We start from the raw sequence: 144,179 nt of genomic DNA on the forward strand, positions 1-144,179 counted from the left end.
TGGAGGGCATTGCTGGTGACACTGCTGGTCAGGGAGCAGGACATAAGGGGCTTTGCTGGTGACACTGCTGGTCAGGGAGCAGGACATGGAGGGCATTGCTGGTGACACTGCTGGTCAGGGAGCAGGACATGGGGGGCTTTGCTGGTGACACTGCTGGTCAGGGAGCAGGACATGGGGGGCTTTGCTGGTGACACTGCTGGTCAGGGAGCAGGACATGGGGGGCTTTGCTGGTGACACTGCTGGTCAGGGAGCAGGACATGGGGGGCTTTGCTGGTGACACTGCTGGTCAGGGAGCAGGACATAAGGGGCTTTGCTGGTGACACTGCTGGTCAGGGAGCAGGACATGGAGGGCATTGCTGGTGACACTGCTGGTCAGGGAGCAGGACATGGGGGGCTTTGCTGGTGACACTGCTGGTCAGGGAGCAGGACATGGGGGGCTTTGCTGGTGACACTGCTGGTCAGGGAGCAGGACATAAGGGGCTTTGCTGGTGACACTGCTGGTCAGGGAACAGGACATGGGGGATTTGTTGGTGACACTGCTGGTCGGGGAGCAGGACATTGGGGCTTTGCTGGAGACACTGCTGATCAGGGAACAGGACATTGGGGCTTTGCTGGAGACACTGCTGATCAGGGAACAGGACATTGGGGCTTTGCTGGTGACACTGCTGGTCAGGGAACAGGATATGGGGGGCTTTGCTGATAACACTACTGGTCCGGGAGCAGGACATGGGGGGCTTTGCTGGTGACGGTTAGGGAGCATTACATGGGGGAATTTGCTGGTGACACTGCTGGTCAGGGAGCAGGATATGGGGGGATTTGTTGGTGACACTGCTGGTCAGGGAGCAGGATATGGGGGGATTTGTTGGTGACACTGCTGGTCAGGGAGCAGGAAATGGGGGAATTTGTTGGTGACACTGCTGGTCAGGGAGCAGGACATGGAGGGCATTGCTGGTGACACTGCTGGTCAGGGAGCAGGACATAAGGGGCTTTGCTGGTGACACTGCTGGTCAGGGAGCAGGACATGGAGGGCATTGCTGGTGACACTGCTGGTCAGGGAGCAGGACATGGGGGGCTTTGCTGGTGACGGTTAGGGAGCATTACATGGGGGAATTTGCTGGTGACACTGCTGGTCAGGGAGCAGGATATGGGGGGATTTGTTGGTGACACTGCTGGTCAGGGAGCAGGACATTGGGGCTTTGCTGATAACACTACTGGTCCGGGAGCAGGACATGGAGGAATTTGTTGGTGACACTGCTGGTCAGGGAGCAGGATATGGGGGGATTTGTTGGTGACACTGCTGGTCAGGGAGCAGGACATGGAGGAATTTGTTGGTGACACTGCTGGTCAGGGAGCAGGACATGGAGGAATTTGTTGGTGATACTGCTGGTCAGGGAGCAGGACATGGGGGAATTTGTTGGTGACACTGCTGGTCAGGGAGCAGGACATGGGGGAATTTGTTGGTGACACTGCTGGTCAGGGAGCAGGACATGGGGGAATTTGTTGGTGACACTGCTGGTCAGGGAGCAGGACATGAAGGAATTTGTTGGTGACAATGCTGGTCAGGGAGCAGGACATGGGGGAATTTGTTGGTGACACTGCTGGTCAGGGAGCAGGACATGGGGGAATTTGTTGGTGACACTGCTGGTCAGGGAGCAGGACATGGAGGAATTTGTTGGTGACACTGCTGGTCAGGGAGCAGGACATGGAGGAATTTGTTGGTGACACTGCTGGTCAGGGAGCAGGACATGGGGGAATTTGTTGGTGACACTGCTGGTCAGGGAGCAGGACATGGGGGAATTTGTTGGTGACACTGCTGGTCAGGGAGCAGGACATGGAGGAATTTGTTGGTGACACTGCTGGTCAGGGAGCAGGACATGGAGGAATTTGTTGGTGACACTGCTGGTCAGGGAGCAGGACATGGAGGAATTTGTTGGTGACACTGCTGGTCAGGGAGCAGGACATGGAGGAATTTGTTGGTGACACTGCTGGTCGGGGAGCAGGACATGGGGGAATTTGTTGGTGACACTGCTGGTCAGGGAGCAGGACATGGGGGAATTTGTTGGTGACACTGCTGGTCGGGGAGCAGGACATGGAGGAATTTGTTGGTGACACTGCTGGTCAGGGAGCAGGACATGGGGGAATTTGTTGGTGACACTGCTGGTCGGGGAGCAGGACATGGGGGAATTTGTTGGTGACACTGCTGGTCGGGGAGCAGGACATGGAGGAATTTGTTGGTGACACTGCTGGTCAGGGAGCAGGACATGGAGGAATTTGTTGGTGACACTGCTGGTCGGGGAGCAGGACATGGGGGAATTTGTTGGTGACACTGCTGGTCGGGGAGCAGGACATGGGGGAATTTGTTGGTGACACTGCTGGTCAGGGAGCAGGACATGGGGGAATTTGTTGGTGACACTGCTGGTCAGGGAGCAGGATATGGGGGGATTTGTTGGTGACACTGCTGGTCAGGGAGCAGGACATGGGGGAATTTGTTGGTGACACTGCTGGTCAGGGAGCAGGACATGGAGGGCATTGCTGGTGACACTGCTGGTCAGGGAGCAGGACATAAGGGGCTTTGCTGGTGACACTGCTGGTCAGGGAGCAGGACATGGAGGGCATTGCTGGTGACACTGCTGGTCAGGGAGCAGGACATGGGGGGCTTTGCTGGTGACACTGCTGGTCAGGGAGCAGGACATGGGGGGCTTTGCTGGTGACACTGCTGGTCAGGGAGCAGGACATGGGGGGCTTTGCTGGTGACACTGCTGGTCAGGGAGCAGGACATGGGGGGGCTTTGCTGGTGACACTGCTGGTCAGGGAGCAGGACATGGGGGGCTTTGCTGGTGACACTGCTGATCAGGGAGCAGGACATTGGGGCTTTGCTGGAGACACTGCTGATCAGGGAGCAGGACATGGGGGGCTTTGCTGATAACACTACTGGTCCAGGAGCAGGACATGGGGGGCTTTGCTGGTGACGGTTAGCGAGCATTATATGGGGGAATTTGCTGGTGACACTGCTGGTCAGGGAGCAGGATATGGGGGGATTTGTTGGTGACACTGCTGGTCAGGGAGCAGGATATGGGGGGATTTGTTGGTGACACTGCTGGTCAGGGAGCAGGACATGGGGGAATTTGTTGGTGACACTGCTGGTCAGGGAGCAGGACATGGAGGGCATTGCTGGTGACACTGCTGGTCAGGGAGCAGGACATAAGGGGCTTTGCTGGTGACACTGCTGGTCAGGGAGCAGGACATGGAGGGCATTGCTGGTGACACTGCTGGTCAGGGAGCAGGACATGGGGGGCTTTGCTGGTGACACTGCTGGTCAGGGAGCAGGACATGGGGGGCTTTGCTGGTGACACTGCTGGTCAGGGAGCAGGACATGGGGGGCTTTGCTGGTGACACTGCTGGTCAGGGAGCAGGACATGGGGGGCTTTGCTGGTGACACTGCTGGTCAGGGAGCAGGACATGGGGGGCTTTGCTGGTGACACTGCTGATCAGGGAGCAGGACATGGGGGGCATTGCTGGTGACACTGCTGGTCAGGGAGCAGGACATGGAGGGCATTGCTGGTGACACTGCTGGTCAGGGAGCAGGACATGGGGGGCTTTGCTGGTGACACTGCTGGTCAGGGAGCAGGACATGGGGGGCTTTGCTGGTGACACTGCTGATCAGGGAGCAGGACATGGGGGGCTTTGCTGGTGACACTGCTGGTCAGGGAGCAGGACATAAGGGGCTTTGCTGGTGACACTGCTGGTCAGGGAACAGGACATGGGGGATTTGTTGGTGACACTGCTGGTCGGGGAGCAGGACATTGGGGCTTTGCTGGAGACACTGCTGATCAGGGAACAGGACATTGGGGCTTTGCTGGAGACACGGCTGATCAGGGAACAGGACATTGGGGCTTTGCTGGTGACACTGCTGGTCAGGGAACAGGATATGGGGGGCTTTGCTGATAACACTACTGGTCCGGGAGCAGGACATGGGGGGCTTTGCTGGTGACGGTTAGGGAGCATTACATGGGGGAATTTGCTGGTGACACTGCTGGTCAGGGAGCAGGATATGGGGGGATTTGTTGGTGACACTGCTGGTCAGGGAGCAGGATATGGGGGGATTTGTTGGTGACACTGCTGGTCAGGGAGCAGGAAATGGGGGAATTTGTTGGTGACACTGCTGGTCAGGGAGCAGGACATGGAGGGCATTGCTGGTGACACTGCTGGTCAGGGAGCAGGACATTGGGGCTTTACTGATAACACTACTGGTCCGGGAGCAGGACATGGAGGAATTTGTTGGTGACACTGCTGGTCAGGGAGCAGGATATGGGGGGATTTGTTGGTGACACTGCTGGTCAGGGAGCAGGACATGGAGGAATTTGTTGGTGACACTGCTGGTCAGGGAGCAGGACATGGAGGAATTTGTTGGTGATACTGCTGGTCAGGGAGCAGGACATGGGGGAATTTGTTGGTGACACTGCTGGTCAGGGAGCAGGACATGGGAGAATTTGTTGGTGACACTGCTGGTCAGGGAGCAGGACATGGGGGAATTTGTTGGTGACACTGCTGGTCAGGGAGCAGGACATGAAGGAATTTGTTGGTGACCATGCTGGTCAGGGAGCAGGACATGGGGGAATTTGTTGGTGACACTGCTGGTCAGGGAGCAGGACATGGAGGAATTTGTTGGTGACACTGCTGGTCAGGGAGCAGGACATGGAGGAATTTGTTGGTGACACTGCTGGTCAGGGAGCAGGACATGGAGGAATTTGTTGGTGACACTGCTGGTCGGGGAGCAGGACATGGAGGAATTTGTTGGTGACACTGCTGGTCAGGGAGCAGGACATGGGGGAATTTGTTGGTGACACTGCTGGTCGGGGAGCAGGACATGGGGGAATTTGTTGGTGACACTGCTGGTCGGGGAGCAGGACATGGAGGAATTTGTTGGTGACACTGCTGGTCAGGGAGCAGGACATGGAGGAATTTGTTGGTGACACTGCTGGTCGGGGAGCAGGACATGGGGGAATTTGTTGGTGACACTGCTGGTCGGGGAGCAGGACATGGGGGAATTTGTTGGTGACACTGCTGGTCAGGGAGCAGGACATGGGGGAATTTGTTGGTGACACTGCTGGTCAGGGAGCAGGATATGGGGGGATTTGTTGGTGACACTGCTGGTCAGGGAGCAGGACATGGGGGAATTTGTTGGTGACACTGCTGGTCAGGGAGCAGGACATGGAGGGCATTGCTGGTGACACTGCTGGTCAGGGAGCAGGACATAAGGGGCTTTGCTGGTGACACTGCTGGTCAGGGAGCAGGACATGGAGGGCATTGCTGGTGACACTGCTGGTCAGGGAGCAGGACATGGGGGGCTTTGCTGGTGACACTGCTGGTCAGGGAGCAGGACATGGGGGGCTTTGCTGGTGACACTGCTGGTCGGGGAGCAGGACATGGGGGAATTTGTTGGTGACACTGCTGGTCGGGGAGCAGGACATGGGGGAATTTGTTGGTGACACTGCTGGTCAGGGAGCAGGACATGGGGGAATTTGTTGGTGACACTGCTGGTCAGGGAGCAGGACATGGGGGGCTTTGCTGGTGACACTGCTGGTCAGGGAGCAGGACATAAGGGGCTTTGCTGGTGACACTGCTGGTCAGGGAGCAGGACATGGAGGGCATTGCTGGTGACACTGCTGGACAGGGAGCAGGACATGGGGGGCTTTGCTGGTGACACTGCTGGTCAGGGAGCAGGACATGGGGGGCTTTGCTTGTGACACTGCTGATCAGGGAGCAGGACATGGGGGGCTTTGCTGGTGACACTGCTGATCAGGGAGCAGGACATGGGGGGCATTGCTGGTGACACTGCTGGTCAGGGAGCAGGACATAAGGGGCTTTGCTGGTGACACTGCTGGTCAGGGAGCAGGACATGGAGGGCATTGCTGGTGACACTGCTGGTCAGGGAGCAGGACATGGGGGGCTTTGCTGGTGACACTGCTGGTCAGGAAGCAGGACATGGGGGGCTTTGCTGGTGACACTGCTGATCAGGGAGCAGGACATGGGGGGCTTTGCTGGTGACACTGCTGGTCAGGGAGCAGGACATAAGGGGCTTTGCTGGTGACACTGCTGGTCAGGGAACAGGACATGGGGGATTTGTTGGTGACACTGCTGGTCAGGGAGCAGGACATGGGGGGCTTTGCTGGTGACACTGCTGGTCAGGGAGCAGGACATAAGGGGCTTTGCTGGTGACACTGCTGGTCAGGGAGCAGGACATGGGGGGCTTTGCTGGTGACACTGCTGGTCAGGGAGCAGGACATAAGGGGCTTTGCTGGTGACACTGCTGGTCAGGGAGCAGGACATGGAGGGCATTGCTGGTGACACTGCTGGACAGGGAGCAGGACATGGGGGGCTTTGCTTGTGACACTGCTGATCAGGGAGCAGGACATGGGGGGCTTTGCTGGTGACACTGCTGATCAGGGAGCAGGACATGGGGGGCATTGCTGGTGACACTGCTGGTCAGGGAGCAGGACATAAGGGGCTTTGCTGGTGACACTGCTGGTCAGGGAGCAGGACATGGAGGGCATTGCTGGTGACACTGCTGGTCAGGGAGCAGGACATGGGGGGCTTTGCTGGTGACACTGCTGGTCAGGAAGCAGGACATGGGGGGCTTTGCTGGTGACACTGCTGATCAGGGAGCAGGACATGGGGGGCTTTGCTGGTGACACTGCTGGTCAGGGAGCAGGACATAAGGGGCTTTGCTGGTGACACTGCTGGTCAGGGAACAGGACATGGGGGATTTGTTGGTGACACTGCTGGTCGGGGAGCAGGACATTGGGGCTTTGCTGGAGACACTGCTGATCAGGGAACAGGACATTGGGGCTTTGCTGGAGACACTGCTGATCAGGGAACAGGACATTGGGGCTTTGCTGGTGACACTGCTGGTCAGGGAACAGGATATGGGGGGCTTTGCTGATAACACTACTGGTCCGGGAGCAGGACATGGGGGGCTTTGCTGGTGACGGTTAGCGAGCATTACATGGGGGAATTTGCTGGTGACACTGCTGGTCAGGGAGCAGGATATGGGGGGATTTGTTGGTGACACTGCTGGTCAGGGAGCAGGATATGGGGGGATTTGTTGGTGACACTGCTGGTCAGGGAGCAGGAAATGGGGGAATTTGTTGGTGACACTGCTGGTCAGGGAGCAGGACATGGAGGGCATTGCTGGTGACACTGCTGGTCAGGGAGCAGGACATAAGGGGCTTTGCTGGTGACACTGCTGGTCAGGGAGCAGGACATGGAGGGCATTGCTGGTGACACTGCTGGTCAGGGAGCAGGACATGGGGGGCTTTGCTGGTGACGGTTAGGGAGCATTACATGGGGGAATTTGCTGGTGACACTGCTGGTCAGGGAGCAGGATATGGGGGGATTTGTTGGTGACACTGCTGGTCAGGGAGCAGGACATTGGGGCTTTGCTGATAACACTACTGGTCCGGGAGCAGGACATGGAGGAATTTGTTGGTGACACTGCTGGTCAGGGAGCAGGATATGGGGGGATTTGTTGGTGACACTGCTGGTCAGGGAGCAGGACATGGAGGAATTTGTTGGTGATACTGCTGGTCAGGGAGCAGGACATGGGGGAATTTGTTGGTGACACTGCTGGTCAGGGAGCAGGACATGGGGGAATTTGTTGGTGACACTGCTGGTCAGGGAGCAGGACATGGGGGAATTTGTTGGTGACACTGCTGGTCAGGGAGCAGGACATGAAGGAATTTGTTGGTGACAATGCTGTTCAGGGAGCAGGACATGGGGGAATTTGTTAATGACACTGCTGGTCAGGGAGCAGGACATGGAGGAATTTGTTGGTGACACTGCTGGTCAGGGAGCAGGACATGGAGGAATTTGTTGGTGACACTGCTGGTCAGGGAGCAGGACATGGAGGAATTTGTTGGTGACACTGCTGGTCAGGGAGCAGGACATGGGGGAATTTGTTGGTGACACTGCTGGTCAGGGAGCAGGACATGGGGGAATTTGTTGGTGACACTGCTGGTCAGGGAGCAGGACATGGAGGAATTTGTTGATGACACTGCTGGTCAGGGAGCAGGACATGGAGGAATTTGTTGGTGACACTGCTGGTCAGGGAGCAGGACATGGAGGAATTTGTTGGTGACACTGCTGGTCAGGGAGCAGGACATGGAGGAATTTGTTGGTGACACTGCTGGTCAGGGAGCAGGACATGGGGGAATTTGTTGGTGACACTGCTGGTCGGGGAGCAGGACATGGAAGAATTTGTTGGTGACACTGCTGGTCGGGGAGCAGGACATGGGGGAATTTGTTGGTGACACTGCTGGTCGGCGAGCAGGACATGGGGGAATTTGTTGGTGACACTGCTGGTCGGGGAGCAGGACATGGGGGAATTTGTTGGTGACACTGCTGGTCGGGGAGCAGGACATGGGGGAATTTGTTGGTGACACTGCTGGTCGGGGAGCAGGACATGGAGGAATTTGTTGGTGACACTGCTGGTCAGGGAGCAGGACATGGGGGAATTTGTTGGTGACACTGCTGGTCAGGGAGCAGGACATGGATGAATTTGTTGGTGACACTGCTGGTCAGGGAGCAGGACATGGGGGAATTTGTTGGTGACACTGCTGGTCAGGGAGCAGAACATGGGGGAATTTGTTGGTGACACTGCTGGTCAGGGAGCAGGACATGGAGGAATTTGTTGGTGACACTGCTGGTCAGGGAGCAGGACATGGAGGAATTTGTTGGTGACACTGCTGGTCAGGGAGCAGGACATGGAGGAATTTGTTGGTGACACTGCTGGTCAGGGAGCAGGACATGGGGGAATTTGTTGGTGACACTGCTGGTCGGGGAGCAGGACATGGAGGAATTTGTTGTTGACACTGCTGGTCAGGGAGCAGGACATGGGGGAATTTGTTGGTGACACTGCTGGTCGGGGAGCAGGACATGGGGGAATTTGTTGGTGACACTGCTGGTCAGGGAGCAGGACATGGGGGAATTTGTTGGTGACACTGCTGGTCGGGGAGCAGGACATGGGGGAATTTGTTGGTGACACTGCTGGTCAGGGAGCAGGACATGGGGGAATTTGTTGGTGACACTGCTGGTCGGGGAGCAGGACATGGGGGAATTTGTTGGTGACACTGCTGGTCGGGGAGCAGGACATCGGGGAATTTGTTGGTGACACTGCTGGTCAGGGAGCAGGACATGGGGGAATTTGTTGGTGACAATGCTGGTCAGGGAGCAGGACATGGAGGAATTTGTTGGTGACACTGCTGGTCGGGGAGCAGGACATGGAGGAATTTGTTGGTGACACTGCTGGTCGGGGAGCAGGACATGGGGGAATTTGTTGGTGACACTGCTGGTCAGGGAGCAGGACATGGGGGAATTTGTTGGTGACACTGCTGGTCGGGGAGCAGGACATGGAGGAATTTGTTGGTGACACTGCTGGTCGGGGAGCAGGACATGGAGGAATTTGTTGGTGACACTGCTGGTCAGGGAGCAGGACATGGGGGAATTTGTTGGTGACACTGCTGGTCGGGGAGCAGGACATGGGGGAATTTGTTGGTGACACTGCTGGTCGGGGAGCAGGACATGGAGGAATTTGTTGGTGACACTGCTGGTCGGGGAGCAGGACATGGGGGAATTTGTTGGTGACACTGCTGGTCGGGGAGCAGGCCATGGGGGAATTTGTTGGTGACACTGCTGGTCGGGGAGCAGGCCATGGGGGAATTTGTTGGTGACACTGCTGGTCGGGGAGCAGGACATGGGGGAATTTGTTGGTGACACTGCTGGTCGGGGAGCAGGACATGGAGGAATTTGTTGGTGACACTGCTGGTCGGGGAGCAGGACATGGGGGAATTTGTTGGTGACACTGCTGGTCGGGGAGCAGGACATGGAGGAATTTGTTGGTGACACTGCTGGTCGGGGAGCAGGCCATGGGGGAATTTGTTGGTGACACTGCTGGTCAGGGAGCAGGACATGGGGGATTTGTTGGTGACATTGCTGGTCAGGGAGCAGGACATGGGGGATTTGTTGGTGACACTGCTGGTCGGGGAGCAGGACATGGAGGAATTTGTTGGTGACACTGCTGGTCAGGGAGCAGGATATGGGGGGATTTGTTGGTGACACTGCTGGTCGGGGAGCAGGACATGGAGGGATTTGTTGGTGACACTGCTGATCAGGGAACAGGACATTGGGGCTTTGCTGGAGACACTGCTGATCAGGGAACAGGACATTGGGGCTTTGCTGGTGACACTGCTGGTCAGGGAACAGGATATGGGGGGCTTTGCTGATAACACTACTGGTCCGGGAGCAGGACATGGGGGGCTTTGCTGGTGACGGTTAGCGAGCATTACATGGGGGAATTTGCTGGTGACACTGCTGGTCAGGGAGCAGGATATGGGGGGATTTGTTGGTGACACTGCTGGTCAGGGAGCAGGATATGGGGGGATTTGTTGGTGACACTGCTGGTCAGGGAGCAGGAAATGGGGGAATTTGTTGGTGACACTGCTGGTCAGGGAGCAGGACATGGAGGGCATTGCTGGTGACACTGCTGGTCAGGGAGCAGGACATAAGGGGCTTTGCTGGTGACACTGCTGGTCAGGGAGCAGGATATGGAGGGCATTGCTGGTGACACTGCTGGTCAGGGAGCAGGACATGGGGGGCTTTGCTGGTGACGGTTAGGGAGCATTACATGGGGGAATTTGCTGGTGACACTGCTGGTCAGGGAGCAGGATATGGGGGGATTTGTTGGTGACACTGCTGGTCAGGGAGCAGGACATTGGGGCTTTGCTGATAACACTACTGGTCCGGGAGCAGGACATGGAGGAATTTGTTGGTGACACTGCTGGTCAGGGAGCAGGATATGGGGGGATTTGTTGGTGACACTGCTGGTCAGGGAGCAGGACATGGAGGAATTTGTTGGTGATACTGCTGGTCAGGGAGCAGGACATGGGGGAATTTGTTGGTGACACTGCTGGTCAGGGAGCAGGACATGGGGGAATTTGTTGGTGACACTGCTGGTCAGGGAGCAGGACATGGGGGAATTTGTTGGTGACACTGCTGGTCAGGGAGCAGGACATGAAGGAATTTGTTGGTGACAATGCTGTTCAGGGAGCAGGACGTGGGGGAATTTGTTAATGACACTGCTGGTCAGGGAGCAGGACATGGAGGAATTTGTTGGTGACACTGCTGGTCAGGGAGCAGGACATGGAGGAATTTGTTGGTGACACTGCTGGTCAGGGAGCAGGACATGGAGGAATTTGTTGGTGACACTGCTGGTCAGGGAGCAGGACATGGGGGAATTTGTTGGTGACACTGCTGGTCAGGGAGCAGGACATGGGGGAATTTGTTGGTGACACTGCTGGTCAGGGAGCAGGACATGGAGGAATTTGTTGATGACACTGCTGGTCAGGGAGCAGGACATGGGGGAATTTGTTGGTGACACTGCTGGTCGGGGAGCAGGACATGGGGGAATTTGTTGGTGACACTGCTGGTCAGGGAGCAGGACATGGAGGAATTTGTTGGTGACACTGCTGGTCAGGGAGCAGGACATGGGGGAATTTGTTGGTGACACTGCTGGTCGGGGAGCAGGACATGGGGGAATTTGTTGGTGACACTGCTGGTCAGGGAGCAGGACATGGAGGAATTTGTTGGTGACACTGCTGGTCAGGGAGCAGGACATGGATGAAATTGTTGGTGACACTGCTGGTCAAGGAGCAGGACATGGGGGAATTTGTTGGTGACACTGCTGGTCAGGGAGCAGGACATGGGGGAATTTGTTGGTGACACTGCTGGTCAGGGAGCAGGACATGGAGGAATTTGTTGGTGACACTGCTGGTCAGGGAGCAGGACATGGAGGAATTTGTTGGTGACACTGCTGGTCAGGGAGCAGGACATGGAGGAATTTGTTGGTGACACTGCTGGTCAGGGAGCAGGACATGGGGGAATTTGTTGGTGACACTGCTGGTCGGGGAGCAGGACATGGAGGAATTTGTTGTTGACACTGCTGGTCAGGGAGCAGGACATGGGGGAATTTGTTGGTGACACTGCTGGTCGGGGAGCAGGACATGGGGGAATTTGTTGGTGACACTGCTGGTCAGGGAGCAGGACATGGGGGAATTTGTTGGTGACACTGCTGGTCGGGGAGCAGGACATGGGGGAATTTGTTGGTGACACTGCTGGTCAGGGAGCAGGACATGGGGGAATTTGTTGGTGACACTGCTGGTCGGGGAGCAGGACATGGGGGAATTTGTTGGTGACACTGCTGGTCGGGGAGCAGGACATCGGGGAATTTGTTGGTGACACTGCTGGTCGGGGAGCAGGACATGGGGGAATTTGTTGGTGACAATGCTGGTCAGGGAGCAGGACATGGAGGAATTTGTTGGTGACACTGCTGGTCGGGGAGCAGGACATGGAGGAATTTGTTGGTGACACTGCTGGTCGGGGAGCAGGACATGGGGGAATTTGTTGGTGACACTGCTGGTCAGGGAGCAGGACATGGGGGAATTTGTTGGTGACACTGCTGGTCGGGGAGCAGGACATGGAGGAATTTGTTGGTGACACTGCTGGTCGGGGAGCAGGACATGGAGGAATTTGTTGGTGACACTGCTGGTCAGGGAGCAGGACATGGGGGAATTTGTTGGTGACACTGCTGGTCGGGGAGCAGGACATGGGGGAATTTGTTGGTGACACTGCTGGTCGGGGAGCAGGACATGGAGGAATTTGTTGGTGACACTGCTGGTCGGGGAGCAGGACATGGGGGAATTTGTTGGTGACACTGCTGGTCGGGGAGCAGGCCATGGGGGAATTTGTTGGTGACACTGCTGGTCGGGGAGCAGGCCATGGGGGAATTTGTTGGTGACACTGCTGGTCGGGGAGCAGGACATGGGGGAATTTGTTGGTGACACTGCTGGTCGGGGAGCAGGACATGGAGGAATTTGTTGGTGACACTGCTGGTCGGGGAGCAGGACATGGGGGAATTTGTTGGTGACACTGCTGGTCGGGGAGCAGGACATGGAGGAATTTGTTGGTGACACTGCTGGTCGGGGAGCAGGCCATGGGGGAATTTGTTGGTGACACTGCTGGTCAGGGAGCAGGACATGGGGGATTTGTTGGTGACATTGCTGGTCAGGGAGCAGGACATGGGGGATTTGTTGGTGACACTGCTGGTCGGGGAGCAGGACATGGAGGAATTTGTTGGTGACACTGCTGGTCAGGGAGCAGGATATGGGGGGATTTGTTGGTGACACTGCTGGTCGGGGAGCAGGACATGGAGGGATTTGTTGGTGACACTGCTGATCAGGGAACAGGACATTGGGGCTTTGCTGGAGACACTGCTGATCAGGGAACAGGACATTGGGGCTTTGCTGGTGACACTGCTGGTCAGGGAACAGGATATGGGGGGCTTTGCTGATAACACTACTGGTCCGGGAGCAGGACATGGGGGGCTTTGCTGGTGACGGTTAGCGAGCATTACATGGGGGAATTTGCTGGTGACACTGCTGGTCAGGGAGCAGGATATGGGGGGATTTGTTGGTGACACTGCTGGTCAGGGAGCAGGATATGGGGGGATTTGTTGGTGACACTGCTGGTCAGGGAGCAGGAAATGGGGGAATTTGTTGGTGACACTGCTGGTCAGGGAGCAGGACATGGAGGGCATTGCTGGTGACACTGCTGGTCAGGGAGCAGGACATAAGGGGCTTTGCTGGTGACACTGCTGGTCAGGGAGCAGGATATGGAGGGCATTGCTGGTGACACTGCTGGTCAGGGAGCAGGACATGGGGGGCTTTGCTGGTGACACTGCTGGTCAGGGAGCAGGATATGGGGGGATTTGTTGGTGACACTGCTGGTCGGGGAGCAGGACATGGAGGGATTTGTTGGTGACACTGCTGGTCGGGGAGCAGGACATGGAGGAATTTGTTGGTGACACTGCTGGTCGGGGAGCAGGACATGGAGGAATTTGTTGGTGACACTGCTGGTCAGGGAGCAGGACATGGGGGAATTTGTTGGTGACACTGCTGGTCGGGGAGCAGGACATGGGGGAATTTGTTGGTGACACTGCTGGTCGGGGAGCAGGACATGGGGGAATTTGTTGGTGACACTGCTGGTCGGGGAGCAGGACATGGGGGAATTTGTTGGTGACACTGCTGGTCGGGGAGCAGGACATGGGGGAATTTGTTGGTGACACTGCTGGTCGGGGAGCAGGACATGGGGGAATTTGTTGGTGACACTGCTGGTCGGGGAGCAGGACATGGGGGAATTTGTTGGTGACACTGCTGGTCAGGGAGCAGGACATGGAGGAATTTGTTGGTGACACTGCTGGTCGGGGAGCAGGACATGGAGGAATTTGTTGGTGACAATGCTGGTCAGGGAGCAGGACATGGGGGATTTGTTGGTGACACTGCTGGTCGGGGAGCAGGATATGGAGGAATTTGTTGGTGACACTGCTGGTCAGGGAGCAGGACATGGAGGAATTTGTTGGTGACACTGCTGGTTGGGGAGCAGGATATGGAGGAATTTGTTGGTGACACTCCTTGTCGGGGAGCAGGACATGGGGGAATTTGTTGGTGACACTGCTGGTTGGGGAGCAGGATATGGAGGAATTTGTTGGTGACACTGCTGGTCGGGGAGCAGGACATGGGGGAATTTGTTGGTGACACTGCTGGTCGGGGAGCAGGACATGGGGGAATTTGTTGGTGACACTGCTGGTCAGGGAGCAGGACATGGAGGAATTTGTTGGTGACACTGCTGGTCGGGGAGCAGGACATGGAGGAATTTGTTGGTGACAATGCTGGTCAGGGAGCAGGACATGGGGGATTTGTTGGTGACACTGCTGGTCGGGGAGCAGGATATGGAGGAATTTGTTGGTGACACTGCTGGTCAGGGAGCAGGACATGGGGGAATTTGTTGGTGACACTCCTTGTCGGGGAGCAGGACATGGGTGAATTTGTTGGTGACACTGCTGGTTGGGGAGCAGGATATGGAGGAATTTGTTGGTGACACTGCTGGTCAGGGAGCAGGACATGGGGGAATTTGTTGGTGACACTGCTGGTTGGGGAGCAGGATATGGAGGAATTTGTTGGTGACAATGCTGGTCAGGGAGCAGGACATGGGGGAATTTGTTGGTGACACTGCTGGTCGGGGAGCAGGACATGGAGGAATTTGTTGGTGACAATGCTGGTCAGGGAGCAGGACATGGGGGATTTGTTGGTGACACTGCTGGTCGGGGAGCAGGATATGGAGGAATTTGTTGGTGACACTGCTGGTCAGGGAGCAGGACATGGGGGATTTGTTGGTGACACTGCTGGTCGGGGAGCAGGATATGGAGGAATTTGTTGGTGACACTGCTGGTCGGGGAGCAGGACATGGGGGAATTTGTTGGTGACACTCCTTGTCGGGGAGCAGGACATGGGGGAATTTGTTGGTGACACTGCTGGTTGGGGAGCAGGATATGGAGGAATTTGTTGGTGACACTGCTGGTCGGGGAGCAGGACATGGGGGAATTTGTTGGTGACACTCCTTGTCGGGGAGCAGGACATGGGGGAATTTGTTGGTGACACTGCTGGTTGGGGAGCAGGATATGGAGGAATTTGTTGGTGACACTGCTGGTCGGGGAGCAGGATATGGAGGAATTTGTTGGTGACACTCCTTGTCGGGGAGCAGGACATGGGGGAATTTGTTGGTGACACTGCTGGTCGGGGAGCAGGATATGGAGGAATTTGTTGGTGACACTCCTTGTCGGGGAGCAGGACATGGGGGAATTTGTTGGTGACACTGCTGGTTGGGGAGCAGGATATGGAGGAATTTGTTGGTGACACTGCTGGTCGGGGAGCAGGACATGGGGGAATTTGTTGGTGACACTGCTGGTCGGGGAGCAGGCCATTGGGGGCTTTGCTGGTGACTGTTAAGACTGCCTAATTAGTCAGGGAGCAGGGCAACATTTACTGAGAGCATCAAGATCAGTACGAAGAAAATGTCATCCCCAGAACCCTCATGTCAAACCCGCAGGCCACTAGGTGGCGCTCTCCACGTCAGGTTGGAACGTTCTGAACCGGAACCTTGTGATCGTGTTTAGTGACACCGGGGGGAAGCTTAGCGAGGTGACACCAGTGCGCAGGACCGGCCGGTTGGAGCCGTTAGAGGCCGGGAAAACCCGGAGGTAACCGCGGTGTGAGGCGGAGGAGGAGGCCGAGGAGCGACAGACATGGCGGAGAGTATGGTGAGGAGGAGGCTGCATCCGTGTGCGGGATGCCGGGCGGGGAGAGCAGGCCCAGAAATAGTGTCATGTCATGTGTCATCACTGCACCGGGCACAGATACAGTGTGAGAGGAGGTCACCGCTGGGTGCACACCGTGTGTACATAATGGAGGCAGCGCAGCGCTGGGAGAAGGTGGAAAACTTGGCAATTTCTTTCTCAAGAAAGGTTCTCGGCCAGAACCGAGACGTCGCCATTATGGGCTATACTGGTACGGTGTGTCACCGGATCACATTGGGAGGCTGCACCCTGATCGTTGCTGGGGCTGCTTCTGTGTATATACACACTGCTCCGATACTTACACACCTTATATATAATCTGTATATAGAATGGGCCAATCATCCTTATGTGACTTGTCGTACAGAATGGACCGGTCATGGGACCAATGCTCCGACCATGACCACACCAGGCCCCATGTTACTGTGAGCGGCCACCATGGTCTGCAGGGTCTCCACACTTGTCTTCCATCAATCACATTACATCTGGGACATCATTGATTGGCAATTGCCCTACACCTGAAATGAAAGTCACTAATAACCCTTTGTTTCAGGGATGGGGCAGAAGCTTCGTCAGTGACCACAGCCTCTTCCCCTTTATAATGCTTCATTTGAGTATCCCCTCATGCACTGAGATTCATGAACGAAGCATCATCAAAATGGAAAAAAACAAAAGTAGAAAAGCAGTTAGTGTAGGGGATTTTTAATTAAGTACAAGTGTTTTTCACTAAATAAGAATATCATCAAAAAGTTAATTATCTTCAGTTCTTCAATACAAAAAGTGAAATATATTGTATAGAGTCATTACAAACTGATGTATTTCAAGTGTTGATTTCTGTTAATGTTGATGATTATGGCTTACAGCCAATGAAAACCCAAAAGTCATTATCTCAGTAAATTAGAATATTTATAACACCAGCTTGAAAAATTTTCAAATCCAAAATGTTGGCCTACTGAAATGTATGTTCAGTAAATGTACTCAATTCTTGGTCGAGGCTCCTTTTGCATCAATTACTGCATCAATGCGGTGTGGCATGGAGGTGATCAGCCTGTGGCACTGCTGAGGTTATGGAAGCCCAGGTTGCTTTGATAGCAGCCTTCATCTCGTTTGCATTGTTAGGTCTGGTGTCTCTCATCTTCCTCATTACAATACCCCATAGATTCTCTATGGGGTTAAGGTCAGGCGAGTTTGCTGGCCAATCAACCACAGTGATACTGTTGTTTTTAAACCAGGTATTGGTACTTTTGTCAGTGTGGACAGGTGCCAAGTCCTGCTGGAGAATGAAATTTCCATCTCCAAAAAGCTTGTCGGCAGAGGGAAGCATGAAGTGCTCTAAAATTTCCTGGTAGACGGCTGCGCTGACTTTGGTGTTGATAAACACTGGACCTACACCAGCAGATGAGATGGCTCCCCAAACCATCACTAATTGTGGAAATTTCACACTAGACCTCAAGCAGCTTGGATTGTGGCCTCTCCACTCTTCCTCCAGAATCTGGGACCTTGATTTCCAAATACAAAATTTACTTTCATCTGAAACCAACACCTTGGACCACTGAGCAACAGTACAGTTCTTATTCTCCTTGGCCCAGGTAAGACGCTTCTGGCGTTGTCTATTGGTCATGAGTGGCTAGACACAAGGAATGTGACACTTGTAGCCCATGTCCTGGATATGTCTGTGTGTGGTGGCTCTTGAAGCAATGACTCCAGCAGCAGTCCTCTCCTTGTGAATCTCCCCTAAATTTTTGAATGGCCTTTTCTTAAAGGGAACCTGTCACCCCCAAAATCGATGGTGAGGTAAGCTCACCGTCATCAGGGGCTTATCTACAGCATTCTGTAATGCTATAGATAAGCCCCCGATGTAACCTGAAAGAGGAGAAAAAGAGGTTAGATTATACTCACCCAGGGGCGGTTCTGCTGCGGTCCGGTCAAATGGGTGTCTCAGGTCCGCTCCGGCGCCTCCTATCTTCATTCCATGACGTCCTCTTCTGGTCTTTATGCCGTGGCTCCGGCGCAGGCGTACTTTGTCTGGCCTGTTGAGGGCAGAGCAAAGTACTGCAGTGTGCAGGTGCTGGGCCTCTCTGACCTTCCCGGCGCCTGCGCACTGCAGTACTTTGCTCTGCCCTCGACAGGGTACATAAAGTACGCCTGCGCCGGAGCCACGGCATGAAGACCAGAAGAGGACGTCATGGAATGAAGATGGGAGGCGCTGTACCGGACCTGAGACACCCATTGGAGCGGGACCGCCCCTGGGTGAGTATAATCTAACCTTTTTTTCTCATCTTTCAGGTTACATCGGCGGCTTATCTACAGCATTACAGAATGCTGCAGATAAGCCCCTGATGACGGTGATCTTACCTCACCATCGATTTTGGTGGTGACAGGTTCCCTTTAACAATCCTTTCAAGGCTGCGGTTATCCCGGTTGCTTGTGCATCTTTTTCTACCACACTTTTTCCTTCCACTCAGCTCTCCAATAATATGCTTGGATACAGCACTCTGAGTAGCCAGCTTCTTTAGCAATGACCTTTTGGGACCTACCCTCCTTGTGGAGTGTGTAAGTTACTGGCTTCTGGACATCTGTCAAGTCAGCAGCATTCTTCCCCATGATTGTGGAGCTGCTGAAACAGACTAAGGCTGGTTTCACACTTGCATAGGGTAGAGTTGCGGAGGGCTGCGTACTTCCTCCGTTAAGTCCCGCCCACTGCAGCATCTCTTCCATTCAGCTCCGCCTACATCTGCATGCATCCTGCGTACCTATCTTTAACATTGGGTACGCAGGCCATGCGGATGTACGTGGATGCGTTCGCATGTGTCGTTTTGATGCTGCGCCGAACGCAACATGTTGCATTTTGTTGCGGTCGGCACAGCATCAAAACGACGCATGCGGACGCATCCGCGTACAACCACATGGCCTGCATACCCAATGTTAAAGATAGGTACGCAGGACGCATGCAGACGTAGGCGGAGCTGAATGGAAGACGTGCGGCAGTGGGCGGGGCTTAACAGAGGAAGTACTCAGCTCTGCCCTATGCAAGTGTGAAACCAGCCTACAGGTACCGTCACACTAGACGATATCGCTAGCGATCCGTGACGTTGCAGCGTCCTCGCTAGCGATATCGTCCAGTGTGACACGCAGCAGCGATCAGGATCCTGCTGTGCTGTCGCTGGTCGGGGAAGAAAGTCCAGAACTTTATTTTGTCGCTGGACTCCCCGTAGACATCGCTGAATCGGCGTGTGTGACACCGATTCAGCGATGTCTTTGCTGGTAACCAGGGTAAACATCGGGTAACTAAGCGCAGGGCCGCGCTTAGTAACCCAATGTTTACCCTGGTTACCATCCTAAAAAGTAAAAAAAACAAACGCTACATACTTACCTACCGCTGTCTGTCCTCGGCGCTCTGCTTCTCTGGTCTGGCTGTGAGCGCCGGGCAGCCGGAAAGCAGAGCGGTGACGTCACCGCTCTGCTTTCCGGCCGCTGTGATCACAGCCAGACCAGAGAAGCAGAGCGCCGAGGACAGACAGCGGTAGTAAGTATGTAGCGTTTGTTTTTTTACTTTTAGGATGGTAACCAGGGTAAACATCGGGTTACTAAGCGCGGCCCTGCGCTTAGTAACCCGATGTTTACCCTGGTTACCGGGGACCTCGGGATCGTTGGTCGCTGGAGAGCTGTCTGTGTGACAGCTCTCCAGCGACCAAACAGCGACGCTGCAGCGATCCGGATCGTTGTCGGTATCGCTGCAGCGTCGCTTAGTGTGATGGTACCTTAAGGGACCTTTTGAAACACTTAGGAAGCCTTTGCAGGTGTTTTTTGTTATTCTAATTTGCTGAGATGATGTCTTTTGGGTTTTCATTGGCTGTAAGCCATAATCAACATTAACAGAAATAAACACTTGAAATACATCACTCTGTTTGTAATGACTCTATATAATGAGTTTCACTTTTTGGATTGAAGAGCTGAAATAAATTAACTTTTTGATGATATTTTAATTTAGTGAGAAGTAGATGTATATTAGAAAATAGTGTAGATTATGGCGCTAAATAGATAGGGAGTTAGAAGGAAAATGACTTTGGACAACCCCTTTTAAGATAACAACTAGGCTAGCTTGCCCTCGATCTCAGAATATCTTGTAGATATAATGTACCTATCAAATTTTCTGCCACACTTGTTTGTCCAATGGTTTTTCTTGTTGTTATTGAAATCTGAACATTGTAGATTCAGGTTGAAGGCGGCACAAATGAACACCTGGAAGCAAAGAGAAAAGAAACACAGGTGAAACAAACCAGAATGTCTGTTACTCCTTAGATTCCTCTCTGTCCTCCCTTTCAGTCTGACGATGCTTTGCAACTCCTTGGCTTTCTCTCCAGCAGCTTCATCATGTTGTCATCTGGAATGGTTGTCAACAGTCTAGAAGGAGTTTCAAGAGGAGCAGAACACTTGTTGCTGCTTTGCCTTCAGTCTTCAATTTGCATCAAAATAATCCCAAACTGATCAGTTTGCTTGTGGTCCGATGATTGTGGAGGCCATGACATCTAACGTAGCCTCTACCCTGGACTCTCTTCGTTGGTCACCTAGCCTTTGCATAGCCTGTAAGGTTTTTTTTAGGTCATTGTCCTGTTGCAATAGAAGTGATGGTCAAACTAATAGCAATCCAGATGAGCTGTCGTCATTACAGGATGCTGTTAGCCACGCTGGGTAAGAACTGTGCCATGAATTTGGAATAAATCGTCAACAGTGTCACCAGCAAAGCCCCACCATCATCACCTCTCCCCCTCCATACTTCACGGTGGGCACCACACATGTGAAAACTATCTCCTGGCTTAGACCAAAAATCTCACTTTCCAGTTCACCACCTGACAGCACCATTGGAGGACGTCCTTCTTACCCTTAGTGGGACAGGAACAACAAGCAAGGAACCTCCCCACTCCACCCACCAGTGTTTTTCCTGTCCCACTGTGGATAGTACCGGAAACCTTTTCCTCCGACGGTGCTGTGCAGATGGTGGGGATTGGGGGGGCCCAGCCTTTCCCTGCCGCAAGTTATCTGCGGCTGATACCTGCCATGGGGGTCCCTCAGCCTCCCCAGTGTAGCGCTGTTCCTGGGTTCGGGTCCGTTTCCTCCGCACAGGGGGCTCTCGGTTCGGGCGCCTGTCTGCTGGGGGGTGAATGTGGCGGTCGCTTCCAGCAGTGTCCGATTCCCAGCGTACGGCTGCATCCTTCTCCAGAGAACGCTTCCATCAAGCGGCCACTTCCGGGTGCGATGGCCGCGTCACTTCCGGTCGCAGCGAGCATCGGAGCGCGGGACGCCAGCAGCAGCGCCGGCCTCGGAGGAGGCCTTGGAGCACGGTCAGCCACAGGGACGTGGTAACGAGGGCAGGATCAACCAGGTAAATCCTATATAAATGTCACATTGGGGTCTTTATGCCGCTGGCCATCCTGACAAGGAGCACTCGGCTAAACTATCTTCGCTATGGAAGAGACAGCCAGACCTGAGGGGACTGACCAGCTTCAGGGGCAAGTGAGTGGGCTAATCTAAGCCATACCACAATACTCGCCCCTCCCCCTACTTCCCTATCTACTGCTGGTATCTCTATGTATTCTAGGCAGAGCCTCCCATCCCTGCACCTGAAAGGAAAAAATCTGTGAAAAATAAATGCCTGATATGTGCTGCTAAATTCCCGAAAAATTGTCGGAAGCCACTATGCAAGTCGTGCACATCTAAGATTGTGGGTGATGAACAGACTGCGTTATTAACCAGTATGAGAACAATGATTCGTCAGGAGGTTCAGGCATCCATCTCAAGCCTGAATCTGCCCCAGACAAGTCAATCAGAACCGCAAACATCACGGAAAAGGCCAAGAGAGTCTAGTCCTTCTTCCGAAGAAGAGAATTCGGAAGAATCAGACCAGGAAGGAAGAGACGAATCATTGGGCAGAGGGAAAAGATATCACTTTTTGGCGGCAGATACAGATGAGCTTCTTCATGCAGTTCGTAACACCATGCAGTTACAGGACACGCCAGAAGAAACCTCGATCCAGGATGAAATGTTTGGCAGTTTACATGCTCAAGTCACAAAGGTTTTTCCAGTGTGGGATGAAGTTCCCAAGATTGATGTTCCATTGGCAAAGGTGGCAAAGAAGACCTCAATTCCATTTGAAGATTCCTCTGCTTTAAAGGATCCAATGGATCGCAAAGCAGGTGGACTGCTCAGGAGAACTTGGGAATCCTCGGCAGCAGTAATATGGGCCAATCTAGCTGCAACATCAGTAGCCCTGTCCATGCATTTATGGATAGACGATTTGGAGGAACATCTCAAAGCTAAAGGTACCTTCACACATAACGATATTGTTAACGATATCGTTGCTATTTGTGACGTAGCAACGATATCGTTAATGAAATCGTTCTGTGTGACAGCGACCAACGATCAGGCCCCTGCTGGGAGATCGTTGGTCGCTGAACAAAGTCCAGAACTTTATTTCGTCGCTGGACTCCCTGGAGACATCGCTGGATCGGCGTGTGTGACACCGATCCAGCGATGTCTTCACTGGTAACCAGGGTAAACATCGGGTAACTAAGCGCAGGGCCGCGCTTAGTAACCCGATGTTTACCCTGGTTACCATGCTAAAAGTAAAAAACAAACAAACACTAGATACTTACCTACAGCCGTCTGTCCTCCAGCGCTGTGCTCTGCTCTCCTCCTGCACTGGCTGTGAGCCGGAAAGCAGAGCGGTGACGTCACCGCTCTGCTTTCCGGCTCACAGACAGTACAGGAGGAGAGCAGAGCACAGCGCTGGAGGACAGACAGCGGTAGGTAAGTATCTAGTGTTTGTTTTTTTTTTTACTTTTAGCATGGTATCCAGGGTAAACATCGGGTTACTAAGCGCGGCCCTGCGCTTAGTTACCCGATGTTTACCCTGGTTACCGGCATCGTTGGTCGCTGGAGAGCGGTCTGTGTGACAGCTCTCCAGCGACCAAACAGCGACGCTGCAGCGATCCGAATCGTTGTCGGTATCGCTGCAGCGTCGCTTAATGTGAAGGGGCCTTAAGACTTCCAGAGACATTGTTCTCAAATCTCTTCCGTTACTTAAACTCGCAACAGGCTTTATGGCGGACGCTTCAGCAGAATCTGTACGCTTCGCCGCCAGAAGCGAGTCTTTGTCCAACGCGGACAGAAGAGCTATCTGACTAAAGACTTGGTTAGGGGATATCCAATCAAAAAAATAAACTGTGCGGAATCCCATTCTCAGGGAATAAAGTATTTGGCCCTATTGTAGATGACATTTTAGAAAAAGCCTCAGATAAAAAGAAGGGGTTCTCTGAGGAGAACACAAAAAAAAATCCAGCCCTTTCGTAGATCCCGACCTGGTCAGAAGGCAGACTACAAAGGGAAAGGGAAATCGGGGAGGTGGTCTTATCCCAAGGGTGGAAAGGGTAGAGACTCCATCTTCCCAAGTACAGGTGCAGGAAAGCCAAATAAATGACATCAAGGTGGGAGGTCGGTTACAGAAATTTCTAGGGGGTTGGCAGAAAATATCCCAAAATCCTTGGATTCTGCAGGTAATTGCTTAGGGGTACTAACTAGAGTTCTCCAACCGTCCTCCAGAAAGATTTGTAGTATCCAGACCCTGTCCGCTCTTAGACTCCTCTATGTGGATAAACATCCAGGAGTTGTTAGAGTTAGAGGCAATGATCCCGGTACCCGTCTCAGAAAGAGGTAAGGGCCATTATTCTCACTTGTTCTCAATAAAAAAAAACCTTCGGGAGACTCCCGAACGATCATAAATTTAAAACCCTTAGGCTATGTGCACACGTTCAGGATTTCTTGCAGAAAATTCCTGAGAATTCCGGACATTTTCTGCAAGAAATCCGCAAGAAAACCGCATGGGTTTTTGCCGCGTTTTTGCCGCGTTTTTTCCCGGACACTTCCCAATGCATTTTGGAGTGGGAAATCCGCAAAAAAAACGGAAAATTAATGAACATGCTGCTTTTTTGCCGCGATGCGTTTTTTTCGCGGAAAAAAACGCATCATGTGCACAAAACATGCGGAATTCATTCTAAATGATGGGATGCTTATTGTATGCGATTTTTTTTTTTTGCGGTTTTATAGCGTTTTTATCGGGAAAAAACGCAAAAAAACCGCAACGTGTGAACACAGCCTTAAACAGGTGGATCAGGTACAAAAGATTCAGGATGGAATCTATAAGGTCCACAACGCCTTTCTTAGACAAAGACATGGTGATGTGCACCTTAGATCTAAGCAATGCATACTACCATGTCCCAATACACGCTTCCTTTCAAAAGTTTCTGAGATTCGCCTGATGAACAAAGAAGTAATGTATCACTTCCAGTTCAGATGCCTCCCCTTCGGTCTTGCTTCAGCACCCAGAATATTTACCAAACTAATGTCAGAGATAGTAGCCTATCTAAGGAACCAGGATATTGCCATAGTGCCATATCTGGAGGACTTTCTGATAATGGCGAGGTCGGAGAAACTTCTCAAGATAGACTGCAGCTTCACACTCTCCATTCTACTGGACCTGGGGTGGATTGTGAATTGGAAAAAATCATGCCTGGTCTCAAATTCCAGAATGAAATTTTTGTGGGTCATATTAGATTCCAACGCCAGAACATCTTTCTTACCAGAAGACAGACATAAGGCCTTGATCAGGCACATACACCAATTCAGAAGGAATACCCCCTCCATAAGAGAGGCAATGAGGATTCTGGGCCTAATGACGGCATGTATACCCTGTGTGAAATGGAGCCAGTTCCACTCGTGAGGGTTACAGAAAGAGATTTTGAAATCTTGGAACAGGAGACAGGACTCTCTGGACAAGAAGATGATTGTTTCTCAGGTCAGGAAAGAAATCCCTAACCTGGTGGACCACACCGAAGAACCTAAAAGTGGGGGTTCCATGGGTCCTCGATCCCTGTGTCACTGTTACCACAGACGCCAGTCAATTCGGATGGGGCGGACATATAGAAAGGACATACTACCAGAGAGAATGGAGTCCTCAGATTGCTGCAAGGTCGTCAAATTTCAGGGAGCTTTTATGCGATCTGGAAGGTGCTATACCATGCCCAGTCACAGGTCAGAGACAGACATGTAAGAATACTGTCCGACAATGTGACAGCAGTGGCATTTCTAAGACAACAAGGAGGTTGGAAACATCCGCCGCTGCAATACCTAGCAGACCAGATCTTCAGATGGGCAGAGAAATCTGTCAAATCCATCTCGGCAGTTCACCTGGAAGGTGCCAAAAATCAGGTAGCAGACTTCTTGAGCAGAACGCCTGTACATCCTCGACAATGGGAACTAAACCCAGAAATATTCAGCAGTCTGTGTCAGCAGTGGAGAACACCTCAGGTGGATCTTTTTGCCACCAGGTCAAATGCAAAGACCAGAGCATTTTTCTGTCTCAATCCTCTAGATGAAGCCACAGGAGTAGACGCCTTGTCTCAGTATTGGGGAGAATGTCTCCTGAACGCATTTCCGCCTCTTCCTCTGATACCGAAGACACTCAGGAAGATAAGAGACGAGAGAGTAACCGTAATCCTGGTGGTTCCTTTTTGACCAAAAAGAAGCTGGTTCTCTCTACTATCCAGAATGTCAACAGAGAGACCAATCTTACTACCGAACAGGCAAGACCTTCTACTACAAAGGCCGGTGTTCCACAAAGACCCAGACTCTCTACACCTATCTGCTTGTATTCTGAACGGCGAACCCTAAGATCTAGAGGCCTGTCAGAGGATGTCATTACCACACTCCAGGCAAGCAGAAAGCCGGTGACCTCAGTGATTTATAACAAAATCTGGAAGCATTATTGTTCCTTTCTGGGAGAGGTTCCTGTGGATATTTCAAAACCCAACATTCCCAAAATCCTCGACGTCCTGCAACTCGGTTTTGAGAAGGGCCTCTGGCCTAGTACTTTACAGATTGCAGCACTTAGTGTCTTTTTTGATATGTCACTAGCCACCCATCCTTGGATAGAAAGATTTTCCAGGGCCACACAAAGAATGAGACCACTTGTAAGAAAATCAACTCCTCCTTGGAACCTAAACTTGGTCCTTAATGCCCAGTGTAAAACCCCATACTTGTTATCAGAAGATATGAGCATAGCCAATCTCTCCTTTAAAACAGCCTTCCTGATTGCCATCACGTCAGCTAAAAGATTGGGGGAGATGCAGGCTCAATCCATTCAGGATCCATATCTTCAGATCTTTGACGATAGAATAGTCTCAAAACTTAACCCAGCCTTCCTCCCCAAGGTAGTGTCCTCAACAAATATAAATCAGGAGACAATCCTTCCCTCATTCTGCCAACACTCTAGAAACACAAAGGAAGGGGTCTACCATAACCTTGACGTTAGGGAGACTGTTCTAAAATACCTGGGGGCGACGGAAGGTTGGAGACGGGACACTAACTTGTTCATACAGTACGAGGGTCCAAATAGAGGTTGTAAGGCAGCAAAATCAACCATTGTTGGGTGGCTCAAAACCATGATAAACCTAGCGTATACAGACCAAGGAAAGATCCCCACATATTCTTAGAGCCCATTCAACTCGAGCTATCTCTACATCATGGGCAGAGAAGGGGGAAGCCTCAGCAGAGCAAATTTGTAGGGCGGTGACTTGGACCAGTCTTTCTACCTTTGCCAGATACTATAAATTAGATGTCTCATCAGATCAGTTAGCTTTTGGTAGAAAAGTATTACATGCAGTAGTCCCACCCTAGTTTACCATCCTTTGGTATTCCTCCAATGGTGCTGTCAGGTGGTGAACTGGAAAACGGTAATTAGACCTACCGGTAATTGTATTTCCAGGAATCCATCCTGACAGCCCTACTAGTTCCCTCCCACTGCAAGTTTATACTATCGACTAATGTGATGTAACATTGGTGTATGACTGTTAATAAACTCTCTTTTGCATCCATCCAGATGTGATACTTAGAAAATCACTGGTGGGTGGAGTGGGGAGGGTCCTTTTAACCGCTTGTTATTCCTGTCCCACTAAGGGTAAGAACGACGTGCTCCAATGGTGCTGTCAGGATGGATTCCTGGAAATACAATTACCGGTAGGTCTAATTACCATTTTTTGACTTCTTAATTCACAGGACTGATTTCCATAGGTCCAGTCTTTGATCTTGCTCGGCCCAAACAAGTCTTCTCTTGCTTATGGTCCTCTGTAGTGACTTTACAGCAATTCAACCATAAATCATTTAATAAATCATAGGTTTAGCTCATATTCTGGTTTGTTTTACATGTGACTATTTAATTCTTGTTTCCATATGTGTAGCTTTGTACTTTTACGTGGATGGGCATTATACTACGTGACTGGCCAATATACTACGTAACTGGGCAATATACTACGTGGCTCTGTGCTGTATACTACATCACTGGGCAATATACTACGTCACTGGGCAATATACTACGTCACTGGGCAATATACTACATAGCTGGGCAATATACTACGTGGCTGGGCAATATACTACGTGGCTCTGTGCTGTATACTACGTCGCTGGGCAATATACTACGTGGCTGGGCAATATATTACGTGGCTGGGCAATATATTACGTGGCTGGGCAGTATACTACGTGGCTGGGCAATATACTACGTGGCACTATGCTGTATACTACGTCCCTGGGCATTATACTACGTGGCACTGTGCTGTATACTACGTCCCTGGGCAATATACTACGTGGCACTGTGCTGTATACTACGTGGCTGGGCAATATACTACGTGTCTGGGCAATATACTACGTGGGCTGGGCAATATACTATGTGGGCTGGGCAATATACTACGTGGGCTGGGCAATATACTACGGGGGCTGTGCAATATACTACGTGGACATGCATATTGTAGAATACCCGATGCGTTAGAATCGGGCCACCATCTAGTATATAATAATAATGGGAATCTTATTTTTATTTGTCTGTAGATCATCCGGATCCAGTCTCCGGAGGGGGTGAAGCGCATCAACGCAACCAAGCGGGAATCTGCTGCAACATTTCTCAAAAAGGTATGTTGTTTTCCCCTATTGACAGGGTTTTACTGCACTAATGCATCCATTATATACTGCTGTACCCCCATATTGCACAATTGATGGGATTCCCCTACTTAAAGGGAACCTGTCACCCCGTTTTTTGAGATTGAGATATAAATACTGTTAATAGGGCCTGCGCTGTGTGTTACTATAGTGTATGTAGTGTACCCCGATTCCCCACCTATGCTGAGAAATAACTTACCAAAGTCGCCGTTTTCGCCTGTCAATCAGGCTGGTCAGGTCGGGAGGGCGTGTTCACAGCGCTGGTTCTTCCTCAGCTTTACGTTGGTGGCGTAGTGGTGTGCGCCTGTTGAAGTGACTAATCCACTGTGGGCACGTGAACAAGCAGCGCGCGATCTGCGCTGTCATCCCTTTCGTCGGTGGGGGCGGCCATCTTCCTGGAGACGAAAGGGATGACAGCGCAGATCGCGCGCTGCTTGTTCACGTGCCCACAGTGGATTAGTCACTTCAACAGGCGCACACCACTACGCCACCAACGTAAAGCTGAGGAAGAACCAGCGCTGTGAACACGCCCTCCCGACCTGACCAGCCTGATTGACAGGCGAAAACGGCGACTTTGGTAAGTTATTTCTCAGCATAGGTGGGGAATCGGGGTACACTACATACACTATAGTAACACACAGCGCAGGCCCTATTTAACAGTATTTATATCTCAATCTCAAAAAACGGGGTGACAGGTTCCCTTTAATGCAATAACAATCTATCCCCAGCATAGATGATAAATGTGTGAATGCTGGAAACTGCGTTGAGGGAAGTGGTAGTTTGCATTCATGTCTGCTGCTCCATTCACTTTTATGGGACTGGTGGAAGTAGAAGAAGTGAATGGAGCTGTAATCAAGCCATAAAATTATTCACACGGTGAGTTTTGGGACTCCTGTTTTGGAGATCACACATAGTGAATGTACTCCCAGGACCCTTTGTATACTTTATAAGTATTTTTTATTGAATATCTTCAATAAAACACAGCACAAAACACAGCATGGTCAGAACCAGATACTGTTAATAATTAACTGTATTTCTAAAAATCATAGGAAGTCATTGCAGGCAAAGGCAGCGTAAATCACTGCCCGATATCAGCAGGATCAGGTTACCGCCTGTACGCTGCACAAAGGCTCAATATGTGCATTATGAATATGTCACTTATTTGTTGGGTTTTATTTGTACTTTTGTTATATTTAACCCTTTAGTTACTGAGCCAATTTTTACCTTAATAACCAGGCCAATTTTTACAATTCTGACCACTGTCACTTTGACGTTCTAGCTCTGGAACGCTTCAACGGGGAAGTGGTCTGTGCTAGAATGTGAGGTGAGAGTGTGCCACGGGGCAGTGCGCTGTCCTTTAATGTGAGATGAATGTGCCACTGGGCGGTGAGTGCTGCTGGATTGTGGGGTGAATGTTCCACGGGGTGTTGGACTGTAGGGGAATGTGGGGTGAGTGTGCTAAGGGGCGGTAACGTGAGTGCCACGGGTCAATGGGCTGTGCCGGAATTGGGATGAGTGCGTCAGGGGGCGATGGGCTGTGCTGGAATTGGGATGAGTGCATCACGGGGCGATGGGCTGTGCTGGAATTGGGATGAGTGCGTCACGGGGCGATGGGCTGTGCTGGAATTGGGATGAGTGCGTCACGGGCGATGGGCTGTGCTGGAATTGGGATGAGATGAGTGCGTCATGGGGCGATGGGCTGCGCTGGAATTGGGATGAGATGAGTGCGTCACGGGGCGATGGGCTGTGCTGGAATTGGGATGAGATGAGTGCGTCACGGGGCGATGGGCTGTGCTGGAATTGGGATGAGATGAGTGTGTCACGGGGCGATGGGCTGTGCTGGAATTGGGATGAGATGAGTGCATCACGGGGCGATGGGCTGTGCTGGAATTGGGATGAGATGAGTGCGTCACGGGGCGATGGGCTGTGCTGGAATTGGGATGAGATGAGTGCGTCACGGGGCGATGGGCTGTGCTGGAATTGGGATGAGATGAGTGCGTCACGGGGCGATGGGCTGTGCTGGAATTGGGATGAGATGAGTGTCACGGGGCGATGGGCTGTGCTGGAATTGGGATGAGATGAGTGCGTCACGGGGCGATGGGCTGTGCTGGAATTGGGATGAGATGAGTGCGTCACGGGGCGATGGGCTGTGCTGGAATTGGGATGAGATGAGTGCGTCACGGGGCGATGGGCTGTGCTGGAATTGGGATGAGATGAGTGTGTCACGGGGCGATGGGCTGTGCTGGAATTGGGTTGAGATGAGTGCGTCACGGGGCGATGGGCTGTGCTGGAATTGGGATGAGATGAGTGCGTCACGGGGCGATGGGCTGTGCTGGAATTGGGATGAGATGAGTGCGTCACGGGGCGATGGGCTGTGCTGGAATTGGGATGAGATGAGTGCGTCACGGGGCGATGGGCTGTGCTGGAATTGGGATGAGTGCGTCACGGGGCGATGGGCTGTGTTGGAATTGGGATAAGATGAGTGTGTCACGGGGCGATGGGCTGTGCTGGAATTGGGATGAATGCGTCACGGGGCGATGGGCTGTGCTGGAATTGGGATGAGATGAGTGTGTCACGGGGCGATGGGCTGTGCTGGAATTGGGATGAGATGAGTGCGTCACGGGGCGATGGGCTGTGCTGGAATTGGGATGAGATGAGTGCGTCACGGGGCGATGGGCTGTGCTGGAATTGGGATGAGTGCGTCACGGGGCGATGGGCTGTGCTGGAATTGGGATAAGATGAGTGTGTCACGGGGCGATGGGCTGTGCTGGAATTGGGATGAATGCGTCACGGGGCGATGGGCTGTGCTGGAATTGGGATGAGATGAGTGTGTCACGGGGCGATGGGCTGTGCTGGAATTGGGATGAGATGAGTGCGTCACGGGGCGATGGGCTGTGCTGGAATTGGGATGAGATGAGTGCGTCACGGGGCGATGGGCTGTGCTGGAATTGGGATGAGTGCGTCACGGGGCGATGGGCTGTGCTGGAATTGGGATGAGATGAGTGTGTCACGGGGCGATGGGCTGTGCTGGAATTGGGATGAATGCGTCACGGGGCGATGGGCTGTGCTGCAATTGGGATGAGTGCGTCACGGTGCGAGGAGCTGTGGTGAATTGTGGGGGGAGCGTGCCACGAGGCGGTGGGCTGCGCTCAAATTTTGATGTGTGTTACGGGACGATGGGCAGTGCTGGAATTGGCATGAGTGTGCCACTGGACAGTGCTGTGCTGGATTGTGGGATGTGTGTGCCACAGGGCGGTTGGCTGGGCTCGAATTGGGATGAGTGTGCCACGGGACAACGAGCAGGGCTGGAATTGGGATAAGTGTGTAACGGGGCGATGGGCAGGGCTGGAATTGGGATGAGTGTGCCATGGTGCAGTGCTGCACTGGATTGTGGGGTGAATGTGCCAAGGGGCGGTGGGTTGTGCTGGATTGTGGGGTATGTGCACCACGGGGCGGTGGGCTCTGCTGAATTGCTCACACAATTCCATGTTGGCACAGTGTCAATTTGTAAAATCTTTTCTCTCCTTGTGTTTTTTTTCCACAGGTAGCAAAAGAGTTTGGTTTCAGGAATAACGGCTTCTCTGTGTATGTGAACAGGAACAGGACAGGAGAGATATCCGCCAGCCAAAACAAGTCACTCAACCTTCTCAAAATTAAGTGAGTTCCCGGCCTCCTTTATCAGTGCCATGGCTGCCAGTAATGTTCAACAAGTACTTTCTGTGGGATTAGCTACAACTACAGGGTTGTGTCTGACAACCTAGTTATCGGCTGTTTTGCAAAATCGTGAAAGCAGCGTGAGGCTAATTTATTTCTTAAGTCCAGAGGAAAAGTAAAATCTTGCTGGTTGATGGGGTTCAGACTGATGAGACTGACTGATCTTGTAAAGAGATCTCTGAAATGTCCCGATGGTTTGGAGATGTGGCTGTGCTTGTGCACTTCCGCTGCATTCAGTTTCAATAAGACTGCTGGAGACAGCGAGTGCTGTTTTTTTTTTTTTATAAGCAGTTCCAGCGATAATAAATAGTGTGGTGGTGCATGCATGGCCTTCTTTTATTGCTATCTGGGCATATCATAGCCTTTTCCTGGGATCAGTGGAGGTCTCAACAGTCTGGACAAACTATGTAAAGGAAATCTGACAGCAATATGTCACCCCCCAAACTATTTATATTTGCATGTAGCTCTTTCAAAGACAGATCAAACAATACCTTAACATGGCCAGTCCATTCCTCCATTACTGAAAAATCAGCGTTTGAGTTGATTTGCAAATGAGTCTGGAGAGCTACTTGTAGATCTGAAGCCTCTGCCACGCCAGCTCTATTCTCCGCCCAGCAGCACCTTTTCCCGCACAAAGCAACATTTACTGAGAAGTCTACGCTCCAGTACCAGGCATGCCCACCATCATATTGATGTAGTTGTGCTGCACACTACATTCAGCCCCTTCCATAGTAACATAGTAACATAGTTAGTAAGGCCGAAAAAAGACATTTGTCCATCCAGTTCAGCCTATATTCCATCATAATAAATCCCCAGATTTACGTCCTTCTACAGAACCTAATAATTGTATGATACAATATTGTTCTGCTCCAGGAAGACATCCAGGCCTCTCTTGAACCCCTCGACTGAGTTCGCCATCACCACCTCCTCAGGCAAGCAATTCCAGATTCTCACCGCCCTAACAGTAAAGAATCCTCTTCTATGTTGGTGGAAAAACCTTTTCTCCTCCAGACGCAAAGAATGCCCCCTTGTGCCCGTCACCTTCCTTGGTATAATCAGATCCTCAGCGAGATATTTGTATTGTCCCCTTATATACTTATACATGGTTATTAGATCGCCCCTCAGTCGTCTTTTTTCTAGACTAAATAATCCTAATTTCGCTAATCTATCTAGGTATTGTAGTTCTCCCATCCCCTTTATTAATTTTGTTGCCCTCCTTTGTACTCTCTCTAGTTCCATTATATCCTTCCTGATCACCGGTGCCCTTTCATTGATGAGTGGGGGTTTTGAGAATGGAACCCTCACTGATTGCATATTGATGGTCTTCCATAAGGAAAATCCTTGGTTGCATTAGTTTATGCACTGGGCACTTCTCGCTCCATTACCCTTTCGGTCAATTTCTGAAGCAGATAGCGAGACTGTGGGAGGCAAGGAGAAGCCCACAGTTTACGGTGTGGCCACAACCCTACCCCTGAGGTTACTGGTAAATATATATCTGTGAGTGATGGATGAGGAATGTCCTGGCAGAGCTCTACTTACGTATCTTCTGTTATAGCAGTGTTTCTCAACTCCGGTCCTCAAGACCCACCAACAGGTCATGTTTTCAGGATTTCCTTAGTATTGCATAGGTGAAGGAATTAATGCTTGAGCAGGTGATGAAATTATCACCAGTGCAAAGCTAAGGATATCCTGAAAACATGACCTGTTGGTGGGTCTTGAGGACTGGAGTTGAGAAACACTGCATTACAGGGTCAGGTAGATCTGATGTACTGGCTCTACTAGTAAAGGAACAAAAACTGATGGATTTTGTTATGTTCAGTGCAGGGGGCACTACCTTAAGTTAAATACCGCCCCCTACTACCTGCACTAGGCACAACACAGTGATTCGGTATTTTCAGCAATCTGTGCCGACTTCAATCACTGGAGCTTGTTTTAATTTGTCCCATCAGCTCGGAGCAGCTCCAGAGGCTTAATATTGTTTTCTATGCAAGCAACTTTCTGTGCCAGGGAACTTCTCACATATAAATGTGTCCTGGAATCTTTCAGGCGTCTCGTCATCACCGGACTGGAGACACATGATCAATGGCCGAGTCTGCTGCTCTCCTGTCCCTAGAGGGGGACATTATGCAGAGCCCTTCAATTCGGTTTGTCAGGCTCTGATCTATGACTATAAGCAGTCGGACGTGCCCACTGTTCTGACCTGTTGGGCAATATTTTATTCCGGGCCCTATAAGCACTAAAAGTATAATCAGTGAGCATAAGAGTATTTATTAGCTCCCTAGCTAATCAACCCTTTAGGACAGCCTATTTTTTGTTTTCGTGTTTTAATTTTTCTTTCTCTTTTTCATAAAGCCATAACTTTTTTTTTTCTTCTTACTTTACAGTTTGTGTGTTGTTTTTTTTTTCACCCCCCCCCCCCCCCCCCATGAGCACACCGTCAAAAGGGTAACGATAGGATTTTTATTTTTTTCTAATATTAAAAAAAACATTTTGCTGTTCCCTTTTTTTCGGTCACCTTAGGGGATTTGAACCTGTAGTTTTTTAATTACTTCTGCAATCTACTGCAATAGCTGCGTAAATAGTGAAGCCCAGGCCTTGGAGAACTAACAAGTCAGCAACAAGGGCATTCAATTGGCCCTCGGCTGCAATGCCAAACCCATCAGCACCACATAATCAAGTCGTGGGGTAGCCGACAAGTGCTTAAACGCACAGACCAGATGGAAGAGCTTATATACTGATTGATAACTAAATTTAAGGGGTTAATGGGAGTCTGTCAGCATAGAATGACTGTTCAAATCAAGATCCGAGTGCCTGTGCTTGGTTTGAGCATTCATTCTGTGCTGTCAGCCCCTGTAATGGCAACGATCGGTGGTACCGCTAATCTCTGCTGTGAGAGGCATATGCCGGCTATGTAACTCATCTGTCGTCTTCCGTGTGTGGAGCAAGGTCATATACATTAAGGGGTTAATTCAACTATTGCCAGGGGTTTCAAGACCCCAAAATGTAACAATTTCCATCTACTGGTAACAGTGGGGGATCAGGCTGCAGGAAGTTAGAGCTGTCACAGGTTAATACTTGTATGGGCCTGGGATGAACGCACACCATTAGCAACTGGTGTCCCAAGCTTACAAAAAAAAAACAACTTTTACCGTGTTTTTCGGACCATAAGACGCATCCACAAATTTGGTGAAGAAAAAGAGGAAAAAATATTTTTTTATGTTAAATGCGGGTCTGTCTTATAATACCAGTGTCCGTCTTACAAATCATATGTCCCTCATCCTGGTATCTATATAACCCCCATCCTTGTGCTGGCATATGCCCCCCTGTGCTGCTGTCAAGCACATGCCCCCCTGTGCTGCTGGCAGACACATGCTCCCCCGGATCACTATATGCCCCCTTGTGCTGCTGGCACGCACATACCCCCCGTCACTATATGCCCCCCTGTGCTGGCAGGGACATGCCTCCTGGTCACAATATGCCCCACAGTGCTGCTGGCAGGTACAGGCCCCCCGGTCACTATATGCCCCCCCTGTGCTGCTGGCAGACACATGCCCCTCCTGTGCTGCTGGCAGACACATACCCCCCCTGTGCTGCTGGCAGACACATGCCCCCCCCCCTGTGCTGCTGGCAGACACATGCCCCCCCCCCCCTGTGCTGCTGGCAAACACATGCCCCCCCCCTGTGCTGCTGGCAGACACATGCCCCCCCCCTGTGCTGCTGGCAGACACATGCCCCCCCCTGTGCTGCTGGCAGACACATGCCCCCCCCGTGCTGCTGGCAGACACATGCCCCCCCTGTGCTGCTGGCAGACACATGCCCCCCCTGTGCTGCTGGCAGACATATGCCCCCCCCCTGTGCTGCTGGCAGACATATGCCCCCCCCCGTGCTGCTGGCAGACACATGCCCCCCCCGTGCTGCTGGCAGACACATGCCTCCCCCCTGTGCTGCTGGCAGACACAGGCCCCCCCCCCCCTGTGCTGCTGGCAGACACATGCCCCCCCCCCCCCCTGTGCTGCTGGCAGACACATGCCCCTCCCCCCCTGTGCTGCTGGCAGACACATGCCCCTCCCCCCCCTGTGCTGCTGGCAGACACATGCCCCTCCCCCCCTGTGCTGCTGGCAGACACATGCCCCTCCCCCCCTGTGCTGCTGGCAGACACATGCCCCTCCCCCCCTGTGCTGCTGGCAGACACATGCCCCTCCCCCCTGTGCTGCTGGCAGACACATGCCCCTCCCCCCTGTGCTGCTGGCAGACACATGCCCCTCCCCCCCTGTGCTGCTGGCAGACACATCTCCCCCCCCTGTGCTGCTGGCAGACACATCCCCCCCCCCCCCTCCCCCGTGCTGCTGGCAGACACATGATAAAATAACAAACACTTAACTCACCTTCAGATGATGGCTCCGTGCTCACAGCTCCTCGGTTGCGCTTCCTGTTTCCCAGGAATTGGATCATGTGACCTGGGCACACAGTGATGTCATCACTGTGCTGTGCCGATCACATGATCAGATGTCAGCACAGACACAGGGAAGCACAACCGAGGAGCTATTTGACAGCCGGCTCAGAGAACGGGACTATCTCAGTGTGGGGGTGGCAGAATGCCGCCGACGAGGAGCCTCTTTGGACCGCCGCATCATCAGGCGGCTCGCTGGCGCCCCCTTGTCGGCTGCGCCCGGGGCACATGCCCCGGCTGCCCCCCCTGGATACGCCACTGCCTGCAGCCAGCCCACTCCAGCCCCCTGACACCACTCCAGAGCTGCTCCCCCTCCTCTACAGCACACAGAGATTCGGATTATAAGACACACCCCCCCACTTTCCCCCAAAATTTGGGGGAACAAAAATGCGTCTTATAGTCAGAAAAATACGGTAATTTTCCCTGGCTAAATAAAGTATGCGGTTATAAAAGCGTCAGCACACCGGATTTTTCAGCTGGGACGTCTGCACTTGGTATTAGCGCTCATCAGGCAGTGTAATATGAGGCTCGTCAGTCCGCCCTGTGTGATCGTCAGCGCAGGAGGCGATTCCCGACTCTTCACCTGACACCTCTTGCTCTAGATAAATAATAAATGGCCGCGGCTGATTACTTCTCTGTTTGCTTCCCTTGTAGACATGGAGACATGCTGTTCCTCTTTCCATCTAGCGCTGCTGGCCCTTCATCGGAAGTTATGGATACGTCTGCATCAAGTCTGTCTTCCAGGCCGTCAAGTGCGCCCCTAGTGGTGGAAGACGACATTGACCAGTACCTCAACAAACAAGAGGGAAAGATCTACAGGAACAGAGACGCCCAGCTGTACGTTTCGCAGGCGTGGTATATCGACCTTTATGTGCAGCATGCATCATGTTGCATAAGTGCTGTGGTATAGGCTAGACAGGTTTTCCTATCAAGTGATGGCATATTGCTGTGATTACGCCATTACTTCCAGGACCCCATCAGTCCTCAGAACGTGCACTTTGGCTTCTCCAAATCATTGACTGCACATTTTTGCCATCCACTATGCTTTGCAGTGCAGTACAGCTCCATTCTCCTGAATTCCGCTTTATTGCAAATTCCTGCGCAGTGGGTGGCCTGGTGCGCCAGTGGTACAAGAGAAATGACGAAAGTGACCTCAGACCCTCCTTTTACTGAAGAGGGCTTTGGAGGATGCAATTACATTCAATAGTTTAACCCTCTTAATATTTTAGTATATAATTTGCTATAATGACACCACATAGCCCTTAAAGTGGTAACGCCATCATTTAATGTTATGGATGTTTATTTTGTTAGCATGGGATATATTGGTCCCTCGAAGTGAATGCGGCTGCACTACAGACCCCTGCACAATGTGGTTTCCTGCAAGTGATCTTAATGGATTTTTTTTCTAGCTACCCCTGCTGTAATGTTGCTTTATATTCCTTCCCCCTGCAGATGTCGCCATGGTCCGCTGGGTAAATGCGTTCACTGTGTCCCGCTAGAGGTGAGGATGCCGACATAGAAACATTAGTGTGTTTCAGTTTGGTGGGAGTACGTGAATTATCCCCTCAGCTAACACTTCGTTGTCCTGCAGCCTTTCGACGAGGATTATCTCAACCATCTGGAGCCCCCAGTGAAACACATGTCCTTCCATGCCTACATCCGCAAGCTGACAGGAGGAGCAGATAAGTGAGTCTCTGCAGTCCAGATATCTCATACGCCACTGGGAAGGGGGAGCCGAGCTGAATGCAAAGGCACATTAACCATAGAAAATACACAAGAAGATTTCCCTCCTCTTCTGTAATCATAACATGCGATATAAAAGTGACTAATGGATATATTTCTTTTTGCCTGTGTTTCCTTTTAAGTGGGTTTATTTGCAATATATCATTGTCTCAATAGTACTTTTTTTCTTAGGGTGGGCCATCAACGTGTGATCAGTTAGGGGTCCACTCCTGCAAACATCTTCAGTTTGCAAACTATAGTATCTTTAGCACTTCCCTGGATTGTCCTGATTCTTAGTTGTCTATATAGCCACAGTGGTTTGTCCATACATGGGGCTTTGCCTGAGACAAATGCACATTTTTATTTTTACCTTTCCACCTTCTTCCTGGTCACTTATTGCAGGTAGAACAATGGGGAGAAGCTCCTGCTGCAGGTAGAGCAATGGGGGAGAGGCTCCTGCTGAAGTTAGTTGCCTTATAGATAGGAGGTTTAATAGAAAGAGTAAGAGGAAAAGACTGATCGCCTGGAATACTTAAAGAAGAAACCTTTACATATTTATCATGTTTTTTTTATGAGAATAAATTGGAACAAATGGTGATATTTATTTTCCACATTTAATGATACTTGAAACTAATATACTGTATATTCATGACTTACTTGCTGATGGATTATCCTGCCCACTCCATGGGGTGACTACACTAACGTGATGCTTTGTAATGTCTCTTATGCTAACTGATACTATTTTCAGGGGCAAATTTGTGGCCTTGGAGAATATCAGCTGCAAGATTAAATCAGGCTGTGAAGGTCACCCACCATGGCCAGAAGGAATCTGTACTAAATGTCAGCCCAGCGCTATTACACTCAACCGACAGGTAAGAAAGGACAAATCACCTGTCAGATCTCGGTGTATGGAGTGGACTCAGGAGTTGACACTGCTTCATACATGGCAAGTGTCGTCTGTGTCACACAGGCAGCACCTTCCTCTAAAAGTAGTGATTGGAGTCAGCTCGGCTTGCTGCTGTTTAGTCATTATGATGTAGCTAACAATCTCTGACAACAGTATTTAAATGGTTTGAAGTGGTGTGGACGTCTGTTTGTGACAGCTGGATGCTTCTATGAAGCAGAGTGATGTTTCATCATGACATTGGTACATTTCTTTGGTATGGCAGTGTACAGCACATGTTCCTACGGCAACTAAAAAATACGTAAATATTAGTTAAAACATTTAAAAAAAATAAAACGCTGCAACAATGAACCCCATTGTCCAAGTACGAAAATAAAAAAATTTGAAAAAGCACATTTCGTATCCTCCTTGTCTGTGGTCAGATAATCTACTTAAAATGAGAGAGAGAGAGAGAGAGAGAGAGAGAGAGAGAGAGAGAGCTATCCCACTGATCCATCAACAGAAAAATAAGTCACGGTCTCAGAAAATTGGGACACGGACCACATGTGTGAGGTTATTTTTCTTTTCTTTTTGTTGTAACATTTCTGATGTTTTTATTTTCCTGCTTTAAAAAAAATAAATCAAAAATCCGTATTTTTCGGACTATAAGACGCACCGGACCATAAGATGCACCCCAAATTTTCAGAAGAAAAACAGGGGAAAAAAATTGAATGTGTCAAATGGGGGTCTGTCTTACAGTCCAAATTCAACTTACCGCTGACTGAGTTTGGCAGCGCTGGTGGGGCATGGTCATAGGGGGTGTTCGGTGCTATGGCGATATGACTGCCATCCCAGTCTGGTTCAGCGGTGCTCTGTGCTGCAGGGGCTCCGCCGGCATTTTATGAAAGCCCGGAGGAACCCCACACATCCATTGCTGCGATGCGGTGGATTCTGGGAAATCCCATCCCAGGCTGGTTCAGCGGTGTTCTGTGGTGCAGGGGGGTGGGGGGACCCCCGCATAATCGCCTGACTCCTGCTGCCGCCACACTACTGGTAAGTATACACTGTGTTCCAAATTATTATGCAAATAATATTTCATCAGATTTTCTCTAAATTACCTATCTGAATTGCAGTCATTGTTATTTTCCAGTCATCTACTATTCTAGTATAATTGCAATGTTTTGGAACAAACTGCCTATGAAAACTGTGTCTTTTTAAAAAATAAAAAATAAAATAAACACTCAAAATGCATGTTCCAAATTATTATGCACAGCAGAGTTTTCAACCTTTTTTATTTAATTTTGAACAAAAAAGGTCAATTGTGAAGTTGTAAGCATTATTGGCTTATTACAAAATGAAATCAAATAGTTTTCAAGTGAAAACTTTATTCTAGGTGATGTTACATTTGCACATAGGACCCCTTGTTTGAAAGAAGCTTCTGAACTCTCTTGTCCATTGAATTTGTCAGTTTTTGGATGGTTTCGGCTTCCATTATTTTGCATGTGGACAGAATACCCTCCCAGAGCTGTTGCTTAGATGTGAACTGCCTCCCGCCATCATAGACACTCCTTTTCATGATGTTCCAGATGCTCAATGGGGCTGAGGTCAGGGGAAGATGGTGGCCACACCATAAGTTTGTCCTCTTTTATGCCCATAGCAGCCAGAGATGCAGATGTGTTTTTTGCAGCATGAGACATGAGCATGATCTTGCTGCGGAAAGCATGGTTCTTCCTCTTGAACCATGGCAGGAAGTGTTGTTTTAGAAACTCCACATAGATTATGGAGTTCATCTTTACCCCTTCAGGGATCATAAAGGGGCCGACAATCTCTCTCCCCATGATTCCAGCCCAAAACATTACTCCACCTCCTCCTTGTTGGCGCCTTAGCCGTGTTTTCATGGGGTGTCCATCAACCAGCCATCCTCCACTCCATCCATCTGGACCATCGAGCGTTGCATGGCACTCATCGGTGAACACAACAGTTTGGAAGTCAGTCTTCATGTATCGTTTGGCCCACTGGAGCCGTTTCTGCTTGTGTGCAGTGGATAGAGGTTGTCGACAGGATGGCTTACGCACAGCTGCAAACCTCTGAAGGACCCTGCATCTTGTTGTTCTGGGGACGTTGGAGGCACCAGCAGCTTCAAAAACTTGTCTGCTGCTATGACAAGGCATTTTTGCAGCTGCTCTTTTAACCTTACGCAATTGCCTGTTGGAAAGAGTCCTCAATTTTTCCTTATCAGCACGCACACGTGTGTGCTGGGAATCGGCTACATACTTCTTGTGCGATGATCACGATGAAGTGTCTTGGCAATGTTGATTGTAGTCATGCCTTGACCTAAATACTCCACAATTTGTTGCTTCTCAGCAGCAGACACATTCTTTTTCTTTCCCTTTTGGCCAAAAATGTAGGCTTCTTAATAATGTGGAACAGCCTTCTTAAGTAGTCTTGCCTTTATTTGGACACACCTGCCAAACTAATTTGCACAGGTATCTGCAATTGTTTTCAGTGATATAAAGAGCCCTGACACACATCACCATCAATGAGTTTAAATGACAAACAAAGAAATTCTAACCTTATCACTCCTAAACTCTTTGTGCATAATAATTTGGAACACAGTGTATTCCGACTACAAGACGCACCCCATTTTCCCCCCAAATTGTTTGGGGAAAAAGTGCGTCTTACAGTCCGAAAAATACGGTATATGGAAATTGTCGTTATCGTGCTGACTTGGAGAATCAGGGTACTAGGTTTTTTGGGGGTAGTAACAATGTATCAGACTTTTGGGAAGTTGCAGCTTCTTGAGTTATGGGTTAAAAAGTGGCAAAGCTACAAATGCTTTTGCAGCTGTGACAGATGGGAATCGAACAATAGTTGGAGGCTTCTCATTTTTTGTTTTAAGGCAAATATTGATACTGGCTCTTCTTAAGTTTTACAATTTCTTGTCTCCCTGTAGAAATACCGACATGTGGACAACATTATGTTTGAAAATCACACTATTGCTGATCGCTTCCTGGACTTCTGGCGCAAAACTGGAAACCAGCGCATAGGCTACTTGTATGGCCGTTACACTGAACACAAGGACATCCCATTAGGCATTCGGGCTGAGGTGGCCGCCATCTATGAACCGCCACAGGTATGGGTTTTTTTTGCAAATGGGAATATTTTTTACAAAAAGAGCAGAAGAGGTTAAAATAAAAAAACAAACAAAAAAAAACAGTGCTTGCTTCCTCGACCCGTTCTGACAATGCCGAGTCTTCCGCTGGCCTCTACTTTTGCTGCAGATATTCTATCCCGACCCTGAGACTTATGACTTCTGCAGCCACTCACTGGCAGGGAATCGGTGAGGTGAGTATTCCTTTACATGATTACATTTTGGATAACCCTTTTGAAAAAGTGGTCTGTCTAGTGAAAGGCTCCCCAGTTTGCATTGATACTCTCTGTACGTATCGCAGTCTATGTGCATTTATCCATCTCTGTTTTTCACTTTCAGATCGGGACACAGAACAGCCTGGAGCTGCTCGACGATCCAAAAGCCAAAGTGGTGGATGAGATTGCAGCCAAGCTCGGATTAAGAAAGGCAAGAGAAAAGCATGACTGTGAAGTATTGTAAACTATGCTCCTAGGGGTGGGGTTCCCCATAGGTTGGAACCCAATGACTATCTGCGGTGTAATGCACAATGCTGCAGCCAATCACTGAGCTCAGTGGCCCAACTAGAGTGTACGAGCTGTTCAAAGCCAATAAGCTCACTGATTGGCTGCAGTGTTGTCAATGTGTAGTCAGCACTACAGACACTGGGAGCAGATGCTGAAACTCAGTGCTGGACCCAGGAGAGTTAGTAAAGCACAGTTAGTTTGTTTTTAAAACAAGCTGCGGTCATGGGTACAGGGGTCTTCCAAAACTGGAAAAGCCCTTTAAGTTTTAAAAATGGTGTAATCATAGAAGAATGTGACCTTCAAAGGGAAAGCAAAGAAATTCCCAACAGTGCAATGTATTTCCTTCCCTTGTATATGTGGACAGCTCTGGGTTCATTGAAGCACTTGGCTCTATTTTAGGTACGCCATCACAACGGTGTGTAGGCTTCATTATCAGTTCTCAGAGTAAACATATATATATCGTATATACTCGAGTATAAGCCGACCCGAGTATAAGCCTACCCCCCCTAATTTTGCCACAAAAAACTGGGAAAACTTATTGACTCGAGTATAAGCCTAGGGTAGGAAATGCAGCAGCTACCGGTGAATTTCAAAAATAAAAATAGATGCTCCATACCGTTCATTATTGCCCTATAGATGCTCCACATAAAGCTGTGCCATATATAATGCTCTGCACCGTTCATTATGGCCCCATAGATGCTCCATATAAAACTGTGCCACATATAATGCTCTGCACCGTTGATTATGGCCCCATAGATGCTCCTTATAAAGCTGTGCCCCATATATATTGCTCTGCACCGTTCATTATGGCCCCATAGATGCTACATATAAAGCTGTGCCCCATATATAATGCTGTGCACCGTTGATTATGGCCCCATAGATGCTCCTTATAAAGCTGTGCCATATAGAATGCTCTGCACCGTTGATTATGGCCCCATAGATGCTCCTTATAAAGCTGTGCCCCATATATACAGCTCTGCACCGTTGATTATGGCCCCATAGATGCTCCTTATAAAGATGTGCCCCATATATATTGCTCTGCACCGTTGATTATGGCCCCATAGATGCTCCTTATAAAGCTGTGCCCCATATATATTTCTCTGCACCGTTGATTATGGCCCCATAGATGCTCCTTATAATGCTGTGCCATATAGAATGCTCTGCACCGTTGATTATGGCCCCATAGATGCTCCTTATAAAGCTGTGCCCCATATATACAGCTCTGCACCGTTGATTATGGCCCCATAGATGCTCCTTATAAAGATGTGCCCCATATATATTGCTCTGCACCGTTGATTATGGCCCCATAGATGCTCCTTATAAAGCTGTGCCCCATATATATTTCTCTGCACCGTTGATTATGGCCCCATAGATGCTCCTTATAAAGCTGTGCCCCATATATATTTCTCTGCACCGTTGATTATGGCCCCATAGATGCTCCTTATAAAGCTGTGCCATATAGAATGCTGCTGCTGCAATGAAAAAAAAAAACACATACTCACCTCTCTTGCTCAGGATGCCGGCGCTTTCAATATTTACCTGCCCCTCACGCGGCTCCGTCTCCAGCACTGACGCTCAGCAGAGGGCTCACACTGACTACGTCATCGCGCCCTCCGACCTGAGCGTCACTGCTAGAGGACGCTGGAGACGGAGCCGCACCGGAGCGATGAGCAGGTAAATATAGCGCAGCGCTCCCCTCCCCGTATACTTACCTACTCCTGGCGCGGTCCCTGCAGTCCCTGCTTCTCCCGGCTGCATCTTCTTCCTGTATTGAGTGGTCACAGTTACCGCTCATTTTCAGTCATGAATATGCGGCTCCACCTCTAAGGGAGGTGGAGCCGCATATTATATGTATTTTTTTTCCCATTTCCAAGCATTGCATTACACGCCAGCCACTCAGGGGTACGTACTACAGATGGCTGAAGTCCCCTGAGGCTGTATCTTGTTAGTTGCTCTCCGTTCTGGCATGATATAGGAACAATAATTAACATGAAGAAAGGTGGAGCTGTTTTCTGATTTCATACATCTACATTTAAGGATTTATCCAAGTTGGTTGCAGTGATGATGCACATACAGAGCAGCTCACTATTTCGTGTCTTTGCAGGTTGGCTGGATATTCACAGACCTGGTTTCTGAAGATACTAGAAAAGGTACTGTCCGGTACAGTAGGAACAAGGTAAGCTCTCATCCGAACACCACCGCTATAGGTGCACCAACACTTATTCGAGTGCTCTCATGTTTCGGAATATCAGTTGTTGAAGGGTCAGATATCTTTCTTGTGTATACCTGTCTTAGTTGATGTGCCATTTCTGGGATGTTGCTATTTTGAGTCCTTCTTGCCCTCGTATATGGTTCATGTAATGCAAACTACATTTCCAATTATACTCCTGGCTGTTCAGAGGGGCAGGAGTCTCATCAAGTTGCTCTTAAGCATATTCAGCCTGTCTCCTTTGCCCTCTGCTGGAGATGGGTTTCTATCTGTCACTGTATCAATTTTCTGATACTTAACTGACTATAATAAGGGATGAGAAATGTTGAGCTTCTGCTGAGCTTGGATGAAACATTAGTTGTATGAGTGCCTTACTCGACTGCGTTCTCTTTCCTGCCAGGATTCATATTTCCTAAGTGCAGAAGAATGCATCACTGCTGGCTTCTTCCAAAACCAACACCCAAACCACTGCCGACTGTCTCCAGATGGACACTTTGGTTCAAAATTTGTGACTGTAGTGGCGACAGGTAAGACCATAAATTTATACAGGAGCCAGACCCTCATTCTGCCAATAGATGAATACTTTGCCTGAATGACATGCATCGACTGCCTTTGGCCAGTGATTTCTTTGGCCACTAATGAAGTTGGCCTACAATCATGTGGCTACATAAAGGAAAAATTAAAAAAAAAAAATGTATGTCTCTCAGAATGCAGGTTTTGGGATGCAACCATGAAATAATGGGAATATGCTGGAAATTGTAGTTTCACAACCGCTGGGAAGATACAAGTTGGAGGCCTCTGCCATATAGTATAGGTAGTCTTCAACCACTTCTCCTGTAATCCGGAGTAAACTGTTGGAATATCCCACCGGATGCTTTCACTTTACACTATTATATCCTGTGTTTGCGACAGTTATATCTCTCTTTTTGTAATTTTTCAGGTGGACCAGATAACCAAGTGCACTTTGAGGGATACCAGGTGTCGAATCAATGTATGGCGCTAGTACGGGACGAGTGCCTCTTGCCCTGTAGAGATGCCCCAGAGCTGGGCTATGCCAAAGAGTCAAGCAGTGAGCAGTATGTCCCTGATGTCTTCTACAAGGTTAGTGTCATGATGAGGACATTTATAAAGGGTGGAGGGGCGAGTCTCTTAAAGTTTTTGTCTCCACTGGACTTTCCTGCCCTATGGAGGAAATCCTTCCGCAGGAAAAGTGCAACATTACATGTCACATATTCAATCACATGACGTTTGTGTGTGTGTGTGTATGTATGTATAACACTTGAACAACACGAAACGCCAAGTCAATCACACTTCTGTGAAATCAACCTTGCCAGTTATGAAGCAACACTGATTGTGAATCAATTTCTCCTGCTGTTGTGCAAATAGAACAGACAACATGTAGAAATGATAGGCAATTAGCAAGACGACACCTATAAAGGAGTGGTTCTGCAGGTGGTAGCCACAGACCATTTCTCTGTTCTGATCCTTTTTGGCTGTTGTTTTGGTCACTTTTAAATTTTGTCATTGCTCCCACCCCTCGAGGTACTATAGCATGAGGCAGTGTCTACAACCCACAGAAGTTGCTCAGGTAGTACAGCTCATCCAAGGTTGGCACAACAACGCGAGCTGTGGCAAGAAGGGTCGCTGTGTCTGTAAGCACAGTATCCAGAGCATGGAGCAGCAACTGCGAGACAGGCCAGTCGGTACACGAGGAGACGTGGCGGGGGCTGTAGGAGGGCAATAACCCAGCACCAGGACCGCTACCTCCTCCTTTGTGCAAGGCGAAAGAGGAGGAGCAGTTCCAGAACCCTGAAAAATGACCTCCAGCAGGCCACTAACATTCATGTCTGCTCAAACCATCAGAAACAGACTCCAGGAGGGTGATATGTGGGCCTGACATCCACACGTAAGTGTTCTGCTTACAGCCCAACACCGTGTAGGGCGATTGGCATTTTCCTGAGAACACTAAGGCTGGTTGATTTGACATTGCTGCCCTGTTCTCTACACTGATGAGAGCAGGTTCACAGTGAGCACATATGAAAGATTCTGGAGACGCCGTGGAGAATGTTCTGCTGCCTGCAACATCCAGCAGCATGACCGATTTGGCAGTGGATCAGTAATGGTGTGGGGAGGCATTTCTCTAGAGAGCCGCACAGCCCTCCATGCGTTACCCAGAGGAACCCTGACTGCCCTTATGTATCGGGATGAGATCGTCAGACCTGCTGTAAGACCGTATGCAGGTGCATGGGCCCTGGGTTCCTGCTGATGCATGACAGTGCTAGGTCTCATGTGGCTGGAGTATGTCAGCAGTTCCTGTATGATGAAGGCATTAATCCTATGGACTGACCTTCCCCATTCCCCAGACCTAAATCCAATCGAGCACAAGCAGGACATCAAGTCTCGTGTCATCCACCAACACCATGTTGCACCACAGACTGTCCAGGAGTTGACTGAATCTTTCATACAGTTCTGGGAGGAGATCCCTCAGGAAAACATCCCTCGCCTCATCAGGACCATGCTCAGCCATTGTAGTGAGGGCATAAGGGCACGTGGAAGCCACATGCACTACGGAGCATCATTTCCTTGTATTGAGGCATTTCCACTGATATTCGATCAGCCTGTAATTTGATTTTCCACTTTGATTTTGAATTATATCTAGGATGTGGTATTTTAGAGTTTGCTTTTTTTTGAGCAATGTGTAAGTATGTGTGATAGATATACAGTGTGTTCCAAATTATTATGCAAATTGGATATGTGTCATAAAGATTTAATTGTTTTGTTTTTCAAATAAACTCGTGGATGGTATTGCGTCTCAGGGCTCAATTGATCACTGAAATCAATCTTAAACACGTGATAATTAGGGTTGAGCGACCTTGACTTTTTTAGGGTCGAGCCGGGTTTCGCGAAACCCGACTATCTCAAAAGTCGAGTCGAGTGGAATCGGCCGATTATCGCGAAAAGTCGGGGATCGACCGAAACCCAATGCAAAGCCAATGGGATTTTTTTTCTCTCTCTCTCTCTCTCTCTCTCTCTCTCTCTCTCTCTCTCTCTCTCTCTCTCTCTCTCTCTCTCTCTCTCTCTCTCCCTCTCTCCCTCTCCCTCTCCCTCTCCCTCTCCCTCTCCCTCTCCCTCTCCCTCTCCCTCTCCCTCTCCCTCCCTCCCCCTCTCTCTCCCTCTCCCTCTCTCTCCCTCCCTCTCTCCCTCTCTCCCTCTCTCCCTCTCTCCCTCTCTCCCTCTCTCCCTCTCTCCCTCTCTCCCTCTCCCCCTCTCCTCCTCTCCTGAAAATCTGGTGTTACACAGTGCAAATCGCTACAGCGCACAAGCGACAACATGGCGATAGGCGTCCACGCCCCTAAGACCTATGTCATCACTCTGCCCACGCCCCTTCATTGGCTGAAAAAAATGGCGCCAAGCGCGTCATACGTAACGCGACTATGGCGCAAAAGTCGCGTACCGCATGGCCGACCCCACACAGGGATCGGGTCGGGTTTACTTTGCCAAAAGTCGGCGACTTTTGAAAATGAACGATCCGTTTCGCTCAACCCTAGTGATAATTAGTTGTCCAGGTGATTGTAATTAAAGGAAAACTACTTAAAAATGATGTTCCACATTATTAAGCAGGCCACAGGTTTCAAGCAATATGGGAAATAAAAAGGATCTCTCTGCTGCTGAAAAGCGTTAAATAGTGCAATGCCTTGGACAAGGTATGAAAACATTAGATATTTCACGAAAGCTTAAGAGTGATCATCATACTGTGAAGAGATTTGTGATTGAACCAGAGCACAGACAGAGATCATGCAGTTAAAAGCATAATGAGGAAGGTTTCTGCCAGACAAATTTAGTGAATTAAGAGAGCAGCTGCCAAAATACCATTACAAAGCGGCAAACAGTCATTTGAAGCTGCTGGTGCCTCTGGAGTCCCTCGAACCTCAAGTTGTAGGATCCTTCAAAGGCTTGCTGTGGTGCATAAACCCACTATTTGGCCACCCCTAAACAGTGTTCACAAGCAGAAACGGTTGCAGTGGGCCTAGATAGATAGATATATATATATATATATATATATATATATATATATATACTGTAGATAGATATACATACACACCATGTTCCAAATTATTATGCAAATGACATTTTTCTCAGATTTTCCTAAATGGTCGGTGTAAATGACAGTCAGTCTAATAAGTCATCACCCGTTAGAGTATACATTGAATTTTATTGAAGAAACCTCCCAATGATAACAGTATAATCTCCAAAATGAATAAAAACTCAAAATTATTAGGCACAGTAGAATTTCTAAACATTTGATATGTTTTAAAGAACTGAAAATGCTCATTTGTGGAATTTGCAGCATGAGGAGGTCACATTCACTGAACTAAAAAGCTATTTAACTCCAAAACATCCTAACAGGCCAAGTTACATGTTAACATAGGACCCTTCTTTGATATCACCTTCACAATTCTTGCATCCATTGAACTTGTGAGTTTTTGGAGAGTTTCTGCTTGTATTTCTTTGCATGAAGTCAGAATAGCCCCCCAGAGCTGCTGTTTTGATGTTAACTGCCTCCCACCTTGATACTCCAAAGGTTCTCTATAGGGTTGAGGTCAGGGGAAGATGGTGGCCACACCCTGAGTTTATCTCCTTTTATGCCCATAGTCAGCAAGGAGGTGGAGGAGTCATGTTTTGGGCCGTAATCATGGGGAAACAGCTAGTAGGGCCCTTTAAGGTTCCTGAAGGTATGAAAATGACCTCTCCAAAGTATATACACGGTGGCACAGTGGTTAGAATTGCATCCCTGGGTTCAAACCCCACCAAGGACAACATCTGCAAAGAGTTTGTATGTTCTCCCCGTATTTTCATGGGTTTCTTCCGGGTACTCCTGTTTCCTCCCACATTCCAAAGACATACTGATAGGGAATTTAGATTGTGAGCCCCAACGGTGACAGCGATGATAATGTGTGCAAACTGTAAAGAGCTGCAGAATGTTAGCACTATATAAAAATAAAGATTATTATTATCTATATCTATAACTTACCCTTGTAATTTACTACAGTATTTTGCCTTCACAGGACATTGACAAGTTTGGTAATGAAATTACACAATTAGCGCGGCCTCTACCTGTCGAGTATTTGATCATTGACGTGAGTATTCTCCATCAATAATTGTAACGCCACCAATGAACATATCCACTGCATATTTGCAAGTTTCAGTAGACTCGATGTCACTGGCCAGATTCTTGATATTGTTGCAGTGTTTGCACTCTTGCAGCCCGGCTCAACAGTCTATTGCCCTCTACCTTGGCATGAACACTAAGCCCAATGATTGGCCATAGTGGTCACGTGCTCTAGCTGTGCTCTAGCTGTGAGTTTGGCATTTCTGCCATGTTAACAAGGACCAGCAAGTGTCAGCTGAGAAGCATTTTTGATGTGGCAGATAAGTAATAATGATCTTATATTTTATTTTTATATATATAACTGTAGTTTTTATTGAATTTTATATAATTTTAACAATCAAAAATAAAGCAATCACATTTAAACAAACAAATTAGAAAATCAGTAAGGATGAAGTACATTAAAGATGACGATCTTGTTATTTTTAACGATGGTAGTTTTTGGGTCATTAATGCTTAAAGGGAACCTGTCACCCCGTTTTTTCAGATTGAGATATAAATACTGTTAAATAGGGCCTGCGCTGTGCGTTACTATAGTGTATGTAGTGTACCCTGATTCCCCACCTATGCTGAGAAATACATTACCAAAGTCGCCGTTTTCGCCTGTCAATCAGGCTGGTCTGGTCAGGTGGGCGTGGTGACATCGCTCTTTTCTTCCCCAGCTTTCCGTTGGTGGCGTAGTGGTGTGCGCATGTCGCAGTGACGAATCCACTTTCGCGCACGTGAAGAAGCAGCGCGCGATCTGGGCTATTACCCCCTGTCATCGGTGGGGGCGGCCATCTTCCTGGGGCCGCGCGTGCGCAGATGGAGTGCTCTGCTGCACGGGGCTTCAGGAAAATGGCCGCGGGATGCCGCGCGTGCGCAGAAGAGATCGCGGCGGCCATTTTCCCAAAGCCGAATTTGCATCTCGGCTTTGGGAAAATGGCCGCCGCGATCTCTTCTGCGCACGCGCGGCATCCCGCGGCCATTTTCCTGAAGCCCCGTGCAGCAGAGCACTCCATCTGCGCACGCGCGGCCCCAGGAAGATGGCCGCCCCCACCGATGACAGGGGGTAATAGCCCAGATCGCGCGCTGCTTCTTCACGTGCGCGCAGTGGATTCGTCACTGCGACATGCGCACACCACTACGCCACCAACGGAAAGCTGGGGAAGAAAAGAGCGATGTCACCACGCCCACCTGACCAGACCAGCCTGATTGACAGGCGAAAACGGCGACTTTGGTAATGTATTTCTCAGCATAGGTGGGGAATCAGGGTACACTACATACACTATAGTAACGCACAGCGCAGGCCCTATTTAACAGAATTTATATATCAATCTGAAAAAAAAAGGGGTGACAGGTTCCCTTTAACAATGGAACACCCCTTTAAGTCATGAGCAGCTTAAGCCAGTCTCCTCATCCTCCTGCTGGTGATATGTTTCTCCCTGTCATCTGTGTATAGCTACATCTCTTAGATTCTGCACACAGCTCATATAAATATAGACTGACAATGTGGGGAGACTTTTGTTTCCTGCTCTGTAAAATTTGTAAATGGCATTTAAAGTATTTTTTATGAGTTAGTCTCGTGATTTTATATTAAATATGTCAGCTCTCTGGACATGTCTGTTTCAGTAAATATTTTTGCATCTTTTGTTGTGCTACTTCGGTTATTCCTTCTGGAAATGTATAAATAAATTGAAAGTGATGCTTCAATCGTTCTCTTAGGGACTGCTGGGTCTACCTATTGGAATAACCATTTAAACTACAGTGACATTTAAAAATTTGGGCACCCATGGTCAAGCAAGTTGAAGATGAAATGATCTCTAAAAGGGCTAAAAGTTAAAGATGACACGTTTCCTTTTATATTTAAATCTTTTACATTTTAAAAATGAAAAAAAAGGAAAATGGGCCTATGCACCCTGCATGATTAGTACCTAGTAGCACCCCTTTTGAAAGTATCACAGCTTGTAAACACTTTTTGTAGCCAGATGAGTGTCTTTCATTTCTTATTTGATGGATTTTCATTCATTCTTCCTTGGAAAATCTTCCAGCTCTGTGAGATTCCTGGGTCGTCTTGCATATGCACTGCTGTTTTGAGATCTAGCCACAGATTTTCAATAATGTTCAGATCAGGGGACTGTGAGGGCCATTGAAAAACCTTCAGCTTGCCTTTTGAGGTCATCTATTGTGGATTTTGACATGTGTTTAGGATCATTATCCATTTGTAGAAGCCATCCTCTTTTCAACTTCAGCTTCTTTTTTTTTTTACTGATTGTGTTGAAATTTTATTGAATCCATTCTGTTCCCTGTGCCATTGGCTGCAACAGAACCCCAAAGCATGATTGATCCACCCCTATGCCTAATGGTTGTGACCAAAGAGTTCTATTTTAACCTCATCTGTCCACAGGACTTGTTTCCAAAATGCATCAGGCTTGTTTATATGTTCTTTAGCATACTTCTGACCCTGAATTTTATGGTGAGGACGCAGGAGAGGTTTTCTACTGATGACTCTTCCATGAAGGCCATATTTGTGCAGGTGTCTCTGAATAGTAGGACAGTGTATCACAACTCCTGAGTATGCTAAATCTTCTGAAGGTATTTTGCAGTTAAGCGGGGGTACGAATTTGCCTCTCTAGCATTCCTATGAGCGGCGCTGAAATGTTGCTTGGTCTTCCAGACCTCATCTTGACCTCCACTGTTCCTGTTAACTGCCATTTCTTAATTACATTTCAAACTGAGGAAAGGGCAACTTGAAAATGCTTTGCTATCGTCTTATAGCCTTCTCCTGCTTTGTCGGCCCCTACCATTTTCAGATTGCTAGACAGCTGCTTAGAAGAACCTATGGCTGCTGTTTTTTTAGTATAAGGTTTGAGGAGGCTGGGTTTTTATAAGGCTGCTAAATTTGCATCACACAGCCTTTCAGAACACTGATGGTGAACAAGCCAAAATCGTAACAGGCTATTTAATTTCTGAAACCTTGGTTAAAGTTTTCTGAGCACACTATGATCTGCCTGCTTAACTGTTCACAATAACAGTAATTTTGACTGTGTGCCCAAACTTTTACATGACACTATTTATTCCTTGCATTAAAGGGGTGATTTCAATCTCACCCTAAGAATTTATAGCTTATACCCCATAATAATAGAAAAAAACGGAACAGCACAACGTTTAACTTATCTTCAGGGTGCAAAGCCTCCAGGTAGCCCGTCCACCGGCTCTCCTTAGTCCATAGATTCAAATGAAAAACAGGCAGCACTCCATCTTACTCAAATGTGCAGGGTTTATTAGACCCACATGTCTATACCACAACGTTTCGGCTCCAAATGAGCCTTTCTCAAGCAGTGGGTAAGCTATTCAGGTGCATATAAATACATTTCCAACCATAACTTGCCTTAATGAGCCATTAGTGAAACAGTGCATGTGTTCATGATTTACATATTGATCCTACTAATTGACGTTATAAAGTGCCAAAGTGCATCATACAGTACTTCCCATATTTGTGCTTTTATATAACATAATCTTATATTCCACATCTCATACCTCCGGAGCAGCTATCTGGTAATGGAGGACGTCTTCATATTATTCGGCGTTCTCTAAGCGCAACTGCGCATGTCCGCTACGTCACAATACTGTGTCTGACCGTAGACCAATCAGCCAGCGCCTGCGCATTGGCACTCTGTACCGCCATCTTTGTAGTGGCACCCTTCATTAGAAGGTCAATCCTCCACAGACCGGACGGCGCCTGCGCATACTGCACTCGTAATTCATGGCAATAACCTGTAATAACCAGTACTGAGTTCGGCCTCTCTATAGCCATATTTGTTCTAAGTAAGTCCTCCTCTTTTAGAGCATACCATCTCCATATATTTATGCCATATAGACATTATAGGTGCATAAATTCGCCCTGACTCTCCAGACCTGGCCTGCAATAAGCCATAGTCCGGGGGTCATACAGTCCCATACCCAGTAGCAGGCTAACCCTCTCAGGCCAGCATGCCCTAAGCTTAGCCTGTAATAGGCGACAGCACCTATGTCTTGGCCTTTAAGTTCTATTAAGGTACAGATTGTATAAAGAAGTGAAAAATAAGAAATAAATTATTTTAGAATGGTTTTATCTGCTTTTATTAATTAATCCACGGTCTACCACAGTACTGGACAAAAAGATAATATATTACATTATTATAACCATCTTTAACATCTGGCATGTATCCATGTGTCCTCCATATCCATATGCTGCCCCTCGGTGGTACTTTGCTCTCATCACATGGAATCTAAATAAAATTAAAAAATGCAATAGATGTTATATCACATTATCAAAGTTAAAAAGCAAGTAATCACATTACTGGATCAAAGGGACCAATAACTATATTACAGCATAATTCCATTAAATGATTGTATGTATTTTAAAATCAGCGTTCAATCCTCCTGGTCTCAGGGTGTTTAATTCATAAATCCACATAAGTTCTTTTCTCTTTAATATCAGAGAGAAAAGAAGAAAAAGAGAAAAGAACTTATGTGGATTTATGAATTAAACACCCTGAGACCAGGAGGATTGAACGCTGATTTTAAAATACATACAATCATTTAATGGAATTATGCTGTAATATAGTTATTGGTCCCTTTGATCCAGTAATGTGATTACTTGCTTTTTAACTTTGATAATGTGATATAACATCTATTGCATTTTTTAATTTTATTTAGATTCCATGTGATGAGAGCAAAGTACCACCGAGGGGCAGCATATGGATATGGAGGACACATGGATACATGCCAGATGTTAAAGATGGTTATAATAATGTAATATATTATCTTTTTGTCCAGTACTGTGGTAGACCGTGGATTAATTAATAAAAGCAGATAAAACCATTCTAAAATAATTTATTTCTTATTTTTCACTTCTTTATACAATCTGTACCTTAATAGAACTTAAAGGCCAAGACATAGGTGCTGTCGCCTATTACAGGCTAAGCTTAGGGCATGCTGGCCTGAGAGGGTTAGCCTGCTACTGGGTATGGGACTGTATGACCCCCGGACTATGGCTTATTGCAGGCCAGGTCTGGAGAGTCAGGGCGAATTTATGCACCTATAATGTCTATATGGCATAAATATATGGAGATGGTATGCTCTAAAAGAGGAGGACTTACTTAGAACAAATATGGCTATAGAGAGGCCGAACTCAGTACTGGTTATTACAGGTTATTGCCATGAATTACGAGTGCAGTATGCGCAGGCGCCGTCCGGTCTGTGGAGGATTGACCTTCTAATGAAGGGTGGCGGTACAGAGTGCCAATGCGCAGGCGCTGGCTGATTGGTCTACGGTCAGACACAGTATTGTGACGTAGCGGACATGCGCAGTTGCGCTTAGAGAACGCCGAATAATATGAAGACGTCCTCCATTACCAGATAGCTGCTCCGGAGGTATGAGATGTGGAATATAAGATTATGTTATATAAAAGCACAAATATGGGAAGTACTGTATGATGCACTTTGGCACTTTATAACGTCAATTAGTAGGATCAATATGTAAATCATGAACACATGCACTGTTTCACTAATGGCTCATTAAGGCAAGTTATGGTTGGAAATGTATTTATATGCACCTGAATAGCTTACCCACTGCTTGAGAAAGGCTCATTTGGAGCCGAAACGTTGTGGTATAGACATGTGGGTCTAATAAACCCTGCACATTTGAGTAAGATGGAGTGCTGCCTGTTTTTCATTTGAATCTATAGCTTATACCCCAGATATGCTATAACTGTGTATAGATGTGGGTACCACCTCCTGGGAGTCGCATCGTTCTCCATAATTGGAGGTCTCTAACCCACATTCTGCCTGGTAAAGGGGCATATGAATGGAGAGATTTCTTTCTTCATTACTCCCATTGAAGTGAATAGAGTAAACCACAGATATGATTGGTTGCTCTTACACGCCTCCTGGAGGCAGAGGTTGCCTCGCCACGTGCTGTGCGTCCAAGAGGTGAGACAAATATCTATCAAATATCCTAGAGATCTGCCGCGCTTACATATACACAACATTGTGTGTGTGTGAGAAATGTCTTCTGCGCTTCTCTCTTCTTCAGCTTTTTGTATCCCTAACAGTTTGTATTCTCTCTACTTCACAGATCACGACCACATTCCCAAAAGATCCAGTATATACATTCTCCACCTCCAATTTGTTTCCCATTGAAAACCGAGAATCCCTTGGGGAGACCCAGGTGAGACCCCCATTGTTTTGTGACATGCATAAAAATAGATATCAATCCTCTCCTGTAATCTCAGGTGACATTACACTTCATGGTCAGGGTGGTCTTTATTCAGATGTTCGTATATTTAAAGTTAGCAAACTTAATGAGTCCGAGGCTATATGATATTAAGAGCCTGCATGCTTACCTGAAATAGTGCCCCCACTTGTCGATGCGCAGTTATGGTACTTCAGCTCACCCGCAGTCATTTAATATACCACTTACAGTAAATATATTTAGAATATTAATGGTCACAAAGCCGCTAACCCCTTTCTGACCTCGGACGGGATAGTACGTCCGAGGTCAGAAGCCCCTCTTTGATGCGGGCTCCGGCGGTGAGCCCGCATCAAAGTCGGGACATGTCAGCTGTTTTGAGCAGCTGACATGTGCCCGTAATAGGCGCGGGCAGAATCGCGATCTGCCCGCACCTATTAACTAGTTAAATGCCGCTGTCAAACGCAGACAGTGGCATTTAACTACCGCATCCGGCTGGGCGGCCGGAAATGACGTCATCACCGACCCCAGTCACATGATCGAAGGTTGGCGATGCTTCAGAATGGTAACCATAGAGGTCCTTGAGACCTCTATGGTTACTGATCGCCGGTAGCTGTGAGCGCCACCCTGTGGTCGGCGCTCACAGCACACCTGATTTTCTGCTACATAGCAGCGAACAGCAGATCGTGCTGTGCCTGCTTCTAGCCTCCCATGGAGGCTATTGAAGCATGGCAAAAGTAAAAAAAAAAAAAAAAAAAAAAAAAAAAAGTTAAAAAAAATAAAAAAAATATAAAAGTTTAAATCACCCCCCTTTCGCCCCAATCAAAATAAATCAATAAAAAAAAAATCAAATCTACACATATTTGGTATCACCGCGTTCAGAATCGCCTGATCTATCAATTAAAAAAAAGCATTAACCTGATCGCTTAACGGCGTAGCGAGAAAAAAAATTAGAAACGCCAGAATTACGTTTTTTTGGTCGCTGTGACATTGCATTAAAATGCATTAACGGGCGATCAAAAGAACGTATCTGCACCAAAATGCTATAATGAAAAACGGCAGCTCGGCACGCAAAAAATAAGCCCTTAACCGACCCCAGATCATGAAAAATGGAGACGCTACGAGTATTGGAAAATGGCGCAATTTTTTTTTTTTTAAGCAAAGTTTTGAATTTTTTTTCACCACTTAGGTAAAAAATAACCTAGTCATGTTAGGTGTCTATGAACTCGTACTGACCTGGAGAATCATAATGTCAGGTCAGTTTTAGCATTTAGTGAACCTAGCAAAAAAGCCAAACAAAAACAAGTGTGGGACTGCACTTTTTTTGCAATTTCACCACACTTGGAATTTTTTTCCCGCTTTCTAGTACACGACATCCTAAAACCAATGATGTCGTTCAAAAGTACAACTCGTCCCGCAAAAAATAAGCTCTCACATGGCCATATTGACGGAAAAATAAAAAAGTTATGGCTCTGGGAAGGAGGGGAGTGAAAAACGAACACGGAAAAACGAAAAATCCCAAGTTCATGAAGGGGTTAAAGGAATTATGTAATGGGTCATAGAACTCGAGATGTGACTTTTAATATATTAAAAGGGATGGTCCAGGATGAGAAATATGTAGCTGCCTTTTTCCAAAAACGGCACCCCCTGTCTGTGTTGTCTTTGCCTGGTATTATAACTCCACTCTGTTGAATTCATTAAAGATGAGCTGCAAAACCAGACAATCTGTGGGCAGGGACGATGCAGTTTTTCGAAGATGACCACCATGTTTTTATAATCCCAGGTATCCCTTAATTATTGATAGCAAAGGAAAGGCAACTATAACTTAATCGGTGGAGGTCTGGCTCTCACATTTGTGGCTATTCCCAGTATTGCTTGAAAGGGATTGAGCGGCAGCACCAGAGACCACCACATCATGACCCCTGAAAGTGTCCCCACACCAGATCCACCTGCTTGCAGTTGCCTCCATTAATCTGCACTGCCCCCTATGCGTGTCGTTCCAGCATTGTTGTTATTGTCAGTATAATGGTCGCTATAATCCCTACACTTCTGAAGTTGCTGATGAGTTTTCTTCTTTCTGATGTGCAGGATTTCCATAGCTTGGCGACGTATCTCTCCCAAAATCCTTCGGCCATCTTCCTTGAGATCATCTCCGATTTCCATCTACTTCTTTTCTTAGTTACCAATGAAGTGATGCCGCTACAGGTGAGCAGGGTACATTTCCTCCCCAGCCTCCCCCTATTTATATCCCTGGCCACCATGCTTGGTGTATGCCTGCCAAGCTGATCCAATACTGTGTGCCATATGCTGCCTCCTCCTGGCATCCCTGTGCACTGTATGTATTATAGCTGTGGGCAAGAGAGGGGCCTTACATGGCAAGAAGACTCAAGCTGGGCCCAATGAAGGGGTATTCCCAGAAGCAAAATTTGTTTGTTCGTTAGGGGTCTGACCACTTGAACCCCCTTGTAATTCTGAGGATGGGGCTCGAGAATTACAAGAACCTTGCTCTGTAGAGCCATGACTTGAATAGAGCCAAGTTGCGAATGCTCAACCTCCTGTCCATTACTTGTCTGAGGAACTGCCGAAGATAGTGGAGTGCTGTACTCGTCCCATGGGCAATGAGTGGAGCGGAAGTAGAGCATGTGCACCTCTGCTTTGTTCACGACGGGGTTTCTGAAGACCCTAATTCTCCGAACCCCAAAGTGATCAGTGTTCTCTTTTAATTTTCATACTACCCCGTTAAGGATGATGGAGGCATTAGATAAAGGACCTGGTCTCCTAGCTCTACCTGCTCCCACTTGTGGCTTTTTTAGGCCTCGTTTGTGGAATTTAACGTTGTTAGACACAAAACTCCTTAATGTCAACATCCAAAATATTGGCAGCCCCCGAGATGACAAGCAGCTCGTTGTCTTGTAGAGCTGTCATCGCATCGCTCCTTATTTAGAACTCTATTTTGACCCATCTCTATATGCTCAGGTGGTGCCTGAGCTCTCGTCTTCCTCCACATCAGCTCTGTATAGTGGAACATCTAAGAGCTTTGTGCCAAGTTCTACCCTTCATGGAAATCTTAAAGGGGTTCAGGTCCAAAACCTGTTAGGCGCGATGCTGCACTACTGAGGGATAATGTCCTTTTCTATTTCCTGATAGATGCCATGTGGTCATAAAGGCCTGACATGAATAGTAGCCATTTTGTGGCTGTGTGGGAACATTGAAGAGTTTTCTTGCTCCGCTCACTTTTGCATTAAGCGGTGAGTCAGCTGGGTGATGTAAAGTCTAGTGATACCTGTCGACCGTGCATTTGTCTCATTCATTAATTAACAGTGGAGAGATGTGAGATAGTGGCCGATCTCATCCAGGCATATGTCCCAGCAGATATTGGTGGACGTGAGGCTGCTTACCCCACTAACTTCTCCATGTGAAAGTGAGCGGAGCAGGAAAACCCTTTTATATATTTGGTGCATTGGATCTTCAAAAATCTATATCCGAAGGTCAGAATCCCTCAGTAGGGCAGTAATTGTAGGCAGTCATTTATAGCAGACATAAAATAAATTATAAGGGTTTAGATTGCTTAGAGGGGTGTACCTCCCAATCCCCTGCCGTTCCTGTACCGACACTCCCCTGTTCTCTGCCAGTCTCTGTTCTCCCGACACCTGTAATGCCATTTCAAGATGACATCTACCCAATGCAGGGACTTCATTAGGGCAGGACATCATTGCTGGAGATCGGCAGGGAACCAGAAAAGCAGCGGCATAGAGGTGGCAGGGGATTGGGAAAGTGAAAATTATTTTTCTTGGGATTGTAAAATTCCTTTTAAAATGTTTTTTGTACAAAATTAATATAAAATAAAGAGGATTAGGATTTTCTAACTAACTGCAGTGGGCAGAAATAGACTTCTGGTATATGACCCTGTCTGGTTCATCTTCCAGTTTTCACAATGTTGGGGGTTTGTACATGATTTTTGATCATTTCTCGTAGCTTGTTGTCCTGGTTAGGATAGGAGGAGGCAAGTGTGGGCCATACACAGATGGGCAGCACATGTATGAGGGTTCCCGCTATAAATCCTTCAGATCAATCATGTAATTAGGGACTATGTGAAGAACTCAAATCGCCAGTTTGAAGAAGCACTTAAAGCATCACTCCAGCATTTTTTTTTTAAATTTGATCACTGGAGTGGTTCTTAACCCCTTCCCGACATGCGCCGTACATATACTGCTCTGCGGGAGGTGCGTTTCCACAAAGAGCAGTATATGTATGGCCCTGCGATCGCGTGGCCTCACGCTGAGCGCCGCGGCAATCGCGTGCAGATATCAGCTGTATGTGACAGCTGACACCCCACAGCACCGCCCACGATCAGTGTTAGCACCGATCTCGGGAATTTAACCCCTCTGATGCCACTGTCATTAATGACAGCGGCATAGAGAAGCATTGCGCAGGGAGGGGCTCTCTGCACGCTTCCATCAGGACAACGCGATTGCAGGTCCTGCAGAGAGGTGGCATGCCTCCTTCCCTGCCTGTCAGACCCTGATCTGATACTCTACTATATTAGAATCGATCGCTGATCTGACACTCTGCATTGCAATGTCCCATACCGGGACAACGTAAATAAAAAAATGTTAGAATGTGTAAAAATATATATATTTTTTTAAATCCCTAAGGCCACATTCACACGTTCCTTTTTGTCCCGCGGGTTTTCCCGCAGCGGATTTGATAAATCTGCAGGGCAAACCCGCTGCGGTTATCCCTGCAGATTTATCGCGGTTTGTCCTGCGGGTTCCGCTGCGGGATTTACCCCTACTATTGATGCTGCATATGCAGCATTAATAGTAATGTTAAAAATAATAAAATCATGATGATATACTCACCCTCTGACGTCCCGATCTCCTGGGCGCTGCAGGCGGCGGCCCGGTTCCAAAGATGCTGTGCGACCAGGACCTTCGGTGACGTCACGGTCATGTGACCGCGACGTCACCGAAGGTCCTGGTCGCATAGCAAACCTGAGACCGGACGGCCGCGTGCAGCGCTGAGACTTCCGAGGGTGAGTATAACATGATTTTTTATTTTAATTCTTTTTCTCTATCCCCATGATGGCACCACGGAGAGAGGGGTCCGCCCCCAGGGACAGGAAACCTACAGATGAAAAAGGGCGTACCTCTCTCCCACATCAGTTGGTTTCCTGTCCCTGACGGGGAACCTACAGCACGTACCTGAAGGATTCTTCCTGGGATTCCAGGGAGCTGGCCGGTCGGTTCCTGACAGGGGGCACCCTGTCACGGCTGGTTGCAGCGGGTTTTCTCCCCCCTTTTATTCCGACCCTGAAGCACCACCGCTGGGGTCGGCGGGCCCTGTGGGTGAGTGTGCCAGGGGAAGGCAGTAAAGAGGTTCCAGCCTGCCTTCCCCGTGAAAAAAAAAAAAAAAAAAGGGGGAGGAAGGAGGCAGGTGACGGCGGTCACCGATTCAGCCTCTGTACCGCTAGTCGGTACATGGAGGTAGCGGTGGCTATCTTTCCATGGCGGGCACAGGAACGCTAGAGCCGGCCCCACAGCACCGCCGATCACCGCCGCCCAAACTGGAAGTGCGGGGGCAGGCGGAACGAGAAATCGCGCGCACAGGCGTCCCCAATAATACCTTCCCTATAGGACGCCTGTGCCGCGAAACCGGAAGTGACGCGCGCGCCTGCGCAGATGGTCGCTTCTGCCGGCGGCAGATTCAAAAAAGCGTTCCCTAAGGCGTAAGCGTGGAAATCCCCTCTTTGTTGGAAAACTGCAGAGTGGAGCCACTATGAGTGGTAGAGAGGAGCAAGAGGCACAGGAATGTGCACAACTGTTACCTGAGCAATTACAGGTGCAGCGGCACCCGCGTTCACAGCACCAGCGGAAGGGAAATGCTTCGTCCCAGCAGCGCAGCAGCAGTGGTCGCTCAGGGTCACAACGCAGCCAAGTCTCTGGGAAATCTACACGACCGGCGACGAATCCAGTGGATGTAGTCCCGAGGCCAGAGACGGTATCTCACATTCACAAGTGGTGAGTGATCTACGTGAAAGTAATAATGTAATACGAGATTATTTTTTCTTCTAGGGAAGAAAGTGTACAACTAAATCAAAGCACAAAGTTTGTGCGATATGTTCGGAAGAACTACCTTCCTCCTGGGAAAAAAAGCTATGCGGGTCTTGCATAGAAAAAAATCATTCAGGAGGAGTCCCCGGCGTTCGCATCAGACCTGAAAACATTAATAAAAAATCAGGTGGAGAGTGCCCTCAAAGGCATTAGAATTCCGAAGGAAAGATGTAGATCAGGTCATAAATCTCCTGAACCCAGCATAAACGAATCGGAAAGTGAAACATCTGACTCTAATGATTCATCAACATCCGAGACCTCTTCACTATCGTCAGAAGGGGGACGCAGTTGCTTTCCCATCGAAGAGACAGACGCACTGGTAAAGGCTATTAGAACAACCATGGGTCTGGTAGATGAACGTCCCAAAAGAACAGCACAGGACATAATGTTCAGCGGATTAGAACAGAAGAAAAGAAGGGTATTCCCGATAAATGAGAAGATTCATTCTTTAATCAAGAAAGAATGGAAAAAAACGGATAAAAAAGTTCTCTTGACTCCCAAGAGAAAATACCCGTTCGACGACCCAGCCTGCTCATCCTGGAGCAAGGCACCCAAACTGGATGTGGCCATAGCAAAGGCCTCCAAAAAATTTGCCCTGCCCTTCGAGGACATGGGCACTCTAAAAGAGCCGATGGACAAAAAAGCAGACACTTTCTTAAAACACTCATGGGAAGCAGCAGGAGGTGGTCTAAAACCAGCCATCGCAGCCACTTGCACGGCCTGTGCTCTAATGGTATGGCTTGAACATTTGGATTCCCAGCTAAAGGGAAAAGTCTCAAGAGACACAATACAGAAGTCAGTGTCCATGATGAAAGGGGCAGCAGCTTTTCTGGCGGACGCTTCGGTGGACTCTGAGATTAGCAGCCAGGTCGGCCTCTTTTTCCAACGCAGCAAGACGTGCCCTGTGGCTAAAGTGCTGGCCGGGGGACTTGCAAACGAAGACCAAGTTATGCTCAATACCTTGCGAAGGGGAATTCCTGTTTGGATCAACGTTAGATGACATCCTCGACAAAGCGGGGGATAAAAAGAAATCTTTCCCCGGGTTCCCTAACCAGTCATATAGACGTTCCTTTCGGAACAGAAAGTTTATGCGGAGAAGACCCCCAAAAGGAAATAAGGATGGATGGGAAGACAGAAGAAATAAAAATAGGGGCTTCTTGTTCAACAAACCCCCCCCTCCTGATAATAAAAAATCCCAATGAAGGTATTCCCCAGGTTGGAGGGAGACTAGCCGAGTTTCTTCCAGCCTGGGAAAGAATTTCAAACAGCCCCTGGATCTTAGGCATTATACGAGAAGGCCTCAAATTCAAATTTCGTGTCCCTCCCGGCAACTTCTTCAGGATAACGCCTCAAAAACAGTCACACGAACAGTCAGCTCTCCAGAAGGAAATTCTGAACCTAGTCCAGAAAGGGGTATTGCAAGAAGTCCCATACCAGGAAAGAGGCACAGGTTTCTATTCTCCCCTCTTCCTCCGCAAGAAGCCGGACGGATCATACAGAACGATCATCAATCTAAAAAAATTAAACAGTTTCCTAGAGTTACAACATTTCAAAATGGAGACAATAAAATCTTGCGTAAGAATACTCTTTCCCTTGTGTTTCATGACTGTTCTAGATTTACGAGACGCATATTACCATGTGCCCATCCACAGAGATTATCAAAAATATCTCAGACTGGCAGTGAATATCCAGGGGGAGGTAAAACACTTCCAATTCCGGGCTCTCCCCTTCGGGATAGCTATTGCTCCTCGGGTATTCACGAAAATAATGGCAGAAGTAATGGCCCACATACGGGAGCAGAACATTCTAATAGTTCCCTATCTGGACGACCTCCTTGTAGTAGGGAACTCATTCCAACATTGCGAACAACAGTTGAATCAGGTCATGACTTCACTGTCGAGTCTAGGGTGGCTGCTAAACATAGCCAAGTCCAAGATGGTGCCATCCCAGGTACAGATGTACTTAGGGATAGTCCTAGACTCGATCACGCAAACATGCTATCTTCCTCAGGAGAAGATTCAGAAAATGACACAGGCAGTGTTGCAGCTGACGGTATCCCCAGTCACTACCCTGAGGAAAGCAATGTCCCTGTTGGGCTCCATGACTGCCTGTATCCCGGGCGTACAGTGGGCACAATGTCATTCCCGGGATCTACAATGGGAGACTTTAGATTCAGGCATATCTCTGCACGGGAATTTAGACGAGCAGTTAAGTATATCACCAAACACAATACACTCCCTAGCATGGTGGGCGGACCCAGGGAATCTAACCAAAGGGGTTCCTTGGGCTCTACCGACAGAAAAAATTCTAACGACAGATGCAAGCCCCTGGGGTTGGGGAGCACACATAGTCGATCAAGTGGCACAGGGGAATTGGAACAGAAGTCAAAAGCTAGACTCTTCCAACATGAAAGAACTGTTAGCGGTAAAGCTGGCCCTAACACATTTTCTATATCTCCTTCACGGGCATCATGTAAAAGTCTTCTCGGACAACCAAGTAGTGGTCGCATATCTAAACCACCAAGGGGGCACCAGGTGTCGAGCTCTGATGGAGGTAACCCAATCCATCTTCCACATAGCGGAACACAGTCTAAAGTCCTTGACAGCTCTCCACTTAAAGGGCTCAGAAAACCAGACTGCAGACTTCCTGAGCAGGACATGCTTAAAGCAGGGAGAGTGGGAGCTAAATCAGTTGGTCTTCGATCAAATCGTGAATCTCTGGGGTCTACCAGAAATAGATCTATTCGCGAACAGCCAAAACCACAAAGTGAAAACATTCTGCTCAATAGATCCCCGGGGGAACCCTGTAGCTCTAGACGCACTAACAATTCCTTGGAACTATCATCTCGCCTATGCGTTCCCTCCAATGTCGCTCATCCCCTTAGTGTTGAGGGAAATTCGGGAGGAGAGAGCTACAGTGATAGTAATAGCGCCATTTTGGCCCCGCAGAATATGGTTTTCTTGGCTAAGAAACATGTCCATATCGAGTCCTTGGGTTCTACCAGACTCTCCAAAACTTCTGTCCCAGGGTCCAGTATTTCACCCCAATGTAAAAAATTTACACATGACAGCATGGCTTTTGAAAGGAGGTTGCTGAGGGATAAAGGGTTCTCTCCCAACTTGGTGTCCACTCTATTACAGAGTAGAAAACCCGTAACCACTAGAATATATGGGAAAGTGTGGAAAAAGTTTATGTCGGTATCAGGGGCAGACCCGTCCGGGGAAATCCCAATAGGGAAAATACTTGAGTTCTTACAGAAAGGTCTGGAAAGAGGTTTAGCTACAAGCACTCTAAAGGTCCAGGTGGCAGCCTTAGGAGCACTGTATAATTACGACTTGGCCAAAAATCGATGGGTCATGCGTTTCATTAAAGCCTCATCTAGATCCAGACCCATTCCCCTCCACAACTCGCCTCCATGGGATCTAAACCTTGTATTAAACGCTCTAACCAAACCTCCCTTTGAGCCCCTGACAGAAGTTCCTTTAAAGATCTTATCCCTAAAAACCACACTCCTAGTGGCCCTAACCTCGGCTCGTCGTGTCAGCGATATACAAGCGTTATCCTCATGTCCACCCTTTATTCAGATACTTGATGACAAAGTCATTCTTAAAACTGACCCGGCTTACCTCCCTAAAATATCGTCACAGTTTCATAGAACGCAAGAAATTTCTTTGCCCTCCTTTTGTCCCAACCCTAAAAATGAGGGGGAAAGAACACTGCATACCCTAGACTTAAAAAGATGCCTGATCCAATATCTGTCAGCCACTAGGGAGTGCAGGAAGGATAGGGCTTTGTTTGTCTGCTTCCAGGGTCCACGGAAGGGACAAAAAGCATCGAAAGCCACGTTAGCAAGGTGGATAAGAGACGCCATCACCCTATCCTACTCATCCTGCGGGACAGCCATCCCGGAGAATATAAAGGCTCATTCGACCAGAGCAGTGGCATCATCTTGGGCGGAGAGAGCTGGCGCTTCGATACAACAGATATGTAGAGCGGCCACTTGGTCTTCCCAGTCTACATTTTTCAAGCATTACCGCTTAGACTTGACCTCCTCTGATACTACCTTTGGGCGAAGGGTTCTAGAGGCAGTGGTCCCTCCCTAAGAGCTATCTATTCAAATCTCTCCGTGGTGCCATCATGGGGATAGAGAAAATGGTAGTTACCTGCCGATAACGGTATTTCTCTGATCCCATGATGGCACCCGTATATTCCCTCCCTTTTCACACACTTGTGTGCACTTGGTAATGTACCAGTAATTAGTTTTAGTCACGGTGCCTCTGTTAAGTTAAATTGGTTAAGTTTAATTTGTGTAAATATTGAGTTGCAGCTGAAGTTCTGTATAAGGCTCTGTAATCCAACTGATGTGGGAGAGAGGTACGCCCTTTTTCACCTGTAGGTTTCCTGTCCCTGGGGGCGGACCCCTCTCTCCGTGGTGCCATCATGGGATCAGAGAAATACCGTTATCGGCAGGTAACTACCATTTTTTTTAATACAAATATGGTTCCCGGGGCCTGGAGGAGAGTCTCCTCTCCTCCACCCCGGGTATAACCCGCACATTATCCGCATTACTTCCCGCATGGTGGGCACAGCCCCATGCGGGAAGTAAGCGGATCAATGCATTTCTATGGGTGCAGAATCGCTGCGATTCTACACAAAGAAGTGACATGGTCCTTCTTTTTTACCGCAGCAATTCTGCGCGTTTTTTTTCGGGTTTTTCCGCATCATGTGCACTACGGTTTCTGTTTTCCATAGGGTAACATTGTACTGTAAAATAACAAAAGATGCAGCACTCACCAGATTCTTGCTGAAGATAGTGTCCTTTATTCGCTTAAAGCGATGTGAGACATTATGCGGAGAGGCGGCAGGAAAGAGGATTGGGTGCGGAAAGAATCCTCTTTCCTGCCGCCTCTCCGCATAATGTCTCACATCGCTTTAAGCGAATAAAGGACACTATCTTCAGCAAGAATCTGGTGAGTGCTGCATCTTTTGTTATTTAACAAGTTGGAAAGTCTGTCTGCTTTATATGCTAAGCACCACCCGACATCTGCAAACACATAGACTGGTGGCTTGAAGTTTATGCCGAGACTTCTCCTACACTGTTACTGCCTGTGAAGATTAACACATCGAGTGCCGCTCAGTTCCTTTTCTGCGGGTCAGTAACATTGTACTGTACCCTGCATGGAAAACAGCTGTGGACCCGCAGCGGCAAAATCGCCGCGGTTCCGCAGTAAAAACCGCATAGTGTGAACATGGCCTAAATAAAGAGAAAAAATGAAATAGTATTTAACAATAAACACATTTATTTATGTAAATAAAAAACAAAATAATAAAAGTACACATTTGGTATCCATCCATAAAGACCTGCTCTATAAAACTGTCCCACTAGTTAACCCCTTCAATAAACACCCTAAAAAAAAGAGAGGCAAAAAACAATGCTTTATCATCATACTTCCGAACATAAAGTGCAATAAAATGCGATCAAAAAGATGGATGTAATAACGTCCCGAGGTCCCAGTTCTTTTGTTTTCTTCAGCTGAGATCAGCTATCAAGTCATACCTACGTTCTGGGAGTATGACTCAAATCATTTCATCTTTCCCCTTAATAGGAATTCTTAAGTCGCAAGGTCCCCAGGGACTCATCTCTGCTTTATACACATACATGTTATCGGTGGGAACCAATTCTGCTATAGTGTCAATTAAGGGAAGGTGGGAAGGTCTAATTCTTGACGCTCAAGATGAGGATTGGGAGGAAATTCTTGAATCTCCGATTGGAGTGTCCCCATCAGTCAATAATAGAATGACCCAGTTATATATCATAGATCAGTCATATTTAACTCCGTTGCGGCTTTTTAAGATGGGTCGGTTTCAAACATCGGAATGTTTGAGATGTCATTCGCTGAAAGCAAACCTTATACACATGGTATGGCGTTGCCCCATTATTCTGTCTTAGTGGAGCCAAGTAACGTCGCTGTTGACATCTCTAGTACAATCCCCTGTTCCTCTCAGTCCCTTAGTTTGCTTATTTGGGGTGCTAGACTACGAAATCTGGGGGCACTATGTTAACATTTTTCTACCTGAGACACTCTTTCTGGCTAGGAAGGTGTTGGCATTGCTCTGGATGGGTAGTGCACATCCCTCTCTCGGGACGTGGATAGAATTGGTAAACTCAATCATACCATATGAGCGAACATTATATCAAAACAGGGGCTGCTTAAAGAAATTCAACAAGATTTGGGACAGGTGGAACTCTTCTCATCTTACTGTATCGGGTGATGGTGGCCTGACACCACCATGAGTGTTTTGGTTAGAACGCATCAACTCATACTCTACTTCATCAGATAGTTATTATAAGGTACCGTATATACTCGAGTATAAGCCGACCCCCTAATTTTGCCACAAAAAACTGGGAAAACTTAATGATTCGAGTAAAAGCCTAGGGTGGAAAATGCAGCAGCTACTGGTAAATATTAAAAATAAAAATAGATAAAAGTAAAATTAATTGAGACATCAGTAGGTTAAGTGTTTTTGAATATCCATATTGAATCAGGAGCCCCATATAATGCTCCATACAGTTTATGATGGGCTCCATAGGATGCTCCTTATTAAAATATGCTCCATATAATCCTGCACAAATGTTGATTGACCCCATAAGATGCTGCATACAGACATTTGCCCCGTATAATGCTCCACAAATGTGGATTATGGCCCCATGAGATGCCCCATACAGATATTTGCCCCCATATCATGCTGCACATGGCCACATAAGATGCCCCATACAGATATTTGCTCCCATATCATGCTGCACATGGCCACATAAGATGCCCCATACAGATATTTGCCCCCATATAATGCTGCACATGGTCACATAAGATGCTCCATACAGATATATAAGATGCCCCATACGGATATTTGCCCCCATATCATGCTGCACATGGCCACATAAGATGCCCCATACAGATATTTGCCCCCATATCATGCTGCACATGGCCACATAAGATGCCCCATACAGATATTTGCCCCCATATAATGCTGCACATGGCCACATAAGATGCTCCATACAGATATATAAGATGCCCCATACAGATATTTGCCCCCATATCATGCTGCACATGGCCACATAAGATGCCCCATACAGATATTTGCCCCCATATCATGCTGCACATGGCCACATAAGATGCACCATACAGATATTTGCCCCCATATTATGCTGCACATGGCCACATAAGATGCTCCATACATATATTTGCCCCATATGCTGTTGCTGCGAATAAGAAAATTACATACTCACCTCTCAGGCCCCCGGCACGTGCTATACTCACCTTTCCCGTTCCACTGCTGACCGCCACTGTGTCTTCCCCATCCTCTGCACCGACGTTCAGGAAGAGGGCGGCACGCACTAATCACGTCACCGCGCCCTTTGACCGGAGCGTCACTGCGGAAGACACAGCGGCGCCGAGGATGGAACGAGGAGCAGGTGAGTATCGCACACTGCCCCTGTCATACTTACCTGCTCCTGGCGCCGTCGCTGCACCTCTGTTCCCCGGCGCCGCATTTTCTTCCTGTAGTGAGCGGTCACCGTTACTGCTCATTACAGTAATGAATATGCGGCTCCACCTCTATGGGAGGTGGAGCCGCATATTCATTACTGTAATGAGCAGTACCATGTGACCGCTCACTACAGGAAGAAGCTGCAGCGCTGGAAGAAGCAGGGACGTGCAGGGACCGCACCAGTAGTAGGTGAGTATAATTAGACAGTCCCCGCTCCCCCTCCCCTGCCGACCCCTGGGTATGACTCAAGTATAAGCCGAGAGGGGGACTTTCAGCCCATAAAAGTGGGCTGAAAATCTCGGCTTATACTCGAGTATATACGGTATATACAGTACAGACCAAAAGTTTGGACACACCTTCTCATTTAAAGATTTTTCTGTATTTTCATGACTATGAAAATTGTACATTCACACTGAAGGCATCAAAACTATGAATTAACACATGTGGAATTATATACTTAACAAAAAAGTGTGAAACAACTGAAATTATGTCTTATATTCTAGGTTCTTCAAAGTAGCCACCTTTTGCTTTGATGACGGCTTTGCACACTCTTGGCATTCTCTTGATGAGCTTCAAGAGGTAGTCACCGGGAATGGTTTTCCATTCACAGGGGTGCCCTGTCAGGTTTAATAAGTGGGATTTCTTGCCTTATAAATGGGGTTGGGACCATCAGTTGTGTTGTGCAGAAGTCTGGTGGATACACAGCTGATAGTCCTACTGAATAGACTGTTAGAATTTGTATTATGGCAAGAAAAAAGCAGCCAAGTAAAGAAAAATGAGTGGCCATCATTACTTTAAGAAATGAAGGTCAGTCAGTCCGAAAAATTGGGAAATTTCAGTCTGCATTTAATTCGCATTAAGGCTCAGCGCACATTTATGCCACGCACTGTGCTGAGCGCTTACATCGGGGGTTTCCGTGTAAATCTCTGAAATATGTGATTCAGACAAAACCCCAGGTGGAAAGTTCACTATATTGAGGCAGATGGAGGCACTGTGGACACCGTCTGACCTGTGATCCGGCGATGTCTGTCTTTTTAGGATTGCATAAAAGTGCCATCAGCCACAGTTTTGTGCACTTCTGAAAAGGACAGTGCTGAACAGAGGCCAGACGGAGTCTAGAGTAACTCTGCTCCCCCATTATAGTGAAAGGATCCCTCGGGGTTTTATCTGTCACGTCACTCAGAGATTTAGATGGAAACCCCAAAGGAAGTGCTCAGTGTAGAGTGCCGGATAAATGTGATCTCAAACTTTATGTAAAATGTTCCCAATAAAAGCTTCAACTCAATCCACAAAACAAAGCAAGTCCCCACTCAGATCTGTCATCTCTTAACGGAAATATAAGGGGGGTGGGGGGGGGAGGGCCTCGACGTTACTGGTATCACAAAGACTCTGGAAAAGCGAAGTGTCTCCTTGCCCCCAAATGAAATTCAGCAAATTCTCCAATCCCAAATCCAAATGCCCCCCCTCCCTTCTGAGCTCCAGTGTGCCTAAACCACATTTTGCGCCCACATGACTGGCATTTCTGTAGTGATGAGAGCCGGCCTAGTTTACGGGTTAGTCTCCTGAAGCATGAGCTGGGCATAATGTTCTGGTGACTGCAACGTACTGGTCACTACAACGGTTTACAATTTTCAGTCAGCAACTTCCACTGCTGCTTGCTTTTAGAAAACACCCATGGAGTCAAAATCGTCACTACATCTGTAGATAAATTCCCAAATGGTTATAATTTCCAAAATGGGGTCACTTTGGGGGGATTCTGCTTTTCTAGCACTTAAGGCCTCTTTATATGGAATCCGCAAATTATTCTAGGAAAATCTGCACTCCAGGAGGCAAGTAGTGCTCCGTCCCTCCCAAGTCTCTCCATATGGCAAAGTAGTACTGTACATCCACATATAGGGTATTTCTACATTCAGCAGAGATTGTGGGACAAATTCTGGTGCCATTTTTACCCATTTCCCAATGTGAAAATGTAAAACTTGGGGCTAACACACAATCTTGGTGGTAAAAATGTAAATAATTTTTTCCTCACTGCTCAATGGTATAAAAGTTTGTGACACACCTGTAGTGTCAATATAATCACTGCACGCCTAGATAAATTTATTGAGAGGTTTAATTGTTAAAATGGCGTCACTTTTGGGGGGTTCTGGTGTTCTGGCACCCCAGCAGCTCTGCCAATGAAACATGGCACCCTAAAACAAGTGCAGCAAAATCTGCACTGTAATATGGTGCTTACTTCCCTTCTGAGCTTTGAACTGTGCCTCAAAAGTAGTTTTCGACCACTTATAAGGTATCGGTGAACTCAGGAGAAACTGCAAAACAAACTTTGGGGTCCATTTTCTCCTTTTGCCCTTGTCAAAATACAAAATTTATAGCTAAAAAAGATTTTTGTGGGAAAAATGTGATTTTGTTTTTTTAAATTTTCACGGGTTAATGTTATAAACTTCTGTGACGCACTTGGGGGTTTAAGGTTCTCAATACACATCTACTGTAGATAAGGTCCCAAAGGGGTCTAGTTTCCTAAATGGTGTCATTTGTGGTGGGAGGGTTTCCACTGTTTAGGCACATCAGGGGCTCTCGAAACGCGACAAGGCGTCCGCTAATTATTCCAGCATATTTTACATTCTAAAAGGCAAATGGCGCTCCTTCCATTCCAAGCCCTGCCGTGCTCCAAAACAGTTGTTTGCCTCCACATATGGGGTGTCTACACTCAGGACAAATTGTGCAACAAATTGTATGGAGCAACTTCTCTTGATATCCTTATGAAAATGCAAAATTTGAAGCTAAAAAAGATTTATTTGGGAAAATTGTAAATTTTATTACATTTTTTTATTTTTTATTTCACGGCTTAACGTTATAAACTTCTGTGAAGCATCTGTGGGTTCAAGGTGCGCAATACACATCTAGATAAGTTTCGTAATGGGTCTGATTTCCAAAATGGGGTCATTTTTGGGGGGTTTCCACTGTTTAGGCACATCATGGGCTCTCCAAAAATGACATTGCGTCCACTAATTGTGCGTTTGCTCTGGTTCTCATAGACTTGCATTGACAGTTTGTGATGTAGCTTCTGACTTACGACCAGTCAGAAGCCGCACTCACAAGGGAGGCTGCAGGACCCGAGCAGCTCAGAAAAACTGTGAAGATGACGGAGGGTGAGTATATAACCAGAGGCAGGGGGCTTGCGTGGTTAAACCACTACTCCCAACACTGAAAAAAGCAAATGCTGAAGTGGTGCTTTAAAGCTACAAGTTGTCTTCTGAGCTACTATACACAGGTCCTCCATTGTAAGGTCTACACGACTGGTTCAGGGCTTCAACAAAACAGCAGGTCTTGTGGGGGGTTTCCAGTATTTTGCAAGTCTTGTGGGGTGTTCTCTGTATATGGCAGGTTTTGTGGGTTGTTCCCAGTGTACAGCTTGTCTGGTATGGTGTTTCTGGTATACGGAAGAACTTTTGGAGTGTTCCCAGTCTTGTGGGGTGTGACCGGTATATTACAGCTCTTGCAGATTGTTCCCAGGAAACTGCATCTCTTGTGGGGTGCTTCTGGGAAGCTGCATCTCTTGTGCGGTGTTCCTGATATGCAATGATCCAAGGGCAAGAAGTGAACCAGCGACAGGGTCATGTATCCGAGGCTCATTGACAATTCGTAGGAATGGAGAGGTCTAAGATTCTAAGGAATTTATATAAAACATCACAATTGTTTTGATATGGCTTAAAACAAAGAAAAAATGAAGATCGTATAAAATAACATGGTGGACACCAGGCCTACGTGTTTTGAACCTTACAGGCTTAACCTTGACCAAGTCAAGTTTTATATATAAAATAAATTTTTTTGTGGTTGCTGGATTTTTATTTCTTCTTTCATGGTTTCAGCTGAGGAGCGAGCCTGATCCCTCCGTGCATCTCGCCCCGCTCCAATATATCTTCTAAACCGTTTTGCTGATGAACTGTTTGTTTTGCTCATAATAGAAAGGTGTCAGGACACAGCATCGCAGTTATGATAGAAAGTTGTCAGGACATGCAGAGTATCGCAGCTTTAATAGAAAGGTGTCAGGACACACCAAGCATCGCAGCTATGATAGAAAGGTGTCAGGACTCGCAGGGCATCGCATCTATAATAGAAAGGTGTCAGGACATGCAGAGTATCGCAGCTTTAATAGAAAGGTGTCAGGACACACCAAGCATCGCAGCTATGATAGAAAGTTGTCAGGACTCATAAAGCATCGCAGCTGTGATAGAAAGTTGGCAGCACTCGCAGAGCATTGCATCTATGATAGAAAGATGTCAGGACTTGCAGAGCATCACAGCTATGGTAGAAAGTTGGCAGCACTCGCAGAGCATCGCATCTATGATAGAAAGGTGTCAGGACTCGCAGAGCATCGCAGCTTAGATAGAAAAGTGTTAGGACACAGTGCATCGCAGCTATGCTAAAAAGGTGTCAGATATCGCATAGCATTGCAGCTATGATAGAAAGGTGTCAGGACTCGCAGGGCATCGCATCTATAATAGAAAGGTGTCAGGACATGCAGAGTATCGCAGCTTTAATAGAAAGGTGTCAGGACACACAGAGCATCGCCGCTATGGTAAAAAGGTGTCCGGACTTGCAGAGCATCAACGCTATGATAGAAAGTTGTCAGGACACATAGAGCATCGCATCTATGATAGAACGGTGTCAGGACACGCAGAGCATTGCAGCTTTTGCTAACGTCCTGTGGTCATACATAAGCGAAGGTCTGGTGGTGGAGTCCATGGGTCAGAGCTTTTTTGTGAGCAGCCTATGGGTGTCACACATTATTGTGGCTGTGATCTTATGTCTGAGCAGACATTGCAGACTAAAGTGGCATATATGCCAGGTGGTTAGCCCCCTGATAAAACACATACTAAGAAGGGAAGAATATAATAAGTACACACAGGTGCTGCCATGGCATTGAAGCTGTGGCTTTGGCAATGTCCATCGCACATGAATGATGGTGAGTTATAAGTCGTCCATGTTGGTGTGTGTGATACACTTCCGCCCTGGCTCGCTCTCGATGTTGGTGTCTCCTCTGTATTCACTCCACAAGCAACAGGAATCTCAACTGTGAGATATCATTCACAGATGTCTATGCCGGGCCGCAGAACCTCCCCTTCACACTCGTAATTGGCAGCCAGTGACACTGGCAGGGGACCAGTCCCTATTTTATAGGCCAGGAGATCAGTCTATGCTTATAGAGCATGTGCACAGCAGCTGGGATGTCCTTGTTCGCCTGGTGGTCAGGCCCTTTGACGTTTTAAGCCATCTCGTGAAGGTTTATTGCATGGCTTGGATAGCATTTTTCCTCTAAAATCACTCCAGTCCACCTCCCCCTAGCTTGGAGTGACTGATAACAGGGAGAAATAGATTACATTGAAGTTCACAACAATGATATGTAAAATAGAGTTCCCCTTTAATTCTAGAGACCTTAACATATGTGTTTCTCCCTTTAGGATAGTATAAGCTTGCTCTTGGATGCTGTAAGAACCAGGAATGAAGACCTTGCTCAGACTTGGAAGAAATCGGAGCAGTGGGCGACAATCGAGCAGTTGTGCAGTAAGTGCCACAAGATAAAATGAGTAACCGCGTTCACACCGAATTCTAAATACGGCGAATTCATGTATCATGTATGCATAGGCTATGCTATAAACTCTGGATGAGAAAGGGGGTTTGTCTATTTTACCAAAAGAGCCAATCGACATTATTCATTCCCTCCCAATAATTTCTATACACTCCCAATAGGAACTTGACTTGAAATATTCCCGCGACCCTAGGCCAGCAGCCATGTCAGTAGTACAGATAGGGGGTTCTTGAGCTGTGACCTCCACTAATTTCCAAAATGGTAGATCTCTGCAGATCTGAACTTGGTATAGTTCTCTTAGTATCTCCAAGGGGCGTATTAAAGGGTAAATCAACCACTATGAACTTGCGGCCATCTATATTGTATAGGTGACACCAGTGGTCTTACAGCACCACCCAGTTCTGAGAGGACACGGACTGATGAGAATAGACTGGAGGCTGAGAAGTGATGACAGCAGGAAGTAAAGGAATTTTTTGTGGCTCTGAACAAAACGATGAACAAGACAATTGGCGTCGGTACAGATGCTGCGAATATCCGTCACACATTTGTTACTCATTATGTAATGTATTATTAGAGCTCGCATGCTCATGATGGCCATCACTGGGACTTAAGGGGCCACACCTGCTTCAAAATATATGCCGGTCTCTATTTCTTATCCATGCATGGGTTTTCCAGTCCTTATGAATAAAATAGTCTCTTTCCTTTAGGCACGGTTGGGGTGCAACCATCAGAGCTTCAAGATTACGGGGCCATCGGGGGATCCACGCATGCTGCCTCATCAACGTCGATGTGGTCCTGTCAACACTGCACCTTCATGAACCAGGCTGGGACAGACCAGTGCGAGATGTGCCGCCTGCCCCGGACCTAGCATCGGCGCACAGACGTTGGGGCTAGCAAGAAAGCACTATCAGGAGCTGATCTTAGGCGAGCCCCACCCTACAATGTCGCTTGTGTAGGGCTGTGTGAAGGAGACGTCTTAAGTTTGTCCATCCTCCAAGGGTAGTATGTAGGGGTGCAGAGCTTACGAGCCCACCAGCCACAACCTTTGCCCAGCCCATAAGGTATGGGAGGGGGGTTGGGTTGATAAGATGTTGTCTTGGTCCTTGCTTTGCCTCCTGGACGGTCTGCTGCCAGTTCTACAGCTTGGGCTTTCCTGCATATCTTCTTACACATTCACCTCCTTGATTGAAAACGGAGCCTAGTTAAAGTGGTCATGTCTTGATGATTATTACTTTACCAAGAGGCAGCTCTTGCACCCGTCCCATTCTCTGCATCTGTCGGCACGCCATCGCTTTACTTTTTCACGCTGGCAACATCTGGATTGGCAACAAGCAAATCCGTACATCAGAGAAACTATCAGCTTTTACCCACCATGATCGCGATCCGCAAGTATTACTTTAAATGCTAACGACCTTAGATTAAAGACAGACTTTTGGGTGGACTTCCTGTCATTGGTACTTGTTATTTTTCTTAAAGGGAAATGCTTATGTGGATCAGAAAACGTTGTAAAAAAAAAAAAACACACACAAAAAACTCCAGTTCTACACAGTGTATCGGGATTTATTTTCGTACCAGCCTCTCGATCATAGCAGGGTCCAGAACAATTTATATGTGTGAGGAAGAAAAGATCCGATTAACTGTCTATGACTACCAATAGGTGGCGGTACTGTAAGTCGGTGAGGAAGGGTCTGTCTGGGGGTCTTTAATTTGCTGCAGCAGGGAGAAAACCCTCGGATGTCTTCTCTTGCTCTCGTACAGGTCCAGTTGATTGACAGGTTTCTCCCATGTGTGCACATACGGAGAGACCTGTCGATGAACTAGAGGGGGTTGGGGAAAGTCTGCCAGGGGCTGCACCGGACTAGTCAGGTCTCTACCTATAGTACAACATTCTCTTGCCATTACCCAAAGGTGGTGGAGAACGTTTTACATTTTCATTTTCAGAAACGGTGCCACACTTGTCTGCAAGCGATGTCTGGTATTTCATTAGTCAAGCAAATGGGGTTGAGTTGCAATATCTCAAACCACCCAAGAGTGGTGCTGTTACTGGGAAGGGAAAATAGTCCCCTCTCCCTCCCCCCCCCCCCCCATTGTTTAATCTTATGCGACCCCCGACCTTTTTAACCTTCATCATTAGAACCTGTTCCCCAACTAGGTGACTTATAAGGCAATCCCTACATGACTTTTTATTAAATTAGCTTTTTATAAGGTCTTCCAAAGCCCCATTAACCTGAGGGGATTAAGCAAAATGCTGTGATCCCCTGACGTATAAATCCTGCCAATGTAGCAGGTGAGTGGAAAGAACGGCGCAGTCGGCTCCGCTGGCACCAGGCGGTTGCAGTAAATCCTCTTCATGTATAATAGATTTCCATATCCCTATAGCGTTGTATATAATGGATACAGTAAGACAAGCCTCTCAGGGCCACGCCGGACAGTATATTTAGATACGGAGTTAAAAAGCCCATATATCAGTACGTCTGACCCGCAGTGATCACAGAAGTTTGCAGAGTGCCTTATTAGTACTGCCCTAGTGTGGGTTTACCATTAGCCCGCTCATTTGTTTAGGAGGGAGGAGGATATTTTTTTTTCTTACACGTATATAAGATAAGAGGAAGAGTTTTTGCTTCTTAAAGAGGTCGTATCACTATATTGTATGAGAATCTGATAAATTAAGGCAGCAGGGGGCATGGCTAGAGTACAGGCAGGGATGTGTTGCCTAGCAACGTGATTTCTCTGGGTTCCGCACTAATCAGATTTCTGCGAGGATGCATGTATCTGACCGTAGTGACTACTGCCACCGCTGCAAACTTTTACCATTAAAACCTGCCAAGTGTTCTACGTGGAACGTATTACTCATCTGACTCCTTTGTTTCCACTAGAAGAAGGAGAGTCATGTGCTAAGCTTAATGGCAGATGTGTGAACAGAGCAGAGGAATGGCTGATACTTACTACCATTTTTGCATGGCACCTTCTGTAGCATGGGATGTTGCCAACCTGGCATCCCTCCGCTGAGCTAAAGAGGATCACCTCATATATTAGAAGAGAAGGACTGACGGCTGACAGATTATTGGCCACTTCGCATATGGAACAAAAGGTGTAGTCTGGTTGCCATGGACAGAACTTTTAAGGGCTAGTCTCACCAAGGCAGCCTCTGTAAATTTAATATTGGAACTCGGGACCCCTATCTATGACCCAGGAGGGAAAGGCACTTGAAGTATGGCTTTCGCTTTGAAGGACTTAAAGGGAACCTGTTGTACTGAAAATGGTATCTGATCTGCAGGCATGATGATATAGAGCAGGAGTAAGTGATCAGGTTTATAGAAAAAATGTAAGTAAAAGTTGCAATTTATTCATTCAATTCCATTATGTTTGCAAATGAGTCAAATGGGCAGTCCTATTCAGGCAATCACTGAGTGGAACCGCCCATTGGACTCCTACATAGAAACAGCAGGGTTTCAATGAATAGAATACTGAATGATTACTGAATCTTTTCCAACAAACTGCTATATCATTTTTCTCAGCTTTTCCTCTACATCGTGCTGTCTGCAGATCTGACTGAATGCTAATGTGACGGGTTCCCGTTAAACTGTCTTGACTACTCATCTTGTGTCAGCTCCTATATTGAAGGGCTGACTGATGAGCCCAACCTGCTTTGAAATGGTCCATACAGCACTACTAGGAAGTGTCCATGATGAGCATTGACCCCTTCCTGACTTTGTTCATTAATACTGAGTGAGGCTAAGCTGCCGTACACAATGCATCCCATAGAGGAGGCTAGCACAGTGTCGCAGGAAAACAAAATCAGAAAGGGGTTAATACTGAGTGAGGCTAAGCTGCCGTACACAATGCATCCCAAAGAGGAGGCTAGCACAGTGTCTCAGGAAAATAAAATCAGAAAGGGCACCAGCTCTCCACACTTTCTCATATATGTCCTGAAGGCTGTACCACCTCCTAAGGGAATCCTCCACATTGCACTAGCCCTAACATGTAAGAATGGTCTCTGGACCCCAAAAAATGATCAGCTGTTTCTTCATTGTGTTCTGTTTCCCTGCAGCACCACCACAGGAGACATTAAGCATTACACAGTCGCTAATCAAATCAGTGGGGGTTGCCTTTGTAAAGTAGAACCGGACAGGTCCTCCACAGTGAGACAAAACTCTTGTATACATGTGCTCAATTCTGGAAAAGGGTCCCTCCATTAATTCTGTGGTTGGATATTGAAAAAGGGGTTTGGCAAGTAATGCCAAATATTTCCTGCAGATTGGTCCATATATCAGAACCTTCAGTGGAAAACCATATATATATACCGTACATATATATGTCCACTTCCAACCAATAATGTAAGGGAATCCTTTGCCCTACCACATTAGAGTCCAGCTGCCTCCCAAATGGTTCCATTTCTACCCTAACCAAAGTCTGGGTGTATTCTATGAGTCAAGAGGGAGCATGAACGCTTCCATCCCCAAGGGCCAGCGAGGGATGTCGATCTGTGTGGTGGGGCATCCTATAGACACCCTAATACTATGGGCTGTATCTCATGACAAGTGCCTTTTTAAGAAGGTCCCTTACATATTTCCATCGATAGGGTTGTGATTAATGATGTAACAATATGTGCCCGGATTTTCTTCTATGGCCATCTAAAGTGTAGCAAAGTCTCTATGATCGTTCCACTGACAGATACAGGTCCATGGGGGAGTAGAAGGTATTGTGGGTCCTTGTGTGAGAAGGACACCCAGGTACCACCGGTGGTTTGCCGTGAGTACACCAGAGATCTTTGTGAAGTGTAGTGCCGCTTGACCTCTCCGATTTCTTTTATTCTTTCCTCATGGTGTACTTTCCCGCTGGGGCTTACAGGAGTGTGGGACACCAGGCGTCAGACAGGGTTGTGTGTATTTTAGCACTGTTGAATTTAAATAAATGCTTGACGAATAGCCACCGTTGTCTGTGTTATTTTTATAAGACCTCCCCCCACCCCCCAAGTTCATTAGTGTTCTTTGTAATTAAGGAATGTTGGCATCTAAGGAGCCTTCACTATTAATGATGAGCGAACGTGCTCGGATAAGGTGTTATCAGAGCATGCTCCTGTGCTAACCAAGGGTCTTTGACATGCTCGAAAAATGTTTTAGTCCCCGCGCCTGCATGTCTCATGGCTTTTCGACAGCCACAACACATGCAGGGATTGCCTGTTTGTTACGTAATCCATGAATGTTTTGTTGCTGTCGAACAGCCGCGAGACATACAGCCGCCGGGACTCTATTTTTCTAGCACTCCGAAGACACTCTGTTAGCACCCGAGCATGCTCTGATAACACTTTATCCGTGCCCGTTCGCTCATCACTATTCACTATCTGATGGGATGGAGTTTGTGCCTGTTGTAAAAATATATAAAAAATTTCAAGCCCTTTTGGTCCTGGGGACAAATTTTCCCAGCTGAGTTCTTTGGAAACGCCATTGACTTTCGTAGTTCCTAATGGCTAATAACTTTTATACCCATGCCCACATACTCCCTGGGAGCCAGTGATTCAACTCTTACGCTAGTGCAGTCGTAATGTATAATATTTTATAATAACACAAGACCTCAAATGTTAAAAGGGTCCTCCAACACTACAATATTAGTCGCCGGTCCTTAGGAAAGTCCCATCAATATCAGGTCGGTAAGTGTTCAACGCAACGTTTAGTACCATTTATTAGAGGGGTTGTCCAGGCTTGGGGCTCTAGTCTGCAGTCACGCTATGTGAATTCAAACTTTGTTATCTGCACCGTGCGCGATGTCAGGATTCTCCAGCACCAAGAGTGGGCGGTCATTTGATTTGTATACTTCAGGCCACATGCTGACTAGACGTGTCTGGCCTTGCTCCATTCACTTGTATTGAGCAAGGCCACACACGTCTAGTCAGCGTGTGATCGCATACTTACCGGCACTGAAGAATCCTGACAGTGTGAACTCTGTGAGGATTCACACATCTGCAGTGAATGCAAACCTGACCCCCAAGCCTGGAAATTGCCTTAATGTTAGGTAAAAATGTATTTGTTCCCATTTCTCTAAGGTGTCTACCTATTTATCATTCTGTGCAGAAAACGCTATTTTGTGCTGTTGTTGATCAGTAACCGCAGCATAGTGACCGGTAAACAATAAGCTGTTGCTCCAAGGAGCCTTCAATCAGATGACTGGCAGGTTGTGGACAGTTGGACCCCCAGGACTAGAAAATCAGAAACTCTGCCATCCACCTACCACTGATTGTAAGTGAATGGAACTGAACTGGGTACTAAAGTACATTTGCTCCAAAAATTAAGAACTTTTCAAAATGTCACAATTGAAACATCTGAAAATCTCAAATCCATAATGATAAACATGATAAAAAATTATAAAAGGTGCGAAAAATGCCAAAAACTGGATCATAAAAAGTGCAAATGCAATAATGTCTCCGGTACTATTTTTATTTTTTTTAATAATCCCGCAGGAGCCTTTAATTTTACTATCATTACACAATTTGCAGCTTGTAAACCTCAACAATTCTCTCCACTGCCATAATAGCTTCCTGGCAGGTTACTGGTTAATAAGCCCATTGCTCCATGTTTATCTTCCGTCATACAGGAATGGTTTCCAGACCCCCAAGTCTCAAATCCCATAAGATTTCATGTAAAGCCGCGCTACCCCCCCCATAGATCTGCCCTTCCTGAGTAAATTATCTGCAAGGGATATAATGTAGAAATAAAAAAAAAAACCAAGCATTTGTGCATTGATTACATTGAAACGTAAGAAATGTAACCTAGGACATTTATGTTGTCCCCCTCCTCCTGTGTCAATCAAGGTTGTCTAGGGAAAAATAATAGCGGTCTTCCAAAAACAGCGCCACCCATGCCCACAGGTTGTATGTGGTATTGCAGAACCCATTCACTTCCAATGTGCCGAGTATAGCATTCAGGACAGGTATGACATTTTCTACAAGAAAGCTGCCTTGTTTTTCTATAACCCTGGATATTTCTGACCACATCGATTCCCAGATTCTGCTCCTAATTATCCCAAACTAGTAAGAGCGAATGGCTGGATCTCCCACAAGAAAGGGAGGGGATATGGAGGAGTCCAAAGTGGGCGAGGGCTATAAACTGCGCGGACTGGAGGAAGTCTGGAGGGACCAGGACCAGGGAAGGTGGAAGGACACGTGTGGGGAACAACGCAGCAGGTATGAGCACTAGATGGAGTTATGCTCCCAGTATGGACTGGCTTTACTCTCCGCAGCGTACTGGGAATCAGCTAAGGAATCCTTCATAACAGAAAAAAAAAGTTACATAAGAGTCCAGCTGTTTTTCCGATAAAGCATAGTGATGTAGCAGAGCTGAACACTTCATTAATAACCGTTATCACACTCTTAGCTCTGCTACATCTGTAACGTGGGAATTCTGCGCTGGTTCCCAGTATAGCATGATGTGACTGGAGAATAGAATTTTCTCCTGGTGTTAAGTATTATGTCCTAGTAGTCAGATCCTGTTGGGAGTCGTGGTGTTTTAGGTATAGATTGTATTTTGGTCATCTTTGGGGTTGTAGTGTTCGATGCATAGAATATTATAGAAATACATTAAGATCATGGTGAGTTCTCGGGTCCTGTTGGGAGTTGGAGTGTTTGTACGGATTATAATAGAGCTGTATTATGGTCATGTCCAGTGATCAGTACACATTACGGGTTGTAGCAGTCAATCTATGCAGTATAATAGAACTACATTATGGTCATGTTGAGTGCTAGTTTTCGATGTACCGAATGTAATAGACTTGTATTATGGTCATGTTGGGGGTTGTAGTGTTCCCTGAGGAGGCTATAGCAGAATTGTATTAAGGGCATATTGGGGGTGGTAGTATACAATCTATGACCTATAATAGAATTGTATTAAGGTCATATTGGGGGTTGTAGTATTCTATAAATTTGCATATTATAATAGTATTTCGCTCTTTTCTAGTGGTTGATCACGTTGGGGGTTGTAGTGTTCCCTGTATAGTTGGTAAGGATATTGAAGTCATGTCCAGTAGTTGGGCTGCCATTTTTGGAGGCGTTTCTTATGAACCTATACCTCCTGTCATGTGCGGTGGTGGTAACGAGAAGAACCAGCACAAGCAATGGGCTTCATCTTGTTTTCCATGCTCTGTCCTCCTCTCCTCTATTTACCCCCCGGGTCTTACGTCTTATAGTGTTACATAAGAAACATACTAGTCTCATGACTTCATCTTATGTCCTAATTCTTGCCTCCTTAGGTTCTTGGGGAGGTATGTGTCCATCTGTTTATGAGAAATCATTCTGTACATAGCGTGACTAGGAAAATGCAGGAAGGAGATTGAGAATGTTCTGAATGCTTTCATCATCCCGAGAACAGATGGGTTTTATCAGTTACGTTTCCCTCTCCATCATACTCTCTCCATGCTCTTCAGGATCCACACAGGTGGATCTAGTCCATTCCTACTCAAGACTTTCAATAAAAGGGATAGACAAAAGCTGAAGGACAACTATAAGTCCCAGGAAAACTTGACCTGGTTGACCTAGAAGTTGCACAGCTTTCTGAAACTTCACATAGTCATATCCTCCAAGACTCCCACCAGTCGTCTTTACCAAGAAGATCTTCAAAAGCCAAGACCACGAATCTGGACACCATACTTTAGTACTTGTTCCAGAAGCGTTATTGGTCTAAGTGGTGAACCCACCATGACCAAGTGATGCTCCTTCATCTACACCAAATGGTTTTAGGTCAGTCTACCAAATTATAATAACCTCTATTATTGTCCCTACAGTCTCAGGACCAACCATGGAGAAGATCTTGCTATGTCTGTTGTTGATCTTCACAATAGGCTTGGCCTCTAAGCAAAAGCGAGAGCCATTAGAGTGGGACTACCGATCAGAAGGTGAGATGTGGGACTCCCACAGTGATTAGTGATGATGGGACTGTGGTGGGGGTCAGTCAGCAATGTAGGATGGAACACTCGGTGCTTGTTTTTAATTCATGGAAAATTGTTTCGGAGAAAGTTATCCCCTATACATAGAATGGGGGACCCCCAGCAATCCTGAGATTGAGGCTCTGCAGTCCAGACTTGAATGAAGCTGAGGTGCCACCGCTCGGCCTCCGCTCCATTCATTGTCAATGGGACTGCCAGAAATGGTCGTGTACAGCGCTAGGCTTTCTCCAGCAGACACGTAGACAATGAAAAGTGCTGATGTCTCAGTTGCTGTTGGATCCCCAGAAATGAATAAATTAATGGAACATCATGACTGATCAGTCGGAGTGCCACGAGTTGGATTAATACAGATATTATTAATGGCCTTTTCTGACTAAAAGTACCCATATGAATCCAATATCTGTTGGTTGAATGCTTGTTTAGTTGACAGATGTCCCTCCTGACACTGTGATATACACATGAATGATCTGCTGGTCCAAGTGTGAATGTGTTCTTAACAGGGAGAAAGCCACTGCCAGACACTTGGTCGCTTGTGGCAAAAGGGTAGGGCATAAAAATTTAACATGCCCAATACTTTCCTCTTTACTGATCTCTTCTGTCAAAGAAGAGTCATGAGGCCCTCATGCACATATGACTGATTGGCCGAAAATGGCAGGTTGGGCCAACCTCGTTCTTTAGGATAGGTCATTACCCATTCAGCAATTCCCTTATTTACCAGTGACGAGCAGAGACTACAGTCGGCCAGGCGTTTGCCGAGTACAGTAATTAGGGATCCTCATTTTGGAGGCTGGTAGAGTTCCAGTGATTGGACCACCATAGTGTACCCTAACTATACGGCATGGTGGAAATCCCCCCCTACAGACACCACCTTTATAAATGCCCCATTAAGGCATGTTGACCTTTTATACCAGGCGCTCCGCCATGAAGATTTTTGCCAACTGGTGACAGCTACGACCTCCGTGTACACGTCGTCTACAATGTGATGCAGTCTCGTGTGATGTGGGTTGCTGTTTTTAGTTCTGGGCATAGAACAGAAGTTTCTCACTTCTTTGATTCCACAGCGGAGAAAGTGAACATGCGAGGGTGCGCTAATCTAACCAATGTGTTGGACAACTGGAAATTTGCCATCCTGACACAGTTCAGAAACCTTCTTTTGTATGATCATCACACTGTACTGCCGGACTATGGGAGGTGAGAATCTCCGAGCCTACAGTTCTTCACGTCTACATCATCCGCTTAGTGTGGAGCTTTGTTTTTTATTGTGCAGTCCTTTGTCTCTGGCTGGGAGGAAGCTAGCTGTATCAGAAACCACCTTCCATTCCACTAGCTACAATGGAGACTAGAAAGATTATGGTCGTAGAGATGAGCAAATCTTTTGAAATTCAAATTTGCCAGATTCATCAAGTTTTCCCCCAAAAATATGATTTACCGTAAATTAACTCACTGAAATTTGCGGTTAGAAGACCTGTAACAGCGAGGTCTCCTATGACTGTAATCAATACTTTTCAAGCTCTTTACTGCAAACTTAAGGATTGCTGAGTGACCTCAACATTTATGGTTATGAATAAACTTTTGCACTGCAGTCCTGTTTTGCACATTATTTCTAATGTTTATGCAGTGTTTTAACCCCTTAGCGACCGAGCCAATTTTGACCTTAATGACCAAGCTCTGGTTATAGAGGTTATAGCTCTGAAATGCTTCAACGGATCCCACTGATTCTGAGATTTTTTTTCGTGACATAGTTTACTTCATGATAGTGGTACAATTTCTTTGATGTGACTTGCGTTTATTTATGAAAAAAAACCCCTGAAATTTGACAAATTTAGAAAATTTAGCAAGTTTCAAACTTTTAATTTTTATGCCCTTAAATCTGAGAGTTATATCACACAAAATAGTTAATAAATAACATTTCCCACATGTCGGCACAATTTTGTAAACCAAATTTTTTTTCTTGTTAGGACATTATAAGGGTTAAAAGTTAACCAGCAATTTCTAATTCTTCCAACATTTACAAAACCATTTTTTTAGGGACCACCTCACATTTGAAGTCCCTTTGAAGGGTCTATATGACAGAAGATACCCAAAAGTGACACCACTGTAAAAACTGCACCCTTCAAGGTGTGTAAAACCACATTTAAGAAGTTTATTAACCCTTCATGTGCTTCACGAGAACTAAAGCAGTGTAGAAGGAAAAAAAGTAACATTCAACTTTTTTCACAAAAAATTTACGTTAGACCCAAACTTTTTTATTTTCACAAGGGTATCAGGAGAAAATGGACCACAAAATTTGTTGTGCAATTTCTCCTGAGTATGCAGATACCCCGTATGTGGGGGGAAAGCCACTGTTTGGGCACATGGCAGGGCTCAGAAGGGAGGGAGCACCGTTTGACTTTTTGAATTCAAAATTGGCTGGAATCAATGGCGGGTGTCATGTTTCATTTGGAGACCCCCTGATGTACCTAAACAGTGGAAACCCCCCAATTCTAACTCCAACCCTAACACAGCCCTAACACCAACCACAGCCCTAACCCCAAAGAATGGAAAAAAATACATTTTTTTTATTTTATTATTTTTGCTTAACTAAAGGGGTGACAATGGGGGGGGGGGGTCTGATTTAGGGTTAGAAAAGCATTAAAAAGTGGCGCTGAGGAATAAGACCCCTTAACTGCCACCGCTAATAGACGTATCGGTGGTCGTTAAGGGGTTAAAGCTTTCTTATCTCGATTGCTAAGTGTTAGAAAAAATGACACTTCCTTACTTTTTCAAGTAAGAGCACGGTGAGGATAGAAAGGAAAGCAATATTGAATTGTGGGGATAAAACAACTCTTGTTTAATGTTCGTTCAAAAAATGATTACAAAAATGAAGAAAAGTAAGTTCATAGCACACAAAATTTAGTATTCTAGAAGAGAAACCAAGCATTCATTGGTCTTACATATGGTCTTGAAGCATGATGTGGTCTGTGTTGGAGATTCCCAAAGTATGAGAGATCTGACTGAACAGGAGTTGGGTCTGCTTATATACTATTTTCACCCATAGACTTACGGTACATTGGTTTCTATTTTTCCTATCTCATAACCACATATGGCGATCTGCCGCTATGTTCATAGTCTGTACCATAGTTACTGATGCCGGCCTGCTGTGAGCGCCACCCTGTGGTCGGCGCTCATAGCAGGCCTGCAATTAAGCTACATAGCAGCGATCTGATGATCGCTGCTATGTAGCAGAGCCGATCGAGTGGTGCCAGCTTCTAGCCTCCCATAAAGGCTATTGAAGCATGGCAAAAGTAAAAAAAAAATGTTTTTAAAAATATGAAAAAAAAAAAAAAATAAAATAAAAGTTTAAATCGCCCCCCTTTCGCCCCATCCAAAATAAAATATTAAAAAAAAAATCAAACCTACACATATTTGGTATCACCGCGTTCTGAATCGCCTGATCTATCAATGCAAAAAAAGCATTAACCTGATCGCTAAACAGCGTAGCGAGAAAAACATTAGAAACGCCAGAATTACGCTTTTTTTGCATTAAAATGCAATAACGGGTGATCAAAAGAACATGTCTGCACAAAAGTGGCATCATTAAAAATGTCAACTCGGCACGCAAAAAATAAGCCCTCACCCGACCCCAGATCACGAAAAATGGAGACGCTACGGGTATCGGAAAATAGCGCTTTTTTTTTTTTTCTTTAAAGCAAAGTTTTGAATTTTTTTTACCACTTAGATAAAATATAACCTGGACATGTTTGGTGTCTATGAACTCGTAATGACCTGGAGAATCATAATATCAGGTCAGTTTTAACATTTAATGAATCTAGCAAAAAAGCCAAGCAAAAAACAAGTGTGGGATTGCACTTTTTTTGCAATTTCACCACACTTGGAATTTTTTTCCCGTTTTCTAGTACAAGACATGGTAAAACCAATGGTGTCATTCAAAAGTACAACTCGTCCCGCAAAAAATAAGCCCTCACATGGCCAAATTGACTGAAAAATAAAAAAAGTTATGGCTCTGGGAAGGAGGGGAGCGGAAAACGAAAAAGGGCCATGGCATGAAGGGGTTAAAGAGCCATTTATTATCTCCAAATAGCCACATATTGACAGTTCTGACAAGAGCCCTATAGTTATGACAAACGGAGAACAGATGTATCTAGCAAGATTCTCAAAATGGCTCAATCGCACACTAACCAGAATCTCTGCTTGCTTGTTAGACTCTGCATGTATTATGTAATCTTCTATATCTTTTATTATTGTTATATTAATATTTTACACTAAGCAGTGATGTCCTCTCACTATCCAGACTCGCTATATAGCTGCTGCATTCCCTGCCTCTGATTTTATACAGGCTATGATAGTCCCTCTTGATTGGCTGGGCTATACAGTGTCCTTTCACACACACATCTGTACTGTTTTATTCAGTTTTTCAAAACTCCCTCATCACTATTGCTAAGCTGTGATGTCCTATCACTGTCCAGACTCACTATATCGCGGCTGATGCATTCCCTGCCTCTGCTTTAATACAGGCTATGCTTGATTGGTTGGGCTATACAATGTCCTTTCACACACACTATCTGTACTGTCTATTCAGTGTTTTAAAGCTTCCTTATCTCTATTGCTTGTGACATCCTTCCACTATCCAGGCTCGCTATATAACAGCTGCTGCATTCCCTGCCTATGATTTTATACAGGCTATGATAGGCCTCCTTGTTTGGTTGTGCTATACTATGTGATGTGATGGCTGCTAGGCATTATGGAGAAGCCTGTACGGATATACCTAACCTCATCTGAGTCTTCTCTGCCTCATGCAATCTTCTGCTTTGTGTAAAATAGTGTTGGCCATTTTTTGGGGATATTCCAGGAATTGAATAACAAATTGTTTGAATTCTTTAGGTTCAGCAAATTTACCCAATATTTGACACCAATCGACTTGCTCATCTCTGTAAGATCTGATCCTTCAGTTAGGCCTCCACCAAATAAGATAGGCCCCCCAGTTTGACTTCTACCATATTGATTGTTTCAAGCGCTTTCTAAATTGAACATGCCACTAGTAAAGCACCAAAGAGAACACAGTAACCTTTTTGGCTGGGTTTCTCCTTTTAAATGGCTTAAAAATAAATCAAATGTACCAGACCCAGAACCCTGTCCACAGTAGTGCCAGCCAGCCAATGCCACTGAGAACCATTCAGAGCAGCCTCAGGGGTCCATGCACTCATAAGTTGGGCGCCTCTACTTTACTTTATGGATTTTGTGAAATTCGTAACCAATAATTAATCATTTTGCCCTTCTCTTCCTTTTAGAATCAAGTCACTTTCCGAAGCTCTTGACGACTTGTATAAAGAGTTTAACGCTTTGAAGGAACGTCTCGGAGAGCTCACTACTAAATTTGATGGCGTGGAAGCCTTTGTGGACCAGATGAATGCTGGTCGGCACATGCCCCCTGCCAGGCCACCTTCAGCAGTTGAAGACTCGTACTCTGTGCCAAGCCAAAGTGGTCAAACACGAAGAGTGAAAAAAGTTAAAGCACCTGTTAATCGGGTATAAAACAAGTGATGGGGGATTGGAATTGGGAATGGCATGGTGCGATTGCTGTTGAGCTGTGTTTCTCCTTCTCTGCTCCTACCTGACAGTGGCGATGAATACAATGCTTAACAATCATAGTCTTCTGGATGTCAGGCAGTGAGCCCCTAGCAGATTTTAAAGGGGATCTGTCACTTAAATATGTAACATTTTGTTCCTATCTTGTGTAAATGCCACTGTTCTCCTGAATCCGGCATTGTTTCCCTTTTGTTTCTGCGCCTCCATTCCAGGGATATGGCTTCTTCTTCTCAGTAATTAAATCTATGTTTTTATACAAGTAGGTGTGGTCCTCAAGTAGACTCAATAGAGAAAATTACATCCTCTTAGCAAAAAAAAAAAAAAAGGCAAAAAAAAAACCCCCACAAGATCTTCATACCGGAAAGAAAGGATCATATCTCAGGAACGGAGAGATGCAGAGACAAAAAAAAAAAACGTGCCAGATTTGGGAGAACAGCGGCATTTACACCAGGTATAAAAATTACATATTTATAAAGAGTGATAGGTCCTCTTTAAAGGAGAATTGACACTGAAATGAGGGCATAGAAGGACCAACAAGGCTTGGTAGGATATAAATCAGGTCTACCCGTGTCTCTTACTGCCATATTACCCTATGCAGTATTAATATTACCCTATATTACTGCATTTACCTGGATAATGCATATTCTTGTTGTACAATATAATCCTCTGTTGGGCAAGCCTTCTGTGATTGGGCCACTAGGGAGAGAGGGCGCAGTAGGAGAGTTCATACTGTCTATCTGGGACTCCTGTGTGTTCATTTTCTCTGTAGAGCGATATATGGAGTGAAGGGTAACCCCCAGCATTGTTTAGAGGACCGATACCTCTAAACAATGTTGAGTGGTCCCCTTTAATTATGACTTCCTGATCAGTGAGGTCACTTTCTGGTTTTATATTACAAACTCCTGTAACAGGTACACAGTTTTATAATAAATATATTCTACACATGTGTCTGCTGCACTTGAATTTCAAATCCGTTTTCATCTACATATTACTTGTCCATGAGTTTCTGCATTTTGACATTCTTCAATTAGTCCTGCTGGAAATATATGGCCCCTAGGGAGAAGGAAGACGAGTACAGTGTGTTTTTGTAATTTTAAAATAACTTTTAGCTGGGAATATTCATTTACTGAACGGGAACAATCTCTTTAATATAACACCGCCATGTATTGAACAAAAAATAGAGCCATACTTTGTTCATGTACTGCTGCTACATAGTGAACAAAAAGTAGAGCCATACTGTGTTCATATAATACTTCCACATAGTGATAAAATAATAGAGCCATACTTTGTTCATATACTACTGCCACAGTGATCAAGTAATAGAGCCATATTGTGTTCATATACTACTGCCACATAATGATCTAGTAATAGAGCCATACTGTGTTCATATAATTCTGCCACATAGTGATCAAATAATAGAGCCATACTGTGTTAATATACTACTGCCACATAGTGATCAAGTAATAGAGCCATACTGTGTTCATATACTACTGCCACATAGTGATCAAGTAATAGAGCCATACTGTGTTCATATACTACTGCCACATAGTGATCAAATAAGAGCCATACTGTGTTCATATACTACTGCCACAGTGATCAAGTAATAGAGCCATACTGTGTTCATATACTACTGCCACTTAGTGATCAAATAAGAGCCATACTGTGTTCATATACTACTACCACAGTGATCAAGTAATAGAGCCATACTGTGTTCATATACTACTGCCACATAGTGATCAAATAAGAGCCATACTGTGTTCATATACTACTGCCACAGTGATCAAGTAATAGAGCCATACTGTGTTCATATACTACTGCCACATAGTGATCAAATAAGAGCCATACTGTGTTCATATACTACTACCACAGTGATCAAGTAATAGAGCCATACTGTGTTCATATACTACTGCCACATAGTGATCAAATAATAGAGCCATACTGTGTTCATATACTACTGACACATAGTGATCAAATAACAGCCATACTGTGTTCATATACTACTGCCACAGTGATCAAGTAATAGAGCCATACTGTGTTCATATACTACTGCCACATAGTGATCAAGTAATAGAGCCATACTGTGTTCATATACTACTGCCACATAGTGATCAAATAAGAGCCATACTGTGTTCATATACTACTGCCACAGTGATCAAGTAATAGAGCCATACTGTGTTCATATACTACTACCACATAGTGATCAAATAAGAGCCATACTGTGGTCATATACTACTGCCACAGTGATCAAGTAATAGAGCCATACTGTGTTCATATACTACTGCCACATAGTGATCAAATAATAGAGCCATACTGTGTTCATATACTACTGCCACAGTGATCAAGTAAGTCATACTGTGTTTATATACTACTGCCACAGTGATCAAATAATAGAGCCATACTGTGTTCATATACTACTGCCACACAGTGATCAAGTAATAGAGCTATACTGTGTTCATATAATACTGCCACAGTGATTAATAGAGCCATACTGTGTTTATATACTACTGCCACATAGTGATCAAATAATAGAGCCATACTGTGTTCATATACTACTGCCACACAGTGATCAAGTAATAGAGCCATACTGTGTTCATATACTACTGTCACAGTGATCAAGTAATAGAGCCATACTGTGTTCATATACTACTGCCACATAGTGATCAAATAATAGAGCCATACTGTGTTCATATAATACTGCCACAGTGATCAAGTAATAGAACCATACTGTGTTTATATACTACTGCCACATAGTGATCAAATAATAGAGCCATACTGTGTGCGTATAATATTGCCATGCATTGATCAAATAATAGAACCTTACTGTATTAAAGGGGTTTTTCCCTTTCAGTAAATAAATATCACCAGTCCACTGGGGAGTCTCGTCACTGCTTCCGCTGTCTGGCATTGGCTGTGGCGGTGACGTCGCGTTGACAGCCAATCACTGAGCTGATCAGCTCTGAAGGGAGCACTGTCTACATGCTACTGAGCTCACTTCCTAGCTGTCGTCAACACCACAGGTAATGCCAGCAACCGGAAGTAATGGCGGAGACTCAGTGCTGGACCTAGGGAAAGTGAGTACAGTGCTGTTTTTTTTTTAAAGTATAATAACCTACAGTCCGAGACATTCATTTACTGACAGAGAACAACCCTTCCAACATAAGTCACATAATGATGGATTTAGAGAACAATGCTATGTTCATATAATACCACCATATACTGATCAAATCATAGAACCATATTGTGCTCACATAATGTCCCGACATGAAAGACAGGTCAAGTGAATGGTTTATATCTCATGCCAATGGCACCCGAGCAACTGTGACCAGGACCAAATTGTGATGACTGGGTGAGGCTATCTCCAAAACAGCAGGTCTCGTGGGGTGTTCCCGGTATACGGCGGGTCTCGTGTGGTGCTGTCGGTATATGGCAGGTCTCGGGTATTCCCGGTATACGGCAGGTCTCGTGGGGTGTTATCGGTATACGACGGGTCTTGTGGGGTGTTCCCGGTATACGGCAGGTCTCGTGGGGTGTTATCGGTATACGACGGGTCTCGTGGGGTGTTCCCGGTATACGGCAGGTCTCGTGGGGTGTTATCGGTATACGGTGGGTCTCGTGGGGAGTTCCCGGTATATGGCGGGTCTCGAGGGGTGTTGTCAGTATACGGCAGGACTCGTGGAGAGTTCCCGGTATACGGCAGGTGTCGTGGGGTGTTATCGGTATACGGCAGGTCTCGTGGGGAGTTCCCGGTATATGGCGGGTCTCATAGGGTGTTATCGGTATACTGCGGGTCTCATGGGGTGTTATCGGTATATGGCGGGGCTCATGGGGTGTTATCGGTATACGGTGGGTCTCGTGGGGAGTTCCCGGTATATGGCGGGTCTCGTGCGGTGCTATCGGTATACGGCGGCTCTCGTGGGGAGTTCCCGGTATATGGCGGGTCTCGTGCGGTGCTATCGGTATACGGCGGGTCTCGTGGGGAGTTCCCGGTATATGGCAGGTCTCGAGGGGTGTTGTCAGTATACGGCAGGTCTCATGGAGAGTTCCCGGTATATGGCGGGTCTCATAGGGTGTTATCGGTATACTGCGGGTCTCATGGGGAGTTCCCGGTATATGGCAGGTCTCGAGGGGTGACCGTGTTGTCAGTATACGGCAGGTCTCGTGGAGAGTTCCCGGTATACGGCGGGTCTCGTGGGGAGTTCCCGGTATATGGCAGGTCTCGAGGGGTGACCGTGTTGTCAGTATACGGCAGGTCTCGTGGAGAGTTCCCGGTATACGGCAGGTGTCGTGGAGAGTTCCCGGTATACGGCAGGTGTCGTGGAGAGTTCCCGGTATACGGCAGGTGTCGTGGAGAGTTCCCGGTATACGGCGGGTCTCGTGGGGTGTTATCGGTATACGGCGGGTCTCGTGGGGTGTTATCGGTATACGGCAGGTCTCGTTGGGAGTTCCCGGTATATGGCGGGTCTCATAGGGTGTTATCGGTATACTGCGGGTCTCATGGGGTGTTATCGGTATATGGCGGGTCTCATGGGGTGTTATCGGTATACGGCAGGTCTCGTGGGGTGTTATCGGTATACGGCAGGTCTCGTGGGGTGTTATCGGTATACGGCAGGTCTCGTTGGGAGTTCCCGGTATATGGCGGGTCTCATAGGGTGTTATCGGTATACTGCGGGTCTCATGGGGTGTTATCGGTATACGGCAGGTCTCGTGGGGTGTTATCGGTATACGGCAGGTCTCGTGGGGTGTTATCGGTATACGGCAGGTCTCGTGGGGTGTTATCGGTATACGGCAGGTCTCGTTGGGAGTTCCCGGTATATGGCGGGTCTCATAGGGTGTTATCGGTATACTGCGGGTCTCATGGGGTGTTATCGGTATACTGCGGGTCTCATGGGGTGTTATCGGTATATGGCGGGTCTCATAGGGTGTTATCGGTATACTGCGGGTCTCATGGGGTGTTATCGGTATATGGCGGGTCTCGTGCGGTGTTATCGGTATACGGCAGGTCTCGTTGGGAGTTCCCGGTATATGGCAGGTCTCATGGGGTGTTATCGGTATACTGCGGGTCTCATGGGGTGTTGCCGCTACACGGCAGCTGCGGGAAGTTACACATGGTATTTAAAGGGAAACTGTCACCCCGTTTTTTGAGATTGAGCTATAAATACTGTTAAATAGGGCCTGCGCTGTGCGTTACTATAGTGTATGTAGTGTACCCTGATTCCCCATGTATGCTGAGAAATACATTACCAAAGTCGCCGTTTTCGCCTGTCAATCAGGCTGGTCTGGTCAGGTGGGCGTGTTCACAGCGCTCTTTTCTTCCCCAGCTTTCCGTTGGTGGCGTAGTGGTGTGCGCATGTCCAGAGTTCCGACTTCCCTGCGCCCACGTGAAGACACAGCGCGCGATCTGCGCTGTAATCCCTTGCATCGGTGGGGGCGGCCATCTTCCTGGGGCCGCGCGTGCGCAGATGGAGTGCTCTGCTGCACGGGGCTTCAGGAAAATGGCCGCGGGATGCCGCGCGTGCGCATTAGAGATCGCGGCGGCCATTTTCCCAAAGCCGAGTTTGCATCTCGGCTTTGGGAAAATGGCCGCCGCGATCTCTAATGCGCACGCGCGGCATCCCGCGGCCATTTTCCTGAAGCCCCGTGCAGCAGAGCACTCCATCTGCGCACGCGCGGCCCCAGGAAGATGGCCGCCCCCACCGATGCAAGGGATTACAGCGCAGATCGCGCGCTGTGTCTTCACGTGGGCGCAGGGAAGTCGGAACTCTGGACATGCGCACACCACTACGCCACCAACGGAAAGCTGGGGAAGAAAAGAGCGCTGTGAACACGCCCACCTGACCAGACCAGCCTGATTGACAGGCGAAAAAGGCGACTTTGGTAATGTATTTCTCAGCATACATGGGGAATCAGGGTACACTACATACACCATAGTAACGCACAGCGCAGGCCCTATTTAACAGTATTTATAGCTCAATCTCAAAAAACGGGGTGACAGGTTCCCTTTAAGTGGCATGTGGCAATAATTCGCTTGGAAATTGTGAATTTTTTGCCTCATTTCATAAGGGGACAACAAACAAGTTGTTTTGCATTCACAGAAATGTTTTCCGGATACACGTCCTGTTCCTGAGGGGTAAAATGTACAGTGACAGTAGTGACTGTCATTAAAATTCTTTCCTGTCCCTTAATTTGTACTTCGTTTCTTATAAGTAATTGTTGCTAGTGAACTACAAGTTCCAGCAATCGCCCCCGAACGCGAGTCCCCTCCCCCAAGCCCCCCCCCCCCCCAGGTCCCTTCATTTAATCTGCATGTACTCCTGTCACCCCCTAACCCCCACACCCTGTCACTCAAAGTGTTCATTAGCATATGACCCTCCCCTTCTCGGCACTTGTACTTGCTTACGAGAAGCGGGCGTGGTCTATGCCCTGTTAACCAATGAGCGCAGCTCTGAAGATCCGGTCAGTATGGCGGGCTTTTCCTCCCCGGGGTGAAGTTCGCAGTGTGGATTCAGAAGCCACGGTTGTCATGGTAACTGGAGACCGGCGGGCGGGAAATGGAGCGAGATCTCTGTATTATTTGCGATTATTGGATTTTACTGAAGGGCAGTGAGAAATATCCTGTCAGCAGCGACGTCCTGAGCGTCACATACCCGTCTGCTGGGGAAGGTGACTAGTTCGTGAAGTGACTTCATTTCTTCATTCCTGAGGTAAAAATGTAGCTATATGCGATTATTCATGTAGCTGTGGGGGTGCCAGCCTTTAATGTGGATTATGTGGTGACACCTGGGATTCTCTATACATGTCCATAGAGCAGTGGTCGAGCACATTGCGATTACCCTCCCCCTTCGGTGTATAACATCCAGCCCCTCTTCCCCCGGACCCCCAGTGTATATCCTCCGCCTCCCCCCATGTATACTAAATGGACCCTCCCCCTTCGGTGTATAACATCCAGCCCCTCTTCCCCCAGTGTATATCCTCCGCCTCCCCCCCATGTATACTAAATGGACCCTCCCCCTTCGGTGTATAACATCCAGCCCTTCTTCCCCCAGTGTATATCCTCCGCCTCCCCCCATGTATACTAAATGGACCCTCCCCCTTCGGTGTATAACATCCAGCCCCTCTTCCCCCAGTGTATATCCTCCGCCTCCCCCCCATGTATACTAAATGGACCCTCCCCCTTCGGTGTATAACATCCAGCCCCTCTTCCCCCAATGTATATCCTCCGCCTCTCCCCCATGTATACTAAATGGACCCTCCCCCTTCGGTGTATAACATCCAGCCCCTCTTCCCCCAGTGTATATCCTCCGCCTCCCCCCCATATATACTAAATGGACCCTCCCCCTTCGGTGTATAACATCCAGCCCTTCTTCCCCCAGTGTATATCCTCCGCCTCCCCCCATGTATACTAAATGGACCCTCCCCCTTCGGTGTATAACATCCAGCCCCTCTTCCCCCAGTGTATATCCTCCGCCTCCCCCCCATGTATACTAAATGGACCCTCCCCCTTCGGTGTATAACATCCAGCCCCTCTTCCCCCAGTGTATATCCTCCGCCTCTCCCGCATGTATACTAAATGGACCCTCCCCCTTCGGTGTATAACATCCAGCCCCTCTTCCCCCAGTGTATATCCTCCGCCTCTCCCCCAAGTATACTAAATGGACCCTCCCCCTTCGGTGTATAACATCCAGCCCCTCTTCCCCCAATGTATATCCTCCGCCTCTCCCCCATGTATACTAAATGGACCCTCCCCCTTCGGTGTATAACATCCAGCCCCTCTTCCCCCAGTGTATATCCTCCGCCTCCCCCCCATGTATACTAAATGGACCCTCCCCCTTCGGTGTATAACATCCAGCCCCTCTTCCCCCAGTGTATATCCTCCGCCTCCCCACATGTATACTAAATGGACCCTCCCCCTTCGGTGTATAACATCCAGCCCCTCTTCCCCCAGTGTATATCCTCCGCCTCTCCCCCATGTATACTAAATGGACCCTCCCCCTTCGGTGTATAACATCCAGCCCCTCTTCCCCCAGTGTATATCCTCCGCCTCCCCACATGTATACTAAATGGACCCTCCCCCTTCGGTGTATAACATCCAGCCCCTCTTCCCCCAGTGTATATCCTCCGCCTCCCCCCCATGTATACTAAATGGACCCTCCCCCTTCGGTGTATAACATCCAGCCCCTCTTCCCCCAGTGTATATCCTCCGCCTCCCCCCCATGTACACTAAATGGACCCTCCCCCTTCGGTGTATAACATCCAGCCCCTCTTCCCCCAGTGTATATCCTCCGCCTCCCCCCCATGTACACTAAATGGACCCTCCCCCTTCGGTGTATAACATCCAGCCCCTCTTCCCCCAGTGTATATCCTCCGCCTCCCCCCCCATGTACACTAAATGGACCCTCCCCCTTCGGTGTATAACATCCAGCCCCTCTTCCCCCAGTGTATATCCTCCGCCTCCCCCCATGTACACTAAATGGACCCTCCCCCTTCGGTGTATAACATCCAGCCCCTCTTCCCCCAGTGTATATCCTCCGCCTCCCCCCCATGTACACTAAATGGACCCTCCCCCTTCGGTGTATAACATCCAGCCCCTCTTCCCCCAGTGTATATCCTCCGCCTCCCCCCCATGTATACTAAATGGACCCTCCCCCTTCGGTGTATAACATCCAGCCCCTCTTCCCCCAGTGTATATCCTCCGCCTCCCCCCATGTATACTAAATGGACCCTCCCCCTTCAGTGTATAACATCCAGCCCCTCTTCCCCCAGTGTATATCCTCCGCCTCCCCCCCATGTATACTAAATGGACCCTCCCCCTTCGGTGTATAACATCCAGCCCCTCTTCCCCCAGTGTATATCCTCCGCCTCTCCCCCATGTATACTAAATGGACCCTCCCCCTTCGGTGTATAACATCCAGCCCCTCTTCCCCCAGTGTATATCCTCCGCCTCTCCCCCATGTATACTAAATGGACCCTCCCCCTTCGGTGTATAACATCCAGCCCCTCTTCCCCCAGTGTATATCCTCCGCCTCCCCCCCATGTATACTAAATGGACCCTCCCCCTTCGGTGTATAACATCCAGCCCCTCTTCCCCCAGTGTATATCCTCCGCCTCCCCCCATGTATACTAAATGGACCCTCCCCCTTCGGTGTATAACATCCAGCCCCTCTTCCCCCAGTGTATATCCTCCGCCTCCCCATATGTATACTAAATGGACCCTCCCCCTTCGGTGTATAACATCCAGCCCCTCTTCCCCAAGTGTATATCCTCCGCCTCTCCCCCATGTATACTAAATGGACCCTCCCCCTTCGGTGTATAACATCCAGTCCCTCTTCCCCCAGTGTATATCCTCCGCCTCCCCCCCCATGTATACTAAATGGACCCTCCCTCTTCGGTGTATAACATCCAGCCCCTCTTCCCCCAGTGTATATCCTCCTCCTCTCTCCCATGTATACTAAATGGACCCTCCCCCTTCGGTGTATAACATCCAGCCCCTCTTCCCCCAGTGTATATCCTCCGCCTCTCCCCCATGTATACTAAATGGACCCTCCCCCTTCGGTGTATAACATCCAGCCCCTCTTCCCCCAGTGTATATCCTCCGCCTCTCCCCCAAGTATACTAAATGGACCCTCCCCCTTCGGTGTATAACATCCAGCCCCTCTTCCCCCAATGTATATCCTCCGCCTCTCCCCCATGTATACTAAATGGACCCTCCCCCTTCGGTGTATAACATCCAGCCCATCTTCCCCCAGTGTATATCCTTCGCCTCCCCCCCCCCCCCCCCCATGTATACTAAATGGACCCTCCCCCTTCGGTGTATAACATCCAGCCCCTCTTCCCCCAGTGTATATCCTCCGCCTCCCCACATGTATACTAAATGGACCCTCCCGCTTGGTGTATAACATCCAGCCCCTCTTCCCCCAGTGTATATCCTCCGCCTCTCCCCCATGTATACTAAATGGACCCTCCCCCTTTGGTGTATAACATCCAGCCCCTCTTCCCCCAGTGTATATCCTCCGCCTCCCCCCCATGTATACTAAATGGACCCTCCCCCTTCGGTGTATAACATCCAGCCCCTCTTCCCCCAGTGTTTATCCTCCGCCTCTCCCCCATGTATACTAAATGGACCCTCCCCCTTCGGTGTATAACATCCAGCCCCTCTTCCCCCAGTGTATATCCTCCTCCTCTCCCCCATGTATACTAAATGGACCCTCCCCCTTCGGTGTATAACATCCAGCCCCTCTTCCCCCAGTGTATATCCTCCGCCTCCCCCCCCCATGTATACTAAATGGACCCTCCCCCTTCGGTGTATAACATCCAGCCCCTCTTCCCCCAGTGTATAGCCTCCGCCTCCCCCCCATGTATACTATTTGGACCCTCCCCCTTCGGTGTATAACATCCAGCCCCTCTTCCCCCAGTGTATATCCTCCGCCTCCCCCCCCCATGTATACTAAATGGACCCTCCCCCTTCGGTGTATAACATCCAGCCCCTCTTCCCCCAGTGTATATCCTCCGCCTCCCCCCATGTATACTATTTGGACCCTCACCCTTCGGTGTATAACATCCAGCCCCTCTTCCCCCAGTGTATATCCTCCGCCTCCCCCCATGTATACTAAATGGACCCTCCCCCTTCGGTGTATAACATCCAGCCCCTCTTCCCCCAGTGTATATCCTCCGCCTCCCCATATGTATACTAAATGGACCCTCCCCCTTCGGTGTATAACATCCAGCCCCTCTTCCCCCAGTGTATATCCTCCGCCTCTCCCCCATGTATACTAAATGGACCCTCCCCCTTCGGTGTATAACATCCAGTCCCTCTTCCCCCAGTGTATATCCTCCGCCTCCCCCCCCATGTATACTAAATGGACCCTCCCTCTTCGGTGTATAACATCCAGCCCCTCTTCCCCCAGTGTATATCCTCCTCCTCTCCCCCATGTATACTAAATGGACCCTCCCCCTTCGGTGTATAACATCCAGCCCCTCTTCCCCCAGTGTATATCCTCCGCCTCTCCCCCATGTATACTAAATGGACCCTCCCCCTTCGGTGTATAACATCCAGCCCCTCTTCCCCCAGTGTATATCCTCCGCCTCTCCCCCAAGTATACTAAATGGACCCTCCCCCTTCGGTGTATAACATCCAGCCCCTCTTCCCCCAATGTATATCCTCCGCCTCTCCCCCATGTATACTAAATGGACCCTCCCCCTTCGGTGTATAACATCCAGCCCATCTTCCCCCAGTGTATATCCTTCGCCTCCCCCCCCCCCCCATGTATACTAAATGGACCCTCCCCCTTCGGTGTATAACATCCAGCCCCTCTTCCCCCAGTGTATATCCTCCGCCTCCCCCCCATGTATACTAAATGGACCCTCCCCCTTCGGTGTATAACATCCAGCCCCTCTTCCCCCAGTGTTTATCCTCCGCCTCTCCCCCATGTATACTAAATGGACCCTCCCCCTTCGGTGTATAACATCCAGCCCCTCTTCCCCCAGTGTATATCCTCCTCCTCTCCCCCATGTATACTAAATGGACCCTCCCCCTTCGGTGTATAACATCCAGCCCCTCTTCCCCCAGTGTATATCCTCCGCCTCCCCCCCCCATGTATACTAAATGGACCCTCCCCCTTCGGTGTATAACATCCAGCCCCTCTTCCCCCAGTGTATAGCCTCCGCCTCCCCCCCCATGTATACTATTTGGACCCTCCCCCTTCGGTGTATAACATCCAGCCCCTCTTCCCCCAGTGTATATCCTCCGCCTCCCCCCCCATGTATACTAAATGGACCCTCCCCCTTTGGTGTATAACATCCAGCCCCTCTTCCCCCAGTGTATATCCTCCGCCTCCCCCCATGTATACTATTTGGACCCTCACCCTTCGGTGTATAACATCCAGCCCCTCTTCCCCCAGTGTATATCCTCCGCCTCCCCCCCATGCAGGGTGGATAAAAATCAATGTTTTTTTAAAAAAAAAATCAAAAAAATCGGATTTTTTTTATTTAAATCGGATTTTTTTGATTTAAATCGGATTTTTTTGATTTAAATCAGATTTTTTTCAATAAACTGCTTTTTGAGGAAAATATTTTACCATCCAAAGGTTCTTCCATCATGAGATAAAGCTGAGTTGTTTAACTCAGTAGAATAAAGGCTGTATATGTGTAACATTCCCAATGCCATGCTATTCCAGAGGTTTCTGTAGGATTAGTGGGCAGTTTCTCTCCTATATTATCACAGACGCTCGCTTTACTTACGCAGTTCTCAAAACTGAATTTGACTCCGCAGAGGTCCCAGTCTCTTCTTTAGGGCAAAAATGTTACAACATGAACAGAGTTGAGAAAAAGACCTTAATCCTATTGTTCTAGGATTAAGGAGGAGGAAGGGCAAGCAGACAAGAAAATGAAAGTGAAACTTTGAGCACAATACTGCAGCATAGCCACAGACAGACAAGTCTGGATCTGTTTGTGTGTACGATCTGAGGTTTATTACATTCTTTCCTTATAATGGCAGCAGGCCGTAAAAGAGACCCAGTTTGGGAATATTTTAATGAAGCTCCTTCGCCTATCGGTAAGGCAGGCATGCGTGCAAAATGCAAACGATGCAACAAAGAGATGCAAAGCCTGGTGGCGCGAATGAGGCAACATCATGAGAAGTGCGGTGATGAAGAGGAGTCATCCTCCTCCTCACACTTAGATTCACATTCTTCTTGTGTTGTGCAGATCTATTCCACTCCAAAAAATCAGAAACATATTGTCTAACTTCTTGGACTTGGCACTGAAAGGGTTGATTCTGTATTCATAGGTTTGTAGAACAATAGGATTAAGGTCTTTTTCTCAACTCTGTTCATGTTGTAACATTTTTGCCGTGAAGAAGAGGCTGGGACCTCTGCGGAGTCAAATTCAGTTAGGTAGAAACTTTGATTTAAATCAAGCCTTACTGACTAGTGATTTAAATCGTGATTTAAATCAGTTAGATTTAAATCAAATCCACCCTGCCCCCATGTATACTAAATGGACCCTCCCCCTTCAGTGTATAACATCCAGCCCATCTTCCCCCAGTGTATATCCTTCGCCTCCCCCCCCCCCCCCATGTATACTAAATGGACCCTCCCTCTTCGGTGTATAACATCCAGCCCCTCTTCCCCCAGTGTATATCCTCCTCCTCTCCCCCATGTATACTAAATGGACCGTCCCCCTTCGGTGTATAACATCCAGCCCCTCTTCCCCCAGTGTATATCCTCCGCCTCCCCCCCATGTATACTAAATGGACCCTCCCCCTTCGGTGTATAACATCCAGCCCCTCTTCCCCCAGTGTATATCCTCCGCCTCCCCCCATGTATACTATTTGGACCCTCCCCCTTCGGTGTATAACATCCAGCCCCTCTTCCCCCAGTGTATATCATCCGGGCCCCTCCACCTCAGCCCCTCTTTCCCCAGTGTATATCCTCCGGGCCCCCCCACCTCAGCCCCTCTTCCCCCAGTGGATATCCTCCGGGCCCACCCACCTCAGCCCCTCTTCCCCCAGTGTATATCCTCCGGGCCCCCCATCTCAGCCCCTCTTTCCCCAGTGTATATCCTCCTCCTCTCCCCCATGTATACTATTTGGACCCTCCCTCCTTCGGTGTATAACGTCCAGACCCTCTTCTCTCTTGTATATACGTCAGGACTCTCACCCCTCCACCCCACCATGTATGACCTCCAAGTACTTGGCTCTCAGTGGATAACTTCCGACCCCTCGTCCCCCCCCTGGTGTATAACATCCAGACACTCTCCCCCCCCCCCCCCTCCCCGGGTGTATAGCATCCAGCTTTTTGTGCCCCTCCTGTGTATAGCCTCCGGCCCCCCACTATGCCATCCTTTAATATGAGACAGAAGGGTTGATGGTAAAGAGCTCACTGATACTAATGCGGTCCTGTAATAGTGGCCACCGGGGTAACAAGTCCCTTCATCACATTTCTAACATCTTGCCCATCACCTGTGTGAGATATTATTGAAAAGTGGAACTGCAGCAACTCAGCCACAAAGTGGAAACCCCATAGCATTACAGAATGGGGTCACAGAGTGCTGAGAGGGCAGAAAAGTGACCACCGCTCTGCTGACTCCATAACTGCAGAGACCAGACCTCCTCTGGCATAACATAGCACAAGCACTGCGCCTGGCCGGGAGCTTCAAGGCCGAGCAACTGCAAGCAGCCTTACATCACCAAGCACAATGTCGAGCATCGGATGGAATGGTGTAAATTCGCCACCACTGGACTCTGGAGGAAACGTGTTCTTTGCAGGGACGGATTACATTTCTCTATGTGGCATCTGATGAGAAGGGTCTGGATATGATGAATGCCAAGAGGACATTATCCCCCTGACTGCAGTAATTGATGTGAAAGGTGGTCCTACAAAGTATTGACTCAGGCAGGCTGAATACAAATGCATGTCACAATTGTTCAGATCTAAAAAATTTTAAATAATTCAAAATCCCATGTACAATTTCCTTTATACTTCACAAATGCTAGCTGTAATGTGAAAATGTGGAAATGTTCACGGGTTATGAATACTTTTTCAAGACACTGTGAGGTTTGTCCGAAGGTGTGGAGAGTGAAGCCAGTGCTGATTGTCCACGATCCCTGAGAGAGTCTGTACCGACACTGCTAGAATGGCACCGGTGTTATGGTGTTATTATTTAACCCCTTAAGGTACCGTTACACTAAACGACTTACCGACGATCACGACCAGCGATACGACCTGGCCGTGATCGTTGGTAAGTTGTTGTGTGGTCGCTGGGGAGCTGTCACACAGACAGCTCTCTCCAGCGACCAACGATCAGGGGAAAGACTTCGGCATCGTTGAAACTGTCTTCAACAATGCCGAAGTCCCCGGGTAACCAGGGTAAACATCGGGTTACGAAGTGCAGGGCCGCACTTAGTAACCCGATATTTACCCTGGTTACCATTGTAAAAGTTAAAAAAAAAACAGTACATACTCACATTCCGATGTCTGTCACGTCCCCCGCCGTCAGCTTCCCTGCACTGACTGTCACCGCCGGCCGTAAAGCAGAGCACAGCGGTGACGTCACCGCTGTGCTCTGCTTTACGGCCGGCGCTGACACAGTGCGGGAAGCTGACGGCAGGGGACGTGACAGACATCGGAATGTGAGTATGTACTGTTTTTTTTTTTTTTTTTAACTTTTACAATGGTAACCAGGGTAAATATCGGGTTACTAAGCGCGGCCCTGCACTTAGTAACCCGATATTTACCCTGGTTACAAGTGAACACATCGCTGGATCGGCGTCACACTCGCCGATCCAGCGATGACAGCGGGTGATCAGCGACCAAAAAAAGGTCCTGATCATTCCCAGCGACCAACGATCTCCCAGTAGGGGCCTGATCGTTGGTCGCTGTCACACATAACGAGATCGTTAGCGGGATCGTTGCTACGTCACAAAAAGCGTGACGTTGCAACGATATTGTTAACGAAATCGTTATGTGTGTAGGTACCTTTAGTGACAGAGCCAAATTTTTTAAATCTGACCAGTGTCACTTTATGTGGTAATATGCAACGCTTCAACAAATCCCAGTGATTTTGAGACTGTTTTTTCGTGACACATTATACTTTATGATAATGGTAAATTTAGGTCAATATGTTTTGTGTCTATTTATAAAAAGTATCAAAAATTTGAGAAAAATGTTTAAAAATTAGCAATTTTCTAAATTTGAATGATTATCCCTTTTACCCCTTTCTGACCTTGGACGGGATAGTACGTCCGAGGTCAGAAGCCCTGCTTTGATGCGGGCTACGGCGGTGAGCCCGCATCAAAGTCGGGACATGTCAGCTGTTTTGAACAGCTGACATGTGCCCGTAATAGGCGCGGGCAGAATCGCGATCTGCCCGCACCTATTAATTAGTTAAATGCCGCTATCAAACGTAGACATCGACATTTAACTACCGCATCCGGCCGGGCGGCCGGAAATGACGGCATCGCCGACCCCCGTCACATGATCCGAGGTCGGCGATGCTTCAATATTGTAACTATAGAGGTCCTTGAGACCTCTATGCTTACTGATCCCCGGCAGCTGTGAGCGCCACCCTGTGGTCGGCGCTCACAGCACACCTGATTTTCTGCTACATAGCAGCGAACAGCAGATCGCTGCTATGTAGCAGAGCCGATCGAATGGTGCCAGCTTCTAGCCTCCCATGGAGGCTATTGAAGCATATCAAAAGTAAAAAAAAATGTGAAAAAAGTAAAAAATATATAATAGTTTAAATCACCCCCCTTTTGCCCCTATCAAAATAAATCAATAAAAAAAAAATCAAATCTACACATATTTGGTATCGCTGCGTTCAGAATCGCCCGATCTATCAATTAAAAAAAGCATTAACCTGATCACTAAACAGTGTAGTGAGAAAAAAATTCGAAACACCAGAATTACGTTTTTTTGGTCGCCGCGACATTGCATTAAAATGCAATAACGGGCGATCAAAAGAACGTATCTGCACCAAAATGCTATCATTAAAAACGTCATCTCGGCCCGCAAAAAATAAGCCCTCAACCGACCCCAGATCATGAAAAATGGAGACGCTACGAGTATCGGAAAATGGCGCAAATTTCTTTTTTTTTTTTAGCAAAGTTTGGAATTTTTTTTTACCACTTAGGTAAAAAATAACCTAGTCATGTTAGGTGTCTATGAACTCGTACTGACCTGGAGAATCATAATGTCAGGTCAGTTTTATCATTTAGTGAATTTAGCAAAAACAAACAAAAAACAAGTGTGGGATTGCACTTTTTTTGTAATTTCACCGCACTTGAAATTTTTTTCCCGTTTTCTAGTACACGACATGCTAAAACCAATGATGTCGTTCAAAAGTACAACTCATCCCGCAAAAAAAAAAAGCCCTCAAATTGACGGAAAAAGAAAAAAGTTATGGCTCTGGGAAGGAGGGGAGTGAAAAACGAACACGGAAAAACGAAAAATCCCAAGGTCATGAAGGGGTTAATCCAGATGGTCCTACCACATCAAACCATTAATAAATAACGTTTTGCACATGTCTGCTTTACATCAGCACCATTTGTAAAATGTTATTTTATTTTCTTAGCATTTTAGGAGGTTTAAAAATGTAGCAGCAATTTTTCATTTTTTCAAGGAAATTTACAAAATTTATTTTTTTATGGACCTATCCATGTTTGAAGTGACTTTAGGGGTCTCATATATTGGGAAACCCCCAAACATGATACCATTTTAAAAACAGCACCCCTAGACATATTGAAGACTACTGTCAGGTAGTTTATTAACCCTTCAGGTGCTTTACAGGAATTATTGCAAAGTGACATGACAGAAATGACAATGTGTATTTTTACATCCTAAGGCCGGCTTCACACTTGCGAGTTTTACGGACGTAAGAGCGCAGAAACTACGTCCGTAAAACTCGCAAAAAATACGGCACAATTATTCTCTATGCCTCTGCTCCTATCTGCCGTATTTTACTGATCAGTATTATACGGCTTTCTACGGCCGTACAAAATCGCAGCATGCTGCGTTTGTCACCGTACTGCGCAAGAAATACGCCAATGAAAGTCTATGGAAGCGTGAAAAATACGGATTACACACGGACAAGCAGTGTGACTTGCGAGAAATACGCAGCGCTGTTAGAGAGAAAAGCCGGCAATTCAGTGCGGTGTACAGTAAAATCACACTGACAGCTTACAGTAGAATAGGTAGAATAAATGTGTACACATAGAATAGGTATATATATATATATATATATATATATATGTCAGTGAGACACATATATGTATATATATTAATATTTATTCCAGCGCTATACAGCTTGAAAGCCGGTAATTCAATTACCGGCTTTTTCTTTCTCCTTCCTAAAACCCGACATGATTTGAGACATGGTTTACATACAGTAAACCATGTCTTCTCTCCATTTTTTTTGCAGATTCCACACTACTAATGTCAGTAGTGTGTATCTGCAAAATTTGGCCGTTCTAGCTCTTAAAATAAAGGGTTAAATGGCGGAAAAAATTGGCGTGGGCTCCCGCGCAATTTTCTCCGCCAGAGTAGTAAAGCCAGTGACTGAGGGCAGATATTAATAGCCTGGAGAGGGTCCACGGTTATTGGCCCCCCCCTGGCTAAAAATATCTTCCCCCAGCCACCCCAGAACAGGCACATCTGGAAGATGCGCCTATTCTGGCACTTGGCCACTCTCTTCCCATTCCCGTGTAGCGGTGGGATATGGGGTAATGAAGGGTTAATGCCACCTTGCTATTGTAAGGTGACATTAAGCCTAATTAATAATGGAGAGGCGTCAATTATGACACCTATCCATTATTAATCCAATTGTAGTAAAGGGTTAAATAAAACACAAACACATTATTTAAAATTATTTTAATGAAATAAAAACAATGGTTGTTGGAGTATTTTATTCTACGCCCAATCCAGTCACTGAAGACCCTCGTTCTGTGAAAGAAAAAACATAATAAACCAACAATATACTTACTATACCCAGGCTTTCTAGGTAAGTTCCCACGATCTATGAACATCCAGCAGAGGGCGCCTCACCGCAAATGAAGCTAACCCCTTAGTGACAGAGCCAATTTGGTACTTAATGACCAGGCCAATTTTTGCAATTCTGACCACTGTCACTTTATGAGGTTATAACTCTGGAACGCTTCAACGGATCCCGCTGATTCTGAGATTGTTTTTTCGTGACATATTGTACTTCATGTTAGTGGTAACATTTCTTCGATATTACTTGCGATTATTTATGAAAAAAACGGAAATAAGGCGAAAATTTTTAAAATTTAGCAATTTTCAAACTTTGTATTTTTATGCCCTTAAATCAGAGAGATATGTCATGAAAAATAGTTAATAAATAACATTTCCCACATGTCTACTTTACATCAGCACAATTTTGGAAACAAAATTTTTTTTTGTTAGGGAGTTATAAGGGTTAAAAGTTGACCAGCAATTTCTCATTTTTACAACACCATTTTTTTTTAGGGACCACATCACATTTGAAGTCATTTTGAGGGGTCTATATGATAGAAAATAATGAAGTGTGACACCATTCTAAAAACTACACCCCTCAAGGTTCTCAAAACCACATTCAAGAAGTTTATTAACCCTTTACGTGCTTCACAGGAACTGAAACAATGTGGAAGGAAAAAATGAACATTTAACTTTTTTTTGCAAACATCGTAATTCAGAACCATTTTTTTTATTTTCACAAGTGTAAAAACAGAAATGTAACCATAAATTTTGTTATGCAATTTCTCCTGAATACGCCAATACCCCATATGTGGGGGTAAACCACTGTTAGGGCGCACCGCAGAACTTAGAAGTGAAGGAGCGCCGTTTGACTTTTTCAATGCAGAATTGGCTGGAATTGAGATCGGACACCATGTCACATTTAGAGAGCCCCTGATGTACCTAAACAGTGGAAACTCCCCACAAGTGACACCATTTTGGAAACTAGACCCCTTAAGGAACTTATCTAGATGTGTGGTGAGCACTTTGAACCCCCAAGTGCTTCACAGAAGTTTATAACGTAGAGCCGTGAAAATAAAAAATCGCTTTTGTTTACACAAAAATGATCTTTTCCCCCACAAATTCTTATTTTCACAAGGGTAACAGGAGAAATTAGACCACAAAAGTTGTTGTGCAATTTCTCCTGAGTACGTCGATACCCAATATGTGGGGGTAAACAACTGTTAGGGCGCACCGCAGAGCTTGGAAGAGAAGGAGTGCCGTTTTACTTTTTCAATGTAGAATTGGCTGGAATTGAGATTGGACGCCATGTCGCGTTTGGAGAGCCTCTGATGTGCCTAAACAGTGGAAACCCCCCACAAGTGACACCATTTTGGAAACTAGACCCCTTAAGGAACTTATCTAGATGTGTGGCGAGCACTTTGAACCCCCATGTGCTTCACAGAAGTTTATAACGTAGAGCCGTGAAAAAAAAAAAATTGCATTTTTTTCTACAAAAATGATCTTTTTGCCCACAAATTTTTATTTTCACAAGGGTAACAGGAGAAATTAGACCACAAAAGTTGTTGTGCAATTTCTCCTGAGTACGTCAATACCCAATATGTGGGGGTAAACCACTGTTTGGGCGCACCGCAGAGCTTGGAAGAGAAAGAGTGCCGTTTTACTTTTTCAATGTAGAATTGGCTGGAATTGAGATCGGACGCCATGTCACGTTTGGAGAGCCCCTGATGTGCCTAAACAGTAGAAATCCCCCACAAGTGACCCCATTTTGGAAACTAGACCCCCCATGGAACTTATCTAGATGTGTGGTGAGAACCTTGAATGCCCAAGTGCTTCACAGAAGTTTATAATGCAGAGCCGTGAAAATAAAAAATATTTTTTTTTCCACAAAAAAGATTTTTTAGCCACCAAATTTTTATTTTCACAAGGGTAACAAGAGAAATTGGACCCCAAAAGTTGTTGTCCAATTTGTCCTGAGTATGCTGGTACCCCATATGTGGGGGTAAACCACTGTTTGGGCGCACGGCAGAGCTCGGAAGGAAGGAGCGCCGTTTTGGAATGCAGACTTTGATAGAATGGTCTGCGGGTATTATGTTGCGTTTGCAGAGCCCCTGATGTACCTAACCAGTAGAAACCCTCCACAAGTGACCCCATTTTGGAAACTAGACCCCCCAAGGAACTTATCTAGATGTGTGGTGAGAACTTTGAATGCCCAAGTGCTTCACAGAAGTTTAGAATGCAGAGTCGTGAAAATAAAAAATATTTTTTTTTCCACAAAAAAGATATTGTAGCCCCCAAGTTTTTATTTTCACAAGGGTAACAGGAGAAATTGGACTGCAATAGTTGTTGTCCAATTTATCCCGAGTACGCTGATGCGCCATATGTGGGGGTAAACCACTGTTTGGGCGCACGGCAGAGCTCGGAAGGGAAGGAGCGCCTTTTTGGAATGCAGACTTTGATAGAATGGTCTGTGGGCATTATGTTGCGATTGCAGAGCCCCTGATGTACCTAAACTGTAGTAACCCCCCACAAGTGACCCCATTTTGGAAACTAGACCCCCCAGGGAACTTATCTAGATGTGTGGTGAGAACTTTGAATGCCCAAGTGCTTCACAGAAGTTTAGAATGCAGAGTCGTGAAAATAAAAAATATTTTTTTTTTCACAAAAAAGATTTTGTAGCCCCCAAGTTTTTATTTTCACAAGGGTAACAAGAGAAATTGGACCCCAGAAGTTGTTGTCCAATTTATCCCGAGTACGCTGATGCCCCATATGTGGGGGTAACCCACTGTTTGGGCGCACGGCAGAGCTCAGAAGGGAGGGAGCACCATTTGACTTTTTGAGCGCAAAATTGGCTGTCGTGTTTGGAGACCCTGTGATGTACCTAAACAGTGGAAACCCCCCAATTCTAGCTCCAACCCTAACCCCAACACACCCCTAACCCTAATCCCAACCTCATCCATAATCCTAATCACTAACCCTAACCATAATCACAACCCTTACCCCAAAACAACCCTAATGTCAACCCTAACCATAACCCTAATCAAAACCCTAAATCCAACACACCCCTAATCCTAATCTCAACCCTAACCTCAAACCTAACCCTAATCCCAATACACCCCTAATCACAACCCTAACCTTAACCCTAATCCCAAACCTAACCCTAATCCCAAGCGTAACCCTAATGCCAACCCTAACCCTAATACCAACCCTAATCCAAACCCTAACCCTAATCCCAGCTCTAACCCTAACTTTAGCCCCAACCCTAGCCCTAACTTTAGCCCCAACCCTAACCCTAAGGCTACTTTCACACTTGCGTCGTTTGGCATTCCGTCGCAATCCGTCGTTTTGGAAAAGAAACGGATCCTGCAAATGTTCCCGCAGGATGCGTTTTTTGCCCATAGACTTGTATTGCCGACGGATCGTGACGGATGGCCACACGTCGCGTCCGTCGTGCACTGGATCAGTTGTGTTTCGGCGGAGCGTCGGCACAAAAAAAGTTCAATGAAACGTTTTTTTGTACGTCGCATCCGCCATTTCTGACCGCGCATGCGTGGCCGTAACTCCGCCCCCTCCTCCCCAGGACATAGATTGGGCAGCGGATGTGTTGAAAAACTACAGCTGCTGCCCACGTTGTGCACAATTTTCACAACGTGCGTCGGTATGTCGGGCCGACGCATTGCGACGGCCCCATACCGACGTAAGTGTGAAAGAAGCCTAACCCTAAGTTTAGCCCCAACCCTAACCCTAAATTTAGCCCCAACCCTAACCCTAAATTTAGCCCCAACCCTAGCCCTAACCCTAGCCCTACCCCTAACCCTACCCCTAACCCTAACCCTACTCCTAACCCTTCCCCTAACCCTACCCCTAACCCTACCCCTAACCCTAACCCTACCCCTAACCCTAATTTTAGCCCCAACTGCTGTTCTCCTGCCGGCCGGCAGATGGAGACAGATGGCGGGCGCACTGCGCATGCGTCCGCCATGTTCTGCTGCCGGCGGCCAGGAGGAGCAACAAGAGGATCCAGGGCCCTAGGTGAGTATGCTAGGGTCCCCGAATCCCCCTATTTCTCTGTCCTCTGATGTGCGATCACATCAGAGGACAGAGAATTACACTTTACTTTTTTTTTTTTTTTTGCGGTCGCCGGTAAACAGTTAATTACCGGCGATCACAAAACAGGGGTCGGTAATACCGACCCCGATCGTGCTCTTTGGGGTCTCGGCTACCCCCGGCAGCCGAGACCCCAAAGATTCTCCCGGTGCCGGCCAGCGGGCGCACTGCGCATGCGCCCGCCATTTTGAAGATGGCGGCGCCCACCGGGAGACACGAGGAGCATCGGGGGAGCTAGGTGAGTATTGGGGGGCCACCTGGGACCCCTTTTCTCTGTCCTCCGATGTGCGATCACATCGGAGGACAGAGAAATTAAAAAGAGATCGCTTTTTTTTTTTTTTTTTTTTTTTTTTGCGATCGCCGGTAAACGGTTAATTACCGGCGATCGCAAATGCGGGGTGGGTTAAAAACCCCCCGAATCATGTTCTCTGGGGTCTCGGCTACCCTCGGCAGCCGAGACCCCGGAGAAAATCGGCCTCTGGGGGGCGCTATGGACTTTTTCCACAGCGCCGTTAATTAACGGCGCTGTGGTTTAAGTACCCTTAGCGTAGCGGCCGCCGTTAAAAGGCGTATCGGCAGTCGCTAAGGGGCTAAATATAGCTCATTGATCTATATTTAGACTCATTCCCCGGGGTTTTGCAGCAAGGAGCAGCCTGCATTAGCAAAGCTCCTTGCTGCAAAATGTTTTAACCCCTTCAGAAGGATTTACATCGTTGGACGTTACAGATCTGCGGAGGGTAAGTATATTGTTGGTTTATTATGTTTTTTCTTTCACAGAACGAGGGTCTTCAGTGACTGGATTGGGCGTAGAATAAAATACTCCAACAACCATTGTTTTTATTTCATTAAAATAATTTTAAATAATGTGTTTGTGTTTTATTTAACCCTTTACTACAATTGGATTAATAATGGATAGGTGTCATAATTGACGCCTCTCCATTATTAATTAGGCTTAATGTCACCTTACAATAGCAAGGTGGCATTAACCCTTCATTACCCCATATCCCACCGCTACACGGGAATGGGAAGAGAGTGGCCAAGTGCCAGAATAGGCGCATCTTCCAGATGTGCCTGTTCTGGGGTGGCTGGGGGAAGATATTTTTAGCCAGGGGGGGGCCAATAACCGTGGACCCTCTCCAGGCTATTAATATCTGCCCTCAGTCACTGGCTTTACTACTCTGGCGGAGAAAATTGTGCGGGAGCCCACGCCAATTTTTTCCGCCATTTAACCCTTTATTTTAAGAGCTAGAACGGCCAAATTTTGCAGATACACTCTACTGACATTAGTAGTGTGGAATCTGCAAAAAAATGGAGAGAAGACATGGTTTACTGTATGTAAACCATGTCTCAAATCATGTCGGGTTTTAGGAAGGAGAAAGAAAAAGCCGGTAATTGAATTACCGGCTTTCAAGCTGTATAGCGCTGGAAAAAATAGTAATATATATACATGTATGTGTCTACTGACATATATATATATATATATATATATATATATATATATATATAGACAGTATATATATATATTTTTTTCTTTTTGGGACACATGGATCATTTCTATAGTGGTATGTTGGTTTTGCAAGCCTGCGAGAAAACCACGCAGTACGGATGCCATACGGATTACATACGGAGGATGCCATGCGCAAAAAACGCTGACACACCCTGCCTACGGAGGAGCTACGGACCACTATTTTCGGGACATTTCAGCGTATTACGGCCGTAATATACGGACCGTATTTTCATACGCTGAGTGTGAAGCCGGCCTAAATGTCGCTAACTTCTGAATAGATTACTGCAGCCAGCAGACTAAGGCTGCTATTTGGTCGTGAATTGCCATGGCAAACATCAGGACCACAAAATCATGATCTGAGGGCAACAGTTTGGATAAAGAGGAAGCCCCCACACTCTGTTAACCAATTATATGATTTAGTCACTATTGACAGCAGCATCTAAGGGGTTAACCAGATTTGGGAGGTGCAAACACTGATCTTGGCTGATACAGCAAGTTGTCAGCTATAGTGTACAGCTGACAGCTGCTGGATTGTCACCTGTATGGGGAGGCTATTCTCTTATATCTCAGGTCAGTTAAAAGACGTATTGGCTGTCATTATAGGGTTAAGAAGGGTTTGTCCTAGTGACTGCCACAAAAAGGCATCTCGGCCACCTTTGATCCTGAAGTAACGCCTTGGACAATATTATTATGTCTTCATTTACCTAATGCTTTCTGTAGTCATGTAAAGTATTACACTACTAGAAGTTTACTGATCGCTTTTCCTTTTCTTTTAGGTCTTATTGTGAACTTGAAACAATTGTGAAATGTCTCAGATTGAGCACTTGGTTACGTTGCAGAGTCTGAACAATGGTCTGTCCCAATCTAAAGCCCGAATCGTATGCAGGGGCACAGATGTCTATATCTGTAATGGCACCAAATTTGTTTATGTGTTCAGTGCGGAGAAGAAGCAAATAACTGTGAGAAACTTCATATTTTATGTATTATCATTAGTGCTGAAGATTAAAAAGCACCTATCGCCAATCTTTTTATTTAAGAAATCAATGAGCAGCTGAAGACCAGTGATTTTAGTAATCAACATCTATTAAAAAAATTGCTATCAAGTGTCCCTTCAATCTTAATTTCCAGATTGAGGAAAAGTGGAGCCGAATTGCAGGACCCTGCGCTGCCCCTCTCACAGTGAACGCGTGAGATATTGCATGCTACCATGAGATCTCGCGCTGTGAACTAATGAGCTCTGCAACATCCTTTACTGCACGATTACTGATCTAAATGTAAGAGGGGCTGCCATAGGCTTGTGGGATCCAACTCTGTGTCCCGAGATCCCGCAGCCCAGAAGCTCAGCCCCAGCCTTCCTTTAGAAGCCCTTAAGGAAAATTTGATAGCATTTTTTAATAGATGTTAGAGGTTTTCCTGCCCTGAACTCAATATTTTTTACAAGGTAATCTGCTCGTGATTTCTAATGAAAAAGTCTCCCAATTTTTTTCCTCTACCTTTTTTGTTTCTACTTTTACTGCCTCTATTTTTTCGGTTCAGTTTCTCCATGTCGGCTGTTTACATGCTCCTCTTCTTGGTTAGGCTAGTTACTTTGCTTTTTTTCTGAACAAACTTAGGCCAGTCTCACACGTCCAGATAATTCCGGTACCAGAATTATCCGTGTCCGTGTGCTCACGTGGCACACCTGTGGCATCCGTGTGCCGACTGGGTACCACACGCACCCTGCAGGAGACCGCGCTACAGTTAAGCGCTGTTCCCTGCATCTGGTGCTGAAGCCACCATTCATTTCTTCTCTCCAGCAGCGTTCGCTGGAGAGAAGATATGAAAAAAAACCTTTATTTATTTTTTTTTTTTTTTGGTGTTTAAAAAAAGATCCCTGTCCCCAACCCCCTCCAACCCCCTGTGCGCCCCCCCGCTGTTAATAAAATACTTACCCGGCTCCCTCGCTGCTTCCTCACCTGGCCGCAGCTTCTCCTGTATAAGTGGACACGTGGTGCCGCCCATTACAGTGATGAATATGCGGCTCCACCCCTATGGGAGGGTGGGCACACAGGGGGTGGGAGGGGGTTGGGGACAGGGATCTTTTTTTTTTTAAACACCTAAAAAAAAAAAAAAAAAAAGGTTTTTCATATCTTCTCTCCAGCGAACGCTGCTGGGGAGAAGAAATGAATGGTGGCTTCACTTTGACTTTAATGGGTCCATGTAATACGTGCGCTCTCACGAACACTGACATGTCTCCGTGTTTTCCAAACGGACACATGGTCCGTGAAAACACGCTAACATGTGCAGAGACAAATTGATTTTAATGTGTCTACGTGAGTCAGTGTCTCCGGTACGTGAGGAAACTGTCACCTCACGTACCGGAGCCACAGACGTGTGAAACCGGCCTTACTATCATCAGAGCCAGTGCTAGCACCCACCTGCCTGTATTTCTCTCTACTTGCACATGCCACCTTCATTTTCCACTGCTCTATGAGGCCACCCACTATTTCCGTTCTGGATCAGTGTCAGAGAAGCCATCATGGGTCTTGTCCTCTTCATTCTTACCAGTGCCACACAAGTGCCCTGCACTGTGTCCATTGCAGTCATAAAGTTACACTTGTTACATGTTACTGTATATTATCTTACACTAGGATACCTGATCTGCTCCTTCTCTGCTCTGCCTGCCCATGTGCATTGCTGCTACAGCTTTTACACAGATCCCTCTATAGAGCATGATGCCACTACATCCTCCCCATACAGTATGGTACCCTCACATCCTCCCCATACAGTATATCGCCTTTATACATCATAATGCCTCCACATCACCCATCCCACATTATGATGACCCCCACATCCCCTCCATGCAGTATGATCTCTTCCCCCCTATACATTATGATGCCACCACATATCCCACCATACAGTATGATGTCACCACAACACCTCCATCTAGATGCTACCACATCCCCATCATACAGTATCCAAGGTCCGCACAGTGCTTTTCATTAGGAATGTGGGCGTATGAGCAGCAGACATTAAAGTTTGTAAGTAATACTAATCCCCAGTGCCCACGTTGGGTGTCACTGTCACTTTTAGGCTGTGCGCACATGTTACAGATTTTTCGTGTTTTTTCGCTATAAAAACGCGAAAAAATGCATACATTATGCATCCCATCATTTAGAATGCATTCCGCAATTTTTGTGCACATGATGCGTTTTTTTGCGCAAAAAAAAAACGCATTGCGGTAAAAAACGCAGCATGTTCATTAATTTTGTGGATTTCCCACTATATTATTGCATTGGGAACCTCCGGAAAAATCTGCAAAAAAACACGGTAAAACGCATGCGGATTTCTTGCAGAAAATGTCCTGTTTTGCTCAGGAAATTTCTGCAAGAAATCCTGAACGTGTGCACATAGCTTTAGGCTTCCTTCTTTGGCACTTCGCATGCACTTGCATATCTACTGTAAATCTGGCTGCTCTCCGCTTTTGCTGTGTTAAGCAGCCAAGACCCGGCTTTCAAACAGCATGAAGTTGGCATTGACGCCCCGTCGACTGTTTAATGTGGAAGAGGAGGAACCACTCTGTTAGGACGTCACAGGAAGAAGGAATTGCAGACAGGACCAGTCATGTGCCCGCTAATAGCAGGGGGAGAGCCCTGCACTCCAAGGAGAAGCCAGTAGTTGACCATTACCTGCACATCTGCATTTAATTGCTAAAATCACCAATCTGTTGCTGCCTGATGTTTTTTTTAATAATAAGGCCAAATCCTTCACTCCTGGCACTATATAAACATTGCATATAAAGCGCATTTATTTGTTTCATTTTTTAGGTGCAGATTACAAGGTGTAATTTGTTTATAGTACACTAGCTGGTGGCCCGATTCTAATGCATCAGGTATTCTAGAATGTGTATGTAGTTTATTTATGAAGATTTGAGAATTATGCAATGAATACACAGGATTTTCTGGGTTTAAATTGCGCACCAATATCGCTGATTGGTCGCGGCCAGCCGGGCACGACCAATCAGCGAAGCGTGGTTCAAACTCCGTTCCAATTTGCGGCTGGACTGCGCCTGCCGCTGATTGGTCGCACCAGCTGCCTGCGACCAATCAGTGACGCGGGATTTCCATTACAGACAAACAGACAGAATTAGACGATTATTAGTAGATGTTAATAAAGTTAGTAAAAGAAATGCTACAAAAAAGTAGGATAAATGTTATGCTGCCTTTTTGCAGTTTCTCATTACTTTCAATTGTTAAAAAGCACTGCAAAAACGCTAAAAGAATTTATTCGCAAACAACAACCTCGTCATTCTCATATTCAAACAGGAAAAAAAAACTGTGTGCATTAGGTTGCAGAAATCTCAGTGGTTTTTCTGGTACTGTAAAATGCAGCATGTCTGCAGAAAAAATCACCACGTGTGAATAGAACCTTACCTTTGTGCCTTCGGCTTCTGTACGGATGGTTGAGAGCTACATAGGAACCCTGTGATGTCAGATCCTTCATTTATGTCTTAGTTGCTCCATTTACCCATTTTTTTCTTTTTCCATAACCAAAATCAAAAGATAACACACAACTGCAGGATCAGACCACACAGGGTTTGTTTGTATACAGTAATATTGAGACACATAGGGTTGCGTAGAGCTGTATAAATGAAACCGTATGAGAGCTTTTTATCAGGTATTACTGTAATTAAAGCCTATAATGTCCATATTTTCCAGGCTGTCTATTTATTTCCCACCAACGTTTGGCACATAGAGGTTTCTATGGGCCGGCACCAGCTGTATACCCTGTGTGCCCAGAATGGACTGTACCTTCTGGAGTGGGATCAGCATGGAAGGTGAGCTGAAAAATTGAGATCAGTGCTGTCCTATGCATGTCCTTCCCAATGCATGTCCCTAGTCCGGTGTTTTGTACCCTTTTATCTAACTTTGAAACGGCTGAGGCCAGCAGTGTTCCAATGTAAGAGGAGGTATCAGGGACGGGTCACTGGGTCTGCTGGGAATTAGAAGCTAGAAATATTTGAAATGTATTGTTGCTGTGTGCAGTTATTTTAGACAACCCATTTAATTCAGACTTTTCATTATTTTTTTGTTTTATTTTTAATTATGGGAGCTTGAATCTTAAGTTAACAGACGTAGAGGAAGTTTTCTCCTTTTGGAGTTTTTGCTGCGCATTCAATATATTCCCAATTATAAGATGTCTGCATGTCTGTGATACAGGAGGAATTAGTGATTTCACTAAAGGTACTGTCACATTAAGCGACGCTGCAGCGATATAGACAACGATGCCGATCGCTGCAGCGTCGCTGTTTGGTCGCTGGAGAGCTGTCACACAGACAGCTCTCCAGCAACCAACGATCCCGAAGTCCCCGGGTAACCAGGGTAAACATCGGGTTACTAAACGCAGAGCCGTGCTTAGTAACCCGATGTTTACCCTGGATACCATTGTAAATGTAAAAAAAAAAAACACTACATACTTACATTCCGGTGTCTGGTCACGTCCCTCGCCTTCAGCTTCCCGCACTGACTGTGAGTGGCGCGTCGGCCGTAAAGCAGAGCGGTGACGTCACCGCTGTGCTCTGCTTTACGGCCGGCCGGCACTCACAGTCAGTGCGGGAAGCTGAAGGCGAGGGACGTGACCAGACACCGGAATGTAAGTATGTAGTGTTTTTTTTTTTTTTACATTTACAATGGTAACCAGTGTAAACATCGGGTTACTAAGCGCGGCCCTGCGCTTAGTAACCCGATATATACCCTGGTTACTAGTGAAGACATCGCTGAATCGGCGTCACACACGCCGATTCAGCGATGTCAGCGGGAGATCAGCGACCAAAATAAAGTTCTGATCATTCCCCACCGACCAACGATCTCCCAGCAGGGGCCTGATCGTTGGTCGCTGTCACTCATAATGATTTCGGTAACGATATTGTTGCTACGTCACAAAAAAACAACGATATCGTTATGTGTGACGGTACCTTAAGTAAGTTTCACTCTCATTTTCTTAGACCACTGTTATTCCTCCACGCCGTTTAGATAGCTGTTGTTTCATCGTTCGCTTGGAAGCTATCTCACCGGTCTCTCTCGCTCTGCCAGCTTGCTCTGTGGATTATCTTCTAGAGAAAAAGAAGCATCAGCAGTCTGAAATCAGATATGACGGATCCTTATTTCCCATAACATTACCTGTCTTGGGTCCTTATACACATCAGACTTTCGTCTGAACCCGTTTATTTAGTCTACGTTCACATTTGCGTTATGCGCTGCTGCGTCGGCGACGCAACGCACAACGCAAACAAGAACGCATGCAAAACGCATAGTTTTGCGACGCATGCGTCCTTTTTTTGCCGGATTTTGGACGCAAAAAAAATGCATCTTGCTGCGTCCTCTGCGCCCTAACGCTTGCGGCAAAAAAGACGCATGCATCACAAAACGCATGCAAACGCATGTCCATGTGCCCCCATGTTAAATATAGGGGCGCATGACGCATGCGTCGCCGCGGTGGCGCCCGACGCACCACTGCAAGACGCTAATGTGAAGGTAGCCTTATATGTTAATCTAGTGTGTATGGGGATGGTAAATCTCCTGTGTAGGAGAAGGATTAACCATTCTTAGTTCATGTCCAGCTGTCATGACTAGTAACATTTACACACACTAGAAAAGTGACCCTTAATGGCTTCTGATTTTCCTTGTAACATTTGTTTTTAATTATGTCCTGTTTGTAATCTTGCTGAACTCCATTGCATTTTTTAATTTCAGATTATTGAGGGAACCAAGCTCCGCCATGGATAAAGGAGATATAACCATATACCAAATAGGCTCCACGTTTGGCCTTCTTCTAGATCCAGCGCTCTGCTCCTTTACCGTGGCCAGTAAGTTCCTTATTGTTGCAGTAGCTCAGCAGGAACAATGGAAGATCAGAGTGTATACTTGGGAATCACCAAACCTTAAAGACTCCTTAACAATGCCGTCAAGAGAAGTAGAGTTTTCCCCCAGATATGGTGCGAGCAGCGCTGATCTGCAGCCCGTCCTCTGCTGTGTTTCTGTGAGGAAAGATAAAGCAATAAGAGCTGATGCTCCATGTGAATTTGCACTGGACGCTGCTTTATTCACAAAGCTTTTCGGCGTTGATGTTGCTTTGCTAGAATCTCCCATCATTCTCTGTGGGTTCCCAGATGGTCAGGTAGTTTACTTTCCTTTGAAAAGCACTGGTGTACATCCATCTACAAATCAAAATACTACTCATGGTGGATCAAAACTTCTTTATCATTTGGAGCAATCTGTCGTTTCTATCGGTGCCATAAGGATGGACCCTGATACCGAGCAGCCGTCTGCAGAAAACAGAGCCTCCGACTGTTTACTAATTGTTGGCCAGAAGGGTCTTATAGTGTTCATGACAAGTGGTGAAAATCCAGAAAACATCTCCTGTACCTACAAGGATCACACATTACTCACCCCTGTGAGCGGCACTTTCTACTCCACGTCTGGTGTCTTCTGCTGCACAGCTAGCGATCTCATCTATGTAACTTTATGTCATCCGGAGAAGAAAGCAGAAACCAGGACTACATGCGCAACCGTGTCATCTCTCCGTCACAATATACCTATGATAGCGGCGTTATCGCAGATGTCTTCCTTGGACGGTGAGTTAACAGATTAAATTCTGTTTTCAGTAAAATCTTGACTGTTACTTTGCATGTCTTGTATGTTGCAGGGATGTGGAAACCACAAAGAAAACGACCATAACTGGATACTTCACAAAAAACAACAATATTTATTAAGTACAAAATACATATAAAAGTCATAACAGCGAAGAATAATGACAAGACAGAATGGACAGATGGTGCAAATCACTGCATCAAACTGCTAATGTGCAAAAAAACGTGAACATGCCGACTAAAGAAACCTGAACCCCTCAATATAAGATGTATGTAACTGGGGATAGCCACAGCAGAGTGCAAATGCTAGAAATCCCAGGGTGGGGTGCATAACCGGGCCTGGAGGTATCACCAGAAACAATGCACGCCCTTTGTGCACAGTACAAGTACATATATACCACACTGGGTTTAGGCTGATACCAAAAGGTCAAACAAGCAGCCACTAAATCATGGATAACCACCCTATTGCCTCAACTGAGGTTGCTATGGAAACTACATATACCACCCATGTACTGCCATCCCCAAAGGTTGGGAACGTCTAATCTGTGCACAGCACCCAAATGAGGCTGTCAGGTTGCGATCGCTAAACCATGTATAATAACATACCTACACAGGGGGGCACTCTGATGCGGCCAGGTGAAGTCGGCACGTCTCCCAGGGATGTTACATACATCTTATATTGAGGGGTTCAGGTTTCTTTAGTCGGCATGTTCACGTTTTTTTGCACATTAGCAGTTTGATGCAGTGATTTGCACCATCTGTCCATTCTGTCTTGTCATTATTCTTCGCTGTTATGACTTTTATATGTATTTTGTACTTAATAAATATTGTTGTTTTTTGTGAAGTATCCAGTTATGGTCGTTTTCTTTGTGGTTTCCACATCCCTGCGGTATTGTCGATTTACGACTTGGATCATTGAGTATCTGCTATAAGCGCAACATTGTGATTTTGCATTTTATTTTATATGCGTGATGTTGCTATTTAATACCTACCTGTTTCTATTATGTCTTGTATGTTGCGGAGGGGAATTACTATGAGGGTATCTTGAGCTTCAGATAAATTTACATCAGGTTCCCCCTTATCTGTGCCATGCAATCATGGATCTGGATTCTGAGAAGACGTGTATGTGGAGTTCTAGTGCATGACTACGGTACAGTTTTATCATCCGCAGACAGATATTTGCTGAGAATATGACTGCAGAATTAGGGTACCATTTGTTGCAAGTTGCTATCTTTTTTTTCTTTTTTTTTCCTACATTTGATAAATTAAAGGGGTAACTTGGCCTTCTTGTATTGATGACCTATCCTCAGGATAGGCAATCAGTATCAGATTGATGGACTGGCACTTCTGCCGATCAGCTGTTTTCAACTCCGTTGCTACCAGATGTAAAGAGTTATCAGAGCTAGAATAGCACGGCTTCTGAAAATAGCCGATAGGCTGTGTGAGCCGGACAGGGTCAAGGCTGTCTAAATAATATATTTTCTTTTTTTTTTTTCTTGAAAGATACTCAGCTGATTGCTTTGTCTAAGAAGGGATGTCTTATGCTTTGTAAGTTAAATCAGAAAGAAATCAAAGATCATCAGCATGGATTGAGCAGAGCGAACACAGGACAGAAGATCAAAGAGCTGTTGTCTGGAATTGGCTCCGTATCTGAAAGGTGGGATGGGGTTGCATGAATATTTAGTACCTTGTAGTTAATCTACAATACAAACTGGCCACATGTCTTCTGACCTAAAGTTGACTGCCTGATATACACCTGCTCGGACATCCCAGTCTGTGTTTGTGGGATGTGTAAAATCGACCTTAAATGGTTTAACCCACGAAAAACCTTTATCAGGGTACAGCACATTGCTATCTCAGTCAGTGCCAAAAGCAATGAATGGAGCAATAGTACACACACATGACTTCCACAACAGGGGCTTGGTACCTCAGGGTGGTGACTGGTGGGGGTCTTCAGCCATCATACAATAATCACATGTCCTGTGCAGACCTCATCATTTACCAATTATTATTATTTATTATTGTAGCACCATTTATTCCATGGCGCTTTACATGTGAGGAGGGGTATACATAATAAAAACAAGAACAATAATCTTGAACGATACAAGTCACAACTGGTACAGGAGGAGAGAGGACCCTGCCCGCGAGGGCTCACAATCTACAAGGGATGGGTGAGGATACAGTAGGTGAGGGCAGAGCTGGTCGTGCAGCGGTTTGGTCGATCGGTGGTTACTGCTGGCTGTCGGAAGAGGTAGGTCTTCAGGTTCTTCTTAAAGGTTTCCATTTTAAGCGAGAGTCTGATGTGTTTGGGTAGAGAGTTCCAGAGTAGGGGAGATTAGTGGGAGAAGTCTTGTATTCAATTGTGGGAAGAGGAGATAAGAGGGGAGTCGAGAAGGAGTTGTTGTGAGGATCGGAGGTTGCATGAATTCTGTTTTGTCCATATGCAAATTGCCTCTTCAGAGAAGAAGAGCACTTAAACTCTATAGCGCCACCTGTTGGAAGTAGCGATCCTACAAGTCACAATCAACCCTTTAACGAGTCCTGCAATATGACTTGAGATACTGATTTGGCTTTTATCCTAAGTCATATTGCGTTAAAGGGTTGATTGTGACTTGTAGGATCGCTACTTCCAACAGGTGGCGCTATAGAGTTTAAGTCCTCTTCTTCTCTGAAGAGGCAATTTGCATATTATATTTCCCAGAGGAGCATTGCACAGCGAATAAGCCTCCTTACCTTGACAAGCCAGAGCTGGTATGTCACTCTCCATAAGGAGAAACCTTTTGTCCATATTAAGTTTTAAAAATCTAGTGGAGAAGAAGGATGAAATAGCGGACAGACATTGAGGGATTCTGGTTAGTAGGGTGGTGATATCTGGTCCAGAGATGTAGATCTGTGTGTCATCAGCATAGAGATGATACTGAAAGCCGTGAGATTCTATGAGCTGTCCCAGGCCGAAGGTGTAAATGGAGAAGAGCAGGGGCCCTAGGACTGAACCTTGCACTACTCCGACAGATAGGGGGCGAGGTTAGGAGGTGGTGTGCGAGTGGAAGACGCTGAATGTTCGGTCAGTTAGATATGACGAGATCCAGGATAGGGCCAAGTCTGTGATGCCAAGGGATGAGGGTCTGTAGTACTTTGGAATGGTCCACTGTGTCAAAGGCAGAGGACAGGTGCAGGAGGAGGAGGACAGAGTAGTGTCGCTTGCACTTGGCGGTTAATAGGTCATTGATGACTTTACGTAGGGCAGTTTCAGTGGAGTAATATGATCGGAAGCCAGATTGTAATCCATCAAAGAGGGAGCAAGAAGAGAAGTGGGAGGACAGTTCAAGATGGACGTGTTGTTCCAGTAGTTTTGAGGCATAGGCGAGAAGTGATATAGGGCGATAGCTAGATACAGAGGATGGGTCAAGAGAGGGCTTTTGAGGATAAGTGTGATGGAGGCATGTTTAAAGTATGAGGGGAAAACACCAGTTGTTAGTGATAGGTTGGAGAGATGGGTTAGGGTTGGGATGAAGGCTGTTGTGATGATTGGGATGGAATCTGGTCAAGTGCGCAGGTGGGGAGATGTGATCTTGAGAGTAGAGTGGAGAGTCGATCTTTTGTAATGGTGGAGAAGTTGGTTTTTGGAGGAGTAGGGCTCAGCAGTTAGGAGGAGTGGCTCTGGGGGTTGATGACAAAAACTTTCTCTGATGTCAATCTTCTGCTTGAAGAATGAGGCAAAGTCTTCAGCTGTAATGAGTTGAGATCGAGGAGGTGCTGGGCGACGGAAGAGAGAATTGAAAGTGTTGAATAGCTGTTTAGGGTTGTGAGACAGGGAGGATATGAGAGATGTGAAGTAGGTTTGTTTTGCTGCAGCGAGTGTGGCCTTGAAAGTAGTGAGGGACTGTTTGAATCCAATTAAGTTCTCATTGGAGTAGGATCTTTTCCATCTCCGCTCAGCAACCCTCGTATCCCATCTCAGTTCTTTGGTCACGCTGATGTGCCAGGGTTGTCTGTTGATTTTGTGAGCTTTGGTGTGTGTGAGAGGGGCGACTGATTCAAGAGCTGCAGCTATTGTAATATTATATAAAGCGGCAGCAGCGTCTACATTGTATAAGCAACTTCTGTCTAAGAGGGAGAAGGGATTCAGAGAGTGAGTGTGGATTGAGGTGTTTGAGATTTCTGCGAGGGTGTGCAAGCTTGCGGAGTGGGGATTGTGGACAAGGAGAGGAGAGGGAAGAGAATGTAAGTAGGTTGTGGTCAGAAAGAGGGAGCTGCGAGTTAGAGAGGTTAGATAGAGAGCAGAGGCGGGTGAAGATGAGGTCCAATCTTTGTGAGTGGCTGCAGAAGACCATTGAGCGAGGCCGAAGGAGGATGTGAGAGAGAAGTTAGTGGCAGCTGAGAGGGAAGAACTATGAATAATAACTTCCGTCATTCATTGTCGGCATTCCCAAATGGCCAGCCGTAGGCTAATTTTAGATACTCCACCAACTCATAAAGCACTTCAGAAAATACACTACAATGAGAGGGACATAATAAATACACTCAGATTCTCATCGTGTGGAAGTGAATCTTAAGGCCACAGTAGTGACCATTCTGCCCCCTGTTGCATGTAATGTGTACTGCAGAGAGTTTCCTATAACCAGGAAAGCATTGAAACTCCCTAGTAAAGCGTCATCTGTGCACACAGGTAATTTTAGTGGGAGTGGACAAACTTTTTGTATCACAGCCACTTGCATTCCAGAATACGTCTAGTTAGCAGATCATAGAGCATGGCTCTCTAATGTAACAATGTAGTTTGTATTTTTATGATACAGTATATTCAGTGTCACACTGGTTTTTCCTCTTATTTTTTGGCATGCTTCACAACATGACTTAAGCCGTGTTTCCATGAATCCTGCCTTCCGGCTTTTTTTTTTTTTTTTCTCTCCAGTTCTACTACAAAAACTCCAAAGTTTTCTATGGAAATGTTCACATTACCATGTGCATTGGTTGTCACTGCATATGGTGTTTTTCGATCTTGTTTTATGTTTTTGCAGGAAAAACTGGAGAAAAAAACCTGATGATAACTGATACAGTTTTGACATCCGTTGTGATACAAGAAAATTGATTCAATGGACAAATGGCAACACGCAGCCTAAGAACATTTAGCCAAACAAGTTTTCTCTAAAAAGGAAAATCGTCTATTTTAGGGTAGTTTCCCCATTGTCTGTGTAGGGTGGGGGGATCTTTGATGGAGGTGCACCGTTGTACTGTTTGGCTGAATGTCTTTGATCATGTCTGAAGGCTTGTTAAAGGGTTGGACAGTTATTTATAGGGTAACTACCTCAAAAAATTTACACCAGAGAGCCGACTTTCCCTTTCTGGGAGAGAGAGAATTTGTATACTTTTTTTTTTTTTTTTTTTTGCAAGGAGCATTGCCTGGCATCTTAAGACTTCATATACCAGCTAATGGTCTCTGGAAGAAGCCGTACCCTCTTGGACTATTTCATATAAATGTTCACAATCTTGTTTTTTCTTGAGCTTCTTCTCTAGTTGATCTAGAGAAGGACAACCATCTATATTAGGAGCTAAGATTAAGTTATCACAGAGGGAAAAAATAAATCCTTTCTTATGCCACAGGCTTCATACCCAGTCACTTGAATGGGAGATAAAGTGCAGTAATTGGTAGCGGGCACTAAGCAATGTGCAGAGCTGCTGTTCCCTGCTCTATACAACACTCCAGCCGCTGCTAGGTAGAAGCTCAGCTGATCTTTGGGGTGTCAGGTGTCGGACGTCCACAGATCTGAAATCCTGTGGATAGGTTATCAGTTGCAAAGTCTCAGACAACTCCTATGGTTGTAGCTCTACTATAAGGAAAATACTACTAAACACATTTTTTTTCATTCTTTAGATTATCTACATTGAAGACGGTGGCAAATCAGAAGAGCAGGTCCTTAGCGAAGCTCAACCAGGTGATGTCCTTTAGCCGGGAGTTGCTTTCCGGACAGTCGGAGACTTCTCCAGTGAGATGTGTGATCAGGGTGTCATGGGCTCATGTGCTTCAGAAATCTTATGTGACAACGTGCTGTAGTCTGGAAAACAAGAGTGGCTACACGTTGGAGCACGGCTGGAACTTGTGTGTCCTCATACGTACGGACCCAATCACTTCTTATTCCTTTCCTGTTTTGTTGCTAAAACCTGGAGAACTACAGGAATTTGCTTTTCCTTTATATGGAGAGGAACTGAGCAGCATCAACTTTCCTATTACAATATCGTGCTCCTTATTCTACAGTTTAAAGGGATTTGCTGCAGACTGTGTTACGCCTTCAGAGCTGGACATGTTTTCATCACACAAACATGGAGTCTGCGTACCTGTACAGGATCACATCATTGATTTATTGCAGTGCCTGCGTCTTACCCCCTTAGCTGCCCATTGCTTTGGTTTATCACACACTTTTCTGAAGGATGCGGTTCAAGATATTTGGAAATCAGCGTATGTAAGTGACACACGATGGACTCCTTCTGCGTCCGTTTCTAACCAGGGACTTAATTGTACAGAGCCTCTGAAAGCTTCAGTCCGATTGTCGGCCACATTGTTGGCTCGTACCTTACAGAATGACAATTCTGGTGAGTTATTGTTGTGTATTACATCTGTATCGCACATATTTAGTCTTGTATATGACACATGGGGGCTCAGCAGTCGGCATCGGTACTGGGGTCCTAGGTTCACATCACATGGAGTTTGGATGTTTGATAGTTTAATTGACTTTTTGAAATTGGCCCTGTTGTTCCTAGACAGGAAATTTAGATTACAAGAAAAAAAAAATCTTGAGATACGCTGCTCCTTCTCCATGTTTGGCTTCACATATTCCCAGCTGTAATGCATTTCTTGTCTGTAATGAAAAATATGTTTATATAATTCTAGCACACTTTTCTAGTCTGTATTATTACAGTAATGTATCCCATACCACTAAAGAAGACCATAAAATTTAGATGTACATTACCTATAAAACTATTCATACCCTGTGAACTATTTCACTTTTTTTTTCCACGTTACTCCCACAAACTTAAATGTATTTTATTGGGATTGTATGTGATACACCAACACAAGATAGCAAGTGAGACTGGATGGAGGCTTCTGTGAACAGCAATTTTCAAGTCTTGCCATAGATCCTCAATGAGATTTAGACTGTGACTGGGCCATGCACACACATGAATATGCTTTGATCCAAACCAGGGGTCTCTAACTCAGCTGGGTATATGGGCCGCATATAGAAAAATTTGAATTTGGGTGGCCGCATTCAATGAAGGACAAAGTAACATTTTTAGTGATACCATTTTTTTTCTATACACCTTTTGATAATTTTTTTGGAACATTTTTGTGCTTATTTTTTTTTTTTTTAAATGCCATTAATCATATTGGTTATGGTGCAGTTTTATAGCTTGGGTTGTTGAATGTGGTAATAACAAATGTGCACTTTTTTTGTTTACTTCATTTTATATACACTGCTCAAAAAATAAAGGGAACACTTAAACAACAGAATATAACTCCAAGTAAATCAACCTTCTGTGAAATCAAACTGTCCATTTAGGAAGCAACACTGTTTGACAATCAATTTCACATGCTGTTGTGCAAATGGAATAGACAACAGATGGAAATTATTGGCAATTATCAAGACACATTCAATAAAGGAGTGGTTCTGCAGGTGGGGACCACAGACCACATCTCAGTACCAATGCTTTCTGGCTGATGTTTTGGTCACCTTTGAATGTTGGTTGTGCTTTCACACTCGTGGTAGCATGAGACGGACTCTACAACCCACACAAGTGACTCAGGTAGTGCAGCTCATCCAGGATGGCACATCAATGCGAGCTGTGGCAAGAAGGTTTGCTGTGTCTGTCAGCGTAATGTCCAGAGGCTGGAGGCACTACCAGGAGACAGGCCAGTGCACCAGGAGACGTGGAGGGGGCCGTAGGAGGGCAACAACCCAGCAGCAGGACTGCTACTTCAGCCTTTGTGCAAGGAGGAACAGGAGGAGCACTGCCAAAGCCCTGCAAAATGACCTCCAGCAGGCGATAAATGTGCATGTGTCTGCACAAAAGGTTAGAATCTGACTCTGAGGATGGTCTGAGTGCCCGACGTCCACAGACGGGGGTTATGCTTACAACCCAACACCATGCAGGACGATTGGCATTTGCCACAGAACACCAGGATTGGCAAATTTGCCACTGGCGCTATGTGCTCTTCACAGATGAAAGCAGGTTCACACTGAGCACATGTGACAGACGTGACAGAGTCTGGAGACACAGTGGAGAGCGATCTGCTGCCTGCAACATCCTTCAGCATGATCGGTTTGGCAGTGGCTCAGTAATGGGGTGGGGTGGCATTTCTTTGGAGGGCCGCACAGCCCTCCATGTGCTCGCCAGAGGTAGCCTGACTGCCATTAGGTACCGAGATGAGATTCTCAGACCCCTTGTGAGACAATATGCGGTTGGCCCTGGGTTCCTCCTAATGCAGGACAATGCCAGACCTCATGTGGCTGGAGTGTGTCAACTGTTTCTGCAGTCAGTTCCACAGATCTGAATCCGATTGTACACATTTGGGACATCATGTCTCGCACCATCCACCAACGTCACATTGCACCACAGACTGTCCAGGAGTTGGCGGATGCTTTAGTCCAGGTGTGGGAGGAGATCCCTCAGGAGACCATCCGCTGCCTCATCAGGAGCATACCCAGGCGTTGTAGGGAGGTCATACAGGCACGTGGAGGCCACACACACTACTGAGCATCATTTCCTTGTCTTGAGGCATTTCCACTGAAGTTGGATCAGCCTGTAACTTCATTTTCCACTTTGATTTTGAGCATCATTCCAACTCCAGACCTCTGTGGGATATTAGTTGTGATTTACATTGATCATTTTTAGGTTTTATTGTTCTCAACACTTTCCACTATGTAATGAATAAAGATTTACAACTGGAATATTTCATTCAGTGATGTCTAGGATGTGGGATTTTAGCATTCCCTTTATTTTTTTTTGAGCAGCGTATAAAACAGCTTTTTTAGTGGCAAAATAATTTTTTCATGCTTTATTTTAATTTTTTTTTTTTTTTACATTTTGACAGTTTTTTTCCCCGCAATTTGCCACATACAGTAATATTGTCTTACGATTAGCATCACATAGTAATTCTGGCAAACATCTTGTAGTAACGCCCCATCCTTGTTCTCATCTTGTAGTAATACCCAGGGCTGTGGAGTTGGTATGAAATGGTCCAATTTCTAAAATCTACTATATAATTGTCTAAGGGTCACTTCCGTCTGTCCTTCTGTCTGTCTGTCACAGATATTCATTGGTTGCGGCCTCTGTCTGTCAGGTAATCCATGTCGCTGATTGGTCGTGGCAAAACGCCCACGACCATTGCCACGACCAATCAGCGACGGCCACAGTCCGGCGGCAATATGGCCGCTCCTTCCTCCCTGCAGTCAGTGCCCGCTCCATACTCCCCTCCAGTCAGCCCTCACACAGGGTTAATGCCAGCGTTACCGGAGCACGGTGTAACACACTCCGGTTACGCAGCTATTAACCCTGTGTGACCAACGTTTTACTATTGATGCTGCGTATGCAGCATTAATAGTAAAACGATCTAATGTTAAAAATAATAAAAAAAATAAAAAATCATTATATACTCACCTTCCACCGTCTTTCCCGCTCCTCGTGACGCTCCGGTGACAGCTCCATGCAAGCGGCAGGTTCCGGTGGCAAGGATGGTATGCGAGAAGGACCTGCCAAGACGTCATGGTCATGTGACCGCGACATCATCACAGGTCCTGCGGTCATACCAACCCTGGGACCGGAAGCTGCCGCGTGCACCGCACACAGGCGACAGGACTACAAGGGACCCCCAGGGCTACAAGGGGCCCTCAGGACTACAAGGGGCCCTCGGAAGGTGAGTATATGTTTCTTTTTTATTTTTTAACCTGTTACAAATGTGGCTGGGCAATATACTACGTGACTAAATAAATATTATAAATATCTATAAATATCTAAATATTTTTCATAATTTGTGAAAGTTATGAAATGTCCCATAAATGTATGTTCTTTTCCTGACCTAAGGATCTAGGCTTTTAGTTTAGATTAATCTGTGTTGCACTTCATACACAAGCTCAATAGTGAGGCAGTGCTGTGGAGGTGGAGTCGGAAGTCAGGGAAATTAAGGAGTTGGAGGTTTGGCTTACTGACTACACAGCCCTGCTCTCTAGCAATCCTACAAGCTGAAATTTTGCTTGGTCCTCAAGACCTTATCTTGACCTCCACTGTTCCTGATAACATGCCATTTCTTAATTACTTCTCAAACTGAGGGAAGGGCAACTTGAAAACCTTTGCTATCTTCTTCTAACCTTCTGCTTTATGGGCCTCCACCATTCTCAGAGTGCTAGGCAGCTGCCTAGAAGAACCCATGGCTGCAGTGGTTTGGCACAAGGTTAGAGGAGGCTGGGTTTTTATAAAGCTGGGACATTTGCATCAGCTAGCATTTCCTAATGATGATAGTGAACAAGCCATAACCCAAACAAGTTAATTATGGTCTGAAACCTTGGTCAAAGTTATCTGACCACACAAATCTCAAAGGGTTCTCACATGTTTGCATCAGCCCATTTTTCTTTTTGTAATTTTTAAAATGTAAAAATGAAAGTATATATTCAACTGAAATAAGGCGCTGATGTCGGTGGACCCCTGGACCGAGCCGCAATCGTCACGGGGTCTACGATGCCTGTGTGCCACATGAAGCAGCCTCAGGCGACCCATGCGGCTCGAGGACCATCTGTTAGAGATCCCTAAAATAAATCCTCCAATGTAGCTCTGGCAGTATGTTTCGGGTCGTTGTCCTATTGGAAGGTGAACCTACGCCCCAGTCTCAAGTCCTTTGCAGCCTCTAAAAGGGTTTTCTTTCAGAATTTCCCTGTATTTAGCTCTATCCATCTTCTGTTCAACTCTGACCAGTTTCTCTGTCCCTTCTGAAGAAAAGTATCCTCACAGAATAATGCTGCCACCACCATGTGTGACGGTGGGGATGGTGTTTTCAGGGTGATGTGCACTGTTAGTTTTTCTTCACACATAGCATTTTGCATTTAACCCAAAAAGTTCTCCTCTGGTTTCATCTCACCAGAGCACCTTCTTCCACATGCTTGCTCTGTCCCATATATGGCTTTTTACAAACTGAAAACGGGACTTTGTATGACTTGCTTTCAAAAATGGTTTTCGTGTTGTCACTCTTCCATGAAGGCCAGATTTATCGAGTATGTGACTAATAGTTGTCCTGAGGACCGATTCTCCCACCTGAGGTGTGGCTCTCTGCAGCTCCTCCAGAGTGACCAGGGGCCTCTTGGCTGCCTCTCTAGTGAGTGCTCTCATGCCATGGGATGTCTGCTTAGGTGGACGGCCATGGATTGAACAGTGAGATGTTCAGAGCTTGGTCTATTTTATTTATATATATATATATATATATATATATATATATATATATATATATATATACTAGCTATTGAACCCGTTCTACGCCCGGGTGGCGAGCATTTATATTGGTATATGGTCTCCATCCTGGTATGTGCTGCTCCATCCTGCGTCCCCATCTTGTCATGCGCTGCTCCCATCCTGCGTCCCCATCCTGTCATGCGCTGCTCCATCCTGCGTCCCCATCCTGTCATGCGCTGCTCCCATCCTGTGTCCCCATCCTGTCATGCGCTGCTCCCATCCTGCGTCCCCATCCTGTGATGCGCTGCTCCCATCCTGTGATGCGCTGCTCCCATCCTGCGTCCCCATCCTGTCATGTGCTGCTCCATCCTGCGTCCCCATCCTGTCATGTGCTGCTCCATCCTGCGCCCCCATCCTGTCATGCGCTGCTCCGTCCTGCGTCCCCATCCTGTCCTGTGCTGCTCCATCCTGCGTCCCCATCCTTATGTGCTGCTGCATCCTGCGTCCCCATCCTTATGTGCTGCTGCATCCTGCGTCCCCATCCTGTTATGTGCTGCTGCATCCTGCGTCCCCATCCTGTTATGTGCTGCTGCATCCTGCGTCCCCATCCTTATGTGCTGCTGCATCCTGCGTCCCCATCCTTATGTGCTGCTGCATCCTGCGTCCCCATCCTTATGTGCTGCTCCATCCTGCGTCCCCATCCTTATGTGCTCCTCCATCCTGCGTCCCCATCCTTATGTGCTGCTCCATCCTGCGTCCCCATCCTTATGTGCTGCTCCATCCTGCGTCCCCATCCTTATGTGCTGCTCCATCCTGCGTCCCCATCCTTATGTGCTGCTGCATCCTGCGTCCCCATCCTTATGTGCTGCTCCCATCCTGCGTCCCCATCCTTATGTGCTGCTCCATCCTGCGTCCCCATCCTTATGTGCTGCTGCATCCTGCGTCCCCATCCTTATGTGCTGCTGCATCCTGCGTCCCCATCCTTATGTGCTGCTGCATCCTGCGTCCCCATCCTTATGTGCTGCTCCATCCTGCGTCCCCATCCTTATGTGCTCCTCCATCCTGCGTCCCCATCCTTATGTGCTGCTCCATCCTGCGTCCCCATCCTTATGTGCTGCTCCATCCTGCGTCCCCATCCTTATGTGCTGCTCCATCCTGCGTCCCCATCCTTATGTGCTGCTCCATCCTGCGTCCCCATCCTTATGTGCTCCTCCATCCTGCGTCCCCATCCTTATGTGCTGCTCCATCCTGCGTCCCCATCCTTATGTGCTGCTCCATCCTGCGTCCCCATCCTTATGTGCTGCTCCCATCCTGCGTCCCCATCCTTATGTGCTGCTCCATCCTGCGTCCCCATCCTTATGTGCTGCTGCATCCTGCGCCCCCATCCTTATGTGCTGCTGCATCCTGCGTCCCCATCCTTATGTGCTGCTCCATCCTGCGTCCCCATCCTTATGTGCTCCTCCATCCTGCGTCCCCATCCTTATGTGCTGCTCCATCCTGCGTCCCCATCCTTATGTGCTGCTCCATCCTGCGTCCCCATCCTTATGTGCTGCTCCATCCTGCGTCCCCATCCTTATGTGCTGCTGCATCCTGCGCCCCCATCCTTATGTGCTGCTGCATCCTGCGTCCCCATCCTTATGTGCTGCTCCATCCTGCGTCCCCATCCTTATGTGCTCCTCCATCCTGCGTCCCCATCCTTATGTGCTGCTCCATCCTGCGTCCCCATCCTTATGTGCTGCTCCATCCTGCGTCCCCATCCTTATGTGCTGCTCCATCCTGCGTCCCCATCCTTATGTGCTGCTCCATCCTGCGTCCCCATACTGCCTTTGACCCGCTCGGCGCCGAGTGCTGGGGGGCCTGAGCAGGCGGGGACACCGGCGCGCTGTGGGGGTCAGGTGCCGGTATCGCCGCCAGCTCAGGCCCCCCAGCACTTCCTATACTCACCTGTCTGTCCCGTTCCATCGCTGAGCGCCACCATCTTCCCGGTCTCCTGGCTGTGACTGTTCAGTCAGAGGGCGGCGCCGGCGCGCATTAAGCGCGTCACCGCACCCTCTGAACTGAAGGTTACAGGCCGAAGACCGGGAAGATGGCGGCGCTCAGCGATGGAACGGGGACAGGTGAATATAGCTCATACTCACCCTCCTGGCGGTCCCTGCTTCTTTGTTGGAGATCGCGGTGTGCGTTCAGTGTGAACGCACACCGCGATCTCCCGGGAGCGTCACTCTGTGAGGCCCAGACTGCGCCGGCGCTTGCGCCTGCGCAGTCTATAGAGGCTTCGGACAGAGTGACGCTCCCAGCGTTATATTATAGATATATATCTCCTAACCCTGTATGGTGTGTTCCTTGATTTTCATATTCCACAGCACTTTACATTTCAGAGGGAACTTGTATAAAGAAGAGAAGACAATACATAATACATAGCTCAACGCATACTAAGTGGTGTGACGCCCTTCTCACAAGCTTACAATCTATAGTAGGGGAGACACGAAAGGCAAAAAAAAGTACTTGTCATGTGAGGTCCAGCTGTCAGTATAATCAATAGGGAATTTAAATGGCACATGAACCAGTCTGTACGAGCACTGATACAAAGTGGTACTGATTGCTTGGAAAAGAGAACAAGGAGATAGGGTAGGTGATCGGCTAGTCTAAAGAAATTTATTTTTAAGGCATGCTTGAAACTGGGGATAATGGGAATTAACTGGATTGTCTGGGGCAGCACATTCCAGAAAACTGATGCAGTAGAAGAGAAGTACTGGAGATTTGAGAGCAAGGTTCAGATTATAGATGTTCTCAAACAAATCTCTGTGCCCTTCACAGAACATCTGTAATTATACTAAGAAATTACACACACGTGGACTCATATTTACTAACTATGGGACTTCTGGAGGAATTGGTCAGTCAGGATTTAATTTAGGGATAGGCTGAATACAAATGCATGTCAGAATTTTCAGATTTAGAATTTTTTTTTTCAGGCGAACCTAAGTTTTTTGAGATGGGCTGACTATCTGTCTTTGGTCAGTCTGTGTATGAAAGAAGGATTGGGCATGAAGATTTTCAACCTTCTTCATCAGTGATAGTTGTAATCCAAATGAGCTTTTTGAAAGTGTTTGACCACGTTATAGGTGGTGTATCTTGGGTTTATTGAGGTCTAAGGCCGGGGTAGCAGTGAAGAGGAGCAGCTAAGAAGCCGCTTCATAAAAGTCGCATCAGCTTTTTGCTGTATCATTAGAACATGATAGCAAATTGTTCGCTTATTGTCATTGACAACACTGTTTTGCAATATAAAATTGCTATTATCAGCGCTGTGGAGTCGGTAAGCCAAACCACCAACTCTAACTTAGACTCCTCAATTTCCCTGACTTCCGACTCTAAATGTCTGACTCCACAGCACTGCCTAACTACTGGGCATGTATATAAAGTGCAGCACAGATTCATCTCAACTAAAAGCCTAGATCCTTAAATCAGGAATAAAACAGACATTTATAGGACCTTTCATAACTTTCCCATATTATAAAAACATTTACAGCGCATCCTGCACTGAACTCCTGTACCCAATTTATTATATATTTTCAGAGTCGGAGCGCCAAACGCTAAATGGGACCCTGGTGTGGTAATGAAGTGAACAGCTCATATGATGTGTAGGACGATCCCAGCCTACTTAGTCCAATTGCAGTCCATTTGTGTCTTTGTATGACTGAACTAAATGTATTAGAAACACTAAGGTGGGGGATATTATATTCGGCTGTATAGCATTTATAAATCGCTGCCCTGACAACTGTTATATCAAATTTTGATTGGCTACTATCGGATCCTGATCTGTTTACACTATTGGAGTAAAAACAGTGTCTGGGTTGGCTTCTTATCGTAAATCATGTGGAAAAGATTAATCAAAGTGTTGTTGGTGACTTTTTAGGATGGCTACCCTCAAGAGGTGGCACTAGAGTTCTCTTCCTCTTTGAAGAGACTATCTGCATGATATCTCTGGGCACGTGGGTCCAGCTGGGGAATCCTCCAGTAATCCTCTATAACACAGGGGTAACCCGGCCAGCTGCACATTTTCAAATGAATGGACTACCATGAAATATGGGCCGGGGTCACTCTGCTGTCATGGAGTATGTCCACAAATGGGTAACTTATATCCAGTCCTGTATCTCATAAATAGGCCTACTACTGCAACGTTTGTTAAAGTTTGAGGTGTCAAAATGTATATTGCAAGATGTCCTCACTTTTTATTCTCGTTAGGTAGAGTACAAAACGTTTGTTAAAAACTGATTACAAGGTCCTGTAACGTCTCTTGATAAAAGAGGAAGGCAGCCGACAGCACATCAATAGTGGGATGCACGCTCCAGTCCAATGACCCAATTGGAAATGAACAGTCTTCAAAGTAAAAGGAACAGCATCCAGTCCAGGGATAAAAATCCAATGTCGACCTAAAAAGGTCTTTATCAAGCAAGATGCTTGATAAAAAGACATTGGATTTTTTTTATCACCTAGACTGGATGCTGTTCCTTTTACTTTGAAGACTGTAATGTCTCTTAGTCTGCACTTAGCCAGTCGTAATACAACTCCCAGCAGGAGCCGTATATTTACAGCCAAAAATGGGGTCAGATCCAGTCATATGTAATCAGGAAAGCCTTTCCCAAAGCCGGACTACACTTGATCCAGTCTTGGTTTGGGCTATAAATATTTGTCTCCTGCAGTGAAACGTTATTACGGCTTTATGTGGAGAAATACTACAGTATGGACCTGATTCATTATTGTATTTGCGCCTTTTTATGTTTTTCGTCTGCTTTTGATTTGTGCCTTATTCTTCTTTTAATTTGCATCTTCATTGGAATCTATTTTATGTGTTCGCCTGTTTTTTTTTTTATGTTTGCCATTGTAAAATGTGTTTTTTATTTTCCAGATGTTTGCATAATTGCTAAGATTTTGTGCAAATGTCCTTCATTTTCCTATGTAGTTATTTTACATTATTTTACGTACGTCCAAATTTTTTGCTCAGATCTTGCGCCATGTGTATGATGTTGACTTTAGCAGCCCTGTATTCATTTCATACAAATAAATACTTTTTGAATATATTGCCTGAGTCTCTATCATACTCGGCAGCACTTATATCACCCCCTTTTTATCTTACTTAGATTTTTAAATTTATTTTTTGTATTTAGATTTATTTTATGGTATGTTCTTTTTTCCACAGGGAGGTCCCTTTGCTCTGCTGTACTGCATTGGCTGCTGTCAGAGCTGCTGATGAAGGAGCAGGATGTGCAGGAGGTGGAAGGTGTAACCCCGGATGGGAAGGAGTTTTGTATCCGTGTTCAAGAGGTCAGTCATTTTGCATTTCTACACCCAAATACAGCTTAGATGTAAACATTTACAGTATATACTCGAGTATAAGCCGAGACCCCTAATTTTGCCACAAAAAACAGGGAAAGCGTAATGAATCGAGTATAAACCTAGGGTGGGAAATGCCGCAGCTGCTGGTAAATTTCAAAACTAAAAATAGATACCAATAAAAGTAAAATTAATTGAGACATCAGTAGGTTGTGTTTTTGAATATCCATATTGAATCAGGAGCTCCATACAAAATACACCCCATATAATGCTCCATAAAGTTTATGATGGGCCCCATAAGATGCTCCATACAAAACACGCCCCATATAATGCTCCATAAAGGTTGATTATGGCTCCATAAGATGCTCCATAGAAACATTTGCCCCATATAATGCTGCACAAAGGTAGATTATGGCCCCATAAGATGCTCCATAGAATATTATGCCCCTTATGCTGCGATAAAAAAAAGACGTCCTCACCTCTTGTCCTGAGCAGGCGGGGACATCGGCATTTGCGATATTCACCTGTCCCCGTTCCACCACCATGCACCGCTGTGTCTTCCAGCTCTCTGACTCTTCAGGCAGATGGCGCGCACTAACCACAATATCGCGCCCTCTGACCTGAACGTCACAGCTAGAGGATGCGGAAGATGGAGCCTGGCGGTGGAACGGGGACAGGTGAATATCGCAATGCTCCACCCTCCCCCGTCATACTCACCCTCCCAGAGCGGTCCCTGGCAGCTTCTCCGATGCGATGGTCTCTGGCGCTGGCAGCTTGTTCCTGTGTTGAGCGGTCACTGGTACCGCTCATTACAGTAATGAATATGCGCTCCACCCCTATGGGAGTAGAGTCGCGTCCATATTCATTACTTTAATGGGCGGTACCACGTGACCGCTGAACACAGGAAGAGCTGCCGGTGCCCGGAGACCATCGGAGAAGCAGGGACCGCGCCGGGAGCAAGTGAGTATGATGTCGCTCCACCTCCCCCGCTGACCCCCTGGGGCAATGACTCGAGTATAAGCCTAGAGGGGCACTTTCAGCCTAAAAAATAGGCTGAAAATCTCGGCTTATACTCGATTTATATACGGTATATATTGCTTTCTTCCTTCAGGTATCTGTGTCAGATCTAACATCAGGGGGATCCATCCAAGCTGTTGAGTTGCAAATACTAAGCTCTTATTTACATGTCGTGGCCTCTCTACATCTGGCTGTCATCAGCCGCATCAAGGTAACAACACGTCAGTTCTTCACATGTATTTATTTGGTTTCAATAAGATTACGTGCAGGGTTACAGATTACTCATAGATCAGGCCCACATACTGATTGTTAGTGGCCTGTTGCAGGGATCCATTAATGTTTTGACCAATGGATATGATACATCTATTGGACTCTCATTACATTCCAGAAATTGCAAAAATCGATCTTTCAAGGAATAGCCTCTATTGATGGGAGATCAAGTTATGACAGCTATTGCTGCAACTAGTAGTCCTGCACATACTGTTTACTGGCGTAAATAATGTTGTTTTATGCAAAGCATAGTGGCTCATTAGTTACCTAAACATTGGTCGTCATTGTCTGAATAATCTGCAGAATTGCTTTAGATTTCTACCTTTCAAATGTTTTTCAAAGGCTGAAATTTCCATCATTGTGCCGGCATGATTGTGCCACATTTGTTAGTGGCATAATGTTTCAATCCTTATTAGGCCAACCTGAGGTTTTAGTGAGACACCATGGTTGGTTGCAGTCAAAACCGTATCAAAAACTGCATTTTTTAATTGAGTAGTAATCTATGATTTAGGGAGTAATTGGGGTCTAAGGGGGGGGTCTAAAACACCGTGTCTCCGAATTGAGATATTGATTTGGCTTTTATCCTAAGTCATATTGCACGACTCGTTAAAGGGTTGATTGTGACTTGTATGATCGCTACTTCCAGGTGGCGCTATGGAGTTTAAGTCCTCTTTTTCTCAGAAGAGGCAATTTGCATATTAGGGAGTAATTGTAATTTTTATGTGTTTTTGTTTATGTCCTTTCGCTGTAAATGTATGTTGATTCTATAAAGCACATTAATTTAATTTGCTTTTTTTTTATACAAATTGTGATCATGACGACTGCATTGGCTTGTCCAAGAGCTGCTTACTATTTACTTGCACGTGTCTGGTTCATAAATTGAACCAGACTATCTTGTGCTGTGTATTTTTTCCAAACTAACCTGGGGTTTGTGTGAAAAATAGCCGATGTATACTACTACGAAGATTAATATTGGTCTATTTGCTGTCCGTTGTGCTCACAAGGACTGAATATACAGTACACCCTTGAGAATGTAGCCAAACACCACATGCACGTGTGCTGTGCTACCGTATGTGACTGAAAGCCTCACCCACTTGCAGTGTTATTGCAAACTTGTGCACTCATTCTTAGCCGCAGTTATCAGTCACTGTGGGACGTACACCAGGGATTTACTGCAAGTTCCCAGCCTAAAGCTCTGGTTGTTTCACTGTATTTCATAGATCTTACTTCAACAAGATAAGCCGAACGAAGGCAGTCAGGCACCTGGATTGAATTTGGGGAAGATTCAACAGCTGGTCAGTGCCCATGAGGTAAAAAAAATTGTCATTGCTGATTTTCAGACTACATTCATTCACACATTGCGGCTACTGTAGGTTTTGCTGAGATTTTCCAATGTTTAGTCTGATACTACAGTCACTTATTCCTCTGTATATGTGGGTGAGTAATATTCACACACAGCAGATTATTTATTCCTGAGAACATTTTTTCAGCATAACCCATACCGTATTTTTCCGACTATAAGACGCACTGTTTTCCCCCAAAAAATTGTGAGGAAAATGGGGGGTGCATCTTATAGTTAGAATGCAGGCTTACCGCTTGGATGTGGTGGTGGCAGTGGTGTGGCGGCGGCAGAGATGCGGGGATGATGAGGCGCGGTGAGCGGTATGGCGTGAGCAGAGTCCCTTCCACAGGTGAGGTGATGCCGTGGCCCGGTATCCAAGGCAAGTAGCAGAGCCGGGTGAATCGCAGCTTTCTCGGTGGCGGCGGCGGCCATATTCCTGAGGTCGCGCGTGCGCAGATTGAGTTCTCTGTGTCCCAGGGCTTCAGAGAAATGGCCGCGTGCGCAGATTGAGATCGCAGCGGCCATTTTCCTGAAGCCGAGTTCGCAGATTGAGATCTCGGCTTCAGGAAAATGGCCGCCGCGATCTCCATCTGCGCACGTGCTGCTTCCCACGGCCATTTTGCTGAAGCCCCAGGAAGTAGATCACACAATCTGCGCACGCGCGGCCTCAGGAAGATAGCCGCCGCCACAGAGAAAGCTGTGATTAACCCGGCTCTGCTACTCGCCTTGGATACCGGGCCGCGGTGTCACCTAACCTGAGGAGGTGACCGCACCTCTGCCGCCTCCACACCACTGCCGCAACCCCCCCATAGACGCCAGGCCGCGGCGTCGCCCACCTAAGCAGGAAGGGACCCTGCCCAGGTGCACACTGTACCGCCCACCGTGCCTCAGCATCACCGCACCTGTGCCGACACCATGCCTCCTGTGACCCCCATCTTATAAAAAAATCTTTTTTTCTGCAATTTTCACCCCAAATTTGGGGTGCGTCTTATGGTCCGGTGCGTCTTATAGTCTGAACAATACAGTACTATTAAATCAAGGAGCATATCAGGGCGTTTTCCGGTGTTGTCAGGAGCTGTGCCCGCTCCTTGCAGTGCAGATGCCAGCTATATTGCATAGCTGGCATCTGCCTTTAACAGCAGAGATCGCCACTACAGTTGATGCATGCTGTTGACTTTTTTGCCGCTGTCAATTGCTGACCGCAGCATTTAATTGCCACTGTCCTGCCTGGGCATTCATTTGTGCGCCCATCGCATTCTCCCATGATGCAGTCTGCTGCAGGCCCTGTTCCTATCATGTTAATTCAAATCCCCTAACAAGACTATTAAAAAAAAAAAAAAACAGTTTGCCTCATTGGGGACACAGGACCATGGGTGTATGCTGCTGCCACTAGGAGGCTGACACTAAGTGAATATATAAAAATTAACTCCTCCTCCTTTTGCAGTATACACCTACCACTGGCTCAAGCCTGAACCAGTTCATGCTTGGTGTCCGTAGGAGGCACATGGGTTTGCTACTCAGGCCACAATTTTTTATTTTATTTTTTATTCTATTTTTCACCTTTTTAATATTTTTTCTTATTAGAAGATTACAGAGGTGAGGGTTCCCTTCAGGGTTCCGATCTCCGCCAACCAACAGGTGGGATCGTGGAGTGTCGCCTCCATGTACCCCTTCCTGCACCGTTCACAGGCCTGAGCTCTATTCTAGGGGTGACGTGTCTCTTCAGGGCACCGATCTCCCCGCACCAACAACAGATGGAAACATGGTGTGTCTCCTCCATGTACCCCTTTCTGCAGCCAGGCTTACTAACGCCGGACCAATAGCCCTGTTCCATCCTGGGGGGAATGAACTTCTAGGGTGTACAGAGGCACTGATGGAATCAAGCAGCCCCCATTGCATCACCACTAATAGAACAGCAGTGATGGAAGTAGGCGGACGGTCCCTCTCCACATCCCTAACAAAGGGATGTGGATGAAGGGTTCCTTCACCATCCACGCGGGAGCACCTGACCTGCAGACAGAGCAGTCGACCTCTGCGCTTCTTCAAGGGGCCTCCAAGGTTGGGTAAGCGCCCGGGTTGGGCTCAGCAAGGGGGGAGGGCTCCTGCAGCGCGCGCAGTATCCTCAGTTTTTTCCCCGGGTACGTCCCGACCGGCGCCGAAAATTTAGTCCCCGGCTTCAGTGTCTGCTAGGCCACAACCCGGAAGCTCCACCCACTCGCTCTTGTACGCCGGCGGCTCCACCCACCCTCTTGGCGCTTCTCGCTCAGAGTGAGACTTCCTTCCCTGCTCCCGGCGGTCATCTTTTGCTTACCGGCCGCCTCAGCCTCACAGGACAACATCCCAACGGCTATCTCCTTCCGGATCGATAACACCGGGACGATCTCACAGAACCTGGGTAAGAGCTGTGCTGTGACACCCATTGACCCTTTTTTCTGCAGTATTTCACCGGTGATTAGCTACCAAAGTCCCTATTGGGGTATTGAGTCAGGACAGACTGGTTACACCATGTCATTCTCCAAGACATCGAAGAGGGCCACCCAAACAGTGTTTTTTTTACCTCATGTACCACCTGCCAGACTTCCTTGCCATATGGACAGAGTACTCCACTCTGCCAGGCCTGTAATCCCGAATGCACTCAGGAGCCCTCCGCCACCACTGAACCCAGTATACCTAGTCCTCCTGAGTGGGCTTTGTCACTGTCGCTGTCCATGGCTTCACTAGCTAAAGCGATTGAGTCCCTCCATGGCCCCTCCTCGGGTCGGGGCACTTGTCTGCCTGTCTTAGAGAGTTCCTCCACCACTCGGGAACAGTCGGCCTGCAGGGGCCGTTCTCCGGCAAAAGATACACAGGCATCTAGAAAACGGATCCATGGCACATCTCCCCGGGCCCTCTCGCGCCTCTGCATCCGTGATCTCCGTTTCTCGCTCCCCCTCACCAGGGGTTTGCAGGGATCAGGACTCTGAACACCAGTCTGACGGGCCTCTCGATTCGCCGGATTATCAGGCGAAGGTGGATAGT

General features: G+C 47.0%; 2 protein-coding genes across 3 annotated transcripts in view; both read left to right on the forward strand.

Moving 5' to 3' along the window:
* The first annotated feature begins 16,061 nt into the window (after window positions 1-16,061).
* Window positions 16,062-80,474, forward strand: NPLOC4 (NPL4 homolog, ubiquitin recognition factor). Its single transcript, XM_069750751.1, has 17 exons — window positions 16,062-16,207; window positions 28,175-28,255; window positions 31,827-31,939; window positions 37,101-37,283; window positions 37,899-37,947; window positions 38,038-38,132; window positions 38,917-39,040; window positions 42,005-42,184; window positions 42,542-42,628; window positions 44,810-44,881; window positions 45,315-45,441; window positions 45,855-46,015; window positions 49,981-50,052; window positions 56,182-56,274; window positions 58,384-58,500; window positions 75,419-75,521; window positions 76,254-80,474. The coding sequence occupies exons 1-17, from the start codon at window positions 16,193-16,195 to the stop codon at window positions 76,412-76,414; spliced, it is 1,833 nt and encodes a 610-aa protein (XP_069606852.1). The 5' UTR covers window positions 16,062-16,192; the 3' UTR covers window positions 76,415-80,474.
* Window positions 80,475-96,495: 16,021 nt separating this feature from the next.
* The window catches only part of FAAP100 (FA core complex associated protein 100), a 58,750-nt gene continuing 11,066 nt past the window's right edge, over window positions 96,496-144,179 (forward strand). For both annotated transcript variants that reach the window (XM_069750752.1, XM_069750753.1), the window contains exons 1-9: window positions 96,496-96,767; window positions 114,921-115,103; window positions 118,842-118,960; window positions 120,876-121,756; window positions 123,275-123,428; window positions 127,644-128,359; window positions 138,399-138,523; window positions 139,644-139,760; window positions 141,040-141,129. In XM_069750752.1, coding sequence (XP_069606853.1) covers window positions 114,951-115,103; window positions 118,842-118,960; window positions 120,876-121,756; window positions 123,275-123,428; window positions 127,644-128,359; window positions 138,399-138,523; window positions 139,644-139,760; window positions 141,040-141,129 — 2,355 coding nt within the window. In that variant the 5' untranslated portion in view covers window positions 96,496-96,767; window positions 114,921-114,950. The remainder of the gene's footprint in view (window positions 96,768-114,920; window positions 115,104-118,841; window positions 118,961-120,875; window positions 121,757-123,274; window positions 123,429-127,643; window positions 128,360-138,398; window positions 138,524-139,643; window positions 139,761-141,039; window positions 141,130-144,179) is intronic.

Source organism: Ranitomeya imitator, chromosome 2 (genome assembly GCF_032444005.1).
Source record: "Ranitomeya imitator isolate aRanImi1 chromosome 2, aRanImi1.pri, whole genome shotgun sequence".
Classification (NCBI taxonomy): domain Eukaryota; kingdom Metazoa; phylum Chordata; class Amphibia; order Anura; family Dendrobatidae; genus Ranitomeya; species Ranitomeya imitator.

What these genes read in the sequence shown, in the direction of transcription:
- NPLOC4 (XM_069750751.1), top strand. An exon ending in CCAAGCTCGGATTAAGAAAG is followed by an intron (nt 42,629 to 44,809) that starts GCAAGAGAAAAG and finishes GTGTCTTTGCAG; the next exon opens with GTTGGCTGGATATTCACAGA. An exon ending in GACAATCGAGCAGTTGTGCA is followed by an intron (nt 75,522 to 76,253) that starts GTAAGTGCCACA and finishes TCTTTCCTTTAG; the next exon opens with GCACGGTTGGGGTGCAACCA.